This window comes from Denticeps clupeoides, chromosome 7 (assembly GCF_900700375.1).
Source record: "Denticeps clupeoides chromosome 7, fDenClu1.1, whole genome shotgun sequence".
Lineage (NCBI taxonomy): Eukaryota > Metazoa > Chordata > Actinopteri > Clupeiformes > Denticipitidae > Denticeps > Denticeps clupeoides.
The window spans coordinates 22,388,556-22,507,051 of record NC_041713.1 but is presented as its reverse complement, the minus strand read 5'-3'; the positions used below and the strand labels follow the sequence as shown (position 1 = coordinate 22,507,051).

The following is a 118,496-nucleotide window of genomic DNA, read 5'->3' as shown; positions in this document are numbered from 1 at the left end:
CTCACGGAAGTTCACCCCTGCACAGCGACGATACGGGGTGGGGGACCGTGAGCTGCTGGCAGTCAGGTGGGCCCTCGAGGAGTGGCGGCACTGGCTACAAGGCAGTGACACCCCCTTTCTGGTCTGGACCGATCACCAAAATCTCATATCAATCAAAGCCACCAAAATACTCAATCCCCGCCACGCGAGGTGGGCATTATTTTTCGAGCAATTCAACTTTCAACTCTCCTACCGTCCCGGGTCCAAAAATCAAAAAGCCGATGCTCTTTCCCGTCAACACGCCCCAGACTCACCATCCTCTGACCCCGAACCCGTTCTTCCTCCTCATCACATCCTAGGCCCTCTCCGGTGGTCCCTCGAGACGAAGGTCCGGGCTGCCCAGGTGTCCGACCCTGGCCCAGCCAACACCCCACCTGGGTGCCTGTACGTCCCAAATACCTGCCGGCCCAATGTACTGCATTGGGGCCATTCCTCCATGCTCTCAGGCCATCCAGGACGCCAACAGACCCTCTCCTTCGTTCGCCGGGCGTTCTGGTGCTTCAACATGTGGTCCGCCTCCATGGGTTCCCCCAGGACATCGTCTCTGATCTGATCTCTTCGTCTCAGCTGTGTGGAAGGCGTTCTGTCGCCTCCAACGGTCAGGTGGAGAGGGCCAACCAACAGCTGGGACGATACCTGTGGTGCTTTGCGTCGGAACACCAACGCACCTGGCCCGGGTTTCTCCTTTGGGCGGAGCTGGCCCACAACTGGCATGGATATCAGCCCCCCATCTTCACTCACCAGGTGCCTGCAGGTGGGGTCCCCTCGGCCCGTCAGATGATCCGTGGTTGCTGAAAGGCCTGGAAATCTGTGCGGTTGGCCCTCCTCATTGCCTCACGAAGGATGTCCACCCAGCACGACCGCCGGCACCCCCGGCGACTGTGCTTCCGAGTGGGACAGAGAGTGTGGCTATCCACCCAAGACCTGCGTCTCAGGACTGAGTCACACAAACTATCCCCTCGATACATTGGGCCATTCCGGATCCTCAGCCGGATCAACTCCCTCACCTACCGTCTCCAACTCCCTCCTGCCATTCGTGTCCATCCGGTTTTTCATGTCTGGAAACTCAAACCCTTTGTCAGATCCTCGCTTCATCCTCCGGATCCGCCACCGCCACGCATCGTCGACGGGGGACCCGCATACACTGTGGAGCGCATTATTGCCTCTCGCCGTACCTGTCCTCTCTGTTCTCCTGATTCCCGAACTCCTTCCTGTCGCCCTGTCCTGCCCTGTCTTGTGTCTTAAAACGCGAACGACAACTTCAGTGTGGTGTTGCGGCTCGCGCTGTCTGCGTTCGCAGATTAACATGGAGGAACTTACCTGCCTCCCTGCGTCCCGCCGCAGCGAGGTTTCTTGTCTCCTCCTACACGTCTCTCTCGTTCTGGTCCCGGTTCGTGTGACACCAAATTACATAACCAAACATTACGAGCTGACTCAAGCTCCAGCATTAGCAATGATCTGCAGCAAATGGGATCGAAGGTTTTGGACATCAATTCCTGTGAAGTGTCGCTGGATTGGAAAATCAAATTGCTGCAATTGATCGAGAAGTTCGAGCGTGTGTTCTCCAAGGATAAGCTTGATTGCGGGAAAGCAATGGACATTGTCCATCGTATCCATCTGTCCGACGACAGACCGTTCTGGCTACCCTAGAGGCGTGTACCCCCAGCACACTACCAGAAACTCCGACATGTGTTGACTGATATGGAGGAAAGGGAGATCATCAAAAAGTCTGTGTCGATTACCGGTGGCTGAATGCTCGAACGATCAAAGAAGCACACCCTTTACCCTACCAAGCAGATTGTCTGCCGGCCCTTGGCGGCAATGCCATATTCAGCACCATGGACCTGACATCTGGCTTCAATAACGTTGCAATGGCAGAAGAGGACAAGAAGCTAACTGCTTTCAGGACACCAATGGGCCTCTATGAATTGAACAGACTTCCACAGGGTCTGTGTAACAGCCCCGCAAGCTTTATGCATCTGATGATGGGTGTTAGAGTTATCCGTCTTATCCAACACTTATAAAATAGAGAGATATGACACGAAGCAGTTGAGCTCTCTTTTTACTTGCAAGGAGAGCGATCAGAGACGACCATGCCTCCAAAAGCTCTGCCGTCTCTTCCGCTTCCTCTCTTTTTATTTAATAAAGGGCGGTACATTCATCACAGGATCACACTATATAAGCTTATAATTTGCATGTAGGGTTGTCTCTTGGTAGACGCTCCATCACAAGGTCTTCTTGTTTTCTTGCTTCGCTGCGGCTGCATGCCTCCTCTTATCAAGTCGCGGTCATTCTGTTCTGCAAACAACGTTTAGCCCACCAGTTTCTCATCCAAGAGACTAATGATTAAATATAGTGCGCATATTAAAAAGAATAATACAGTTTAATACATGTGAGATATAAATGTCAAAAAGGAAATAAAAGGTAATTGCATGATATATTTTCCAACATCTCCCCCCTGTTTATCATGTATTTTACTCATTTTTTTTTTATTTTCCCTAATATCCTCTTCCTTTAGGATTTTTGACTATTAGTTCATAAACTGAGTAATACATTTACACTCAAAGGGTTGTTGCTTTAATTCTCGAAGATAGATTCTCGGAACAGTTGGCTCAACTGTAAGTCACTGGGCTCCATGGTCATCTTAAAGCCCTCATCATGGTTTTTATTTTCCAAAAGTGGGTATAACTGTGTGGGATCAACTTCCCTGGGTGATAAGGCCGTAGTGATGAAACGGTTCACAAGATTGCGCAGACAAGGAATACAACAACATCCACACAAGGTCAGAATTGCTGCAAATACAGCCATAGATGTTAAAACAGATTGAACTAGGGCTTTGTATTTCCCGAATACATTCATCCAGGAATCCCACATCGTAGTTTCCACCCCTGAATGCTCCTTCCTCTTCCGGTTGAGGGTGCGCAGGCCGTCAATGGCCAATGTCAGACTGCCTCCTGCAGCTGTGTTGTTTGGTATGAACGAGCAGCATTGCTCTCCAAACATGGCGCAAAACCCCATTTTTCTCAGCCAAGAGCATATCAAGCGCTATTCTGTTCTGAAAAGCCATTAGGGAAGTGGCGGATAATTGCCCATGCACGGCCTCAAAACCGTCTTGTGTCCAATTTCCTAATTTCTGAACATTGTAATGCATGTAGTTGATCCTGTCTACGTTCTTATTAATCGTACACCACCAACACAAGGTTGATTCGAATCCCGCTGCTATTTGATTTGCTATTTTATATTCGTCAGGCACCCCCCTGGGAACCCCAATTGCATCTATGTAAGTTGGATCTGTTAGCTTCTCCCAGGGCGGGGTTGACCGCTTCGTCTGGTGCCAGTCTGCAGGCACCAGGCTGTCTATTTTGAATAATAGGTTACTTATTGTTGTTGGATATATGGACACTGGTAATAAAAGGGTTACTAAGACACACAACCCGGTGGTGTTTGTGGGCAATCGATCAAACAACCTGATCCCAAACTTGATCCCAACTTCTGCAACGACAATCTGGTTGAGTTATAACCGCTGGTTTTACCTGTAATAATGGTCGTGGCCCCATACAAAGCACGCAATCTTGTTGAGTGACATTAGCTGCTTGCTTCACTTAAAGAAGCCAACTGTTGTTTTTACCACATCAAGCATGTATCAATGTTTTTTTTTTTTTTTTTTTTTTATATAGGCTAAAGCCATATGTAGCTGTACCAGTCCCACCAACCCCCCTGTTGAGACATGTGTTTTCCCATGGCTCAAAATCGCAGCCCATTTGTATGTAGATATGTACATATGTAGATTTTTTTTTTTTTTTCTTAAAAAAATTGTAAATAATAAAAAATGAAATTAACAGTTGTCGATAAAGTAACATCCAAATTGCATCAAAAACCCGCGTAGAAACACATCCTCAGTCATGCTGAAAATCCAAGACTACTATAGCAGTAACATCCAACATCCGTTACGCACCCGATTCGTCTTTACACAAAATTTGCCCCTCCCAAAAATAAATAAACAAAAGAATGCATGAAAAATCAGCTACAGGACATAGTGAAGGAGAACAGAGGTCATACGGCCACAATTTTGGAGGCCTAATGTGGGTGGGGAGTCCGTTTAAAGCTAAGAGGGCCCGCCCTGCATCAGGGTTCCACAGCACCTGAGAAGACATCGATTTATAATGAGTGAGGGCAGTTAAAGGCTTGCTGAACCCGGAAGAAATACTCTATGGTAGGAACAAAAGGCAATAAATAACAACAACTGTTTTACAGTAATGGATGTGAGGAGTTTGGATGACAGGCCCTTGTCATCTTCCACTAATAATGTGACCCAGAAATATAACGGAAATGTAACAGCAAAAATGCAACTGAAATCCAAACCAAAACTGAGACAATAACCCTATTGCTGTAAATAATAATAATAATAATTATTCTTTAAATGCTCTCGGTCTGGGTTCAAGGAAACAAAAAGTGCACAGCGCAAGTTATAACCAGAATAATGTAGTCATCCCAATGCTACCATTTAAATAAAAAACAATACAGCATCATATCGGTCATTGGCTGGGGCAACACAATGAAATGAAATAAAATCCACAGTACAATATAAATGTGAAGCCTTTTTTTTTTTTTTTTTTTTTTCTGGGACAATATGTCTTCCACTGCGCTTCTTTTACATGGCTGCACTAGAATCAACAATGAGAAAAGAAAAAAATTCACCTGTCAGAGGGATGCGTATCAGTGTGTTATGTCTTCGTATTCAGTGTCAGTGTAGGTCAGTGTAGTTGTGATGGACCTTATTCAAAGACACAGTAACAGAGGCAAACAGTGCAGCCGTTGGGAAATCTCCCTTCTTAAATAAAATAAAACAACACAAAACCCAGAAAAAAGAACCCAAAGTGTACATACAACGGTACAATATTCATTTAAAATTGCACAGTTTAGATGTAATGTATATATTTTCCCCAGCTTTCCACAAACTTAATTTTAAAACTCTCAGAAAGAAAAGAAAACAAACAAAATACACAAAATGTAAATTCTAAATATTTCCCATATTCCCTTTAAATCTGAATAAGGTGGAGACCCATGTAAATCGCTGTGCTGAGGCCCAGACGGTAAAATCTATTGCTAAGAGTTCCAAAACAAAACGAGAGAGAGAGAGATAGGCCCCACACACACACAACGCGCGCAGGGCTGCTGGACCAGACGGCATCCCGGGGCATGTACTTAGAGCATGTGCAGAGCAGCTCGCTGGCGTATTCACGGATATTTTTAACATGTCCCTCGCCCAAGCAGCTGTTCCAACATGCCTGAAATCTACCTCCATTGTACCAGTGTCGAAACATTCTAGCCCAACATGCCTGAATGACTACCGCCCTGTAGCACTCACACCCATAATCATGAAGTGCTTCGAGCGGTTAGTCCTGGCACATCTGAGGGACTTTCTCCCACCAACTCTGGACCCACACCAGTTTGCGTACCGTAGCAATAGGAGCACAGAGGATGCAGTCTCCATAGCGCTGCACTCTGTACTCACACACCTGGACAAGCAAAACACATATGCACGGATGCTGTTTGTTGATTTCAGCTCAGCATTTAACACTGTCATCCCCTCTAAGCTAATCTCTAAACTTAGAGCCCTGGACATCAACACCTCACTTTGCAACTGGATTATGGACTTTCTGACCAGCAGACCACAGCATGTAAGGTCAGGCCACATCCGCTCCACTACTGTCACGCTCAACACTGGTGTACCACAGGGCTGTGTGCTGAGCCCCTTCCTCTACTCCCTCTTCACCCATGACTGCCGACCTATGTATGGATCAAACGTTATTAAGTTTGCAGATGACACCACGGTGATAGGTCTCATCGACAACAACGATGAGACTGCCTACAGGGAGGAGGTCCAGCATCTGGCCACTTGGTGCACAGAAAATAACCTTCTCCTAAACACCACCAAGACCAAGGAGCTCATTGTGGACTTCAGGAGGGAGAGAAGAGGCTCGCATGATCCCATCCACATCAATGGGATGACTGTGCAGCCTGTTACATCCTTCAAGTTCCTGGGGACCCACATCTCAGAGGACCTGTCCTGGAGCATTAACACCTCCAGCCTGGTCAAGAAGGCTCACCAGCGCCTCTTCTTCTTGAGAACATTAAAAAAGAACAAGCTACCCACTACCATCCTGTTGAACTTTTACCGCTCTACAATAGAGAGCATCCTTACCAGCTGTCTCACAGTGTGGTATGGAAGCTGCACTGTTGCTGAGCGTAAGGCGATGCAGCGGGTGGTGAAAACTGCCCAGCGCATCACAGGGACTCCACTTCCATCTATTGAGGAAATCCAGAGGAAGCACTGTCTGCGTCGAGCTCACAGTATTCTTAAGGACTCCTCCCACCCGGCCCACGAACTGTTCTCTCTCCTGCCTTCAGGCAGACGGTTCAGGCTACCACGGACAAGAACCAGCAGACTTAGGAACAGCTTTTTTCCCAGAGCTGTTTCCTTGCTGAACTCCTCTGCCCCCCCCATACACTCCTGATAATCACTGCACTGTACTATCACTTTGTACTGCACATATCACTTTGTACTGCACATATCACTTTATGTATAACACATATCACTTTATGTATATATATATATATCTTAACTTATTTGAACTGTATCCTGCACTTGCTGCTTATTGCACTTCTGGTTAGACCTAAACTACATTTCGTTGCCCTGTACTTGTACATGTGTAATGACAATAAAGTTGAATCTAATCTAATCTAATACCAGAGAGATAAGGTCTGCCAATGCGTGTAGACGCACATACACACACACACACACACACACACACACACAGAGGCTGGAGTGTCTCATCAGAACTCCTGTCCTCCACTTGTATACTTTGTCCTGCTGCTTGTTTTGCTATCCGGTCAGCAAAGACATTTCCGACCGCTACTTTGTCTTTTGAATTAATGTGCGCTACACATTTACATATAGCTAATTTCGCAGGTAAGTGGACAGCTTCTAATAGTTCCCGTAGTAATTGAGCATGGGTCACCGGTTTTCCTGTAGATGTAACCATTCCCCTATTCCGCCAGTACTGAGCAAATGTATATTGGCTATCAGTATATATAGTAACATCTTTCCCTTTCATTAATTTACAAGCCTCAGTTAGAGCAATTATTTTGGCTGCTTGCGCTGAAAAAGTCGATGGTAAGTTGTCAGCTTTAATCACTGCCGTCACCATGGCGTAGCCCGTTTATGTTTTTCCCAAATAATTTTTCTTTGAAGAGCCATTGATGAATATTACCTCACCCTGAGGCAAGGTTGGTCACTTAAATCTAATCTAGATTTAGCTGTGTGTTCTGCGAGTGCTTGGCAGTCGTGTTGTTCTCCGTCATCGGGTAAAGGTAACAATGTGGCTGGGTTAAATGTGGTGCATCGTTTGATAGTGAGATGTGGCTGTGACAGCAACGTGGCCATGCAGGAGAGGAGCCTTGCAGGTGATAAAAAGATCATATTGGTTTGCAGTAGTAAAGCAGCCACTGCATGTGGGACCTTAAGGGTCAATGGGTGGAATAAAACTATTCCGGCACTTGCTTCTACTGCCATCAACGCCGCTATCACCGCCCTCACACAGTGTGGCAATGCGCGGGCTACATTATCTAATTTGGATGAAAAATAAGCTATCGGTCTCAGTTTGTCTCCATGTTGTCGGCCTAGGACAGAAGTCATATATTTGTCTTTGCAGTCCACCATTTGTATAAACGGTTTACTATAATTTGGCAAGGCTAGAGCTAAATTGGAGGTCAGCGCCTGTTTAATATCACAAAAAGCTTTTTCTGCTTCTGACGTCCAGTTTAGTGGTTTGTTTTTTAGTAATTGGTTTTGGCGCCTGTAGGACCGCTGTTTTCCGTTCTTCTAGAATAGTTCTGCCACCTGCACTGAGGTGGTGACCCAGGTATTTGACTTGTGGTTTCCATAATTGCAATTAGTTTTTACTAACTTTGTGCCCCTCTTTAGCTAGGTGATTTAAGAGGGCCACAGTGTCGTTTTTACATGCTTCTAGACTCGGAGAAGCCACTAATATATCATCAACGTAAAGTAGAATCTGGCTTCCCCCAGGTGGTTGAAATTTGGACATGCTGGCATGCATGGCTTGTGAATATATAGTAGGGCTTTCGCAATAGCCCTGGGGAAGCCTAGTATAGGTGTATCGTTTCCCCTTAGATGTAAAAGCGAACCAAAATTGGCTGTCTGTGTCTATGGGAATGGAGAAAAAGGCATTACTAATGTCGACATCTGGTCTTTAGAATTTGGAATTTAGTAATGTGTGTGGGTCAGGCACACACGGAGCTCGCTGTACTACTGCAGCATTTACTGCCTGCAGATCCTGCACCTTTCCCACCGAGGGAGCTTGCTTTTTTACCGGGAATATAGGTGTATTGCAGGGGGAATAATCTCTCTCTATAATAACCCCTGCTTGCTGTAAATCACGTATCACTGGTGTTATGCCTTCTAGTGTGTCAGGTTTAAGCGGATATTGTCTTATGCAAGGCCGATATTCTGTTTTGGGTCTGACTTGTACCGGCAAAATTCCTTTTATCAGTCCTACATCAGACGGTCCTTGTGACCACAATGATTGAGGGATTTGTGCTAGTTCTGATTCATCTTCTTCAGTGAGCAGAAAATGTCACTGGTTTCTGGAGTCCATATGTACTCCAGTCTTGGTCTGTATTGTCCAATACAGCCATTTCCAAATTATGCTCTAATTTGTCCCACATGTCTGCCCAATCCGTTGCGCTGTCACCTTCTTGAACTATGGTACCCAACGACTTCCAACTCCTCTCTCTGTTTTTATACAGTGAGATGTGCGGTGGATACCAACCCGGAGCATTGCTAGGTAAAGTGACCCCCGCCACCACGTTACCTTGCCCGTCCGAGTAAACATAAAGAATGACTATGGTTGTTGGCGTGAGTCGTGACAATTTCTTTTCGTATATTGGATCAGGCCAAGGAGAGTTTTTATACCACATGGTGACATGTAGTTCATCAGAGGGCATGAGCTCCACACCTGTTACGGAGTGGAGACGAGTGCCAAACCTAATTTAAGTAAGCCGTCTCTTCCCATATGGTCTAGCAAATTAACAGGGCATTCTGGGATAAAAAGGATGGACACGTTTTACATGATGTTCCTTTGGGGTCTCTCACCCAAACTGGTTTAGAAGCCGTGACTATTGTTGTACCCCCATTTGCTGATCTCCCTACTAATTCTTCTCCTCCAGTCATGCCGTGTTATCTCCTGGCCCTGCTAGACAGTCTCTGGCTATGTGCCCAGCCTTCCCACAGGACCAGCAGCCTGCTCTCCATTGGCCCTGTGTGTTCCACCCTCGTCCTTGGACACCCCCTCTTCTTCTTCCCCTGCGTCCTCCCTGTCTCCCTCTACCTCCGCCTCCATGGTAAAATGTGTCTGTATCCCGCATAGTGTTTTCCCAAAAGGTGTCAGTTTTTTTTTATAGGTTTGTCTTTTCCCTTTTTAGTTCTTATCAGTTTGTCTATGTGCATGGCGTGGTCAACGTATTCCTCTAAGTCTTTAGTGGACATGCCTATCATATGTTTATCTATCACCCATATCCGTCCCAGCAATGTCTGAGTTCTGGTTTCCAATTCTGACCCATCGTGACTCAGAGGCTGTCCCCCATGTCCTAAAGGAGACCAGTCACCTTCTACATGGTGCCAGTCTCGTCCCATTGCTTGCATATACACTTGCTGCACCTCTCTGCCATTTAAATGATAAGACTGTCTTATTCCCTCCATATCTTCTTCAAGTTTTTGCATATCCTCTTTATAGGGAGTGACGCCTTCTACCACTCTTTTTATATCCTCCTGCGTCCAGGTCCGATATACCAAAATGGCAGGAGGATGTCCCCGTTCACCCGCGTTAGGATTCGCCACTTCTACAAGGGGAAACTGATCATCTTCTCTTACTGCTAAATTTAGAATTTTGGGGGGACTTTCAAACAGTACACCCATAGTTTTAGACCAGCGCCCCACCTCCCCTTGAGATCTAGTATTCGGTCTGGGACTAGGATCACAAGTAGGGGGTTCTTCCAATTTACTGATATCCGGATACAGGGGAGGAGCTGCAGGCGCAGAGGGAAGCGCTGGTGGCTGCGCTAGCGGCCCCATCGCCTCCTCCTCTTCTACTTTTTCCTCGTCAGCCCTACACACCCCTCCCATCCGCCGTCCCCTACTTGCCGTTTCATAATCTTCTTTGCGGTGAAACAGAATAGTTTTCTCCGATTCCATCACTTTAACTGCCTGATCCTCTCTCTCCCTTTCCTCCTCACGTGCTGCATTCTCTCTGGTTTGTCTTATCTTTCTCTCCCCCTCTTCTCTCTTTCCTGCTATTTTTATCCACTGTAATACTGTATCCACTGTATTAAAGCTTCAACCCCTTCTCACTTCATTTGCTTCTCCTTATTTTTACATGTATGTTTTATGACTCCCTGTAACTCAATTAGGCTTTTTACTCTCAATTGTCCATTAAACCCATATTTTGTTATCCATTTATCTAACGGCTCAACGTAGGCTTTGTTAATCTGCTCTACATACTTCCAGTCTTTACATTTTAGTTCTTCTTTCGGTTCTGGTTTACTGGATCCCTTACCCATTTTGACCTAAATTTGGACCAGTGTGTTGTACCTGGGGTATCCTAAAACACTGGTATTTGTTCACAGGACAGCGTATCAAAATTCCTCTCGTGGTGTATTCCACTTCTACCTCAAATCATTTGGGGTGGAAATACCTTGCCTCTGCGTCCACGAGGGGTCGCTGTTTCCTTCCCTTTGAGGTTTTGCATGGAGTGTCCGTCTAGTGACTTTCACCCCCACTCATCCACACACTCACACCCGCGCGCACACTCATACACCTGTATGAGTTTTAAATCACTTATTTTACTATTGAACGTTCCTTTTCACTGGCAAGGAGTCCCCGCGGAATTTAAACCCTTTACGGGAGGGGTCCGTAAAGAGGGATCCGTCCCGCCCGCTGGAATCCTTTGGTGTCTTGGAATCCGGCTCGAAGGACCAATAAAATGTTAGAGTTATCCGTCTTATCCAACACTTATAAAATAGAGAGATATGACACGAAGCAGTTGAGCTCTCTTTTTACTTGCAAGGAGAGCGATCAGAGACGACCATACCTCCAAAAGCTCTGCCGTCTCTTCCGCTTCCTCTCTTTTTATTTAATAAAGGGCGGTACATTCATCACAGGATCACACCATATAAGCTAATAATTTGCATGTAGGGTTGTCTCTTGGTAGACGCTCCATCGCAAGGTCTTCTTGTTTTCTTGCTTCGCTGCGGCTGCAGGCCTCCTCTTATCAAGTCGCGGTCATTCTGTTCTGCAAACAACCTTTAGCCCACCAGTTTCTCATCCAAGAGACTAATGATTAAATATAGTGCGCATATTAAAAAGAATAATACAGTTTAATACATGTGAGATATAAATGTCAAAAAGGAAATAAAAGGTAATTGCATGATAACTTATATATATTTTCCAACAATGGGCATGTTCGGAGATCAAAACCTTTTGACCCTGCTCTGCTACCTGGATGATTTGTTGGTGTATGCCCCAAGTGAGGAAGAAGCTTTGGAGCAATTGGAGAGGAGCTGCTTCATTCAAAAAGTTAAAACCAAGTGATTGGGGGCAGGAGCATAGAGAAGCATTCCTGCAGCTGAAGTCAGCGCTCCTGAATTTGGTTGTACTTGCACATTCAGACTTCAGTCGGCCGTTCGTCCTCTCCACGGATGCTTCCTTGGATGGACTGGGCGCCGTATTGTCACAGGCCCCAGAAGACGGGAGCAAGGCTCGACCAATAGCCTTTGCCAGCAAAGCACTCACCCGTGCCCAGCTCAACTATCCCGCTCACCGACTGGAATTCCTGGCACTGAAGTGGGCTGTTTGTGGCAAATTCAGACACTGGCTGAAGTGTCACCCGTTCACTCTTTGGACAGATAACAATCCACTTACATACATCCTGACAAAGCCCAAGTTGGATGCATGTGAACAGAGGTGGGTTGCCAATTTAGCTCCTTATGATTTTAACATCCAATACATACCTGGCAGCCAAAATGTAGTGGCTGACACGCTCAGACGGCAGCCATTTGTTAAACCACAGGTCAGTGTGAGATTGGTGGAAGAACCTTAAAGAGTATTGTTGAAGGAGGCCGAACAGCTTAAGGAAGACTTGATTCAGAACACTTTTAGGCTGAGCAATAACTGACAGGCCTTGGTAGAACCTTCCTCCTTTGAAAATCTGCAGCATCATTCACTCGACAGTGAGGAAGTGTCTGCTTTATTGACTGGCTGCATGGAGTGGAACAAGAGACCTGAAGGTAGAGTGATCTCTTGGTTAGCACAGGACGTGGAACAGCTAGTACCATCCGGTCAAGTGCCCTTGCATTCATTCTCCCTCTGTGAATTGCAGGAGAAGCAAGCCGAGTATGCTACCCTTTCCCGTATTCTTGTCTAATGATTGTGGCAGAAGACCTTCACGTAGGGAGCGTGCTAAGGAGACATACAAGGTACTTAAAGCTTTGAAGCAGTGGGAGAAACTGAAAATGTTGGATGGTATATTGTATAGAGCCAGTAAAGACTTTCTGACAGGGAAGAAAAGACACCAATTCATTGTTCCATCATCGCTTATTAAGGATGTTCTGGAAGGAGTTCATTACACTGCTGGACACCAAGGTCAAGCCAGGACCCTATACTTGGCAAGACTGTGCTTCTTTTGGATTGGAATGGAACAGGATGTTCGTGAGCATGTCAAGTGTTGTAGACGACGTGTGGTTAGCAAGACACCTAGTCAGCGTCATCAAGTTGAATTGTACAATCAAAGAACCAAAGGCTGCGACATTGAGGTAGGAGACCAGGTCCTTTTGGCGAATAAGGGAGAACGTGGACGCAGAAAACTGGCAGACGAGTGGGAATCTACCCCTTACATTGTGGAATCTAAGGACCCCAGATGCCATGTCTACCGTGTCAGGAACACCAGCTCGGGACATGTGAAAGTAGTTCACTGCAATTTACTCCTGCCAGCAAATTTCCTACCGCTCAAAGTTGGAGATGAGTGCTCTTTCATCAGTGAGCCTGAAGTCAGCCAGGTGCATAGAGAGAACTCTGGAGGAACTCAATCTGTTCTAAATTCAGTCATAGACAGTACTGTACGTACCGTAAATTGGGTGGCTGAAGTTACCGACACAGTTGGTTGTGCAGAAGACCCACAAGTGCCTTCAGGATTGGAAGTGTCAGAACCTGTTTCCCTTCATGTGAACAACTCACCTTGTGATGACAGTGCCTCAAATAGCAACCATGACATTGAGACTGAAAGCACCAGTGTTCCTGCTGGCTCAGTTATGGTTGTACCCTCCACAACCCCTTTGTCAGCTGAGGTTACGTATATCCCAGATTAAGACGAGAGTAGGGAGAATATAGTGAAGCCTAACTGATCTTTACCTATGGAAAGATCAGTTAGTGGGATTGTGAATCTCCTGTCGTCGTAATCAATGTTCCATGTGATTGCCATTAATTTTAGATCCATTAAGGCACAGAGTTAGTGAGGTTATCCTGTTCGTAGTAGTGAGTGGTGTATGGGGCACCTCTTTAGCAAGTGATGGTGGAGAGCCTGGCAAGTTATCTTTTGTCATTTTCCCTGTGAGTGGGAGACATATGTGTCGCATAGTAGACAATGGATGTATGGATGACCGGGTTCATAGCATTGTGTAATTGAGCTACTTATTTTACTGAATATGTTTTGTGAAGTTCAGGGTTATGTGGTTATGGAAGATGATTGTATGTATGTTGTGAATTCCAACAAAACTTATTGTAATTGTAAGCTACGGGGTTCATATGTTTTTCTGTGTAATTGTGGGTTTTAATGAAAATTTTGGTTCCACTTTGTTTGTGTGGTCAGGGTTATGTTAATGGTGCACTCTATAGCTCACGTTCACATGAAGTTACCTCAGTGTGCTGCGGGAGCAGAGAGGGGTGAGACGCGCATGCAGTGTTCTCCATATCATGTGTTGTTGTCACAGCCAATACACCTCCAGCCCACCAGAGAGCACCAGACCAGACAGAGAGACGGCGACCCGGAAGCGGAAACGAGAGCGGGCAGCGTAGAGTATAAAAGGCAGCGTAGAGTATAAAAGTCAGGTAACCCCGCTCTTTGAGTTGAATTTATTACCAGAGACGCTAGCCTTATTTTCCCACGCCCCGCTGACTAGAATCCACGACCACGACCTTTGCCTGTCCCTGACCACGAGCCTTGCCTGCCCCCTTTGTTACGACGATCTCCGACACCACAACCTTCGCCTGCCATTGACACTGAGTTTGCCTCTTGTGAGAAGACGATCTCCCCGCTACCCCCCATGAAGCCCTAGTTCCCACCACGCCACGCTGCGGCGCGTCCACGACCCCACGCCTGTCCCAACTCACCTCCGGCCTCCCTCTCCCCGACCAAGCGCCTCCGGTCCTCCTCCCCAGCGCGTCCCGTGTCTGCTCCCCGTGCGACGACTTGTCCCCTTGCTCCAAGCATGCCTGCAAATGCGTCCCCGAACTCCAGCAGTGACAGTTGTATATAGGTGTATTAAAGTTATTAATGTTATGTTATGTTGTTAGTATTATGCTCTGTAATATAAGCGTTGTGCCGCAAACACGAATCTCAAAAGAAAAAAAAAAAAACGTTATTTGCTGCCACGTGTTAGCAGAAGCATTTGTCTTGTAGGATGAGAGGAGGGCCGCGACGTGCGTGAATGTTAGCCACTGACTGTACCCTGCTGTGTTCCCACATGTATGTTAAATGTGAAATGTATGTAATGTAGCCACTATACGATCGTAATTTTGGTTTTTAAATTGTATTTTAATTTTCTCTGTTTTACTGTCGTTTAATGTCACTGTTGGGTTCACCTGTAAATAGTTATACATTTAATGACTGAGTTAATGACTGTTCAAAGTCATGTGGTGGGTTATTTTATGTATTTAATTTAATTTATTTTACAAGTTGTATTGACGGGCAGTCGCCTCAGTGTGCTGGTGGAGCAGAGAGTGGATGAGAGGAGGGCCGCGACGTGCATGAACGTTAGCCACTGACTGTACCCTGCTGTGTTCCCACAGAAAGAAAATCTCCCTTTTGACACCAACTGATGTGCATGGGCGATTGGATGCTAGTGTGCATCCGTTACACTTGTACAGTGGGGTTGACCTCTGCTTTTGAAGCATCAGCTGTGGTCACTAAATTGAGGAGGTGGCAGGCACAGCGATGGTGCTTGGGAAGATGGTATTCCAAGTAGTCAACTTTGTCCACAAAGGCTCCAGTATCAACAAATTCAACACCCTCAACGCTTTCCTCTTCGTCATCATAGTCATCATTTTGGCCACCATCATTCTCTTCTCCATCACCCTCTCCTACAGGTTCAGGATTGTTGTTCTCGTCAATCTGTCCATAAACTCTGAAGGCTTTCAGGAAGTTTGATCCATTGTCAGTTGTAGTGTGAATAAATATCAATGTGAACAATATCAATGAAGCGCTGTTGCTGAACAATGTTTGGTGGGAGCAAGCCTTAGATAATGAATTTGAGGACTGCTGTATCGACACTTGCCTGGGACAACCTTCGAGACTCCCACAGCTTGGCTTGTTTGATGGGTTAATAAACATTCAGAGGATGACTTCCTTTTGAGGGCTGCTGAAGTACGGTGTGTGTACCTCTGTAGACAAGTTGGGTGTTTCTTCTGTGGAGAAAATGTATGCACAGATTGAGATTCATATTATTTTTCTCAAATTACAAGTTCATACTATCTAGGACTTCTGCTGTATTAAATGTCAAGCTTGAGGTTCAAGAATGAAGGTCCGACTACAAATTAGGGAGCAGTTTTACTCGTATATGCAATTATGTTGCCTAACCTTAGAACGTGTTTAAGTCAACCAGCTGTAGAGCTCAAAACTTTTTTGACTATAGCTTTGCAGAATTAGCTTATTTATATTACACAAACAACTGTAAAATTATTCAAGAAAAGAAAAACGTTAAATCATAGCCTACTGCTAGCAAGCAAACCATGGCATGTCTGCATTGTACCCAGGCACAGCAAACATTGCTACATCACTACGTTACTACAACATTGTGTCAATGAGCGACTGATAATAAGAAACTTTCAGCTTTTCAGCCTGCTTTTTTAAGTCAGCTCGTGGTACTTCGGTGCGCACAGCTTGCAGTGCATTCGGAAGGAGTTGTTTTTCCGTCCAACTATTTAAAAAACTTCTTCAAGGTACGGCCAGGGATGCAAAAGAGTTGGCTGGTCTTCCTGGACACCAAACATTTCGGGAAATGGGAGTTGGGAGTCACACCACGCTTGTTACGTCCTTGATTGGAGTGTGACGTAATTTGCATCATGTGCAGTGCGATAGAAAGACCAATAAGGTGTTGGAATGGTGAATGTTTATACTTCTCATCCAACCACCATGAAACTCACTCTATCCTGATGGTACGGCTTACCCGGGTTTTTATTTTTTAAATAGGAGTAACGAGGCATTAAAAAAAGTAAAGAGTAATTGCGTGAAAATGTAAGGAGTAGAAGTAAAAAGTCATCTGAAAAATAATTGCTCCAGTAGATAACCAAAATTTCTACTTAAGTAAGGTAACGAAGTATTTTTACTTCGTTACTTGACACCTCTGAAAATAAAATGATAAAGCATCAGACCGAACTTTGTTTTTACTCGATCTGCTCGCTGGGATCCATCAGCAGTGCTTGTGTTTTGGAGACTTAAATTAATTGGAACAAATATCAGTAATTAACACAGTGACTGGTATGAAGGTAAATTAATATAAATTAGTTCTTATAAAAATTCATATGGAATATGAAATACTTTTTGTTTCAGTAACAAATTTCTATAGACTGGATACACAAAATCTATTTTTTTCCAGAACATTTAAAGTAGACGTTTAAGTAGGAAAGCTGCACCATGCCGGTCACATCCTTAATTTCTACATGTGTCCTTTCTCAGTGTCAAATGCGTAATATTTTTTATGTTTTTCCATCATTGCAGATCATTATTGATCAAAGAGCAATTAGAGAGATTCTTAGAGATTCCAGAGCGAGATTCCAGCGAGAGATTCCAGAGCGAGATTCCAGCAGGAGATTCCAGTTAGAGATTCCAGAGCGAGATTCCAGCAAGAGATTGAAGACCAAAGGATTCTTCAGATGCCAGAAATGTCCAGCAGCTACAACCACGCTCAGGTGTGTGGACGTCTGTTGTCTGTTCATTTTCTATTTAATCATTATTATTTCTTCTTGCTCGCTTCCTTGTTGGAATAAGTTATGATGAGAAGATTGACTGCTGCTTGCTTAACTAAGTATATACATGAATGAAGGAAGGAATTAGCATAAATAAAAGATTTTCTCTTTCAGTGCCAGCTTTTCGGACATGGTACGACGGAGGGACATCCCGGACGAAGAACTCGGATATTTAAATGACGACACGCTCACCCTCAGCTGTGAAGTGAGTCCCGCTGGCTGCCTGACTGCACTTGATACTATTAGACTGACTGTGGAGTCTGGACTCTTACACACACACACACACACACACACACACACACACACACACACACACCAATATAATACACCTATCCTGGACACACTTAGCAAAGTGGCAACTTTATACCACACAGCACCATCATTTTATTTTTTCATTGTAATTTTGTCACATTGTAATTTATTTTATTATTACACTCTCTATCACACAGACACACACACCAATTTAATATACCTATCCTCACACCCCCAAAACGTCAGAACGGCACTCGCCCAAAAACATCCAGTGTCTGATGAGTTGATTGGCTGGCTGATGATGAGGAAATAGGTAGGCTGAACAATCAATTCCAACCTCCATCCAGCAGACAGCCTAAAAGGGAAACACATACCAAACACAGAGCATCTCAAACCACTCTATAGCCCAAAGGACGTAACATTGCCCTTAGTGAGACTGAGTTCGTAGCAACTACAACAGACTGCTGGACGGCACAGCGTTGCAGGTTCATTGGTGTCACTGCGCACCGGTTTAACCCCCAGACCATGCAGAGATCTTGTCCTGCCCTGGCATGTACCTTAAAAGACAGTCACATTCACAAAGAATTCAACATCAGAGAGAAGATAATTCGCACTACAACTGACAATGGATCAAACTTCCTGAAAGCCTTCAGACAGATTGACTAGAACAATAATCCTGAACCTGTAGGAGAGCTTGATGGAGAAGAGAACAATGGTGGCTATGATGAAGAAGAGGAAAGAGTTGAGGGTGTTGAATTTGCTGAGGTTGGAGCCCTAATGGACTAAGTTGACCACCAGCTAAGTTGGAATACCAGCTTCCCAAGCACCATCACTGCACCGGCCACCTCCTCAATTTAGTGTCCACTGTTGATGCTTCAAAAGCAGAGTTCAACCCCACTGTACAAGCGTTTGTCAAGGTCCACATTGCCAAATGCTTTAGCCTGTGGAACAAACGTTCAAGATCAACCAGTGCATCTGAAGTAATAGAAGTAAGGCCTGTTGTTACAAGGAGAATTCACTCTTCTCAGCCGTAGAAAGAATAGTGAGAAAAACCAGAGGAGAAGGTGAAGGAGCCCTTGCAGCTGTCTGCTGTGAACTAGATAGTCCTCAGTAAGTGCTTGTTTTTCTGCCTTTCAGTTAGTGACGTCATTAACAATAAATCAAGTCAGTTATATACTTAAAATGCTGTGGAGGACACGTATGAAATATGTCATTTGCAGCCAACGTATTTACTGTGGATGTGATTCGTTGCAACATGACTACAAATTCTCAGATGAAAATATTTTTCCTTTTTAATGATCAGTTCCTTCAGTTGAAGGTTCAATATTAAGTAGGCTAAAAGTCCCATGTTGTGGTTTTTAGGTTTAATCCAGTGGAAATTTCATTTCTTGCAGAATATGTGAAAGCAATGTGCCCAGTTGTAAAGGCACTTGATGTTCTTCAGGGAGAAATCAGTGTGCAGACTGGATGGTTGGTGCCCACCATAACTGTAGTCAGGACCAAGCTCCAGAAATTTCACGTCGCCTCCAAGTTCAGCGATTGCTGCACTTCTTTCAGGCCTTGAAAAACGCTTCAGAGAGATGCTTGCAGATCCAGAGCTGATAGCTGCAGCCAAAATATCCTCAAACTTCTTAACTTCATGTTACATGTACATTCTACGGAGACAGTGAAATGAGTTTGAAATGACATTTAATCTCACACACACACACACACACACACACACACACCTGGGTAAGGAAGCTGGCCCATAATCGGACAGTTGCCGTTTGAATCCCAAACTGTCAAGATGCCATTGAGCAAATCACCGTCCCCACACACTGCTCCTCGTGTGCCTATCATGGCTGCCCACTGCTCACCGAGGGTGATGGTTAAAAGCAGAGGACACATTTCACTGTGTCACAGTGTGCTGCGTTTCACAATGACAACCACTTCACTTTTATTTTAAACACAACGCTATCCAATACACAATTACAATACTGTCACATAATGTAAATTGTTCTGGTTTTTGCTTTTTATTCCACAGGCCTTCACTATAGCCAAAGCCACTTGGACCGTGGTGCCGAGAATGACATCAGTGAGGGCTCCCAGTCTTCTTTTTGAAACAACCCAGCAGTTAGATGCATACCTGGGGTGCCCTGGAGACACAGTAGATGTGCTGAAGTCCTTCACAGCTGTGAACCAGCTATCACTTAAGCTTAATACAACACTCCCTGCTGATCTTCAGGCCAAGAAGGGCATGCATTGGCTCAAAGAACCAGGTGATGGAGATGTTGAAAGTGTTTTTTTTTTCATTTTGTAGTTAAATTTGTTTGTGCGCCATTAGCTATAAAATTGAGCATACCAGGAAGGTATCAATCAGGATTTAGATTTGATTAGATTAGATTAGATTAGATTCAACTTTATTGTCATTACACATGTACAAGTACAGTGCAACGAAATGTAGTAAATGTAGATTATGTAGAAATGTAGATTATGTGCCAATAAAGGTTGTTGCTAACATGCCTCTGAAGTTTGACTTATATTGTTGACTGATAATGACTAGTTGACTTCCACTCCGTGAAATACTTCTTAATGCTCAGTAGCACACATATACAGTGCTTTAATATATTTGCATTGTACTGAAAGGGACAAATGTGGCTAAAACAGGTTTTACATTTTAATAAAACATTCTAGTCATGATATAACATCATTTTCAGCCCTTCAGAAAAATTGTGAGATGGGGTAGTGCACTATAGACCCCTGTAGCCCCTCAGCGTTTGTCCTTAATGGACAAACTTTCCCATTACATTTTATTTATATTTTCAATAGTTTTAAATCCTGTACTTTTATACTTTAACTTAATTTAAAAAAAATGATTGGCAACTTTTACAAAACTACTATCTATTCTTCTACTTGAGTAATTAATATGAATACTTTTGACACCTCTGTTATTGAGGAAAACTTGATTTTAGCAAGTGGCAGCAATGTAACAAAAGTAAAAACATTAAGAATACTTTCCTGACTACTTTCTGAATACTTTATTTACTAAACTTTTAGCATTTTGCATACTCTAACTGGCCCGAAATGACGTTTATACTTGCAAAAGTGAAAATAATTGCATTTAGATTGACGTAGTTAAAACATGCACTAGTAGAAGTAAAGCCTGCACCAAACCCGGTGTCATTCGCGCCTCCCGCCGGCAGACGGCGCTGTCCGCGAAACCAACACCTTCGCAACTCAGCCCGAAGCTGGCGAGACGCGTTCCGCTTCACCCTGTCACAACACGCGAGCTCGTCGGAGCGCTGGGCCGCGTCAATATTAATATGTGACGTATAATTTATTATGCATTAATGCCAACATTCGCTCGCCATGGGGATGTGTCTGCCCTGCCTGGGCGGCGCCGCGGACGATGTGGTGACGACACCAGATCCCGTGAGTTCCTCTGCTGAAAGGACGCGCACACTCAACAGATCCGCAGCACGACTGCAGCACGACTGCATGTTAAAACTACGCCCGTGTCTGTACTGTCGTCAGTCACGTGTGTTTGTTGTCTCCGGCGCCATGTCGGCTGGGCGCTGCTCTCGGTCCGCCGGGTTAAGTTAAAGTCTCCTGTCGCCAAAATGTCACTTCGTGAGAATATTTAACATCAGCGCATGAGAAACGGGAGGTAACCTTTCCCCTAATGACAACATTAAGCTCTCTTCACACCTATCACCATTTCTAGCCACTGCAGCACCATAGACAGGCTGGGGGACCTCGTATTACACTTACAGCATTTATCAGACGCCTTTATCCAGAGCGACTTACAATCAGTAGTTACTGGAGCAATTTAAGGGTTAAGTGTCTTGCTCAGGGACACAATGGTAGTAAGTGGGGTTTGAACCTGGGCCTCCTGGGTCTTCTTGCCCACTAGGCTACTACCACCCTTAATAGGAGACATTTAAGTCGTGCTTTATCAGTGCCTGATGAATTTTTCAGTTTATTTTAAACATGAAAACCTGTCTAAACAGTAGAAGAAAATTGTGACCCATAGCCTGTACAATTTAACAGGTTATGGGTCATGCCGAAGGATCTTTTTATTTTTTTGTTACAACTTTTTTTTTTCTTATTGTAGGAATCTAATCAGCATGACTCACATTGACTTTTTCTTTCTAAGGCATTTCCAGATCTATTCCTTCTTCAGGTCAACCCTCAGGCTTTCTGTGGGATTTAGGTCTAGTTAGGCCATTCCAAAAGACATGCTAAAGCATGATCCTGGCATCACCCTGCCAGTGGTGGCCTAGCGGGAATGGAAATGGACCCGAAAATCAGAAGCTTGCCGGTTCGAACGCCAAGTGCTGTACTGTGTTCCATAATGACAATTATTTAACAATTATTAAACTCACTGTATGTATGGACTTTTCACCAAGCATAAGATCTCTACAAACCATGGCTTTTGCTGTAGCAGTTGAGTAAGAACCAGGACAACTGAACTTTATTTGGGGTTAATCAGTAATGTCATTAATGCTGCTGCACACTCACACATACTCATTGTGTCAGCATTTGAGGGTTAGTCATCTTAACCCAAATATTAACCGGAGTGATTGGCCAAAACCTGGGAATATTGCATAAATGATTTGGAATGACAGGCACTTAAAGAAAATTAATCAGATTGTGATGATCCCAATTTTTCATTATTCAATATATAATCCATTTGAGAAGGATTTTTTAAAAATACACAGTTTTCTCACTTCACCAGCGTTGTGTATGCATTAACAGGAAGCCAGACGAAGACAGATGGCCGAGGCGGCAGAGAAAAGGCAGAAAGAGGTAACAAAATTTAACCAATCAATTTCAGTTTCCTGGCCAAAGACCCCAAATTTGGAATGTTTTGTTCCCCGAGCCACTTAGTTTTCACGTTTGCCTTATGGTGCTCCATCATGCATCGTTCATGGCATCATTATTCACCAAACTGTTCCTGGATGGTTGGGAGAGGTTGCTGTAGGATGTTTTGGTACCATTCTTTATTTATGGCTGTGTTCTTTGACAAAATTGTGATTGAGCCCGATCTGAGAAGCAGCCCCACACATGAATGGTCTCAGGATGCTTTACTGTTGGCACCAGACAGGACTGATGGTGGCGCTCACATTTTAATTTTTCCTGATTATCAGTCTGTCCTTGATCAGGGTTTCCACGGATCCTTAAAAAGTCTCAAAATGGATTTTACAAATCAAAGGCCATACATATCATTAAAAATGACTAGTAATACTTAAATCCAGAGGTTAAAGGGCTTAAAATACTGCAGATGCAATAAATCAAATCCATTAGTAATCATTTCTGGGTTTTTAAGTGAACTTTTAAGTTTTAAAAGAATTCCCCGGCCGCCAACACCTCTCCTCACTCCGTGGCAAGCAGCAGGCGCCATGCAGCAGGCGCCATGCTGGATGACCGGCTTACTGACGTGGATATGAAAAGAAATAAATATATTTTTCTTCGAGTGATCTGACCGTATTTCTGAAATGCGCAGCACTACTCATAAATCGAAATCTGCTTCAGTAGCACATGAATGGGCGATACCACACCACTAACCACATGACTGAGCAGCCATTGTACTTTTTCTGTCTGTTATACGCTCTGATCTGGCTCCAGGAAAGAATGAACGTTTCCGTTTTTAAACTGTTGCCCAGGCCTGGAGTTGTGTGTGCAGTAGAGGATTTGCTGAAGAATTCAATAAACTCAAGGAACACTAAACCATGGTAGAAAAAAAAACAAAACAACAGCCATCCAGTTGACAGATTGGTTCTATGCACATTGTGGCTTTCGTTCTTATACAATTCTCTTATCTTTGGTCGCGTCATAAAAAACGTGTGCACACCTCTTGGTGTGTTTGTGCGCGCTTAGGCATATCAGTTCATATTACATTTCTATAACTTCAGTTTACAAATAAGTGTTCAAAATATAACATTCATATACATAAGTCTCCAACAAATATCTTATTTATCTGTGGTCCTTCACACACACAGAGTTAGACCCATATTAAGTGTGCAATTCAGTGAATGCAATCGCACATCTGTCATCATAATTCATTGCCAGGCTGCTGAGGCCTGGCCATTAAACAGTTCTTATAATTAAGCATTGTGCACCCAGCTCGTGATAGTTGGGCATACGACCCCTCCACATAATTTTTTTAGGCCTTGGCTGGGCCTTGCTAGCCTTATCTCATTTCTTCCTGTACCTCCCAAGCCTTGGTTGGCCTTTGCCCTCTAGGTAGTTTTCTGCAGGTGTGCATGTGAGCATATGATCTCATTGAAAGGGCATATAAAGTTCAGACTGAACTTGCTAAAAAGGCCCACAAACATACAGTGTGATTCAAAAATATACAATATTATTATCTACACCTCCAGTGCTCCAGTAGAGGCATTAAAAACCCAGAAGCCTTGGAGAGGAAGAAGAAGAAGCAGGAGGATGTGGAGAAACAGTCCATGACAACCTCTCCATCTGGAGGGGGGCTGAAGGTCAGGTGTCTTCTGGTTCACCCCCACTCTTTATGACACACACTCCTGAACAAAATACTTAGTGCTGGTGGAGCCACGTTGGAACCAGTATATGTTTCTAAGACTGTTGGAAATCTTCTACTTTTTGTCTTGTTTGCAGTTTTTTTTATTCATTTTATAACCTTATGTGTGTTATTTCATAGTCTTGGATTATCAGTTATGTTTTATAATGTAAAAAAAATCAAACCTTTGACTGTTTTCATGTATATAATGCCTCTGTACTGAAAATATATCTGTTTTTGTTCTGTTTTGCAGTGGCAAGTTGGTTAATGACCATTATGGGTGCAGAACGGATCAACAGTTGCAAATCCTCGTATTTGGAGTGGTTGTTCTATTTGACGTGAGATTTGCTCAGACAGTTCTCGTGAAATGTAATCTTGCCAAGCGTAATGCAGGAAGTGTGCACTGCCAGCCAATTCCAAATCAAGCCTGCTTTTTATATGCCAAGGTTTTCTAGCCAGTGGGAGTGGAGCAGCTAGCAACAGCGTGATGCTGTTGGACAGCACACACAACAGTTGTCACACAAACCTTTCTGTGTGAGCATTTGTCCATTTTAGCAAACAAGCTGAATATCGCATCCAACATGCATTTAACCGAGAGTGAAATGAATTGATTGCTTTTTTTTTTTTTTTTTGCATTATTTAACTAAGTTGTTGTTGTGCACTACAAGTTAGTCTGAGTATTTTAAAGTGGATCTGTATTGGTGTGCAAGGATGTGGACTATAGAGGTATAAACCTCTTACTGTAAACCAGGGCTCAGTGGGTGGAACTGTAGTGAACTCATATTGCACATGTGACTTATTTGGACTGCCTGTCTTAAAATATCTCTGCAGCATTCTAATGTCAAAAATTTATTAATTTTTGAAAATTGTCATTCTTGTTTTGAAGTATGAGGAACGTACCAGAGATGTTCACACTGAAATTGTCTAATTAAAGTCTTTGTACTCAAGTCCAAGTCAAGTCTCTACTGGAATTGACCGACCGAATGTTCCCTCACTGCATGGATGTCATCTGGCCTGCCTATAACACTGCATTGTTATCAATTCTATATACAATCTATAATTGAACACTACAGTATTGATCAGAGTATGGGTACTTGGAGGGCTATTGTATTACAATGTGAAGAAACAATGATGGCTTTGTTTCAAGTTGACATTTTGAATAATTTGAAAAGCCAAAAAATGTAAAAAGTAGTCAACATACATAATTTGTTTCTATTTAAGATGATAATTTAGCCTATTTCAAAGAGTTTTCAGTCAGTCAAATGTAAATGTTAAGATCCCAGGATAACATAAAACTGTAAATTGTTAAAATGTTTTTTTAACAGGCAATGTGTTAATGCCCCACTTAGAAATTTTATTATTTTCAGTAAATCTAATGATGAAAAACATACATTGTGGCGGCGATATAAGACGCAAGCAGCATGTGTGCTAGTGGTCTCGTGAACAGTTGACTGTTGTTATGTGGGAATGTGTTGTATGTGAGTTGGTGTGTGTAATTAAGGGGGTTTTACTGTGTTTGTGGAACACCATGGGGTAGATGAGCAGGACCTGGGTAGCTTCCTTGTGGAGCTGGAGCTCGGAGAACAGGATTTGCCTGTTGTCTCCACCTGCAGGCTTGTGTACGAATAAAAAGTGATTGATGTGTCACCTATCAGACGTGTCCCCCCCCTCCTGCTTCTCAGAGCCTCCTTTCTGACTTTTCTTAAGAAAGACACACAAACGCTGAAGGAAAAAGAAAAGCTTTTTATTTCTGTCCAGACAGGTTAAGGCTACCCTGGTGATTGGCCTGAATGTGTTTGGATCGACACAATATTTCGGATAAAAACTCATTCAGCCAGAGAATACAGTAAAGCATAATGTTCTCAGATTCGGGATTTTACTGACATCATATTTATCACTGCTAAATAAATCCAGTGCGCTTCTGAGCTCACAAAAATGCTTCAGTATTGCTGATGTGATCGACAAATAAAACATCAGTTAAATAACAGAACGATCATAGATGTGTACAGACACACATTTAATATAGAGGTAAGGCATACAAAAATATAAAGCAGAGATTGTCACCTGTATGGCTATAAGTAAAAACCTATAGTTAAACCATTTTAATAAAGCACTCATTCTTGATAATAGAGGGGAAATCTTATTTCTGGGGATTTTTTATTTTGACCTTCAATTTTGCTGGGAAAATACATTTACTTTTAAAGGGCTCCCTCCCAAGTGATTTTACTTTTCAAATTATTCCTCACAGTGCTTGAGTAATATTCCATACTTCAAACAACAAACCATGAGGACACGGGGGTGAACTATGTTTTTGTTGGATGTTCTGGAGGTGATGTTCTGGTGGCATTAGCAGTGCGTACATCTAGAATGTGAACAAAGTTTTGATGAAGGTGAAACTGATTGTTTGTTTTTTTTAATTGTGATACACTGCAACACAGCAAACGGTGACACTGTGAAATGTGTCCTCTGTATTTAACTGTCACCCTGAGTGAGCAGTGTTCAGCCATGACAGGCGCCCGGGGAGCAGTGTGTGGGGACGGTGTTTTGCTCAGTGGCACCTTGGAAGATCGGGATTCGAACCAGCAACCTTATGATTCCGGGTCCCCTTCCTTCCTTCCCTACCTGATATTTTTCTATTCAGGAACTTTCTGAGGTGTACTCGTTAAAAAAAAAAAAAAAAAAAGAACAGTACAAAGAAATTTTGCATATTTTAGAAAATGGATATTCAGAATATAAAGGGTCTGCTCATGCAGAGGAAAAAAAAACACCAGCTCTGTATGCAAATTGCATGGTGTTAGGCCGGCACCATGTGTTCAGTTTTCATATAGCAAATAAATAAGTTTAATAAATGATCAAAAAACTGTTTTAGTGTACTCTGATGTTGGTTAATGACCTGCTGATGGGAATTTTCCTCTTTTTAGCAATCCCGATCATTCCAGATCATCAGCGTTCTTTTATGGAACATATTTTTATATTTCAGTTTCGTTTCCATACACTTTGCGAGCTCTACTTTTTGTGGTTCTGATATCATTTGTCATTCTGGTGGGCATATGCCAAGTTATTATGTCCACTGTATGTGGGTATTTTTTGCTTTTTTCTACAATTTGCATATAAATTGTACATACATTGAAAAACAAAAACGCTTGATTACATTCCGGTGCAGTTGATTACCTGATTACGCTGCATATGAATATGTGTGTGTGTGCTGGTGGGTGCTAGAGCCTTTCGGACAGACCCATTCCTTGTGTACAGCTGTCAGGAGGACAGGTACAATGACTGTTACACTGACTGAGCTGAGACTTCAGCTTCTCCACTTCATAGTTCTGAAGGTACTCCTGGATCAAATAGCGCTCCCGCCGAATTCGAGCCTTCACATCCGAGGGTACATCTGGGATCAGCCATGCCACAAAAAACTTCACCATGAAGACGACATGCTGCAAAGGAGGTAAAAAAGCTGATCATGTAAGGAGACAAAAAACCTGAACTCTTTGACAACACCTACAGTCACCACAGTTGTACACATGATAAATCTGCAGTATTACAAAAAATACAGAGCCAATGTGGCTCTGGTTTAAGGTCCAGCCAGCAATTTGTTACCCGTCTGGGTTCAACACAGTTGGTTCCAGTGGCTTGTGCCGTCTGGTCAATGTGATGTGACTGACAGTTCTACCGTACCTCCATGATGATGATGAAGGCCATTTTGGCTGCAAGGATGTGCCAGAACTGCACGGTGTGGGTGTACTGCTTCTCATGGCCAGGGGGGTAGCGGTAGTCCTGATAACTACAGCACACACACACACACACACACAATACATGGTTTAAGTATGTCCTTCATTCTTTCTTTTAGTGTAACTCTTGCACGTAGAACATGACCACATGACAATTATTTGCACACACACACATACACACCGACAGGTAGTGATAACAGAGGCATTGAACCAAGAGGGGTTCACTTCGTCCTCAGGCTGGCTTGCCAGTGGGATTTCTGAGATGTTGAAGATGGACAGGCTGTTGTTGATGTAGCCCTCCATATTATTCCCTTTTCCAGTTTGGTAGGCATAGAGGTACACAAGACGAGGAATCATGTCGGATGTGAATGCCACGATGAAGGCCTGGATGGAACAGAGAGGGTGGGATCCTGAATTACAGATGTACATCGAGAATAACACCCTGGTGATTGCAGAACTGCAAGACTCCTGCATTAATCTTGTTAAATCTGCTCCTTGGGGTCTTAAAACTCTTGAAACACTCTGTGATGTCTGCTTACTCACATTGGTGACCACAGAAAAGACAGCCATCATGTTGAGAATCTCCTGCCAGGCACCAATGCTGTGGGCCTTGGCTGCGACCGGTCTGCGGAACTGTGTGGTAAACTTCCAGGCATCTACTCGAACCTCCAAGATGTTGTTTAATAGAGCAAGCAGGGGTGCCAAGGGGAAGGAGGCCACAAACAATGTGATGAAGCCAAACTGGATCACTGATGGAGAGGAGAGGAGATGAAAGGAGAGGTGGGGTTACTTTTCCGAACAAAAGACCAGGGAAAAACTACCAGTATTCTGATCACAATCTTCTAGAATTTGAGAAATTCTAATGTGATTCTATAATAAACTTGTTAAACATTTGTAGTCTTTATCTCCATTATTGTCATTTCATGTGTTCCATTTCTGTGTTCCAGACCCTAGACCAGAACGTTTGTCCATAAATGAGCTCACTACTCCACTGCTTGGAGAATTTGTAGAGTCACTGTTGACCAGTGCAGAGAAAAAATGCGGTATTTATAAAGATATATAATTTAGAAAGAAATGGTGAGAGGGACTCACCCATCTCCAGATACTCGTAGAAGAGACCCAGCTGGGTGAAATCCTGCAGGTCATGGTCTTGTTCCCATCGGCTATATAAACTCTCTGGGTGACTACGGGCACTACGACTCACCCACCAGTTCCTCAGCCACCTAGAGCACAGCACAGTGTGGTACATTCAACATCCATCTGAACACAGCAAACAGAACAGAGCCTAACATACATTCAATCAACCAAAACAGCTCCCTTGGTTCTCAAACTGTGGTGCGTGGACCACTGGTTGAACTCAGGCTCCCACTAGGATTATGCCAGAATTCTCTAAAATTTGTGCGTTATTATCAGCCTGGCCAATTATTTGCACCGATATTTGGTGATTTTATGGTTAAGAGTATCAGTTATTTATTTAACTGGCAATATGTTAGTATATATCCTTTATAGTATATATATATATATATATACACACACACACACACACACACACACACACACACACACACACACACTGATAGTACAGCAAGGAAAATTATTGAAATTCAGAACAAAGCGCTCTTAACACTAGGAAGGAAGTAAACCAGAAAAGGTGTCGGTGACTGTCCAGGGGGACTGTCCCTGTATCTACTGATTTTATGTCTCTCTGGATAAGGGCGTCTGATAAATGCTGTAAATATAGATGTAAGATCAATGTAAGGTCAGAGTATGGACATTTTTGGATGTGAGAGTATAAGATGTACTCACGGCACCAGTGCTTCCTGGATGTTTCCCCACACCTGTTTCCCGGCCATGACGATGACCAACTGAGTGGTCAGTTCAATCAGACACCCACCAGGATCACACTGTGTAAGCCCACAATTACAAAACTGTCAGTTTCAACAAAATAATATATGCATTTAGGGCGTTATTCAAGCACTAGATTTTTGCTGTTATTTAAAGACACTTTGGATCTAAGCATCTGGATTATACCTCCTCATTCCTTAATCTGCTGCCAAACATGTATGCATAGGCCCCAGGGTATCCCACAAATTTGCCCTTGAAGAAAGCCAAGTAGAAACAGGAGGAGTAGTAGTTGACGAACTGGAAGAGGAACATCTTCATTGTCAGTCTGTTCTCATACTCCAGGTGAGTCTTTGGGACCTCTGAAAGCAGAGTAGTTACGTTCTCATGAGGTACTTTTTGAGTTCATCTGGGGTGAGTACACAGGCACATTCACAGTCCTTACTGTGGTTCAGGACTGGTGCAGTCTGACACTCTCTCACCCATATCCGTGATCCAGATGGCCACGCGTTCATAAAAGAAGTTCAGGATCATAATGATGACAAAGTTGATGCAGGATGCAGTTACAGAGGTGGCCAGCTGTGGTGTGATGAGCGAGCCCACAAACTCAATGTCATTGGTGGGGCTGTCCTTCATGATGCTGGCAAAGGCTGCGAAGACAGCCAACCGGTATGCTATCACCCCAATGATACTGGCAATGATCAGCCCCATCTTTTAAATGGAAATAGGTGACACAGAGAAAAAACGGGCATGAAAAATGTTTTTTCCCAGGATGAGCAGAAAATACCATGCAAATGCACTGCTAACGTACACTCTTACTCAGTATCTCTAACCAGCCTTAAGCAGGGTGGTGACTGCTGGAGCCCATCCCATGACACTGGGTACAGGGCAGGACACCACACACACACACAAACACACACACACACACTCACAACATTCACTCACAGCTACGGACAGTTTAGAGTCAACAATTCACCCAGTGTTCATGCGTTTGGATGGCAGGAGGAAACCGGAACACCCATAGCGACACTGTGCCAACATGGGGAGAGCATGCAAACTAAACACACAGAGCCCGGATTCGAACAGATACCATTTTTAACCCCTGTGTGAGTGTGCTGTCCAGTTTCTGAGACAAATTAAATCCAGTTCATACAATAGATGGGCTGGTTTAGCAGTGATTAAGAATAATAATAAATAATGATCAGATATATATCCCTCATGGGATAAACATGACAATGAATTAAAATGCTTACCCAAAATAGGACGGTGGCTCCAGACAGGCATGAACGTGCACACTTGCTGGATAGGGGTAAGTATGGCTCCATTTCCTAACCAGACAGGGCAAGGACACAGCTTTAAGCCACAGATCAGAAATTACACCACCCCTCCATATAAACTGACAGAGAGCTGTTTCTGTGAATTGGTCAGCCAAAACGAAAAGAATCAAATTCATCCCTCCTCAGATGCTTGTAGATGAAAATTCAGCTCTTAGTTTGTGTGTCAGCCATTCCGTCTCATTTAGAACAGCCATGTAACAGAGACAAGTAGCTTCCCCACCCCTCTCTGAATGTTTTAACTACACAGACTTGCTCTCATTTTCAAAGACTTACTGTGTGGAAAGGATGTTAGATGCCTAGTGGGTAAGACACTCACATATAAACCAGAAGACCACAAAACCACTTACTAACACTGTGTCCCTGAGCAAGACACCCAACCCTGAGTGTCTCCATGAGGGCTGTCCCTGTCAATGCTGATTGTAAGTCACTCTGAATAAGGGCATCTGATAAATGCCAGAAATGTAAATTTACTTCCTTCGTTGCATGTACACTGGTGCTTGAAAGTTGTGAACCTTTCCAAATTTTACATGAATGAAATATTGTTTGGTCACTGGTTTATTTAGGAAGATTCTATGATAATACAATCTGTCAGCAATAACTGAAACTGGAGAACTTTAAACCCTATGCCTCCTAATCTTCATCTATGGGATGTTGGGCAATTTCCTCACATGAACTTTACCAAGCCTTTACCAAGACTTTGGGCTCAGGAAAAATCTGAGAAGAAACATTTTGGCCATAAATTTGTCAAGAGAAGCCATGGTTTTTTGAGTATAAACAGTTAACACTGCTGTGGTGCAGATAATCACCTGTGTGATGCGGTTGAGACGCTGGTTGGTGCATTTGCTCTCATACTCCGGACGCAGTTGCAGCTGCTGTTCCTCTTCCTCAAAATCCACCAAGTCCCACTCATACTCCAAACGGGCCTGTCTGCGCTTCCAGAACTCCAGGAACAGAGTGACTATAAGAAAAGCAACATTTGCATAAGTTTATTACATTTGTACACTGAGCTGTTTATGGTAGAAAATTATATGATGTGAATGTTAACTGAAAGGTATCAACAATTTAATAATTAAAACTGATTTCTTCAAAGTTTCTTTTAATGTCACAATGTCATATATTCAATCATATGAATATATCATCACTAGCATTTGTTGTTTAACTAAAGGAGCCCAATATAGGACTGGGAAAGTAGTGTTTTATTTTTATATCTTTTTAGGTATGTTAATCGATTAATTAGCATCACAATCGTAGGGAAGATGGACAGGGACTCATACAGATATCTGTTTTTTCTTTTTTTAAAAGACCCTGCAAAGACCTCTGACAAATAAAATGGAAATACTTTCTCAAAAGTTCAGGCAGGCAACTTTAAAATAAATGTATTTAGCTTTGTCCAGATGATGTACATGCATTTGATGAAATGCATCTGAATTTGAATGTAGGGATTCCCTCTGGATCTCCCTGTGTCATTCTCATTACTAAGGCAGCTCAATCAACTGAGTTAATGTATTTTGATGCATATCGTTTTAGATTAATCATTTTAACAGAATATCTGGAGAAACTTTTATTCTGTTCTTCTCTGTGAGGTTTTATGCCTGGTATCAGAAGATATCTGAGACAGAATAGTGAAGGTGACATTTAAGATAAAAAAAAGACTGTTGTGATATGTTGCCATCATGAGATAACTTCATCAGTAGTGTTAAATTGTTAAAAACCACTAACCCCATATTCCCATGAATATGGCGAAGAACACTGTTGCCACGTTGTCAAATAGATGTGATTGCTGTTAAAGACAAAACATTTACATTACAAAGGAATAATATGCACAAAAATAAAATGCAACAAAACATATAGAACTGTCCATATGTCCATATACGGCCAGTAAGTCATGAAAAACACACTAACCCATGATGAGTTGCACGTGGAGCTGAGTTTCCAATAACCACACTTCTTATCACACAGAGGACACATGACAATTTGCCCACCAATAGTGTCGTTGCAGATCTCTTGACTGAGAGCATGAGAGGGAAAGGCAAAAGGTTCTTATAATTCAACATGAATTTGGCAGCGTTGAAGACCTGATCTCAGAGTGCTGTCATATTGATTTGGAATCAGTGTGGTGTATGGGTGAAACAGAGAGAGAGAGAGTCTGACCTCCATTCATTCTGGTTGTAGGTCATGACTCCATACAGGAAACAGATTAGGCCCACAAGAGCAGCCCAAAACAGCATTTCTGTGTAGAAGCCCAGCCAGGCGAAGTACACTCCAATTTTTTCTCCATAGTACTTACTTCATGAGTGGACACAGGGAAAAGACACACATTTTTACTAGAATACATTACACACGCCTGATGTTAAGAAACAACAAACTGATAACAAATATTGGCAATGCCTTTCCAGAGTCAGCATCCCTGATATGAACTCTCTTCAGGCTTTTGAATTGATAACATCCCGCTCATTTCTGCTATAATTGAAAACCTTTATTATATCATTGCTCACCGAATGAGGTTCAGTGGCTGCTCCTTGTAGAAGAGGAAGAATTTTGCCCAGTGTTTGTACAGTGTGTACCGCTCACTCTCACACTTCTGGTCTTTAGATCTCGTCCAGTATCTGCACTACAACACACAAAGGTCAAAATTTCAAAATCGGCTAAATCAACATCACTCCGGCAGTAAAATTTTCTTGTGCCAGCCTGGAAGGGCAGAAGGGATGACCAAATTAAACAGGTCATCATGGACGTAAATGTTTTTTCTGTGGGGGAATGATCTATTTACATTTTCTAAAATCCAAACAGGATCAAAATGGTTCATGGTACAATTACATGCACAGGAAATGGCACAAGTATATATATTCATCCACTTACATGTTTTAATATGTTGTGCTAAAGGTTCTACAGAGTCCTTTAACTTGACAACACCAAGACCTACTAACTTGGAAAAATAGGGACAACACTGCAAATATTGACTCTTTGCATGAACTTGATGTAATTGTCAATAAAATGCTTGTAATTATACTTCAATACACCACAGATACAACTGATAAACTGATCTAAAAACACTGAAGCAGCAAACTTTGTGATAACCAGTGTCTGTGTCATTCTCAAATTTTTCGGCCACGAGTGTAATGGCCATGTCCCTGTACTGCATATCTCCACAATTGGGTTCATGACATTTGTATTCCACCTCAGCTTTGCTGGTCCCTTGTGACACTCTCCAGGGGTGGCCTAATGTTAAAACCCTCTGACAAATGGAATTAATTAATGATGTGCTGAATGTGCCGAAATTAAATAAACTGTAAAATATTTCAATATGACATTAATTAACGATGTTTTAATTGCCCATTGCCCATACTCAGCTACAAAAAGCATGATACATTTGAATATGCTTCAGTACAATTTGTTGATAAGTGGTAAGCCCTTACGTCATGTAGGGGGAATGCTGCGGTGTATGTCCCATTGTTAAGCAACCGCTTAATACCCTTCTTGTCCTTACACAAATGGTCTTCTTTGTAGTAGGAGCAGCGGGACATGATGTAGTAAACCTGTAGATATTGGGAGCGTGAATTACTCTAAAGTTTCACAAAAATCTCAGTACATTATATGCAGCAGTCTAAGGTTTGATTTTTGAAAGCTAAATTATGGCATGATTATGAGTCTCCTTACTATCCTGTTGCGTGTAGAAGGTGGAAAAAATGTTTCTCTGTTGTCCATTAGGAAGAAATCAATCTTGCTCTTGTCAAAGGGTGAGGTGAAGTAGTCAGGCTCGGGGTGCATGATTCCGTCGGGCAGACGCAGGGGGGTGAATAGCCATTCCATTGGCACCTCACGGTTCTCTGGGATGTCATTGACTTTGAATGGCACCTTGATCTTCAGGACATCCGCATAGGTAGTCAACACATCCCATGGAGCATGGATCTTCAGAAAGTACGTTTTGCCATCTTCAGACTCCTGCACAATCAAACACACACACACAGTTTGATTAATTTCTTCATAGACCATTAATGCAGTGCAAGAAACATTTGTTGCATTTTTCATTCAAAAGGTTATATTCTGTGAAATGCTTAAAAAGGTGGGAAATGGGAGAGAAACGAAGGTTTGTGTAGTTGATATAAATAGGTGAAAGGTTCAAAACAACAATTGTCATAAGGATGCCCCGTGACATGTTTCAAGTCTCTCATCTGGGTGGAAACTGACAGAATGATTATTTCTGAGTATTCTCTGTATATAAGATTTTGCCTATATATGGTTGTTGTTTATGAGAGACACAATCGACCAGAATTAATTTTTTAGGATGTTTTTACTCATATACTTAATACACGGCAATAAACGCAATTCTGAGTCTGATTGAAGAAAGTATTTGTCCCTGTTTGAAGCTACAGGACAGTGCAGAGTAGGTTTCAACTATTTAAGTGGCATAGTCTACAGTGTTCACAATGATGATATTGGCCCATTATGAAATTGTTCTAAATTTGGCACTAATGGAATGGTTGGCTGGGATGATCCTCTTGTTCATCTCATGATGGTCTGTGTCATGATCCAGAATAGCTCAGGAAGAGATAGGTTAGGGTGGCTGGGGCTGAGTGGTAGAATGTCTGGATATATGATAAGTGCAGCAATGACAACAATGGTCATCATTGTTGTTCTTTGCCAGTAAAACGTTTTCAACATCAGAATTATTAAAGCATCTAACATCACCAATAAAGAGAATGAGTAAAATAAAAAAATCTTAAAAAGGAGAATTTCAGATATTCTACTTACTGATTTGTCCTCTGTCTCCAGCTCGAGCCCAACCCTCTGTAAGTTAGATTCATAGATTTTTCGTCTTTCCTGTAAAAAAATAAAACATTTCACAAAAATGTGGCTATTTAATAAAAGAATAATTATAAAGGCACAATGCATCATTATAATGCATTTTGTTAAAAACACAATTAAAACTCATGTTTAGTTATGGGTAAAACCAGCTAATTGTAGGAAATCTGAAAATTTGTTGCTTCTCAATATCACCTCCACTAGACTTTACATATGTCAAATGAACTAAATGAATGATTGATTTATAACCCTCTGTTACTTTCTCTCCTTTGTCCAACATCTCTGTCCTTATTCTCTTTCATTTCATGACTCCTTTGCTGGCCCCAGTCCCTTAATTTATAGCAGGTAAAAACACGTACTCAACACATCACCAATTTTTAAAGTAAATACATTTCTAAAGGCGCTAATGATATAATGCTAACAGCCCATCCAATTCACACATGCAAAGAAATCAAACCATTGATGTCCAAATGTTATTTTATATGTAATAAAAGGAAATGACGCAGGAAAAGAATCATAATCACACCTACATTAACCAACACAAATCATATTCAGATCAGAGAACTGAATAGCTGGAATCTGTTAAGACAACCCGAAATTGACACTTTCAGGTTATATAACTCCTCCTTAATTCCTTTTGGGGCAATTTTAGGCGATTTTATTTTTGCCAATGAGCCCAACATTATGCACTTTTCATTTCTCTTCACTGGTTATTCGGTGATATGTGGATGTTTTGCTCAGGTGGACCAAAAACTAAAAATTGAAAACAAATGGAATCATATTGAATGCCAAAAACTCAAATAGGGGCTAACAACAACAACAAGATCGTTTGTGAGTACCGCCACTGATTATAGCCATATGATTATCAAGGTAGGTGACAAAATGATCCTGAAGCACCCATAACGTACCTGTTTCTTTGGATCATTCTCATCCGTGTAGGCAATGACAAAATCAATTCGCCGCATGCCATCTCGGAAAAACACAGAGTCCTTACTTTGCTGCTGCTTACCCACCTGCAAAAACGTGAACACACACACACACATGTATGGCTAAATTAAATATTATCTAAATTACTAGTTCATTCAGTTCTTACTAGTCATGCATAATGGACATTACACTTTATTCTATAACAATATATGCACACAAACACAAACAGAAATTTACCAAAATGAAGGATTACAGTGGGAGCCAATCTAAAGAATAAGCAAACTAAAGGATTTTTTCCTCCAAGTAGATTTCTGCTATATTACTTACTGTTATATTATATTAAAAAGTACTGAAAAAATTCATTAAAAGTAACTTTACTTTGCATCAATTCTACTCAAATAAAAGTACCCATTTAAAAATGTACTTTGAGTAAACGTTGCTTAGTTGCTTGATTTAAAAAAGGAATTGTCATAAATCCAATACTTTGTTAAGAACACCCTATAAAACATTTTAAAGCACAGTTGGCCACAAAAGAACCAAACTCTGAATTGTATGCTCCAACTCAAACTTTGCAATAAAAACAAACTGTGATTTTTGTTCTTTCTTTAGCAATAATAAATATATCAGCTGTATTTACTGACAGATACTACAGGATTAGACTGTAAAGCAATGTAATGTATGGAATACACAAAAAGCATATAGAGTGCCTGCGGAAAGTATTCACAGCGCATCACTTTTTCCACATTTTGTTGCAACCTTATTCCAAAATTGATTAAATTAATTTTTTTGAAGTTTTGCCAAATTTATTTAAAAAATAAATAAATTGAAATCGCATGTACATAAGTATTCACAGCCTTTGCCACGAAACTCCAAATTGAGCTCAGGTGCCTCCTGTTTCTCCTGATCATCCTTGAGATGTTTCTGCAGCTGAATTGGAGACCAGCTGTGGAAAAACACCTGTTTATATACAGTCCCACAGCAGAAGGTTCATGTCAGAGCACAAACCAAGCAAGAAGTCAAAGAACAAATCTGGAGAAGGTCACAGAAACATTTCTGCTGCTTTGAAAATCCCAAATAAGCACAGTGGCCCCCATCATCCATAAGTGGAAGAAGTTCAAAACCACCTAGAGCTGGCCACCTAAACTCTGTCAGAGCTCCAGAGGTCCTCTGTGGGTAGAGGAGAAGCTTCTAGAGGTGCAACAATCCAGCAATCAGGCCTGTATGGTTTAGAGACCACACCCATCACCAGGCCAATACCATCACTACACCGAAGCAAGGCAGTGGCAGCATCACATTGTCATTATTGGGTGTTGTGTGCAAAATTCAGTGGAAAAATGCATTTAATCCATTTTGGAATATGACTGTAACATAACAAAATGTAGATAAATGTAATAATTTAATCTGGACATTTGCCTCTGGGAAGCATGTGGCTGAACAGAGGCTATAACTGATCAATAGAACGCGAAAGCCGGCATAATTAAAGAAAAGAATAATTTATGGTTTAGAAAATGAAAAGGGTAGAAGGAACTGAACGAGAAATGAAGACAGGGGTACATTAGACATTATGGAAACATGACCTACATCCTACCATTGGTCCCGCAGCTGCTCTCTGAGTCTAAAAAAAGCAAGACAAATAGAGGAGCAGCTGCTCTGAAGATCCTAAATGTCATTTTTGCTTTCTCTCGTCAACTGCCTTAAAAAAAGTGATCATTTCATATGCAGGGCACCCAAAACAACTTATACAAAATGAACACAAAATGTGGTGTGTCATTTTTTAACATGACCTATAACAATTTTGCTCGACCTGAGTGAGTTAGCCACTCTGGTGTCTCTACAGTGACATTAATTAGTGTCTGGCTCATGGACACGATGGGAGGAAGGTGACTTTGAACCTGTGACTGTGTGGTTGTCTGAGTTACTTTCATCCACTCTTCATTTATTTGGTTTAAACGAATTTTCAGAAAATAGAGGCTGAGAACAAGTTCAGCAAGGGTTACATACGAAGCTGAAGCTGGTATAAAGCTGTATAAACAGGCTGTCTGTTAATATTACTTACTCCCATTTTTATGTTCCATTTTTATTATGTTCACTTTTGTTATTGTGATATTGGTGATACTGCTACAACCCTAGCAGTAAGGCGTCAAACTAATACGATTGAACAAGATACACTATTCTATGAAAAGTACTGAGATGCCTTACTTTATACACACATGAATGCAGCTTAATAATATCCCATTCTATGTCTATACACATAAATATGGTCAAGATATAACAGCTTCAGGTTTTCTGGGAAAGATTTTCACAAGTGCGTTTATGGGAATTTTCGAGCATTCTTCATCCAGAAGAGCTAGATGGCCTGGCTGTTCAGTTGGCACAATGCAGTCAGGCAAGTTCCATTCTCCTGGCATCTGCCTGACCTGGCTTTCCAGACAGAGAAGACAACACATCTCCACTCCTCTAGTGTCCAGTGGTGGTGTGCTTTACACCACCATATCTGATGCTTTGCATCATACATGGAGAAAAAAAATCTGTGTTTGTGCTCAATTTTGTGCTTATAGGTTGAGTATACAGTGGGGAAAATAATTATTTGATCCCCTGCCGATTACAGAGAAAGGATCAGTCTATAATCTCAATTAGGTTCATTTGAACAGTGAGAAACAAAACAACAAACTCCCAGTTGTGTTTTATACAGGTAAGGAGGTGACATTAGGAGTCTTCTCAACTCTTTACCTGTATAAAAGACACTGGTCCATAGAAGCAATCAATCTACCCAGATTCCACCATGCACCATGGCCAAGACCAAATAGCTTTCCAAGGATGTCAGAGACAAGATTGTGGACCTACACATGGCTGAAATGGGCAGCAAGACCATCACCTAGCAGCTGGGTGAGAAGATGACATTTGATATGATTATTTACAATGGAAGAACTAGACAATAACTGCCAATCTTCCTCAGCCTGGAGCTCCATGCAAGGTCTCACCTTGTGGAGGTCCAATGATAATGAGAACAGAGTGAGAAAAGCTCCAAACTTCTCGGGAGGAACTTGAGAAAACACCAAGAAAACAGTTGGTAACACACTGTGAAGAACTGAAATCCTGCAGCCCGCAAGGTCCCACTGCTCAAGAAAGGACATGAACAGGTTCACCACTGAACATCTAAAGGATTCAGAGGAGGACTGGGTGAAAGTGTTGTGATCAGATGAGACAAAAATCGAGCTCTTTGGCATCAACTCAACTCCAAGAACACAGTCCCCACCATCAAACATGGAGGTGAAAACATTGCGCTTTGGGGGTGTTTTTCTGCCAAGGCAACAGGACAACTGCATCGCATCAAAAGGACGGATGGTGCCATGTACCATCAAATCTCGGGTGAGAACCTCATTAACTTCATTAAAACCATTAAAATGGCTTTGAGAGGATCTGCAAAGAGAAGTGGGGGAAAAAATCCCCACAAACCCTGTGGCAACTACAAGTCTGACCCCTGTGTTACCAACAAAGGATTTGCCATCAAGTACTATAACACATTTTGTAGCAAATATTTATTTCATTCATAAAAAAGATGCATATTTCAGACTTTTTTGCTACTGTTCTGTCACTCACTGTTATAGACTCTTATAGACTGATTTCATTTCTTTCTAAGTGGGCAAACATTCAAATAATGATTTCCGCTGTTGCTCTGAATGCACACCTGCTTGTGTTTCAGCCCGTATGCTCGCTGGCCTGCAGGTGTGTTTGGATGTCTCGTCCAACCTCATTATACAGCTTTTGTCCTCGTCACATTGTAATTACAGGTGAGAACAAAACAACTAAAAGGTGGTTTTCCATTATTAATGTGTGCACTGTGCGAGCAGCCATCTGGGTGAATCTTCATAAATAGCCAGTGTATGCTAAAACAAAAACACACACATTTATCATCCTATTTGCATCCTTTTACATTTATTAGAGCATCATACTTCCATGTGGTTTAATATTTGATTATTTTATTCATTCATTTCACAGTGTTATGTCAGTTGTTGGGCGGGATTGGTTATGTAATCAATTGCTAAAGCCTGTACAATGAATGGGCCGTTTGTACGTGCCCATCAGAAGAGCCAAAGACCTTCTTGTGGTGAGCAGATCATATCTGAAATGACTGAAATTGCAGTGATGGAACTTGCAGAAAGTGATTATGACATGGATTGGATAATTTTGACAGAAAGAGGATGTTTCTGGAAGCCACTTTCAGGGGTACCAAAAATTATATTTGAAAGAGAGTACTCCATCCCATCCTTATAAGTAAGACTGGATGGCCAACAATGGGTACAAAGGGTGGCAATAGGCCAGTGGGTAACACATAGTTCCTTGCCTAGGAATCAGACGACCACCAAGTCCCAGGTTCAAACACCACTCACTACCATTGTGTTCCTGAGAAAGACATTAACCCTGAGTGTCTCCAGGGAGACCGTCCCTGTAACTACTGATTGTAAGGCGCTCTGGATAAGGGCGTCTGATAAACGTTGTAAATGTAAATACAAGGACGGACAACAGTCCACTGTGTCACAACCACAAATTCCATGAGACTAATGGCTCATAAAGTGTTTGAATATTTAAATGTATATTCTCATTTGGCATTAAATGTAACATTCACCCTAAAATGTTTGATTCACTCATCCTCACACCTTTAGGGCGTGTCTTTAGATGGTGGGAGGAATCCCTAAAAAGCCCTACACCAACATGTCCACAACCATGGTGTGAGGCCAGAGCACACTAACATTACCAAGAAATACATTAAAAAACATAATTCCATACTCAATGTACACTGTAAAAGCAACCAAACGTCAACCAAACATCAACCAGTATGAATGGTGTCAAGACATTGCCACAGTGCGGTGAGCAGTCCAAGTAGATGGAATTTAAACACTTTTTTTTTAAGTAGTTCATTTCACTCCCAGTAAGACCTAATCTATTTACGTGTGAGCAGATGCTAGAGTCCCATCCTCTAAAGCTGAAGGGTGACCGCCAGATAAATAATTACATTTATTTATTTGGTTATTTTTAATTAATTATGTGATTACATATTTACTTAACATGTATCTCATTTTGCTGTGAAGTTCATTCCATAATATAAGTGCAAAATCTATTAGTGAGTTACAAACTCAAACAGTCCAACATGCTCATTCTCAAAAGACAGATGTCCCATGCTGAGCCATAAAATACCATAAAAAGTCATAAACTTTCACTGTATCTCTGCAATAAATGTGGTTCCAGGAACCAAGAAACACAGCAGATTCCCAGATCATTTATTTCTCCTTCAAACAAAAGCACAACTAAACATGCAAAGCGGGTAAATTTGACCTCATCACAAGGAAACCCTGTGCCACACATACACACACAATCGCATACTCAGCAGGATAGCCCTCTTAACCATGGCGTACCCGTGAGCGGTATTTCAGGAACAGAGTTCGACGTCTCCAGATCTGTGAAGGAATCAGTGGCAGAAGCTCATGTTGGCATTCAAAGAAACTGTGGTCTGTGCAGCACCACTAAACGGAAGGTGTTCATTTGAAAAGCTCAGGCTAAGTATAGAAACCCGCCTCTAAGGGCTGTCATGCAATCATAGTGCAATGAGACCACCACTTACAGTAACTCTTTTCATAGCTTTACTGGTATTGCATTAAAATAGGCAACCTCAAGTCTGTTATCCGCACAGACTCCCAGCTGTTATTCATTATGTACAATGTAGCCATCCACAAAATAAAAAATAATAATAATACCAGATCACTTGTTGTAATATTATGTGCACAATAGTATTTTGGAGATCGACACTGGCAGCATGCACTTTTTGACTATCCTGCAAATATGCAGCCATGTACACAATGCACTGTGTGTAGACACCAGCAATCTGAGCTGGGTCAGTGGTGGCAGTGGGGGGCAGTGGTGGCCTAGCGGGGCAGGAAGCGGCCCCATAATCAGAAGGTTGCCGGTTCGAATCCCGATCCGCCAAGGTGCCACTGAGCAAAGCACCGTCCCCACACACTGCTTCCCGGGCGCCTGTCATGGCTGCCCACTGCTCACCAAGGGTGATGGTTAAAAGCAGAGGACACATTTCTTTGTGTCACTGTGTGCTGTGCTGCAGTGTTTCACCTTCAGTTTCACTATAATAGCTTTTCTGTTGGATTTCAGTTTGGAGATGCCATGACCCAGCTGTCTACTCATCACAATTTGAACCTTGTCAAGTAACCCAAATACTCATTTATACCCATTTATTTGGTTTCTAACTGCTGAGTTTCAACAACCAAATTTCTATCCCAAAGAAAACAATGGAGTAATGCAAACAATGCATTTTCTCAGGTGGTAACATGCAGCGTATTTTAGAAACCATCATGTAGCAGGGAAGGAATTCTGTTACCTTTCTTCTCCCACACACTGTAAATAACTGCTCTAGCCAGTGCTGGAGACCATCATGGCTGCGTAAACGATTTTTATAGAATGGAAAACTTCAGAGGCAGTCGATGTTGAGAACTGCTGTTTTTGCCGTGGATGTCATGTTGACCGTTGGGAAAATACCCAACAGTGAATTGTATGAGTGAGGTTAGGTGTGTGGGTTTCGTTGTATTTACCCCAGAGAGTTCGTGTTCAGGGATGGAGTTTGGGTGGAAGCCATTGTTCTCTTCTGGAAGAAGAAAACACAGACAATTTTAAAAGTCAAGCAATCATTGAGGTGACAGCCTTGGTGACATCCTTGAGAAATGGCATGAGGCACAAATGCACAAACATAGCTTATGAGTGGGTTAATTGCATTTAAATAGTTTCATTTGGTCGCATCATGCAAACACCACAAATCATGTGGCATAATGTGCATGCAAAAGATGTGTCATCTCAGTTGGACCAACAACAAATATTCTGTGTGACTCCATCTTGTAGGTATATGTCCACACATAAAACTGTAAACATAATGCAGTTGTAGTTAATATGTTACACATTCATAAACTAATTACAGTTAATTACATAAATACACACAAAAAATTGTCAAAAGTTAGTCATTGAAATTAATTTATGAATGAATTTATGAATATATATACACACACACATATATATATATATACATGTATAACAATTCATGAATGTTACATATTCATAAATTAATTTCAATGATTAACTTTTGACAATTGTGTATACAATATATATATATATATATAGACACACACAAGCACACACACAAAAGTGTTACGTCCCAGTGTGGTCCAGCTGTGTGTGTGTGTGTCCATTTTTAGGAGACCTTGGTGGGAGAATTCACAGGAGCCACACGTCCACCAGCCCCGCCTACCAGATGCTGATTGGCTGCCACAGTACAGTTAGGGAGACTTGTGTTACTATGTTGTGCCCTGTGTTGGTCAAATTTGCTTCGTTTGGTGACGATTTTGCATTGGGTGTCAGAATGGTCGTGTGTTTGCGTGATTCTGCTTCGTTTTCCCTTTTGTTCTCCCCTTCCCTCTAGTTGACCCCTGACCTCTGTTATTCTGTTTGTCTGTGATGTGTGTTACTTGGTTGCTTGTCACTGTAAATAAAATCACGGTTCACTCTTCACACTCTTCTTGTGTCTTAGTCTCGCCCAAACAATGTCACGTGACCTACGTCCCCTTGACGCGGATGTGACATATATTTCAGTTCAGTGTTTATGTCACAGGGTTGTTACTGTGATCTGACTTGTCATTCTCACACCAGTGTTCGTTTGTTTCTAGAGGTAATTTAACTGAATACTTGATCCTGGTTTGCTTCAGTCGGTTCAGCAACAGTCCCTGTTGCATTTTCTTCCCTGTCTTTAACTAGAACCTTTTTTAATTCACCCTGCAAATCAGCAGATAAAAAGGCCATACATTTTTTCAGTAGTATTTTCCAAAGCATTTCAAATAGTAGCATCAAATGAAGTAATGAAACCTTCCCTATCAAACCAGAAGAACTGTTCCAATAAGGTTAAAATACTTTTCCTGGGCCTGCGAGCCAGTGCATTCGGCTGATTGTAATCTGCTCTAAAACACTCATATCTGCAGAAGGGCAGGTCTTTCTAGCACTAAATTACACATCATGGCTACAGGCAGGCATGCTGAACAAAGTGCAACGGAATAGCATTGCCGCTCTAAAGGCATTTTGAAAAAGAGGTCACAGGCCTCAGTGAGAATGCTATCTCTGCCTGCATGCAAGCAAGACAATATTCCTCTTTATCATAATTACACGTCTATGTTGATTGCTTGTTTTAGAGCCTTCATGTTCACTCTGTACTCACAAACACGATAATATTAGCCTTCCCACAGTTTGGCTTATAATATAATCCATTAGCGCCTTGAACGTCACACTGAGGCACAAATAATGGGGCTTTCGCTAGTGGTACAACAGGAGCCATGTAGAGTCAACACCTAATACATACTGAAAATGATCACTTTTATTAGCATTTTTATTTGATTTTTAGGTTTGCATCAGTCAAGGCTTGATGATATGGCACAATGCATAGTAGGGGTGTTAGAAGATATCGATACAGCAATATATCGTGATAGTTTGTGTTGTGATATTGTAACGATACAGGGACATCAAATATCAATATTTTTGTGTACAATTTTAGTCCTAAACGAAGCTTAGAATTTTAATTGATATAATGATATAATTGTATCGTGATACGTATGGTATCGTGAGATCCTTGCTATTAAACACCCCTAATGCCTAGTATTGTATATAACTAACCCATACAACTTAACCGCTATAAAATCTAGATCCCATTAAATTACAGTTTGGTTTAAATGTCCCATGGACGGTTCTGGGTGTGGTGATGAGCTGCAGGGACAGCGTTGGGTCCTTCTTGATATCCCCAGCTCCGCCTCATTATATCTGTGGTGGGGGACGTGGCGGTGTTCACCGCATGAAACTACCTAATTACAAATGTATAATTATGGTCCCCATGTGAATTTGATATATTCTGACATTTCTCTAGTGACACTGTTAATTATTCAAGCGCTTACCAGCATCAAGTACTTTGTTGAAACAAATATGGTTATTTGAATAGTAAAATGAATGCTCATCTGCGCACCTTAGTGGGTGTAAATCGATTCTCTGGTGTGACCACTGCTGTGGAGAATGGAAAATGGGCCTTCAAAGCTAATGCAATTCAGTCACTACAGTCACAGCGAAAGATTTACAATTAACAAAATGATGTGGCCATACAATCAAAAGCACGGAGATGTTGCTGGAAGGACTCACCGCACTAAGCAAACTCCGTGGACAAGTGCATGCAAAGCAATCAGATGTTGATATTATTGATTTAAAAATTCAAAAAGTATAGGGTTGTGCAAATATGAGGAGACGCACGTCCCTTAGCTAATCATCATCGTGGTAATGGTTAAAAATGAGCTGCGACCATTCAAATGTCCATTTCTATTGTAGGAGCAATAACGAAATGTGATGACTGTGTCTGGAAATGAATCCAACTTCATTTTATCACCACAAACAATCTGTGGGGTCCGAGACCACGTAGTTTGGAGGCCACCCATATATTATATTGATCATATATTATATTCATGTCACCCTTTTCTGTTTCATTTTTCACTTTCGTCCTGATCTGCCCCTCCCCATCAGCCCCTTTCTAACAAGCGTCATCAAGCGATGCTTTATTTATCATATGATACTTTATTTAAGCATCATCATATGAGATTTAGTAGGGTCAAAAGCTATTTTTTTCTTCATGGCTTCTTTAGTCCCATTTAACAGTCCACTGATATGCAAAACCAGCTTGCAATTGTCAGATCAAATTTCCTGAACTGATCACAATCCAGCACCTAGTATATCCTGTAGAAACATATCACTCATTTAATATCAAGCAGCACCGAATCTGGCGTTCTGTACTTACAGAAGACCGAACTGAGGCGTTTCCACTCGGGAACGGATTTTCACAGCATGACTCTGCACTCGCACACACTCACACAAGCGCAGCTTGCAAGTCTTATTTCTCATTTATTACGAGTACATTACACGTCCCGTGTGCTTCTAGAAAACGAGCTGGTGGGCTTAGTCCGGTCATTGCCGCCACTTACCGCCGTTAGAAGGGCTCAGTTCAACCAGAGTGTCCCCCGGAGTCCTCATCGGTACCAAACCCGTCCGACGAGCGAGGGAGCGCCGCAGAGAGCAGGAGCGCCAGGCTGCGGCGCGTCTCTTTAAGGGGCGTGGCCACGCCGCGACGCAGCGTCCCCATAATAAATAAAGAACGGTCCACCAGCAGGGAAAACACACTACACTCTACTCACAGTACACAAGTCATAAAAAAAAGAGCCGAATATGGATTATTAAAAAAAAAAAAAAAAACAGAATCTTCGAGTCTTCTGACCATGGCTTGCCAGATAACGCAGCCAGTACAGTTCAGGCCAAAGGTTTGGACACAACTTCTCATTCAATGTGTTTTCTTTATTTTCATGACCATTTACATTGGTAGATTCTCACTGAAGGCATCAAAACTATGAATGAACACATGTGGAGTTATGTACTTAACAAAAAAAGGTGAAATAACTGAAAACATGTTTTATATTCTAGTTTCTTTGCTCTGATTACTGCTTTGCACACTCTTGGCATTCTCTCGATGAGCTTCAAGAGGTCGTCACCTGAAATGGTTCTCCAACAGTCTTGAAGGAGTTCCCAGAGGTGTTTAGCACTTGTTGGCCACTTTGCCTTCACTCTGCAGTCCAGCTCACCCCAAAACATCTGGACTGGGTTCAGGTCCGGTGACTGTGGAGACCAGGTCTCCACTTTTTGTTAAGTACATAACTCTACATGTATTCATTCATAGTTTTGATGCCTTCAGTGAGAATCTACCAACGTAAATGGTCATGAAAATAAAGAAGACACATTGAATGAGAAGGTGTTTCCAAACTTTTGGCCTATACTGCATGGGCTTTTTACCAAATATTACCAGGAATTTTATATGGTTATTGCTTTATCAAAAATATATACATGTGTTTTTCGAAGTAGCATTTATCAAACTACAGTATGTCTTGGTCAAGTGCATTGCTCCCAACCCAGTAGCGCACAGCGTTTCCACTAAAAACAGCCCACCCTTTACTGGAAAATTCTTAAACACACCGTGTGTATGCGTTCCGCCCGTATGGGCACCATGGTTCCGCCCAGCCTGATTTAGAAGCATTCTCGCCCCTTTTGCTTTTAAGTGGTTGAGCAGCACTTCCACTAGTAATTAAGACAGGCCTACTGTATGGGTGTGGCTCATACACAGCCACTCATTTTCCAGTCCCAGGGAGCTGCAGCCAACTGCACAGGGGACATGGTTTACTGGAGCAGGTTAAGGAGACGGGCACTCTACAATTACATGGCAGGGTGGTCCCGGGCCAACTCAGATCACAGATTATAGGGCTTTCACACTCTACATGATGTTTGATCTCCTAAACATGCACAGTCAGCTCCATAAATATTTGGACATCAACACAATTGTAATCTTTTTGGCTCTATACACCACCACAATAAATGTGATAATAATAATAAATGAAATCATCAAGATGCGCTTTAACTGCAGCCTTTCGGCTTCACAAACAGGGGGGGTTATTACATGAAACGGGTTCACGCATCAGAACAGGACTTACAGATTAAGGACCCGACAGGGAAGCGATACAAGAGGAGACATTTAAACACTCACAACAGATACACACAATCAGGATAACAAGGAACACAACGATATTCCGGCCCCCTCCAGATAATGATAATGGAACTCAGCATTCGTGGTCCCATGAGCGTAGTGAACATCACTCAACCCAAGATGGCCCCTAAGTACAATATTAATCAGCATAGGTGCATCCTACAAGGGACATTCATCCAATATTTCAAACTATTTATTTGTCCCAGATCACAAGTCCATCCCTCGTTGGGTTGGATGCCAATATTATTAAGGTGTGTCCAACAGAGGTTGCCACACTGGCCCTTAAATATTACCTGCACATGCGTACAAATATGAAATCTGACCCAAAAGAAGAAATGTTTGGTTTTTTCTCTCTACCATAAAAATACTTATAAGTTTGTATTTTTACCTCCCCCTTCTTAAGTTGGGATAAGTATTAGCCCTTATTATCCCATTTACATGAGCAGATAAAGGGTCTAGAGTCCATTCCAAGTCTGCTATTTGCATTTGGAATCTGTTACTGTCGACACTCAATATCCTCAATAACTCAAGATCCAAAGTGACTTTCAGTGAAGCAAGTCATTGGGCTGAAAAGTAGAAACAAGCCCATCAGAGAGATGGCAAAAAAAATAGTTTGGAACTAGAGCACACCGGTGAACTCAGCAACACCAAAAGACCTGGAAGACCAAACAACATTTTTCAATAAGCCTTTATGTCCAATGGAACGATGAGACAAAGATCAACAAGTCCCGGCGTGATGGGGAGAGAAGAGTATGGAGAAGGAGACGAACCATTCCACCTCATCAGCAACGCCGTGGGCATGTACGGCTGAAAATGAAACTGGTTATTCATTGATGATGTGACTGTGGACTAAAGCAGCAGGAGGGACTCTGAAATGAATTGGACAACACAATCTGCTCATATTCGTCCTAATGCTTCAGAAGTGGTCTATGACCCGAAGCATGCTGCAGAAGCAGCCGAAGAGTTTTTCAAGGCAGAGAAGTGGAATGTTATGCAATGGTCAAGTCCTGAATCTGAGAGCGCATTTCACTTTCTGAAGACAAAAACCGATGGGAAACAAGCAGGAAGTGAAGACAGTTGCAGTAGAGGCCTGGCAGAGCATCACCAGGGACGTAACCCAGACTGTAAGGACTGTAAAGGATTTGCAAGCAAGTAGTAAAAGGTGAAAGTTTGATTTGTGAATGTTAATTTGGTCATTACTTTTGGTTCTTTATAAAGTGGGAGGCAGATATACAAACGGTAAATGTTGGTATAATTTGGATTTAAATGCTCTCAAATTCAAGCAGCAGTTAAAGCACATCTTGTTTGTTTCATTCCAAATCCATTCCAAAAAAAAAATTGTGTTAATTGTGTCCCAATATTTATGGACCTGACGTGTATGAAGTTCACATCCTTCTGATTAGAAGGCCCAATTCAAAACCACGGCATTCAAAATTATGGCAAATAGGCCGTTTCTTTTGATTTTTCTCCTGATGTAATATATTTTTGGGTGCTAGTGGTTGTAGGCACCAGAGGAGTCAGCTGATTTCTACTTTCAGGCAAACCATTGACATTTGAAGGCTCCCATTTTAAGGAAATTAGTAGTTCTGAAGAGGGAGAAAGCACCACAATAAGACTTAAACACCAACGCTAACATTTATTTTATAGATTATGTCTTAATGGGCTTGACTCTTACAGACTTTTAGAAAAAAATATATATATTTACTATAGTGAAACCTAATAAATCTGCATCGTGTCACGAGACAGTTATTAAAAGAAATATTGATGAGACTTTGTGCACTATGAGTGATTCATACTCTGAATATGTAAACCTGAGTCAAACAGCAGCAGGTAATATAAATGCAAAATAAAGCCACATGCAGACACATGAAAGCATGTGAGGAGGATAGATAAGTGAGGAGTAGGGCCGCCCTCTGGTGGGCACATGCATGTCACAGCCAATCATGGGCTATGCAAAGAGAGGGATTATTTCAGACTTTTGTTACACAAACACACGTGAAACACATTCGCATATGAAACTGTGTCATATCCGTGTGTGTGTGTGTGTGTGTGTTCGTAGGTCCGCCTGTATCTCTATGAGTGTTTCATCCATGTGCAGGTGTATAGCAGTAGTACAGTAGTATAGATGCAAGCACAGCACTAACAAGGCAATAAAAAAGAACAGTCATTGTAAAAAGTCAGTGTGCACTGTCATGTCCTCACACCTCCATTTTGGAATCCCGGCTCCTGTGATGGTGGAGTTTGCTCTCCCCACGTTTGGCGCCGGTATACTCCGGGTTCCTCAAGCCTCCTCATTAGGATGAACGGTGACTATAAATGGGCAACAATTCCGAACGCGTGAGTAAATGCCAGTAAATGTTCCCCACATGGCTGAATGTCCCAGAATGGGTTCCAGCACTCATGACTCTGAAATGGATGAGTCAGTTATGGGAAGTGATATCAGCATCCTATTTTCCTTCTTGACTGCTTCTCCATCCCAGTAAGAGTGAGACATAAAAATATAAATGTCTAACACCATATCGTTCTTGTAATTAGCTTCCTCCCATAAAACACAATTATTAGACATTTCTGCTTATACATTTCAAAATTACAACTGTGATGCTGTTGCTTATGACAAGATCTGATTTCTGCACTGCTGTATTACAGAACTCAGTTAAAAATATCATGAAGTCTTTTTAATGAATTACAGGCCTTACATATAAACCTCTCACAATCTGACATAATCTGCCAGAAACTATTCTCCTAATTGCAAATATTATTCTCATGTACACATTTAAGGCATTACCACAAATATACTTTACTATTACTAAAGATGTGAATTTTAATGGGCAAATATTTTAACGGGCAAAGGGCACCCATCATCCCAGCCATCCTCCTTCTCAGGGGGGCCAAGGTGAGCTTGGATCAGACAGAGGAGCATAGGATGTTTCTAGCAGGACAAATCAGATATGAGAGAGGCCATGACATTCTTGTCCATGATGATTGTATGTTTCTGAAAAAAAAAATGGCAGATGCTATGCAGAATGGACTGTAATGTCTTCACCATTCAATAGCTGAGGACAAGGTTTTAAAATCCTTTTTTATTTAATTACATTTGGACTAATAATGCATTGAAGGCATTCAGAATGCTGTACAAGATTAAATGTCTTCATCACTTCATTCATTGTATGATTCAATACAGTCTTAGTAAATGTAAAGTAATAGAAATTCCTTTCAATATTTTAAGAAACAAAGTCATCTTGCAGCTATATAAATTTCACACACATATAAGCACATCAAATATCAGCTCTCTATCAAACATTCTTTATGATTTATTTATTATACACCCAGATAAACTATACAATACCAGCTAACTAGCTTTTTCAAAATCTATATCTATATATTCATGGTGGTATTTATGGCAGTGTTTACTGTGAAAGAATAGAAATGAATAAACTTTTCAGTGTTGAGTGGAGTTGACCAATGAGGTCATGGGATAACCTGTTACGTGACATAAAGAAAAATAAGCATAGAAATATGCAATCTAGAATACTGATTAATTATTCTACGTGACATTCACTCTGGTTACTGAAATTTAGTTTTGATTCTCTTCTTCCCTTTTTAGAAGTTTGTTCTGGATCCACCGTCAGCTTATGGTCATCATGTTGCATATTTTTCTTTATTGTCCATGTTGTCCATTTTATTGTTGTCGGGCAAAGAAGCAAAGTTCAAAGTTTGTGTTTTATTTCTGTGGTAGTAAAACACACTCCAGAGTTCAGCTCCACAGATGGAAAAATTATAACGTGACTGGTTATATACAGACCTGAGGTTTCTTCCACAACGCATACACAAAGACACCCACAGTTTCCTCTTTAGATACAATTTAGCGGGCGTCAGTTTTGCCCTGGATGCATTCTGAACTGTCACGTCCTCTTCGAAGACGCCAGTGTGGCAGGCAGCATCAGATGGTCAGGTCAGCGAAGTCCTGTCTGCAGTAGCCCTTCTGCAGAATGCACACACACACACACACACAACAAGTCACACTCGGACTCTAGAACCGAAAATTGTTGGTCCGGAAATCAGACGCACACCTCTCCTATGCCAGCTATCCACACTTTTCTATCGCCGCTGCAGTTTGTGCTTGTGTGTGAGGTGAGAAGGGAGGAAAATGGCCTCAGGGCCGGGTGTGTGCTCTTCATACACAGCAGATGTGAACTACTATATTAACTACACAAAGTGTCTCTCTTTAATGACACGGACATGTAGAGACTCAGGCTCACACTCATGTCTGAAATGCCTGAAGGTGTAACAGTTCAGCGGAAACAGCGTTGCTGACAGTCAACTGAAACATTTAACACGCCCTGCTGCCGACATTCGCTTTAAATACCCAGCTATGTTCTGAATTTTCATTTTAAACACACATGATCCAGGGTTTTTACACTTCAGATCTCCATAAAACTTTTCAAAATTCTTTTCCAGCTTTTTAATGACCGCAAGAACCCATTTCTTGTTGTGCATCTAAAATTGAGGACAATTTTAGTCTCACCTTTTTGTATTCTTTGTGCAGTTTTTTGTACTGGAACATGTTGCACAACACAGTGGCTGCAGATTTAGCTGCTTTCAGTTTTCCTGGGCTGGAAAGAGAAACACTTTGAACAGGTAAAACTCATGTAAACTCAAACTTTGACCTGCCCTGACGTATGGACAAAGATCATGATATGTGCATTTCAGTATTATCTGGACGGTGCACCTCAAATGAGAAACGAATATACTGGAGTAAGCATGTGTCCTGTGGTAGATCATTTAGTGTCTTATAAAAGTAAAAAAAAAGGCACTTGTAATTGTCCCAGCAAATAATGTTATAGGAGTATATAAGGAATTTTTTTTTTCTTAAATCATGATTGACCTATTTTTTGTCTCATATTTTTGACAATATTAAAAACATTTAAAGAAAGAGAACATCTATTAACACAGAACGGAAAACGGTAAAGCAACATAATAAGATTAGATTGATCATCCGTTATGTAAACAGCTGAAATGTAATTTAACATAAAAAAAAACTCACACATAAACATCACACAAAATTCGATTGCCACAAAAAAACTCTGCCTGACCTCTAGGGGCGCAGTTTGCATTTGCTTTAACATAGAATAAATTTAGGCCAATATTTCGACAAACTTTTAACCACACCTACCTGCTGTCGTGTGAATTCTTGATGCCCATCAGCTTGGGCAGACCCTGAAAGTATGTGATGTCACGTGCCGCTAGCTCACTGCAAGTGACAAGGTTGTTGAGTGCCCCGCAGATGTTCACTGAAACGTCACTGGAAGGCTCCTTGTCATTGCCATCGTTGGGCAGTTTCTCCACCAGACTGCTCACAACCTTTGTTGCTGCAATGCAAGATCGGCACAGACAGAGAGACGTGGGTTAGTCTGTCATAGACAGATTATCAGGGACACTAGGGAGAGGGACCTATAAGCGCATCTCCCCCATGTCCAACTGTAACAGCAGCTATGTCCCTGGTCCTTCCCATGACAATTATTTATATATGATTTATGTATTCACACCAGACACGAATTCCACTTATCATTCATTATCACTATAATGTAATGTATTAATTTAATAATTTAATATTCATATTCATATTTTAATGAAATAAGTACTAATCTTTATTTGTTTCATAGACACCTTGTGCTCATGTGACCCCCTCCAGAAACAGCAGTAACTGCACAGATGATTCAGTTATTCCTACATCACACCCTTTGACTACTTACTCACTCACTATTCAGGGTCACGGCTGCCGGAGGCCGGGTGCAGGGCGGGGCACCAGCAGGGAGCACACATACTCCATTCACTCACACGCTCACAATTCCGTCGCCAATTCACCAGCATGCCCTTGAACGACTGGGCCCGGCTGGGTGGAAACCGGAGGACCCAGAGATCCGACCCGACATTTGAACTCACAAGCTTGGAGGTCACGTAACTAAACCCCCGCCTTGACGGCGTCACCCCTCGTAGAAACTGACCCATGTCGTTTTTGTTGCGGGCGTGGCGGGAGAGGTTCCTCAGGAAGCCGGTCAGAGAGCGTAATTCCAGATCATTGTTAGTCTTCAGGTGATCCAGGACAACCGGGAGCATCCGCTCCTGCTCCAGTGCCACGCGGCTCAAAACAGACGCCCACTGTACCAAATCCAAGAGGGGGACAGGAGAAGAACAAGAATCACCAATAATAACACAAAAACCGGCTCTGTACAGGCACGCAAAGACGCAGACAGCGGAACGGACCCGCTTGTCTCCTGCGGTGATGTTCTGCAGGGCTCCGGACGCCGCCTCCCTCGTGATGCTGTTGACCTCGCAGTGCTGCAGGACAGAATTATACATCCCCACCACCTGGGGGTGCCACAGCCACTCCATGCCCTTGGGTTCGCGTGCCACCTCTGTGAACATCAAGCCCTGGTCTTGCGTCTGGGGACCGAGAAGACATTTCCTGGTTTAAAGGACGGGTTGGTCCCCAGTTCCACAAAAGACAGGCTGCAGTGAGTAATCGGACATTTTTGGCCTTCTTGCTCTTGGGGGTGTAGCAGCCCATGGCCTCGGCCGTGGAGGTGTTCTGCATGCGGGTGGGACCCTCAAGACGCAGCTGGACAGAGGCGGGGATCTCGCTGTAGAGCTGATAAGACAGATTCCTCAAAACGCACATGGCGTTCTCCACTCCCTGCAAGACGAGCAAAGTGACGCGTGACATTGAAGAAAAAACAAACCTGTCAAATTCAAATCGAGATGCACAAACCTTTTCCTCCACTCTAGAGTCACCAAGTGTGTTCTGTATGTAGCCCACCAGCGCGTCCACCAGGAGAGGTGTCTCCCTCATCTGCTGGCGGGTCTTCTCGTTCACGGAGCTGAGGTTCCTACAGAGACGGTGAGGGATGGACAGGGAGGTGGAATAGGTCCCTCCTTCAGAGACCGTGTGGGCGTGGCTGTGTGTGAGTGTGTGTGTGTGTGTACCTCAGACAGCCTGTGGTATTAAAGAAAATGTCCTTTTCTGATGCGTTTTGCTCGATGAAGTCAGGGTTGCCAACTCCAGAAAGAGGGACCAAGATTTTGGACGTGAGCTCCGCTAGCGTCTCCCTGGCCAGCTTCTCCTTCAGGTTATCTTTGGAGGAGAGGTTCCACAGAATGCCTGCACACGAAGTGTAAAATAATATTATCTTGCATATCGCATTATGTCTCGATTCAAAAAATTGCAATTAAATCCTTGCACCTCACAAACAAATATGTTGAAGCGCTTTCTCCCAGCAGCCCTTGCGCAACGTCTGCACATCCAGGCATGCCTGGTGATAAAATGTCGGACTGGAACAGGGTGTGATTCCTGGCTTCGAGGCAAAGGCACAACTTTCTGTTGTGCAAGTTCAAACAGTTCAGATGGGCCGCGCCCTCACATTCATCCTGCTTCTCACCTGTGATGTTCTTGCGCAGCTCGTCGTCGGGCTGCTTCAGCGCCTCGGTCAGCTTGGGGATGCCCCCCGCCTCGATCAGGGCCACTTTGTTGGCCATGTTCTCGTATATGAGGTTCCGCGCCGCGCCGCTGGCGTAGCGCTGGACCTCCTCGTTCTCGCTGGTGAACAGGCGCACCAGCAGGGGGATGCCCTTCATCTGGTTCACCTGCAGAGACAGGCCGGCTCTTTACGCTCGTCTTCGCATTGGTGACGATGTCCAAACGACAGGTTTTAAAGCGCGGATGGAAATGTTAAAGGCGGGAGATCACCTGCTTCTTCGACTCGTTGTTGTGGTAGCACTCGTGCTGGATGTATGCAGCTCCAAGCACCTGCAGGTCCGGGTCCGAGGACTCCAGGTGCATGATGGCCGTGGGCACGTCCAGGCTGTTAATCCTGGGAAGCGAGAGGGGGGTCGTTTTACACACAAACACACACACTTCTGTAGCAGACAGGGAAAGAGTCTTCCTACACCGCAAAGAACAATGTGGTTGTTGCGCCACAGCAATTACAGACTGTGCCACCACAAATCAGGAAAAAAGGTTTCCTACAGGACGAAAAAAAAAAAAAGTCATGCCGCTGTTACACCACAGCAATTACCGGTTGAGATTATGACTTGACAAGTGCGAATATCTGAACTGAAAATAAATACCGGATATCAGTTATTTAAGGAGCGACACACCATCAACTCCCCATAGTACGGTAGTTTCAATTAAAATATGAATTGTGCTTCTGGACATTGATAATAAATTGGGATTACTTTGGTCAACTGAGTAAAGTGAAGTGCAACAACACAAATATTTGTGCGTGTGCGTTTTCTTGTGTGGGAAAAGTACGTCGTACCCGCTCAGATTGCCCATGCTGCCGGTGAAGTCGTTGCCGTCGATGTCCATGCCCTTTCCGACACTGTGCAGGCTCTTCATGGACATGGAGCGGGCGATGGAGGCCTGTCTCTGGATCAGCGGCAGGTTGCTTTGCGACCCAGAGCTCATCATCGCACCGGACGCAGATCCCATGCTCATGCGGTTCTGCCGCTGCGTATTGATGCGGCTGATGGTGCGGTGGGCGGGCCCCTTGAAGGAGAACTGCCTCTGCATGGCTTCGTCGGCGGCCCCGGAGCGCGCCAGCGTGCTGCTGAGCGAGGACTGGCGCGCCATGGGCAGCGTGAAGGAGCCCGACTGGCGCAGGGCCGCGGCCGCGCCCGCCCCGGAGCCGAACCCGTTGCTGCTGGCGCTGTACAGAGTCTGCGGGGCGGCCGCGGAGAAGGTGGCATCGCGCTCGGAGATCAGGCTGCCGTCGGTCTCGTCCTGCATCACCCAGCTCTGCGTGGCCATGGGCTGAGCCGGCTGCACGTGGAGCGAGCGCAGGGACATGGTCTCCGGGTCCAGAGCCCCGCGGCTCAAGCTGCGGGTCAAGGTGTGGCGACCGGTGTGGAAAGCGCCTCCGCCGCCCTGGTAGCTGCCGAGGGTCTGGTAACCGCTGGTTACCGGGTACGCTCCAACGGCGTCGTAACTGCCGCCCCCCTGGTAGCCTCCGGCGGTTTGGTAAGTGCCGCCACCTTGGTAGCCTCCGGCGGTTTGGTAAGTGCCGCCACCTTGATAGCCTCCGACGGTTTGGTAGCCGTGACCTCCCTGGTAACCGGCCGCTGCTTGGAACCCGTTGCCGCCCTGGTAACCGCTGATGGTTTGGTAGCCGGAGCCGCCGCCTCCCTGGTGGCGGACGTCGTCGTAGTTGTACGCGCTTCCGCCGCGCTCACCGCTGACCTTGGTCCGGGGGCCCATGTCCACGGCGGAACGGGAGGAGAATTTCTGGGTAAACTGGCTCCTCGCCTGCGGGACCTTTGGATAAATGTCACACAGATGAGCCTCCCGAGCGCGTGACGAGCTGTTTAAAACATGCGCGGTTCAGAACTGACTGTTGGATGACCAGCTAACTGACCCGCCTTCTGCTGACATGCGGTTTCACACACGATACGGCACAGATACCGGCTGCCGTTCTTCTTTTTTTTTTTTTTTACTTGACCACATGATGTCTAACATGGAAATAATAAAGTAATAAAGTAATAATAACCGCATCCATCCAAAATGGACACAGATTCATTCAAATAAAGTCTCACCATAGCTGCCCTTGCGCCAGAAAACACGTAGGATCTGGAGCTGAAACCAGGACTGTAAGTTTGGTATTTCATGCTGGAAGATCCTCCATACTCTGTCACACACACACACACACAAAAAAAAACAGGTGTTAAAACTCACACTGCGAAATATTAATTAATCACAATTACCCATTCATCTAAACTGTTGTCTAGATGTTGTTCAAAAAAAAGAAAGTGGTTGTAGTTTCTGTCAACTGTTGTTATTACCCATAAGAAGACCCGACAGTTCACCGGCAACGCTGTGCATACGTAGATGTGTGTGTGTGTGTGTGTGTGTGTGTGTGTGTGTGTGTGTGTGCTTGAGGGAGGGAGTAAAACTAGTTTGATGAGAGTGTCAGCCACACCCTTCATTCTGAGCCAACTCTGCCCCACCCTAAACAAATACACACACATTACTGGCCGTGAGCTTTAGGGAAAAATCATAAAAATGGCCTCAATAAATAAGTTCTATTAACCTTCCGGCAAAACCGATCCGGTGGTTCGGTGCCTGTGGGAATGCTGGACGTTCCCGACTGGACGTCCCGTGTCGGGGCTCGTGGATGCTGACTAGGCACCTGTAACCCAACCCCACCCGGGTCCAGGCGTTCCCCGCAGTACCCACGCCTGCTTGTTCGGGCCTGTCCAGGGAGGGAATGCCTGGGAGCGCCTGGACTTGATTTCAGTGCAATAAGGCCTGCAAGTTCCATCTAGGTTAGGAAGTTCCTGCTCTGGTTCTATCTGTTTCCTCCGTGATTCGGTCCCGTGAGGACGCCTACTGTACCTGACGCGGCTCTGTCGCCGTTCTGTCGCGCCGAGCCCGACACCTTCATGGTCGCCAGCCGCTCCGCGACCTGCCGCTGGACCCGCTCCGCCTTGGCCGCGTCCGTGGCGGCTCCCCCGCGGCCGAGCTGCGTCTCGGGCGGCACCGCGTACGTGGTGACGGCGGAGTTGGGCGGCAGCGCGGAGAGGAAGGCGCCGTCCGGAAGCACAGCTGCGCTCATGGCGACGTCGTTCTGCGGCCGGGACGCCGTGGGATCTGAGCCGGAGCGGCGGCTCCGCGGCGCTTTCAGGAAGTGGGGCGTGGCCGGCGTGGGCGTGGCTACCTGCTCCAGGTAACGCAGGCGGAATAAATCATGCAGCGCTTCAACTCATACCGTTCAAGTTCATCAAATGCGGCCAATTAAAAACAAGTTCAACATGTGAAAACTTACGACGTGCTTCCATGTTACCATCGATGAAGGGATCAGTTCTGGTCCACTAGGATACAATCTGTTGTAGTTTCTATTCACGAGTCAGACTATAAGAAGGTTACAAGTTAATCTAAGTTCTCTCTGAAGAGGAAGGTGACTGAGCTGTTCTGACCTCGATTGTGTGTGTTTGAAGGTTCTCCTTCTATAGCCTCCCACATGACACACACACACACACAAATTCATACATACAAAGGCGTGTACTGTGTGTGTGTGTGTGTGTGTGTGTGTGTGTGTGTGTATATATATATGTATATGTGTGTGTGTGTGTGTGCATATATACACACAATATGTACACACAATAATGAAGCACAGATGAAGCATTTATTATTCAATACAAATTATACTACTTGTCTAACACTAAGATTTCAATTTAAATTTAAATTTAAATCAATTTCTAAAACATTAGGCGAATGATTATTTGGGTACTGAATGTTCCTGTGATGCAACACCAGTGCTGACGTGCCCCAGCATCACCTTGCCGCAGTAGGCCTATTAAGTAAGATACATTAACATCAATCTGGCTTTTCATTCGGTAATTTAACCTTTAAAGCATTAAGCGTTGTTTACACGTCGCAAACTAACAACCGGACATAATACTCCAGAGTAACCTCAGCCGCAGTTTTATTAATTGATAGAAAAAAGAAAAGACAAACAGGACTAATCCAAATAAAATCAAACATCTTTGGTAGTACAACCTGAATGTCGGAAAAAATGGGACCACTAAAAAACTTGATGCGAATCAAATGATGCGAGCAAAATATAGATATCAACACATTTTCAAACTGGAAACACCTTTATCCAGTAAATGAGCTCATTTCAAATTGCTACAGGTCCCAAAAAATCTGGCACAAGGGCAACTATGGGCTGGAAAAGCAAGAACTTTTTGAATTTGGGTTGTACGTTGGCCAGTTGTTTTTATGGAACTACCAACATTAATTTCTTATTTAGCCCAACATCACAAGCAGTATGTCTCAATGGGCTTTGACACCCCCACACTTTGACCCTTTCCGCACACAAGGAAAAACGCATGGAGAAAAAAGGGAGTAAAACAGGATGGCTTCCCCTTCTGGGGTACACTGAGTATGTAATAGGGTAATAATATATAGGGTGGTAGTAGCCTAGTGGGTAACACACTTGCCTATGAGCCAGAAGACCCAGGTTCAAATCCCACTTACTACCATTGTGTCCCTGAGCAAGACACTTAACCATAAGTTGCTCCAGGGGGGGACTGTCCCTGTAACTACTGATTGTAAGTCGCTCTGGATAAGGGCGTCTGATAAATGCTGTAAATGTAAATGTAAATGTAATAGGTGTCAATAGGCATCCAATAGTTTTAAGAGTAAGACTAGTATTTGTCACGGCTCTGACTTTGTAGGGTACTTCGGCTCCGTATGCCTTTCCGGAGTTTCTGGGTGTCTCTGTTGTCTCTGACAAAGCCTGACTCCGGACGGGTGCAACCGGAGTTTTGTTGACCTGATTGCCCTTAGCGTGTGAACCTGTTGATATGTGTATAAATGCAGTTCCATCATATGTAGTCTCTACAAAACTCCGGTCCGGAACGCCGGCCCGTGGCACCCCTCCGGAGTCAGGCCTGTTCAGCGGCAACAGAGACACCAGGAGGTCGTGTGAATGCTTCCTGTTTTCCTACCAAGCCACGCGGTACAATATTAAATAGTCCAACATGGTGAATTGGAGAAAGTTACTGGGCAGTGCAGAGTAGAAGTAGAGTAGAATTTATCTAGTCTAATGTCAAGGTCCGTGGTGTTTGTCCATTCTAGCGACATTGGTCATTTGAAGGTCCCTCTGTCTTTAGTAGTTATGATGTTGGTGGCTGGGTACAACAATGGCCCTGGTGGGCTGTCTAGGACAACCTAAACGATATGATCATCATATATGTACTTTCTGTGGCTGCAGTATGTTCAGTAGTGCCGCTGATCCGGATTTGCACTGCATTCCAATCTGAATTCCTTGTCTGTGCGACATACCTTTACATTTACATTTGTGCCATATAGCAAACGTGGTATTTGTAGCATTATCCAGAGTGAATTACAATCAGTAGTTACAGGGACAGTCCCCCTGGAGCCATGTAGGGTTAAGTGTCTTGCTCAGGGACACAATGGTAGTAAGTGGGATTTGAACCTGGGTCAAATTCTGTAGGCTGTAAAAGTGTAAAAGAATGTGCCTTAATGGTTCATCTGCTTGATGATAAGAGAGTGAACAAGTGAGCTAAATTTCTCTTTTGCTCAGTCATAGATTTTGTGTGGTGAGCATGTTAAACTGTCCAGCATTGTCTTATTTCTATGTACTGTACATAATGTGCCAAAAATCACCCATTCGTGTAGATTTTAAACAATAAATCTTAATCACTTATCAACGTGTTTTGGTGAACATTTATCTTACTATTAAAACATGTGAAATATTTATTTATAAAAAAATAGGTCTGCCTTTAATTTTCTTTAATAAAACTAGCCATGGACCAGAAATAGTAATGCATAACAATAACCATAACAAATCAAAGCCATAGCCATTCTATAAAGAAATTGTGATATGTAGCTGCTTGTGGTGACGACGACCTGTGAACTGTGGCCTTCTCATACAATGGACATATGCACAATGTTTTTATCAGTGAAAGGGAAGTGACTGTCATTGTGAAAAACTACAGCACAGCAGACGGTGACACAATGAAATGTGTCCTCTGTATTTAACCATCACCCTTAGTGAGCAGTGGGCAGCCATGACCGCCGCCCGGGGAACCTTAGTGGCACCTTGGTGGTTTGGGAACTGAACCGGCAACCTTCCGATTACGGGTCCGTTTCCTTATCCGCCACTGTGTCAGCATCCACCACAGTGTCAGCAGTCATCTGTTCTCTACCTCTAAGCATTGTCCCCTTTATAATCTGGAGGAGATCGCCCCTCCACACACTCCTCCCTCAAAGGGAGACGACCTAACTTATTAATAGATGAATTTAAGGTGGGACACCACAGGTAACCAGTGGATCATCCCTATGCAAGGAAGAAAATTCAATCCTGATTGACCCACCAACTTGAAAAATACTCTGGTTTATAGGAACCTCACAGGATTATCTTGGTTCAAATCTGAGGCACAATAGATTATATTTAGAATAATATAACACTTATAGTTTACTGATATAAAGATATTACAGCATTATGCATCAGAGTTCAAACCCATTACTGTCTGCCACAAACTGTATACTTATGAACACACTGATCACCTTGATAATCTCATGAAGTAATGTTTGTTGTGTAAATGCCCTGAATGGGTAAATGGCTGCCAAAAAAATGCAGATGCAAAATATGCACGCCAATGTCACCAATGACGTCAAGAATGTTTAAGCAGCTCCGAAACCCAGGACACTGTAACATTCCAGCAGCAGCTTCAGGCTACTGTTGCTTCTCTGTGTAATATATGACTATATATCATCACCTTCCTAAAAACTCTTATTTGCTGACTTCTCCTCAGTTTTCAACGCTCTGCAACCCCACATCCTGGCTACTAAACTTTATCTCAAACTTTCATCTTGACAACCAGACATTCCTGTGGATATTGGACTTTCACAGAGAGAAATGGTTAACAACACTCTCTCTGACCTCCGTTATACCTCCACCGGGTCACCACTAGGCTGCGTGCTGACTCCTCTGCTCTTCATCTTATACACAGATGACTGCAGGGACAGACTGCCCAACTGTCACCAGGTGAAGGATGCTGACGACACAGTCCTCCTGTCCCTGCTGTCAGGCCCCTCACGCAACCATGGTCCGCTTCTGCAGGAGTTTGTAGACTGGTATGACACCTCATGTCTGGAACTGAACGTCAGCAAAACCAAGGAGATGATGCTGAGCTGAAGCAGAGGAACCTGGCTGCAGCAGTTACCACCTTCATCCACGGGAAGCCAGTGAAGCTAATCGAGGAGTATAAATACCTGAAATTCTCCTCTGACACAGAGGAGAATCTTAGGAAGTGTCACCAGTGGCAATACCTCCTTAGGAAGCTCAAATCCTGACTGTGAGATCCTCATCACACATCTGTGACCAACAGACATGCAGGCTGGTACTCAAGACCCCTCACACCCGCTGAACTGTTCTTTTTAACTCCTGACTCCCCCCAAACCACCCAACATCCTCTCACCCCTCCCAGACCTACTCAGATTTTAGGCTCATTTTCTCATTTCTTGTTTTTTCACTTTTTAAAACATTACGCACCTTATGTCTTCTGCCCAAATCATTGCATATTTTATTAAACTAAAAAGCAGCAGTAGAAGCCAGGACCCCACCACGGTGCAACAATGAAAACAATCTGACACAACAAATGACACACAAACACAATTTTCTGTGTATTGCACATACACAGAAAATTGTGTTTGTGTGCCATATGTTGTGTCAAAATTGTTTATTTTTTATATGTATGCTCCACTGTGCCTTTTAAAATACCCCTCGGTCGAAATAATATTTTTTAATTGGGTTGAATGTTTTTTTATGCCATTTATCAGACGCCATTAATCAGAGCGACTTAAAAATCAGTAGTTACAGGGACAGTCTCCCTGGAGACACTCAGGGTTAAGTGTCTTGCTCAGGGACACAATGGTAGTAAGTGGGATTTGAACCTTGGTCTTCTGGTTCATAGGCGAGTGTGTTACCGACTAGGCTACTACCACCCTACCATCGTACTACATCGTACTACTGTACTACTGGAGGTAGTGAGTGACAGGAGAATTGTGGACAATGCATCTCAAAACAAAGGAAGCCTTCAGAGAACAGTCCCTGCCATCCAGGCATCAAGCTAGATATTTCCCTGGAGTTGACGTGCGAATTGTCCTTGTGTTCGCTGATGAAAAATTCACTCTTTCACCTTTAACTGATCTTGTGCGTGTGTGTGTGTGTGTGTGTGTGTGTGTGTGTGTGTATATATATATATATATATACATATATACGTTACATTACAAGCAGTTTGATGTGAAACGAGAAGAAAAGAGCAAATTTGTGTGAAATAATATTAGCATGATAGTGGTGGTAGTACAGAAGTCTTGGAAGTCTTTTTTTGTTTTCTTAAGATCATTCCTTTAAGAACTTAACATTGTAAAAGTATTATGAATAGAGCTCATTTTTTTACTTTTCCTTGAGTCAATGAATCTTTTTTAAAGTTTTTATTACACTTTATTAAAATGAGTATCTTTACTTCTACTTGGGTAGCAAATAGTGTACTTTTGCCACCACTGCTTATTAGCTTGTCAAAAAACAGTTAAGCCCCTGATACAACCCATTTAAACATCAATCTTGCTTAACCATGATCAGTGTAAAATCGTGTTAAACAATACTGAAAAATTCAGGATATACCTCTTTTATTGTAATTGTTAGCAACTTCTAGGAATACCAACTGTAAACATTAACAGTATGTAGGACAGCATAGGAACGGTTTGACCACTATGCTGTTTTAAAACAGAACACTATTAACAAATGGATTTAATAGGTTAAGTCATTTGTCATATGTATAGGCAGCAGTAGCAGCGCTCACTCTTCATCAGTAGGCTGTATTCCGAATGGCACAGCACAGCACCATGGTGAAGATCATCTCAAAGATCTGAAAACACACACACACACACAAACACATGTTAACAACAGAAAGCCGTCGGAACATTTCACATTAACATATTTAACATTATAAGGTCTATGTGCCTATACACAACAGAATACAATGGTTGCCATGGCCATAGTAAAAGACAATAAATATGCTTTTAAATAAACTTTTTACTAAATCCCCCCTGAACATTCAAATAAACATTAAATCACAAATTAAATAAAATGATAAATATCTGGATGGATTGAGGTCTAGCATTAGAAACTGCATGATGGTAGGTTGTAGGAGGTCTGGGTAGACGGTATAGTAATATGGTGTCGGTAATGTTGGCTGATGTTTTACCATGATGACCGCAATCACCAGGGCAGCCAGGCCAATGATATGTTGCTTCTGTGTGAACAACTCCTTCAGCTTCACGTGGCAGTTCTGTAATCAACAGTCAAAAGAACAAACCTTCACATCTACGTATAGCAACTGGTAGAATTCAAATATTGCTACCAAATGTGACCTATTAGAATACTAAAACAAGAATTTTACATAAACAATATTCAAGCTGTAGGTCATTCTTTCCTTAAACCATCTTCCCTTAGACAGTGTCTATATTCAAAGATCTTAGCTGTGAAACATATTTTTTTTTCTGTGGGACTAGAATTATGAGCTACGATAATACAGTGAGCCACTTAAAAAGATGTGTAATTTTCATCATAGGTAAGAGACATTGTAGGATTAGCAGACTAATCCTACAATGTGAATGTGAATTTCCAGTGGGTAACGTGGGTAAAGAGTTTATTGAGGTAAATGGTAGCGCCATGTTGGAAAGAACACAGGCTAGATCAGAGTTACTGACTTACATTTATGGGTCAGACTGACGGATATAAGTAATATACAATATGCTGAATTGACTAAATATAAATAAATTGTGAAGTATTGCAATATGACATGTAATTCATTGCTAAAGTTTTTATTTCCAGTTTGTATAATTCCTGCCATATTTAATTAATTAATAATGTTGTATTTATTTCACATTTAAAATAAATAATAATTGCTATTCATTTTTTGTAATTGGGACAAAATAAACATCTAGCTTTTTTTTAACATTAATAGTCAAGGCAATTGTCCAAGATAGAAATAAAAGATAGAAAAAGATAGAATGTTTTGCTTTGATGCTCAATAATTTTGGTTTCGTAAAAAATAGTTTGGTATATGTGAAAAGGGCACACAATGCAAAACCAAAATTCCTGTGCAACTTATTTGGACATAATAGGGAATTTTCTCAGCTTGAGCTGACACACGTATAAGAACGTTTGGTACAGATGCTCAGAGGAACAATTTGAAATTCTACATCAACATCTTCACAACATGAATCAAATGTGAATTTAGGTGCATTTGTCGTGTTGCCTCGTGGTGTTGCAATTTTTACAACATGTTCTCCATCGCCCGACTCATATCCATTCCCACCTGGGCGATCGTTGTGATGTCACACGCTGTTGTACGTGCTGGGTGTGGCTTTGAACAGCGAACAAGAAGTGAGGTGCGCTGTCAGGATTGACGGCAGCTGTGCTCAACACCGGTGGCCAATCCTGACAGCGCAAAAATGCCGGATATTTCCGCCCCTTCCAGGTCTCCTGCATTTTCGTGGACGTTAGTGCACGTATCGTATGTGAAGGTGTATTTTCAGTTCTGGCAATCGCCACACGCCTACGGGTTTGTTTACGTTCTTCATTAAGTTAAATCGTTTTCGGCCACCGCGCCATTGTTTGTTTGTTATAATAAAACCCCATTCCCAGCATGTCAGACCTCTGCGCTTCCTTCCCCCGTAAGTCCGTAGTCGTGACATGTGCTTTTTGGATCAAATGCTGTAATAAAAGTAAAATTCAACCCTAAAATTCAAAGGGTTTTAAAAGAATATTATATTAAAATGTACAGTCCCATTATTCCAGGGGATCAAATGTAAATGGACAAATGAATGAACACTGAAAATAAAATGTATATTTATAATACTTTATTAAAAATCCTTTGCATACAATGACTGCCTTAAGTGTTGAACCCATGGGCATCACCAGACATTGGGTTTAATTCTTTGTAATGCTCTGCTAGGCCTATACTGCAAGTGATTAGGCCATTGAAGAATTCAATTTCTTTTCAACAGCCTGGATCATTCCCTTGGCACTGTGGTGCATCCAGTCAGGATTGTCTATATGTTGTCCATTCCCACCCCAAAGATTTTTAGCCTCCTCAGGAAGAACGGCCTCTACTGTGCCTTCCTGAGGATGCAGATGGTGTGGATGATTTTCTTTTGTGATTACGTTCACTGTCTGGTTCAGATTTGTCAAGAAGTCCATAACACTGAAACAGATGAATCTGCTTTGTCAAGAATCTGTGAGCTTCAATTGACAACTTTACAAAAAACAGTATCAAAAGTTGTAGTCAGTGATGTTTTCTGTAGATCATACGTGGAGCGGATTGGATCACTGGATATGAAGGCTGTGACTCAGTGGGGAGGCGCTTCTTGACTCTGGCCATTCAGCTTTTAATAAACCCTGGACCCATTTCAGAAATCCCTGCATCAAAAATACTGCTAAAAGGGTAAACTTTAGAGAGGGATATTAGTAAAGATTAGAAGGCTCTTATAGATAATTAGAATGTTATTCAATTCTTTTCTGTAATTAAGCAATAGATGTTAATGTAAGGGTGGTAGTAGCCTAGTGGGTAACACACTCGCCTATGAACCAGAAGACCCAGGTTCAAATCCCACTTACTACCGTTGTGTCCCTGAGCAAGATACTTAACCATAAGTTGCTCCAGGGAGACTGTCCCTGTAAATATTGATTGTAAGTCGCTCTGGATAAGGGCGTCTGATAAATGCTGTAAATATAATGTTAATGATATTAAAGCATCTATTAATTTAATCATTCCAGCTCAGGTTTGCAATTTGTATTAGATGATTTGCAGAGGTGGGTACTAACGAGTTATTGTACTCAACATTGGACAGCACTCGACTCGTTACTTTTTTAAAACCATTTGCCCAGTAGATCTAACACGTTTCACCTTTCAGACATAGCAGCAATCCTTACATGACGCCGTTTCACCAATCAGACATAGCCATGCAGTCACATGACCACGGCACAACCTGGGACTGGCAGACAGACCAAACTTCACACAGTACAGACACGAAATGATAAATAGCAGATGCGACTGTCTCCAGTGCTAAAACGAAAGAAAACAGAATCCCAAACTTTCATGTCAACCCTTTTAGCGTTAAATGGTGCCATGAGCATTTGGGTCCTTGTGATTGGTGAATGGTGTTTTTTATGTCTCTTCCAGGACTGCCTTTACTCTCTCTGAATACTCAAATGAGTGGTCATTCATCAAATCTGATCATGAGAATGACCAGTGATTCCAGAGATTACCACCGAAGAATGCATATGAGAGCCAAAGCGCACAGCAGAGGGCGGCCTTTCTATTGATTCTTAACTGTTTTATTGTTTAATAATGCATTATGAACACATCTGCTCCAGTTTTTTTTTACCTTTTTAAAATTGTGTTATTGGTATTATTACAATGCTGAATCATTTAATTATAATATAATTTTATTAGTATTACACCCCTATATATACATATAGTTATAATAGAAATATACAGAGCTATTAATTATAATTATAACATCTATAATAGGTGGAGTCAATACCTATAGTAAGTGAAACTGAAACAAATGAGTTTTAGCTCCTAATAAATCTCAAGTGTGCACTTTAAAAAGTAAACACTGGCTAAACTTAAAAAAAAGTTAAAAAAAAATCTGTCTCAACTAATATTTTAGCATTGACATAGTGTAAATTTAGCCAGTGTGCACTTTTTTCAGTGTACCTAAATGAATAGATATTTTCTCCCTATTTTTAGTGCAGGTTAGGGTGTATTATGGTGTACTATGGTGTACTTGAGGTTTCAGATGGCTAAAAGATGTACTCTAAAAGATCTACTAAGATCTGAGTTCAGTCTTCATTTTCCCTGACCCAGTAGCATATATGCTGATTCCTAGACCTCTGCAGTAATGTAACCTTTATAATGATTTCAAAGGGGAGTGGCCCAAGGAGGGCAAAGGTCACACTGAAAAAGTGAACAAAGGCTAAACGTTAAAAAAATTAATGAATCTGTCAAGAATAAATAAAAGACCAAATGCAGACTCCTGTGTCCTTCATCTTCATTTAAACTAACTTGTCATTTCCTTGTGCCGCTCAGTTGGGACTTTTTAGAGGTCTTTGTACATCGGCTCTAGCAATTTATATATATTTGCTACAGTCAATGCACAAAGACCTCTAAAAACCTCAGTATAGGTTACATTATATCAGAATTCCCTATCCCCTATCCCTATTCTAAAATAAAATTGTATACATATACTTTATTAAAATAATTCTGGCCTCGCTGTTAAAATCTACACTGCCTTTGACTGATTATATTGGTTCATGTAGGCGAGTGAGAGTTTAGGGTAAAAAGACAAACCCACAGAGATTTTAATGTTAGAAAGTAAGATACTAAAAAAAAATTTGATACTGAAAGATGCTAAAATTAGGTAATGCAAGAGCAGATGTAGCTGCCACACAAGCAGCAGTCAAGCTCTTTTCTGTCATGCTCCCATAACTACCCCACGACTCACACACGCAGTATTCGTATCTTCAAAATATCTATCATGGAATGGAACCAACCGTAGTCTGCTCATCTGTGCTCTTCTTGCAAAGTGTATCCTTGTTGAACAATGGAGAGTCAGATCCTTTTCCACAGCAGTCCAGCTTCAGAGGAAACATGAAAATGAATGCACACATATCGACAACTTTAATGTCATTACAGAGACAATATCTGAATTCAAAATATGAAATGGAAATAAATTATATACTCCTATACAGTACATGCCAAAATTTGGATTGCATGGCTGTTTTCAATGTGTTTTCTTTATTTCACATTGGTAGATTCTCACTGAAGGTATCAACACTATGAATGAACACATGTGGAGTTATGTACCTAACAAAAAGTGGAGACCTGGCCTCCACAGTCACCGGACCTGAACCCAATCCAGATGGTTTGGGCTGAGCTGGACCGCAGAGTGAAGGCAAAGGGGCCAACAAGTGCTAAAAAGCTCTGGGAACTCCTTCAAGCATTTCAGGTGACGACCTCTTGAAGCTCATCGAGAATTATTAGGCAAGTTGTATTTTTGAGGAATAATTTTATTATTGAACAACCATGTTCTCAATGAACCCAAAAACCTCATTAATATCAAAGCCTGCCATCCATTGATTCTGTCAGTGTTTTGATCTGTTCACCATCAACATTGCGTGCAGCAGCAACCACAGCCTCCCAGACACTGTTCAGAGAGGTGTACTGTTTTCCCTCCTTGTAAATCTCACATTTGATGATGGACCACAGGTTCTCAATGGGGTTCAGATCAGGTGAACAAGGAGGCCATGTCATTAGTTTTTCTTCCTTTATACCCTTTCTTGCCAGCCACGCTGTGGAGTACTTGGACGCGTGTGATGGAGCATTGTCCTGCATGAAAATCATGTTTTTCTGCAGACTTCTTCCTGTAACACTGCTTGAAGAAGGTGTCTTCCAGAAACTGGCAGTAGGACTGGGAGTTGAGCTTGACTCCATCCTCAACCCGAAAAGGCCCCACAAGCTCATCTTTGATGATGCCAGCCCAAACCAGTACTCCACCTCCACCTTGCTGGCGTCTGAGTCGGACTGGAGCTCTCTGCCCTTTACCAATCCAGTCACGGGCCCATCCATCTGGCCCATCAAGACTCACTCTCATTTCATCAGTCCATAAAACCTTAGAAAAATCAGTCTTGAGATATTTCTTGGCCCAGTCTTGACGTTTCAGCTTGTGTGTCTTGTTCAGTGGTGGTCGTCTTTCAGCCTTTCTTACCTTGGCCATGTCTCTGAGTATTGCACACCTTGTGCTTTTGGGCACTCCAGTGATGTTGCAGCTCTGAAATATGGCCAAACTGGTGGCAAGTGGCATCTTGGCAGCTGCACGCTTGACTTTTCTCAGTTCATGGGCAGTTATTTTGCGCCTTGGTTTTTCCACACGCTTCTTGCGACCCTGTTGACTATTTTGAATGAAACGCTTGATTGTTCGATGATCACGCTTCAGAAGCTTTGCTATTTTAAGAGTGCTGCATCCCTCTGCAAGATATCTCACTATTGTTGGACTTTTCTGAGCCTATCAAGTCCTTCTTCTGACCCATTTTGCCAAAGGAAAGGAAGTTGCCTAATAATTATGCACACCTGATATAGGGTGTTGATGTCATTAGACCACACCCCTTCTCATTACAGAGATGCACATCACCTAATATGCTTAATTGGTAGTAGGCTTTCGAGCCTATACAGCTTGGTGTAAGACAACATGCATGAAGAGGATGATGTGGACAAAATACTCATTTGCCTAATAATTCTGCACTCCCTGTAGAATATAAACGTGTTTTCAGTTATTTCACCTTTTTTTGTTAAGTACATAACTCCACATGTGTTAATTCATAGTCTTGATGCCTTCATTGAATGAGAAGGTGTGTCCAAACTTTTGGCTTGTACTGTACATGCAGGATATCTTATTTTATTTGGAGATCCACAGAATGTGATTCATTAATTTTAAGACAAAAAAATGTTTAAATCCCCAAAGCTACTGACTGTGTCATGGAAGACCTTCACCACTGCAACTGCCGCCTGCTTGGTCTGTGAATCTGAAGTTTCTATGGCTTTGATGTATGCAGAGTCATAGAAGTTTATGAGCTCTTTAGAAATCTGTCAAAACAGTTAAACATCTTTCATATAAAACAGTAATTCTCTAGTGCATCCTCCAAAAATATATGTGCATGAGCACGGACTTAAGCCCGCTTACCGTTTCTCGGTTCATGAAGCCCCAGATCCCAGCAGCCACCTCGCAGGCAAAAAGAATGACCAAACAAGTGAAGAACTGTAAAAGACGGGAGACGTTTAGCATTTTCTGCACTGTCTGACGGGTTTCCAAGGTTCCAATGAAAACTCACAGTTCCCAAGAGACACTGGGACTCCTGGATGGCACCGTAGCAGCCAAGGAAGCCCACAAACATCATCACGGTTCCAACAGCAATCAGGATGTAGACACCTGAGGCAGGAGAAGGCAGGAGAAAAACCGTTCCAGGAATTGTGTTTAACTGTGTTTTTCTCTGAGAACCAGCAGGTGGCTCCGTGACTGTGGCCCTACATCTCTACCACGAACAGGCCACACGCAGTATAATCATCATGGCTCTCGAATCAGGCTGAAATGTACTGGGTTTTACCTTCGCTGTGCAGCAACTTAAGGGACTTTTCTGTACGAGACTCATTCCCAGTCTGAAACCAAACCCTAAAAACAACATGTGGACTTCTGTTTGATCTGTGAACCTCAGGGTGGGGAGCATCCAGCCTAACAACCGACTTCAAATGCCAGTTACTAAAAACATCCAATGCAATCTCTAATTATCTGCAGCAAAGGGCAGATGTATTTTGCGCATGTGGCTGCGTGTAAATTACGCCAGAGAGGGTGGGGCTGCTCTCGAGGTGGAAGAAAAAAGCTATAAAAACATGCACATGCCGCATAGTTACATCAAGGAGGCCCGCGCTCGAATGACTAGGGGGGAAAGCACTAGGGTTTCTAAATAGTCCCTCTAATGAACCACCAAACATCTGCAGACTCGGGGGTCAGCCGGTCACGCAGGATAAAGGGAATACCGCTGGGGAGTGGAAATTTGAGCAGTTGTGGCGGTGGCGGCCTCAGGAAGGAGGACGCCTCACGGCTGGACAAAGTGGTGATGAAGGCGGCCTGTGTTTTTCTCGGCCCAGGACTAGAAACGTTGTCATCCGTGGCAAAGCGATGTATGCCTGTCAATCTCGGACGATCCACCGCGCCCCCAGCCCGACATCATCCTTCAGCTGCAGCTCTGCACCACTCACAGCACACCATGCACCTTAATCGTACATGTCTAGCACGGAACTGTCAATCTACTCCACAGAAGGGCTACTGGACCGTCTCAAACCACAAAAATAGTTCCACTTAAGTTCCTCCAACTTCAGAATCACGTTATATGAGCGAACAGATAGAAGGAATTTGACTTCTGTCGTCTCTGAAGAAACAACAGAAGCAACAGAAACAACAATATAAATATACAATATAATTTAAATCTTATATACAAAAAAATGCAACGATTACGGGTAGGTGCAGGCAAGAACGAGGACGCGTAGGCACAGCTTTACTCCGTACCATACATTATTCTATTTATAAAGCACTTTAAAACAGCAAAGGAGGAGCTGACCAAAGGGCTGGTGATGAACATTTCCAAGGACATGTCACACATGGACAACAAGAGGTTAAACAAGAGGTCAATTACAGATTACAGAAGCACAGAAGTACAAAATTCTCCATTCAGCCGCCCGCATCATTACTCCTTCTATCCATCATGTATCTCCCAACTCCACTGGCTCGGGGTTGAATACAAAGGGATTCTGTTAGCATTGAAGGCCATTCACAGCCTTGGCCCTCCATATCTGACTGAGCATCTCCCTCTTGTACCCTCAGATCTTTCTCTAGTGTCCCTTCCGCCCGTCTTACCTCTATGGGGAGCAGGACTTCTAGCCACTCCGCCCCCAGGCTCTGGAACTCACTATCACCCAAGCTCAGAAATAAAAATTCCCTCTCGCACTTTAAATCCTCACTCAACACCCGTCTGTTCAAGTGCGCTTTCTCTCTCGGAGTCATTTTCCCTCTCTGATGGTTTTATATTCTAGAATTATTCACAATTTCACTGTGTGGCATGACAGTGGACAGTGTCTAGTTTTCATTTTAAACTGTAGGAACTCTGGGATGAAAGTATAAATCTATCTATCTAATAAAATACATACAGAGGACAGATGGAACAGACATTTTGGACCTGGTGCTAGGCGCAACCATGAATACTAGGCATTATGGCTACGCATGCAAAAAGGCCGGACATGGGAAGGAGGTTTAAATGGTTTGTTAGGGGAGTGCGCGCCATTTCAATAATGACAAATCAGTCATTTGGTCTCATAATGCATATGAGCTTATGACATTTGAAAATCATGTGAAGTGATCTACACGCAAAGTTAAACCAGGCAGAGACAGGGGAAGAGTGTAAGACAAATTATGCAGAAGCGTTTAAGACCAGGCTAAAGACTTTTTAGCCAAGCATTTCATGAGAAAACGTTTCTCTGCATTATGCACGGGACATTTTGATAAGTTACTTTATCCCCATAACTAGTGGTCAGAACTATGAACAAGTGTGACATGTATGTAGTGCCTGTCATGCCTTACTGCTGGGTACTTCAATATAAACTTCCCAGACAGACGCCATGCAAGCAGTTTGAAAACTTGCCATGTTGTTAAAACCAACTTCCACAGTAAAATTCTTGGAACTCTATTAGCATTCAGACAAAACCATTGCACCAAATATTGTGCCACACTGTTAAATAACATAATGTTAACATAAGAATGTATGAACATAAAGTTTATGCAATACAAATACATGCAACTATAATGACAAGGCTAACAAAGAAAGTTCACTCCGCCAAGTCGGATCTGAACCACTCCAGCATTATGCCCCTGATGAAGTAAATTTTATTGTACCAGGCCAATCCAGGCTGGATCTGGCTATTCCGCGTCACCAGCCCTCCCTGGAGCCTCACACAGAGGTCACAGGTTACCGAGGTTCACAGGGGTCAGTGGAGCATCTATCCTGGGCTGACAGGCATTATGAGCAAATCTGCTCAATTGTTCAGCTGTCATTATAATAAGCATTATTAAAATACTATCCAGATAAATTATATTATGATTCGTTTAGTATTGTAGCACTATATTTATATTTAATTATAATGCAAAATAACTACCGTGACATGACAAGTAAAGCAAACGAGCTTTATAGTTTGGCCCATGAATTATATTCATGGGCCAAAACGAGCTCAATTGGATAGTTTGAAGTACCTGAATGTCCTTTCACTACATCCATAAACCTCTTTTCTCTTTTCCTCCTACCTGGTAACTCCATCCTCAGCATCCATTTCCCAACATTCTCAGCGTGTCTCCTCTGGAGATGTACAGTCCAAATTCAATCTTGCTTCTCTGACTTTACCTCCAAATTGTTCAACCCAAACTGTCCATCCAATACATGCATTCCTAATCCTGCCATAATCATAATCAATTCTACTGCTCACTGATCACCTCTCCTCTTAAAATCGCTTACACCACTCGATAGGGTGGTAGTAGCCTAGTGGGTAACACACTCGCCTATGAACCAGAAGACCTGGGTTCGAATCCCGCTTACAACCATTGTGTCCCTGAGCAAGACACTTAACCCTAAGTTGCTCCAGGGAGACTGTCCCTGTAAATACTGATTTTAAGTCGCTCTGGATAAGGGCGTCTGATAAATGCTGTAAATGTAAATGATTTCATAAATGTATGCTGTGGCATGTAGTAAGTACAGCACTTTTTGAAAAGTGGTACCAGTACACTTCTTCTCCGCTCATCAGGCATCCTCTCTCTTTCCAAGGTTAAATCAAACAAATTCCATACAGCTCCACTGCCAACCCTCCTTAACACCTTTGTGCTTCCATGGGTCCCATCAGCCTGTCAGTATTCGTTAAACCACTATGTTTTTTTTTTATCAATACGCTGTATTCATTTACATTGTGAGCAGCCCTCCTCTGAGAGTCTTCCTCCCCTACTTCTTACAGACTCTTACAGACTCCACCTGACGATTAGTAGGTGAAATTAAGACCTCTTCACTGCAACACCATGCAAGACAGAAAAAAACTTTTGGAATGTTGAACTTCTTGTTATTCAGGTTTGGTAAATTTGGTGTAAGACTAATGTAATTTTAATTAATATAGTTTGAAAATGTAATGCAATTTAATTTAATGGAGGTTAATTGGAAATGACAAAAAAACTTTTTGGAAATAATTCCAAAATTATCGCTAGTATTTGAAGTCAAGAGCATGCAACTATTCAAAGCATGAAAAATTCCTTAACAACACTCATAAGGAACATGTTCATGGGACTGATGAATTGTGTGCAAGCACAATCTTACAAACTTAGAAACTTACAAACTTAGAAGTTGTGGTTTTTCTGCCACAACTTGCTGGTACCATACCAAGGTTCAATATTATTCTATATTATTATTAGATTGTGTTGTAGTTCAACCTAATGTGCAATGTAATTTTTTAAAAATTGTGTGTGCATATCAAGTGGTGATTGGTGGCACTGTTGAGCCCCATGACCACACCCGGGTCCAAGCCATAAGAACAACCACAAAAATGCACTTTCATTTTGCACTAGTTTGCACTCCATCTTAGATGTCACATGTAGTGCATGCACTTTGCACAGCTAAAATATGCCACCGATGCAGACAGACAGAGGGATCCCCTGCTACAATACACACCCTAATACACGCACACATGCTGGATAAATACGTAGTCCATGCTTCCTGTCATGCTGTAACAACAGGGCTCTCTAAGGAAGTCCTGAGGGGTTTCCTGTGGTCAGTTTAAACACACAAGTCCATTATTGTGCTAAAAACCACATTACTAATGCTAACCAGTGAAGTATACACATCTAAATATAACATGCACATTTGCATCGTCAAAGATATCCTGTGACCGTTTTATATATATATATATATATATATATATACACACACACACACACACACACACACACACACACACACACACACACACACATAGTCATTTTTAAATTTAATTTCTGTACGTCTGTGTGTGTGTGCGTGTGTCTGTGTTAAATGTCCTTATGACTTGGACCCGGGTGTGGTCATGGGGCTCAACAGCGCCACCTAACGAATCCCCACTTGATATGCACACACTTTTTTTTTTTTACAAGACAATCTAATGATATATTATAAATCTAATAATAATATAGAATAATATTGCACCTAGGTATGGTGCCAGCAGGTTGTGGCAGAAAAACTACAACTTCTAACACACACACACAGACGTACAGAAATTAAATTAAAAAAATGACTAACATATTAGCCACTAGGCTGCCTAAAGAATAGTCTCAAAGGGACTAGCAAAAGGAATCGTATCGAGATCCTGACCTGAAGGAAACCAGCAGGAAATGGTAAGAGCGGGTTAATGTTAGGAAGGAAGTCAAAAAGGAGGCCGGAAAGCGCACACAACATAATCAGGCAAATATATTTTTAGGATCGTACAACAAAACATGTAGGGCCAGGTAAAAGCAAAGCGTGTGACTTTCTACAACCAGCTGGAGAAATGGCGCGAACACTCACTGATGTAGAAGGTGTTGGGTGCCTGGTTGTCTTCGAATTGGAGCAGAAGCAGATTGCTGGTTTTGTTGTCATGGCGAAGCCAAAGTGCCAGACCAAGAATCACTCCGCCTGCAAGCTGTCGAAGCAACCGAGCAAAACGAGTTACCAAACTGAACACCGACTCTACCAAGTCTGATTGAAAGAGATTTACTTCCCCAGCGGGGTGCCTGTGAAAAAAAGGATTTATCTGTTGGATCATGTTGGCTTGATGACTGGGGAAGTACATTCCTGTATTTCTATAACGGCATAAAATCAGCGTATTGTTGCATCGGGTAAGGGTTACAGCAACGATGGAGTGCAGCATTATATGGCTTTTGACATTTTGAGCCTATGAACATCGTATGGGAAGTCAGCTGGGGGTTTGGACAAGCCGGCTGGTGTCATTGAGGGAACAGGAAGAGGTAAATAAGGCTCTGGACTTACGCGGGGGAGCGCAGAACTACATTTCCCTCCTTACGCGGGTGCGGTGCCACCTCAAAAAACTTGAACTGACTTCTGTCTTACTGTAAATCAATCTTTACTGAACCGTAAGCATTTGGTGCTTGGAAGAAAAAGCTGGAGTAAAATATGGTTGATGCATGTGCGTTTTATTTGCATTTCCAGGTATTAGGCACTAGAGTGGCAAGAGGTGGTAGAATTTAACACATTTAAATTACGCTCATCGCTGCACAAGAACAGGCGGGATTCGGTTCTTTTTTTAACTCCTCTCTGCACCAGATCGTCTCGGCCTCAAACGGAACATTTTAATTACAGAACAAAGTTTAAATACAGTACAAGGAACACACACAGTGCGCGCTCTTTAATTACTGAAGGATGTTCACTAAAGCAGACCACTCGACGCTGGCCATGGAAACCATTAACGCAAATGAATTAAAAAGCCACATTAACTCAACTCTTCCGTGGTTCCATGATGTAAAAAAACATTATTTTGTTCTTAAACTTGAAATTGAGCTTGATAATAGTAAATACAATAACCACTGATTGTTTAATAAGATTAATAAGATCTAATAAGTAAAAACTGCAAAGAAAATGTCTTACTGCAAAACTTTTGTACATGATAGGACCGAAAAACTCAGAACATCCCCACCATCAACAATTATAACTCAATTATAAGAAAGTGTCGAATTTTACTTACCCAAAAGACAAAATTGAAGAAAAACAGCATGTATTTAATACACTGGGTGCAGCCTGTCACTGCCATTATTCGTCTTGGGGTTGTTTCGACGGTCTCGAGAGTCGGGATGATCCGCTTTAATAACCTTCACGTGCAGCGTGAGGACCGTTACTCTGCGCATGAACAGTGGAGCAGCCAGTGAGGGCAGGAAATCCTGCAGGACAGAAGAGGAATCGGAAACTCCCACCGAGGAAACTCACACATACGCACTGTGTTTGTCACAACCGGAGAACAGAAATATTTGCATTGAAGCATTTTAACAGACCAATATCTGAGTAACATAACGTTTTTTTTATCTATTCTGTCAGGTACAGTTTACAAAACTGCATATCATTGCAGTATGAAAGAAACGTTAAAAAAACAATACCATTATAATGTTATATACTTTTGTAGATACAAAATTTGTGTGATGAACAAAATTTCACAAACACCCATAATGTTTATTAAAAACACATATTTAGTTCATATACTGGAGATGCATGTGACAGTGTATTTCTTGGTACATGGGGAGGGTGGCGTCAGGAAGGGCATCCGGCATAAACCTTTTGCCCAGTCGATTGTGAGGACAGCCAGACCGGCTGACCTGCTGTGGTGACCCTTAATGGTAGAAGCTGAAGGAAGTAGAAGATTTCATTTAAATAACAGAAAAAAAAAACCTGAAAGAAGGGACTACGGTGTTTTACAACCAAATAACAGAGTTGTCATGTCACCCATTCTTGAGAACTGGACCAAAATATGTCTAATAACAAGAACAACTACCTATCAGAACCCTCTCTTGCCCATGAATTATAGCTTTAAGAATGCCGTGAATATCATTTCTGAGACCTATTGCATTACCATGAGGTTTAAACTTTGCATAAAACCTTTGTATAGTATCTGATGGTTGTCTTCTGTCCCCTGTTGGATACCATTTGCACTACAGCCATTCTCACATGAAGCTGGTATGAAAGAAGATTTAGTGGTAAATCCCTCAGTGGTGTGATTGTGGTCAAATACGATACGAAAAAACTTTTTACATGCATGTACATACATACACATTTTTTAATTAATAAAGACAAAAAATTCTGTCCATTATTTCTTTGTTCAAGTAAGCTTACTCTAGTGTATTTAAATCCCTTTAATGTGTTTAAACAACCAAAAATAAAGTTCTAATTTCAAACATATTACTGACCTCTACCCCAGTCACTGTCTTTTTTTTTACACAACATAGTGATCAGTCATTTTATTGATTTATTTATTAGAAAAACACATTCTTCAGATATAGCAGTATACAAAGTTCTAGAAGCATTCACTTTTTTAATAACAGACAATACGGCAGTGGGCTCAGTGGGCTTTCATACACAATACACACATTCATCTTCGGAAAGTGTGTTATAGATTTTATATAGATCTAATGCAGAGGGCTGATGAAGAGGGTTCCCCCTCTTATCCCCCTGTTACTACAGCTCTACTCCCAAGCTCTCGTACAACTCCAGCTTATACTGAGCTCCACCCCTTTCTCTGCCACAGTCAAATGTCTTCAACTGTCAAAAATAAAGCATCAAAATGATTAAAACATCTGAAATGTAAAGCAATTGCTTCATTGCTTCGACTGCAAGATTTTGATGTTCACTCCATCTCTACAATAAAGTTATATATTTATAAATATTCCTTTAATAATTGGTTCCATTGTTTATTTTGTCTGAATATTTTTTATTAGCTGACTTTATCATTCCTTTGTCTATTTACTGATAATCTGTCTTTTCCACATCCTGATTACAGAATATGAATTCTGAACTGCATTCGTTGTCCTATAAGTGAATTTGAAACTTAAACATCATTCAAATTTGGTGTCTTTTCTTTTGTGCTCATGCGGTTTTACTCTCAGCCCTACTTTTTTACACGGAGCGACATGTGCAAAAGTGCTTTATGAATTTCCTGGTCTGTGAAATTTTATTAGAAATGATAGTAAATGATTACATTTTGTCCAGGTGTGGGAAGCAGAAAGGAGCAAGGAAGCAAGGTCATAGCATCTCAGAATGTGCAGCTCTGGTGGAGATGTTGCAGGAGGTTCCAAAATGTGCAGGGTCCTGTGCTGCCAAGCCTCACTGATGCACATGGGGTGAATGTGAGCTTTTTTATTGCATGCTGCAGACCCATCATCGTGCCAAACACAATGGGCACGTGAGCATCAGAACTGAACTGCGGAGGCATAGAAGATGTTCTGGTGTGTGTGTGTGTGTAAATGTGTGCGTGCCACTTACCAGGGGAAGAGTAGACTATGAAGACAAGCTGGTGAAGGCCATGTGATGTTCTGAGCAACGTTTCCAAAATGGTTTTAGGAACCATTAGTTTCCAAATCTCAATTCAGTCGAGCATCTGTGGGATGTGTCACTTAAAAAAAAAGCATGTCCCATTCAGTCTAAACAGCGTCTTTATTACTCGAATGAAAATGTGTGTAGAAGTCAAGTATAAAAACCCGTCTGGACACCCCGACTTGGACACGCCTATGTCTACAGAGCAGAGATAAAGTTTAGGCCCTGGCTACTGCGATGTACAGTGCGGTAACCTCGCAAGGTTTTCTGTACCAAGGTGTCGTGACCATAACCGAATGTGTATAAACGCTGTGTATTTTAACAGGTGGGCCTTACCTAGCGGGCAAGGAAACGGACCCGTAATCGGAGGGTTGCGGGTTCGAATCCTGAACTGCCAAGGTGCCACCGAGGTCCCCCTGATCAAGGAACCGTCTCCACGCACTGCTCCCCGGGCGCCTTCCATGGCGTGATGGGTTACAATCGCAATCGCTTCACTTTTACTAACCGTCAACTCCTAAACATGGGAATGGAACACCTCCTCATCCATCTTATCCAAGAACGCTCCCATTGCTGGGCGAAAAGTACAGTGACGCACTAGAACCCACTGCAGATCTGTCTACTGGTGAAACCATATATAAAGGGGCGTGGAAAGAACATTTTGATTGGCCTTTACAATTACCAAAGGAGTTCAAAAGTATGGGACAGTACATTTACAACATTTACCAGACGCCCTTATCCAGAGCGACTTACAATCAGTAGTTACAGGGACAGTCCTCCCCTGGGGACACTCAGGGTTAAGTGTCTTGCTCAGGGACACAATGGTAGTAAGCGGGGTTTGAACCTGGGTCTTCTGGTTTAGTCCATGCCATCGCTTATTTATAGATGGCTAAGATGATGTCCACTGCTGAAGATGTCCTGCGCTTGCTTGATGGACATTTGAGTGACATAGAGGGCCTTGTGGAAACAGACGATGAGGTGGAATATCGGACCTGAAGTATCAAATATGATGTATATATACATGTACACACACGTGTTTTGCGAATCTGGCCAATCTGCTGCTGGCGACATCTGCAGGAAGCCGAGGTAACGCGGGCTGTCGCCAGTTGAAGTGTCGCGCCGCGGCCACACGACACGTCGGTCCCCCGCCGACAGCGCTCTCTCCTGGCGTCCTGGTCCGAGGCGGAACCGAACCCCGAATTCGCCCGGCGAGCCCGGGAACCATGCGCGCTGTCCGTCCAGCACCGGGCGCGGCTGGAGCGCCCCGGGCGCCCGTCCAGCCCCCCACGCCGACGCCGCGGGCTCCGTGATCGCGACGCGATGGAGCCGAGCGACGAGAAGGACCGCGTGGTGATCAACGTGGGCGGGGTGAAGCACCAGACGTACCGCGGCACCCTGCGCACCCTGCCCGGCACCCGGCTGGCCTGGCTCGCCGAGCCCGACGCGCCGCGCAACTTCGACTACGACGCCGCCGCCGGCGAGTTCTTCTTCGACCGCCACCCCGGCGTCTTCGCGCACATCCTCAACTACTACCGCACCGGCAAGCTGCACTGCCCGGCCGACGTGTGCGGCCCGCTGTACGAGGAGGAGCTGGCCTTCTGGGGCATCGAGGAGACGGACGTGGAGCCCTGCTGCTGGATGACCTACCGCCAGCACCGCGAGGCCGAGGAGGCGCTGGACAGCTTCGTCGGCGGGGCGCTGGACGCCAAGCCCGACGAGCCCGAGGGGGACGGGCTGCCCGAGGCGGCGGACGGGGACGAGGGCGCCGAGATGACCCGGAGGCTGGCCCAGCCGGGGACGGAGAGCCGAGCGGGGCCGTGGGGCCGCTGGCAGAAGCGGGTGTGGGCGCTGTTCGAGGACCCCTACTCCTCCAAGTATGCCCGGGTGAGTCCCGGCGAGTGTCCCGCCTCTGTCCTCCTCTCCACCACGCCGTCCGACATTTCTTTAGGAGATTCACAGGATTTCGGTGGAAAATTGGGTCTAAAATTGTCCTTTGACGGCTATTAAATGCGTGATGGGGTGTCCGAGCCGGATGTAAATTCTCTTTGATTTTGACCTTCAGGTTCACGAGGAGGTTAAATATTTTCTCTTTAGAAACGGAGCCAACATGTTGGATGTTTGTTCTGGCATCTGAGATCCAGCCTATTAAATCAGAACGTTATTGTGTGAATGAAATAATAACCTCAGTCCCCAGCTCTAAACAGGGATTAAAACACGCCACTTCAGGATCATTTCTGTTTGCAATATATTACAAAGAAAATTGAATTGAATAGAATAAGTGATTGTCATTGTGCAGAACAGCGCACAGTGGCACAAAGAAAGGTGTCCTCTGCATTTAACCGTCACCCTCGGGGAGCAGCGTGCGGGGACGGTGGCTTTGTTCAGTGGCACCTTGGCGGATCGGGATTCGAACCGGCAACCTTCTGATTACGGGGCCGCTTCCTTAACCGCTAGGCCCCCAAAAATAATTTACTGGTCACACTCCGTAGCTGTCATAAATATGTGTGACTCTGCTTTAAATGTCATTTCTCAGATTATCACGCTGCACAGCATAAATAGCCCCAACAGAAGTATTACTTGTTGGCCTTTACCGTGGTCTCATACGGCTGGCAACATTAGCCTCTGTTTTTCTACGCCGAAGAGGAGATGCTCGTGCACACTTTTATTCCGTTGATTACTGCAACGTACGGTTTTATTTTTTACTTAGTTTGCCAGTCAGCCGCCTCCCATCTGTAGCAGGTACAGGATGCTTCCCCGGGTCTGGTAGATGCATGCACATCACTCCACTGCTGAGTGTGGTGATCGCGAAGTTGTTTGCCCTAAATTATGGAGATTATTACCTCATCAGCTTATCTTTGCTGAATCTGTTTTTTTTTGTGTGTGTGAGATCCACATTTATTCTAATTGTTTCCAGAATATGTTGAATTTTTTTTAGGCTGATAAATCACTTCCAGATTTGAATGGATTCATTTTTCATTGAGAATACAAATACAAGTAATTTGAATAGATCGAGAAGATCTTGCTCTTGAGAAGATCTGCAAGGAAGAATGGGGCAAAATACCAGACACAGTGTGTGCAAGCGCGGTGAAAACCTACAGGAAACGTTTGACCTCTGTCACTGCCAACCAAGGTTACATTACAAAGTATTGAGGTCAACATTTGCTGTTATTTTTTCTGCACCATTATACCATTTTTTATTTTGTCTCTCACAGTTGAAGCATACCTATGATGAAAATGACAGATCTTTTTTAACTGGGACAAATTGCACAATTGGTTGCTGCCCCACTGTATTCTCACTCACTCATTCTCATAACTGCAGACATAACTGCACTGGGCGATTAGTCAGCCAACACGTAAAACACACTCACAACTTTGGAGGTATGTATGTGTGTGTGTGTGTGTGTGTGTATATATATATAGATAGATACATAGTATCTATCTATCTATATATCTATCTGTCATGTGGGAGGCTATAGAAGGAGAACCACAGACACGGGTGTAAGCTTGACATGCCCCGGGAAAACCATATATTACAGGAAAAATTGTGAATGGATGGAAGGGGACGGGGTCCGGCATGTTCCGGGGCTGTGATGAGGGGGTGCTGACATGCTCCGTGTGCAGCCAATTTCCTGTGATCTTTAACCCACCGTCCAATGGAGGAGGGTGAAGCATGGGCCGGTGAGGTACTACCTCGTCTCATGGATCTCACTCTGTCTGAAGACGAACATGATGGTGTCTATTCTTGCTGTTGGGGCCACCAACACCTCTATATGAACACCCCTTATTGGTACCACATAGTAGAGGCAGGGACGTATTGTGGGTCGTGTGGGCCCCTGGGCAAAACGTTCGCGAGCCCCCCCTCAAAAAAAAAACCACCAGCATTGTCTGGGATGGCTAGATGCTACGTCACCATGCCACTTGTGGGTCCAAACTAGTGCGGTGTACCGTGTTGTAAAAGCAGAATGATGTTGACAAAATCTTTTGCCGCTTTTTACCTCGGAAAAAAGTGAAAAGAAGGTGGCTTAAGTTGATACAGTAAGTTGGATCTCAAATTATACTCAGTACAGCCTAATGCCATTACCTCACGTTAATGTTAGCACCAGGTTCCCCATCTCTGTTTCTAGAGACAGGTAGCAACGTAGCACAACCAGATCGTACCATAACACACATTATTTGAATGTCATACAGTTCATGCTCTAAATCAAAGCACTTTTGCTAATCATCCCATTTCTATTCAGCAGCCTGGTTATTACCACGGGAAAAAGGTAGGTCTCTCCCCATGATTTACACATTGCAAGGTCTCCAATGTGAAAAAAACTGTTTGCGTTGCAAATTGTTTTGGGCTAGGGGCCTCACGGGCCCCCTGAACGCGAAGGGCCCCTGGGCAGTGGCCCCGCTGGCCCGGTCCGTAATCCGTCCCTGAGTAGAGGTGGCTGTTCCTAATGATGAGGCAGCGTGGCGGCAAGGGATCTTGACCCCGCTGCTAATTTTTCACCACCAGAGCCTGGTTCCATTAATGGCAGATGTTGTCTTCCTCCTTTTGGGCTTTAAGGAAGAAGGGCTCCCGTTGGACCTGCAGGAAAATTTCACCAACAGGGTTAGTGGCGAATGGGAGCTCATCGTTGTTGTCTGCATCCTCTACTGGCCCATCACCAAGAAGTACGGGCCGGGCTGGCACATGTGTTGGTTGTCGTTGTTGGGGACGTCGCGGTGGGGGGCTTGGTCCATCTCTCAACAGGACCCAGTTTCAGGGGTACTGGGAGCCCTGGCACTGCCCCCACAAGCATGTCCCAAATGCCGGCTGGGCTGGACATGGTGAGGTGGTGAGTGGTGACTTCCCGGACGTCCCCGTGGACACAGGGACCTACGGGCATGGAGATGGCTTCACTCTAGTGCCGCCTGTACTCTTGGTCGTGAGGTCACCCACTGACCCACTGATGTTTGGGTGCTCCGTGTTCTGGGGCCTGCTGGGTTTTTTGCGTACTGCTGGTGCGGGTGGCAATGTCCACTAGCTCCTTGAGTCTCATGGGAGCACTCCGTCCCACTGTGATCTGGACTGTATAGGGAAGGGCCCGCATGTAGCCGTCAATAACCACCCGTTCCGCCACTTGGTCCGCAGTTTGCTCTGAGGGGCAGAACCAGCACCGGGTCACCCAAAGGAGTCGGGCTGCTTGGGCTTGGTGGGGTTCGGCTGGATTGTGCCACCTTACCTCTGGACGGCCTGTCCTGGGGTCATCTCCAGGCGGCAGAGGATGGCGTCCTTCAGCATTGAGTAGTCCTCTGCTTCCGCCGGCTGGAGGTCATAGTTCATTCGATGTGCTTCTCCGGTCTTCTCTGGTGAGGAAGTGTGCGAGGATGGCAGCCCGCTCTGGCTCAGTCCACCTTGAACATGTGGAGGTCGGCCTCTACATCTTCATCGCTGTTCAGCCTTGTGAGAAGAGCCCGGGCAGCAGGTCCTCTGGGCGGCAGCCTCACTTCACTGGCCCACCACAGCAGCTGGTGGGGGCAGGCCGGGCTGCCATGGCTGCTTAGAGGCGGGACCCACCTGCTGAGTGCCCATTTTGTTTTATGTGGCGGGGTGGTCACTCTCCTTGGTGCTGCCTCGTCATGCGGGTGGTGCCCGAGGTGGTGCTCCGTGACAAATGTGTGTGTGTGTGTGTGTGTGTGTGTGTGTGTGTGTATATATATATGAGATAGACCTTGCTTATCCAGTATAACTGCCTTGGGTTTTGTCGCCGTGTTCAGTCTTACAATGGTGTATGACCAGTGTCTTCACCTGACCTGTACCTTCACTGGGTTTGAGACTGGCGTCTTTGTCCCGATATAGAGCCTCATTCGTAGCCCAGCCTTGCCCCAGTCACAGTCGGATCGGCTATCTGTTTAAGCCAATCTTTCCCTTCTTTTGATGACACAAATACATTGTTATATGTGCAGATTACACAAGGTCGTCAGGTTCTGCATTCAGTATGCCGTAGATTTTTGCTATCAAAGAAATAACAATATTCACAAATGTTCGCTATATATTTTTTCCAGGTATTCATTACCTAGGTATTATTTTTTATTATTAATGCTTTTGCTTCAGTTTGGGCATCAGGTTGTGTAGTTATACCTCTATCCATACAGTCAGGTCCATAATACTGTGTCATCTACACAATTCTTATCTTTTTGGCTCTCTACACGAGTTCATTTGAAATGAAACGAACAAGATCTGTCCTCCAGTAGGCCTGGCCTTGTGCAGGACTTTAGCCACAAACATGAAGGTCACAAAAGCCAATGGTATCCGGCCTGAAGGACCAAGTTGTTAGAAAAATTCTCTGATGGAACTCTAAAGAGTCGTTGTATTCCAAGATCAGCAAAGTTCATTTGTGTCAACAGGAGGCAGCACAGCATACATACAAATTTTGTCTGTTCCCCACAGAGTTTCCTGCACAGCTCTGTTTCAGGACATCACCGTTCTTCAACTTCTTTTCCGTTAGGCCCCGGATGTCAGGTTTAATTTTTCCAGTTGAATTCACAGCTGAATTTGTCCCAAGTGAAATAGATCACTTGAAACGGCAAAGGAAAAATTAAGGTGCTTCTTTAGTTTTTTTTTGTGTGCTGAGATTGAATGGCTGAAGGTTTCTATAATGGATCTTAAATGCTGTATGTATAATTTAAATACATTCAGCACAAACCTCACCACATAAACTTCTTAATCACTACACAATTCAGTTAAATTACTTCTGTATAGTCACTGCTGAAGATGTATTAACTTTTTTGGCGCAGTAATGGGATGTTGTGGGGAAGGGTTGGGAACGAACTAAGTTAGATGCTGCAAAGATAGTACATAAATTTGTGTTTTAAAATGACAAATCTGTTTCTTTCCCTCTCTCATTTTTTCCCCTCAGTGGATAGCCTTTGCATCACTTTTTTTCATCTTGGTGTCTATCACCACCTTCTGTCTGGAGACCCATGAAGCCTTCAATCCAACTTTTAACCGCACTGAATATGAAATAGTGGATAATGAGACAATGGAGCATGTCCACCAGGAAACTGAGACCATGGTGGAACTGACATATGTGGAGGGAGTGTGTGTCATCTGGTTTACTTTTGAGTTTCTCATGCGCGTAACTTTCTGTCCTAACAAGTCCAAATTTTTACGCAACACCCTCAACATAATTGACTTTGTGGCCATCCTGCCCTTTTACCTAGAGGTGGGCTTGAGTGGACTCTCCTCCAAGGCAGCCAAGGACGTGCTCGGCTTTCTGCGTGTAGTGCGCTTCGTTCGGATACTCAGAATCTTCAAGCTGACGCGCCACTTTGTCGGCTTACGGGTCCTGGGCCACACGCTACGTGCCAGCACCAATGAGTTCATCCTCCTTATCATCTTCCTCGCTCTGGGTGTGCTCATCTTTGCCACCATGATTTACTACGCCGAGCGTATTGGTGCCAACCCTAATGACCCACGTGCCAGTGACCACACACACTTCAAGAACATTCCCATTGGCTTCTGGTGGGCAGTGGTCACCATGACAACTCTGGGCTACGGTGACATGTACCCGCAGACCACTACAGGCATGCTGGTAGGTGCTCTGTGCGCCCTGGCAGGCGTGCTGACCATTGCAATGCCTGTGCCTGTTATCGTCAACAATTTTGGCATGTACTACTCACTCGCCATGGCCAAACAGAAGCTGCCAAAGAAGAAGACAAGGCATATCCCCCGGGCACCACAGCTGGGGTCTCCCAACTACTGCCGCTCCGCTCTGAAATCGCCCCAGCTCAGCTACCGCAGCGACACCTGCCCTCTGGCACAGGAAGAGGTCTCAGAAATCCCATATCCAGGTACGTTGTCTCAGTGGACAGAGGCTATAAAAAGGCTTTTTGTGATGTAAAACCACCATAAATCATTCCAAAACTTTTGCCACTAACAATATGACTTATATCCTGTATAATTCTATTTAAAACCACACCAATAAACTTGAAGCATCTTTTTATTTGACAACACTCAGTCTTCTTGAGTAGAATTTTCTGATGAAATGGAATTTATCCCAATTTGAGAAAGGTTTATTTCTCTCGAGATGAGCCATCACAACGTACAGCAATACAATGAATACGGCCGGAGCTGCCGCCTTCTCAAGGCCCTTTTATAGTCAACAACAATACCACAATACCATACATATCACATATATATATACATGGTCACGATGGGATTATATCAGGATATTTTGTGAATACTGACAATGCTGCGATTTTCTACAATTCACTGTAAATGTAAAACCAGAGCTGAAATACAAGATGCTGTGTACAATCTGTGTGGGTCACTTTACATTAATAATTCAGCCAAAACAACATAATGTAGAACTGAATTTTGGGCTAAATTTGTAAAAAATATATATTTGATGTCCCTGTATCGATACAATATCAACACATAAAATATTGTGATATATTGCTGTGATGCTGAGAAACAACTGTAGTATACAGATAATATAGGTTTCTTTTAATTATGGTTGTTTGTGATTTTAATGATTTTTTTATCTGGAGTTGTAGACATCATCTTATTTGGTGATTAGCCTCAGCCTTAAGGACAATATATAATAAGTCCAGGATTTCCGTTATGATACCATATGCGTTTCTCACTAGGTTACACACTATAGTGGTTTAGTTTTTGATTTTCAAAAATCAACAATGGTCCTACAATAATGACAGGAATTAACAAGATAAAACAGTTCCCCTCAGTCCACGTATTCCAGGTCGCCTGAACGGACGCCACGGGCTCCGCCTCGCCATATCTTCCCTCCTTTCCATAAACCTTTCTGGGTGGCCCCCCTTTCTAAACGATGTGGGATTCTTCAGCCTCACTGGGTTTGAGACTGGTGTCTTTGTCCCGATATAGAGAAGCCTTCGTAGCCCAGCCTTGCCCCAATCTATTCTCTCCCTTCTTTTGGTGACACAAATACATTCTTACTGTGGGAGAAGTGAATCCATTAAGTTTATTCAGTGACTTGATGACTTGGTTGGGTCCTTCCCACCTCAGACAGGACCAATTCTTCACTTTAATCAGGATCCAGTCACCTAGTCTCCCTTCTAAGTGACCGTGTTGGAGATGTTCACCTGGTACAAAACTAGCAGAATTAATGTCCTTCTTTGTTAGCATATTAGAGCACCCTGTACTAATACTGCATTCAGCATACCGTCTTTCCACTAGTCCAGACAACTGTGGCTGATAAGCACAATGGTCTGTTTTTAGATTTTGCTATCAAGGAAATAACACTATTCACAAATTTTCACTTTATATTTTTTTAGGTATTCATTACCTTAAGTATTATTTTTTATTATTAATGCTTTCAGTATAGTTTGTGCATTAGAGTGTGTACTTTTACCTCTATCCATACAGTCAGGTCCATCCTTTTTGGCTCTTTACACGAGTGGATTTGAAATGAAACAAACAAGTAGGAAAAATTGTCTGATGGAACTCTAAAGAGTCGTTGGATTCAAGATCAGCAAAGTTAATCTGCGTCAACAGGAGACAGCACAGCATACAGCAGTGCATAGATTTTCAAATTCAAGATTTTTATTTGTCACATACATAGTCATACACGGTATGATAAGCAGTGAAATGCTTTTAGAGTAAGGCTGCCCTGAACTGTCTCACATGCCACCTTCTCAAGGCCCCTTTATACAATAGTCAACAAAAAGGGAGTGTGCTAGGCCTTGCTGGGTGTGTGTGTGTGTGTGTGTGTGTGTGTGGGCGTATGCATGTGTGTGTGTGGGTTCATGTCCGGTGACTGTGGAGATCAGGTCTCCACTTTTTGTTAAGTACATAACTCCACATGTGTTCATTTGTAGTGTTGATGCAGGGTTAGTGACAGGGACAGTCCCACTAGGCTACTACACTCTGTAAGTTAAAAAACACATGCTGTATCTGCTCCTGAAGCATATAATTACTATAGGCATTACAATAACATTTATGAAAGTAGGAGTGTATCTGCATCGAATATTTTGGAACCCTTTGACCACTCTTCCTTCCAAAAGCATTCCTTGCAAATCTGCCAGATTGCACAGCCCTCTTCAGGCCACCCCAGATTGGATTTCATTGGATTTAGATCTGGGCTAATTCTTGTATTGATTTGGGTGTATGCTTTTATATACAAACTCACACACATATATATTCATTCTCTCTCTCTCTCTCTCTCTCATATATATATATATATATATATATATATTTTTTTTTTTTTTAATATATATATATTTATATATATATATGAGAGACGCCGTCCATGTTGAGATAATTAAGTAAAGCTTTGTTGTTGTTCCAGCCTATACATTTAGTAAATTAAATATTCTGGAGCAAATGTGCAAGGGTAAAAAGGAGAATGTAATTTTATGTTTATAAATCCAAATACTATAAAAAATAAAAATTAACATTCAAAAATCTGTCATGCCGAGTGGGGTGAAACATAAGGCACAGATGCACAACATTCTGAACATGCCAATGTATTTTAGTAAACAAAAAGAAACCTTACACAATGGCTGATCATACAAACAAAAGTAACAAAATGTGGATCAATGCATGATGGGGGAGTGAGGCAAAATAAGCTTATAGTAAACAGACAGATCTGTAGATCTTAAGGAGACCTACCAGCAATCAGTACATTGGTGCCACCTTGTGTACCAGGCGCACCATGACATCACACAGGATAGAAGAGACAAATATGCAAATATGCTGAAGAGAGTAGTGCAATACTGAAAAAAGAAAAAGGCAAATATACTGAATAGAGTAGTGCAATAGAAAAACAATAAAAAGGCAAATATACTGAATAGAGTAGTGCAATAGAAAAACAATAAAAAGACAAATATACTGAATAGAGTAGTGCAATAGAAAAACAATAAAAAGACAAATATACTGAAAAGAGTAGTACAATTGTAAAAAACAGGGCAAATATACTGAAGAGAGTAGTGCAATACTGAAAAAAGAAAACCAAGGCAAATATACTGAAAAGAGTAATGCAATAGAAAAAAAAACAAGGCAAATATACTGAATAGAGTAGTGCAATAGTAAAACAATAAAAAGACAAATATAATGAAAAGAGTAGTACAATTGTAAAAAACAGGGCAAATATACTGAAGAGAGTAGTGCAATAGTAAAAAAATAAAAAGGCAAATATACTGAAAAGAGTAGTACAATTGTAAAAAAACAGGGCAAATATACTGAAGAGAGTAGTGCAATAGTAAAAAAAAGAAAAAGGCAAATATACTGAAAAGAGTAGTACAATTGTAAAAAACAGGGCAAATATACTGAAGAGAGTAGTGCAATAGTAAAAAAATAAAAAGGCAAATATACTGAAAAGAGTAGTACAATTGTAAAAAACAGGGCAAATATACTGAAGAGAGTAGTGCAATAGTAAAAAAAGAAAAAGGCAAATATACTGAAAAGAGTAGTACAATTGTAAAAAACAGGGCAAATATACTGAAGAGAGTAATGCAATAGTAAAAAAACAAGGCCAATGTACTGAAAAGAGTAGTGTAATAGTAAAAAATAAGAAAAAGGCAAATATACTGAAAAGAGTAGTGCAATAATAAAAAGACAGGGGGGCAAATGTAGCTATTGCGCTACATCTAGCAGACCTGTAAGTCTACTGGAAGGGAAAAGGGTCAAGTTGGTGACAGGAGTTGGTGGAAGAAGTGGAGGGTTTGGGGAGGTGCACCTTTTTTGGTCATCTCTCCAACATGACGCCATCCATGTTGAGTGGTAGGTGGCCAGCCTGGGTCCCCCTAAAGTCAACAATCAGCTGCTTTGTCTTACCAACATTAAGAGACAAATTATTGTCCTTACACCAGACCCCCAGCTGTCGCACTTCCTCTCTGTACGCCCTGCCTTCATTGTCTCTGTGTTGTCATCTGCAAACTTTATGATGTGGTTAGTGCTGGAGCTGGAGGTGCAGTTGGAGTCAGATTCAGCAGTGTGGGAAGTGGGCTCAGCACACATCCCCGGGAGCCACCAATGCTCAGTGTGATGATATTCAAGCGGTTACTGCCAATCTGGACTGTCTGGGGTCTTCTCGTAGGGAATTCCGGAATCCAGCTGCAGCTGCATTCTGATGTGGATGTTGCAGTAGAGGTGCAGGGGTATGCTCTGCATGTGATGTCATGATCATTTAGCATTTGGGTAGAGCGTTGGCTTTTAGAAGTTGTTCAGTCTATCGTAGCTCTATTCATTCTCTCTGCTTAGAATATTTTCGGCTGATTGTTGATATTTATGATGAGAAGAAGTTGGTTATAAGTGGTTGAGTTGTGTTTGCTGACGTTAGTTAACTGTGTTTTTCCTGTCATGTGCTAGTCTTTCCTTTTTTGATCCTGAAACGAATGATGCCTACCTTTTGCACAGATACACCTATTTCATGAATCACACTTGAAATTTGTCGTAGTGATTTTTTACACCCAAATATACGCTCATATTGATAATACAAGCTTTTGTGTGGGGGAGTTTTCTGGACATTAAGTGCTTTACCAACTATGAATTGTCCACAGTGATAGCAAAGTGCGTACATGATCAAAGAGTTGGCTTGGATGTGAGCATATGATACTCAAAAATCACAAACTGTGCATTGAAATGATTGTATGATAATAATAATGTCTGAGCCGGGCTTCAAACTCACAACCTTTTGATGTGATGTTGCACCACCATGGGTGTAGAGGTGAGATATAGCAAGATGGCAAATATGTATATTAATACATTTTTATTATTACTGTTAGGGTTGTTGATATGTGTAATATCATATAATAAGGAAACCTTTTTAAAGTTTTGGCATATAATTAACCTGCCACTTCTGTGTTAAGACTTTAAAGTGAATGGTGAGGCATCCAAGGCTGCATTGGCCAATGAGGACTGCCCTCACATTGACCAGGCTGTCTCACCCGAAGAGGTCTTCAGCCCAGTGGAACAAGAGCACCCCTGTTTCTTGCTGGCACCTGGAGATCACATGGGGCTACGGGTAAGGAAAGGTAGGTAACTTCAGACTAGAGGTTAAATTAGCACCTTGGAAAGCTACACCATTTTTCCACATTCTCCACTGATCAACAAACACAGAATTGACATTATAATTACAGATTTATATATGCCAAATCAAAAATGACATTCCAATTTTTTTTTCAGTTCTGCAACAGTGCTAGTTTTTTCTTCTGACATAAGTAGGTGGTGGGGGTGGAGGTGAAAATAATTATCTGCATTTGAGAAGAATACGCATCCACTGAAAATAGCCTCTCCACTTTCTGCCCATTAGTTTCATTAGCTAGTTCAACCATCAGGCTGCTCACTTATCCTGTTTGTTAAACAGGTTATATATTTTTGTATATTTTATACCAACCATATAAATTTTTTGATTCACATGTGATTTATTCACTAAAATGCCAATATTAGTCGTTTGCAAAATTATTTATTTATGGTAAAATTAATTTACTTCTAGCTAAACATTTTAATGTACATTTACTATAACCATAATGTATAGGAAGTATAGAACATTCCAGTCAACCATTCCAGTCTTTTGTTTTACATTTGCAGTTTTCTAAAAGAGTGAATTATATTAGTTTTTTTTGCCCAACATAACTAGTGTCAACAATATTCAGTAACAAATCTAAGCAATGCCAATAATCCAAATCAAATCTTGATCTGAATTGTGTACCTTTACAAAATGGGTATAATTTATACATCTTGTTCTCTGATACACACTCAACACTATAAAGAAGGTACTGATAACAGTTCAAGGCAAGCAACTTGTACCGTTCTGTCCCAACTTTGTGTGTGAGTGAATGTCGGTATGTGTGATGGAGTTTGAGCACGGCATGCAGAAAAGTAAGTGCAGAATGCTGGAAATGCACCTTGCAGATACAGCATGGCATATGAGGCATGTGATCACATTAACAAGGACTGAGTCAGTCACACAGTGCTTTACACAGACCTGACTGACCTATGTCAGTCTACGGAAGCGTTCGTTGGACTTTATTCATTGTAACCAACACAAGGTAATCAACAAATTATATGTTGTGATGCACAAACAGTGATATTAATATACATATTTGTGTTTTATAAAAGTATATCCACAGAAGTATGGCGCACGTGAAGCAAACTGTGCTTATTTGTGGATCACATCATATTTTTGACTTTGTTCTTGTGCATTTGTGCAATTTTGTCTGCTTCATATCACTGGTTATCTATAGAAAAAAACCCTCCATGATCAGTATCCAGAATGATTATAAAATCTCAATTTCTGATAATATTCAGCTCAAGCTCGGTGATCAGCTTATGGATTTTTTCACAATCACATGAGCATCTCAACATGTAAATATTGCATGTTGAGATGTGTGTAAGTGGGTTGTTAGGCAGGGCAGCAATACTTTTGATTTTATATGGTGATAAACAGATTATTATCTCTGGCGTCTTCATGTTCAGTTTGGCAACATCAATAAGGGAAAGTCAATATAAATCATTCAATATGATCACTTTTTTCACCTTATCACCCAGCCCTACCACAATGTGTGTTTTATTTGTACTGCATAAAACCATGTTCACAAAATACAGAGCATTGTATGTACGTGAAAATGACTTTGTGTATTGGTTAATATTTTTTTGCCGACATTCGGATCAAGTGGACATAGTTCCACAGATACATAGGAACAAAGTGAGACAATCCAGAAATGGGCAGGAAATTATCTACAAATGTAGACAAATATAACAATGCAGTATCTCACAGTGAGTACATCCCTCACATTTTTGTAAATATCTTACCATATCTTTCCTTGGGACAAAATATGATATGACACTTTGATACAATGTAAAGTGTTCAGTGTACAGTTTGTATAACAGTGTAAATTTGCTGTCCTCTCAAAACACTCAGGCATTAATGTCTAAACTACTGGCAATAAAAGTGAGTACACCATGCAATGTCCAAAAATGTCCAAGTCATGCCCAAAGTGCCAATATTTTGTGTTCGTCATTATTTTCCAGCACTGCCTTATGTCTCTTGGGCATGAAGTTGGTCAGATTTTTACTGGTTGTCACTGGAATGCTCCTCTACTCCTGGAGGATGTTAGATACCTTGTGCTCCTCCACCGTCCCTTTGAGGATGAACCACAGATGCTCAATAGGGTTCAGGTTTAGTATTCGTCTTGAAGGCGTGTTTGGGGTCGTTCTCATGCTGGAATTCTGCTCTGAGATCCAGTTTTTGAATGGAGGGTGATCGTGCTCTGCTTCAGTACCTTGCAGAACATGTTCAGCACTCATGCAGCCCCAAACTGTGACTTCCACCACCACGCTTGACTGTAGGCAAGACACACTTGTTTTTGTTCTCCTCAACTGGTTGCAGCAACACACGCTTAACACCAACTGAACCAAATAAGTTCGTCTTGGTCTCATCAGACCACAGGACATGATCCCAGTATCCATGTCTTTAGTCTTCTGGTTTTCTTGTGCATCACCTTTAGAAGACGCTTCCTTCTAGGACAACAGCCATGCAGACCAGTATGGGGGTCCAGACCAACCCCTTCAGACTCTGCCGCAATGCTGGCTATAAGTCCATTTGCAAAAGACAACATCTGGATATGACGCTGAGCACGTGCTCTCAACAACTTTGATGGACCATGATGAGGCCTGTTCTGAGTGGAACATGTCCTGTTAAACTGCTGTATGGCTAATTGGGTATAATTGTCAGCGGTACAGCAAATTTACACTGTTATTCACGTTGTACACTGACTGCTCTACATTTGATCAAAATGCCATATCTTCACTGTTGTTTCAAAGAAAGAAATAATAAAATATCTGAGGGGTTCACTGTGAGATACTCTACATATCTGTGGATTGCCTTGAGAGGGTCACTGTTGAAAAAGTCCAATAAAAGCTTCCATAATGAACTAGGGTTGAAAGTCTTGCCGGTACTACTGTGGACACCCAAAGCACACAGCACAGCAGGCAACCGCTCCTCCCTCTTTCAAGAACTGTGTACTGTCTTTTATCTTTTGGCTGCGAGCAGGACTGGTTTGTTCTGGCCTACTTTCACCTCTGACCACAAGCCAAACGTTTGGCTGTTAGGAAAATCTGGCTTTGTTCTTGAGGGTCATCTCTATTCCTCATGCATGCTACTCAACATCTGTGTGCATGCTGTTCTCTAATTCAGTCACAATCACACACAAACAAGCTAAGCTACAGCCAGATACAACGACACACACACACACACACACACACACACACACACACACACATGCAAACTGGGGAGAAGCATTGTTTCCATGGTTGTGTGGTTTACTGAAAGCGATTTCTCTCTTCTCAAATGAAGGTTGTGAGAAGCCATGGAGTGGTAGTAGCATGTCTGGCATGACTGCGGCTTCGCTGGGAGTGTCGTCGGTATCCGCCCTCCCCTGCAGCCCTCCCCGCCTCATGCAGACCTCTCACTCCCCACTCCCCTCCATCCTCTAGCTGTGAAGACAAACATAACCAAAGCAAATGGCCAATTGCGCTGGACCCATCATGAGAAGCTTGCGCTGCGCCTCCACCCCTCACTTCTGTTTCACGTCTCCAATTCTCCTTTCCTCACATTCCACCTTTCTTCTTCACATAGAAGTTGTTTACCTTTTTGGATTCATAAAAAAAACAAAAAACAGATTGTGTCTTTTGCTGGTGTGTTGTGAGGTAGTACCTGTAGATGACCAGTAAATTGCAGCGTGGAGAGTGTATCGAACACCACTCCTGATGTGTCATCACCACTGAAACATGACTGAGAACCCATTTTCATCCGCATGTCCTGCATGAGGAAACCTGAGAACATGTAAGTCCTCTGAATATGTCAGGAAGATCATCTGACACTTCCTTTCCAGCACGACTAAATATGAGGTCGCAGCAGGAATGCAGATATTTTATTTGCTGTCATTTGATTTGCCTTTCCCCAAATTCCAACTCTAATGGAAGGACCTAGTAGCACAGAGCAGGATGCCTACTCAGATATGAACTTTTTAAACTCACCAGCACACTACAGCTATTTGATTTTTCATATAGTCACCTATGCACCCATTTTGAACTCTTTAGAATAATTGGTGTTTACCATATTCCCATTATTCCCAGTGTGTGTAGTAATGGAAGAATATGGGGAAAGGTAAAAGCATGCACTTTTATGCAATATAAACTAACCGAATGACTCAATGTGTAAATAAAATCTGCATGAAATAAATTTTTATATTCAATCTATGTTTAGAGTCTGTTTTTTTTTTGGACAAGAGTATACACACACCTGCCCTAACCCTAACCCCTGTACTGCCCAGCCTCTTTTCGAACGGAGGTGCTGGAGACGACTTTAAGTTCCGTCTAAAGAGCTCTCTGATTTAGCTAAAGCGCTGCTGTGGAAGGTTGAGAAGAGGTGAGGTGCAGGTAAAGCGCAGGTGGACGGAGTTGTTGTGAAGCAGGTGCACTCTACTGAGCCTTGCTTTGCTTGGCGAGGCCATGGCCACGCCCCGTCCAGACTCGGCATGACGTCGTGTACTTGTATGTCCTGTGTGTGCGTACCCACAGCGCTACCCATCCCCGACCTGTGCTGAACTGCATGGTAAAAAAAAAAAGCACTGGGGACCGCGCCGGAGCACAACAGGAAACAGTAACGAGGCATGGAAGCGGTAACGGTGTCATGCGACGTCACCTGCACGCCATTCGCCGCGGGGCAAAGACATCAACATGTTCAGTTGTCACCATTACCTCTTTTGTGTATTAATATTGTTTTTCCTTGTTGTTGTTGTTGTTGTTGTTTTTCCCCTGTGTTTTGTAGAACCTCAGCGGCCGAGTCGAAGCAGACAGCCAACAGAATCAGTGTGTGTGATGAACCATGGTGTACCAACCACTATGTGTTTGAACCATGCAGCCTCATCCCCTACCTAACAGTGCTGTAGCGAGCGATAGAGCAAGTATTTGTGCGTTTGTCCTCCCAGGGACTCAGCGTAGATGTAGCCTCAGTATTCAGAGAATTTGTGATTGTCTAGCTGTTGCTGTGGAGTACATAAATGTGCTGTTGTACTGTGTAAAGTGCCTATTTGTGGATACATGTATGTGTTTCGTGTTATACGGCTTCAATTTTGTGTTTAGGTCAAAACGTGAACTCTTTAGCTCGTCCGCTGTGTTTTAGTTGTCAATGTTGTCAAACTGTAGTTCAGAGAGTGCATACGCACACACCCACACTCCTCAAAGTCATATTTATAGGATTTTAAAGGCTACCACTGGGAGCTACGTGGCAAAAGCCTTTTGTACTTTTTTGCACCTGTGAACTTCCACATTCCCCAGTGTAAAATGTGTAATGTAGGTCTGTGTGTTTGGGAGTAGGTAGCATGATGACACATCTATGGTGTATTTACATTTCTTTCCATCACGTCATGTACTCATGTAGTTAGAGGGGAAAAAAACAGCCTTCCTCCAGACTGAATGGGCCAGCACTACAGATACACTGCCAAGCAGCCAGACCACCCCACCCACCCCACCAGGGAAGCAGCTGTTTGGATTTTCACTAGAACCAAAGCCATCGTACATATATGAGTCAAACGAAAAATCCCATGTGAGTGGTGTCCTGTGGTGAGATCTGTAATGTGTTTTTACATCAGATATGCTGATAGCATGGATAGTGATCTAAACATGGTACTGCTCCACTGGTGGTTTGAGCTGTTGAGGCAATTTTATGTCTTTTTTCTTGTGAAAAAAAAATAAAAAATGAAACTTTTTAAAATAACTTTTGCTAAGGACTGCTTTTGTTTTTTTGTTTTTTTTTAAGGATTCTCACATGAGTGTGATGGGAAACAAAACTGACATCTGTTCAAAAACTAAAATACAGTCAGGAAAAAATTATTCAATCTCCTGATGATTTTGTAAGTTCAATCTATCCAGATTCCATTGCCAAGACCTACACAAGGCTACACTCTGCTCACTCAGGGTGATGGGTTAAATGCAGAGGACAAATTTCACTGTGTGCACTGTGTGCTGTGCTGCTGTGTATCGCAAGTGACAATCACTTCACTTTATCACTTCACTATATCGCAAGGTCCCGCTTCTCAAGAAAGCACATGTACAGGTTCACCAATTAATGATTTCTCCTTCCTGAACCGTCACCTTATCTTGGTGGAGGAGTTTGAGAGCCCTAATGATCTATGTTGTCTGGGGTACTTGGTGCCCCTGGTAGGGTCTCCCATGACAAATTGGTCTAAGGGAAAAGGGTGAGAAAATAAATGTTCAGAAAACCTGGTTGACACCAAAGGTAGGGGAGCTGTCAGGCTGAAGGAGGAGGCCTATGGGGCATGGCTGGTCTGTGGGTCTCCAGAAGCAGCAGACAGGTACCGGACGGCCAAGTGGGGTGCAGCAGTGGCAGTCATCGTGACAAAATCTCAGGAGAGGAAGGCAGCAACTCCATCCATCCTGGGTATCTCATGGCTATGGATGTTGTAGGGCTGTCATGGATGACACGTCTCTGCAACATTGCGTGGACACTGGGGGCAGTTCCGAAGGAGTGGCAGGCTGGGGTGGTGGTCCTCGTTTTTAAGAAGGGGAACCAGAAGGTGTGTTCCAACTATAGGGGATCACACTCCACAACCGCCCTGGAAAGGAGGGTCCGGTCGATAGTTGGATCTCCGACTGAGGAGGAGCAATGGGGTTTTCATCCTGGCCGTGGAACTGTGGAGCAGCTCTTTACCCTTGCTGGGGTGATGGAGGGAGCATGGGAGTTTACCAATATTGCCACATGTGTTTGAGAAGGATTATGACCGTGTTTCTGGGTCGGGAGAGGGGTCCTGCCTCAAGTGGAGGGGTCTTGTTCACGAGTTAGGGAAGAAGGGAGCAGGAGATTGACAGGCGGATTGGGACAGCATCTGCAGTGATGCGGATGCTGAACCGATCTGTCGTGGTGAAGAGGGCACTGATCCAGAAAGCATGGCTCTCGATTTACCCGTCCATCTATGTCCAAATTCTCACCTATGGTCATCAGCTTTGGGTAATGACCGAAAGAACGAGATTGCGGATACAAGCGGCCGAAATGCTTTCCCCCCATGACCCGGACCCGGATAAGCGGGGGAAGACGATGACAACGACGATGAATTATTAAAAAAAAATGACCAGGCACATAGTCAACAGCTGCACTCTCACCATAATTGAATGGGTATCAATGTAGGAACCTTAATATCAATTCAGAAACCAAACAAGCGATTAAGTAAAGTGACGAAAACCAAAGGCTATATTCTCAGTCACAAATAAACCAGATGTTACAGTTAGTCCCCAGACTACCGGGCTCAGAACTTTAACCAGCAGGGAAGGTTGATGTTTAATACTGGTTTTTCATGTCCCTGACAACCGAGCAAGTTCATTGTCTATGCATCATGTGCTAGTGAGTAAATGTAAATGCTTCATGCAGTAATTCAGCACCAGCAGACCATTCCATTCAAAAGGCCATGATGTTCTGACAATGTTGCCTTAGCAGAATAATAGATACCACAGTGCTGCAGAGGTTGTTAAAAACCGCTGAAACACACTCATGTGCAACGCTTTTGTGTATTCAATACAAAGTAAAGAGTATTAAATACATCTGCATAAAAAGGGTGCATTAGGTCACATTTTAAACTTAAAATGTGACCTAAATTTTCAGTGTTACTAGGATTAAAACATCCATGGTGGCAGCAGGGTGTCAGCAGATGATCTTCATACATGCGTGAAAAAAAATCATAGCATAAAAACAATATCCATTAAAAAAACCATACGATATACATAAACGAGACTTAGAATGTATAGTCTAAGAATCTGACACGAGGAGCCATGCTGACATCTGGTGGTCAAAATAAGTACAAAATTAGAAGAATGAAGCAGATGCATGATATCATGACTCGTGTAAAATGTCATACTTTTATAATTCATTTGAACTTTCTGAAAATATTTGGTTCATTTGATTAAAAAATACAGACAAGGAATTTGCAAGGAATACATGCTTGCACGAGTACCCAGTGCAGGAAGAATTAAAAACGCAATTTATTAAAAATATAAAAGTTTATATAAGGAGCTTTTTTTACTTTTCTAAATATTCAGCAGGGTAAAGAAATGGCAGTAGAAAATCAATATATTCACAAATATTGTTACAAAAATATTTTAATATTTTATTACAATGAACAACATTTGAGCTACAAAGATCATTGTTTTGTACTATGTTCAGCTCAGCAAATCTAGACACTGTATTTAACACTGTATTCAACAAAACATGTTTTATGTACACACTTATCAGGTCTATTGATAAAGCAACAAATGCGAGTTGTATCAGTCTGTTTCTAGTAGGTAATAAAGAACCGAGGATGTGCAATCTCACCTTAAACAAAAACCAGAAACTGAATGCAAAAGCCTTTCTACTTATACTGGGTACAGCTAAAACACACAAAGCCCTATGAACAAAATACACTTACCAGCTTAAATACGTTTTTATTAAAATAAATTATTACACCCTTGCATAAATCCACTGGTACACTGGAGTACAATTTAAAAAAAAATCTGTGGCAAACTGAGACCTCGGTTTTGAATGCTTCGGAACATGTATGCTATATGCTTATTGTAAATGTTAAGAGTCCATGTGCAATGTCGAGAAAGCATTATGGTGTATAGGGGGTAGCCATGTTTCAGAAACCAGTGCAGCTTGTTAAACACCCAAGTGCTTGTTGAGTCTGCTGAGGGCATCACCCACGATGTCCAGCTCATGCCGGAGCTCCTCAACTACACTGTTGATGCTGGACGTGTCCTTCAGCACATCCACACTCTGGGTGTAGGGGTTGTACCTCACTGTGAATGGCCTTTTGATTGTCTTTGCAAACTCTCTGCAATAGGAGGTAAGAGAATTATGATTTTGTATGATTTGTAAAGATCATTTCCAGGTGAGTCACACAGAGAGCAGACAAACTCAGATGTGTTTCATTCAAAGAAATAAAATATCTTCATTGGATTCAACATATTGCCTTTAGTTTTAATAGGTCATTGTCCCTATATAAAATTAGTTGTTTTAACAGCAAATGATCTGAAAATATAATTATATTTTACCTCATCTTAAATTTTGCTTCCTCAAAGCTCTCTGACACAAAATAGACATCTTGAAAAGTTGTGATATTGCAGTCCTGCTTGCAAGTGACCTGGGGATCAAAGGGCATGATCCTGGCATTTCCTGATAATGCATGCTGAAAGAAGGAAATTCAATTTAAGTTCTTATTCATTTATTGAAACATTTATTGAAAATGGAATGCATTTGCTTATTAATATGGGAAAGATATACAGTGACTAGAAAAAGTATGTAAACATGCAAAAGAACATGCAACTCTACACCTGGCATAATATGGGCACAGCAACCATCAAGTATGTATGAGGAAACATTGTGATTTGGGCCTAGTGTGCTGCATAAGGACCTGGGCATCTTGCAGAGTCAATGAGGGGAAGATGAATTCCCGTGTTTCAAAAATTTTGTCCGATAATGTGAGAGTGTCTGGACATCAGCTGAAAACGTGGAAGCCTTTTGGAGGTTCCAAGTCAGAGCCCAGACCTCAACCTAATGCTATGGAATGACTTGAAGAGTCATACACATGAGATGTCCAAAGAATAAGACAGAACTATAACAATTCTGCCAGGAAGAATGGACTTCTCAATAAAGACGTGACAGATCAGAATTCTTGGTGTAATTAATTTAGGCATATTACATTTCTTAATACCCTTGACTTAGAAGAAGATCTCATCACATTTTGTGACCAATCTATGCAGAAAACCATGAAATGTTCTCACCTTCAGCTCGCTGATGGATGAAAGCAGACCAGCTCCATATGCCCTGAGCTTTCCCTCCTGCTTACAAAGGCCAAATTCCACTGTGAAGAAGTAGCACTGCAATACACAAAAAAACATATAACCTCCAGTTAATTAAAATTGCCCCGCTTTTTTGTGGTGCGCCAAGTGCGTTGAAGAAAAAGCTTGGGGACACTCACAGTAGCTAGCTTTTGGACCGAGTCATCAGAGGCACCCAATGAGGCCAGTCCAATCTCCTGGGAGAACTGCGCGAAACTCGGTTCAGCCAGCAGGGGCACGTGGCCTAAAAGCTCATGGCATGTGTCTCTGGAAACACAGTGAAGAACATAACCCCGTTCAGCTGAACATTTCTGGCAGGATTGACGGGGTTGGGTTGAAATATCTGTTCATACTCACGGTTCAGGGGTGTAAAGTGGGTCTGAGCTGTGTCGGACATACTGAGTGCAGTGGAAAACTCGGAAGGCCAGGCCTGCCAGGAAGTCCCTGGGAGAGAGGTAACCTGCCACTGGTCTTATGGTGAACCCAGTACGCTCTGCATGGACGAAATTTCAGTTCGATCCTTAAAGGTCCCATGACATGAAAATTTGACTTTGTGAGATGATTTAACATTAACATGAGTTCAGATGGTCGGATCTGGAATTTGTCCCCTTACGTCGTCATTAAATATAATTTTTTTTTTATTCTGGAAAAATGTCGACACGACTGCCTGTTTGCAGCAAACATTGTGGTTTTGTGAATGTTGTTGATGACGTTATTTCCGCCAATGCCCGCTCAACTTCTATAGGCTGCTCTCCTCCTCGTCCCGCCTCTCTCCACCTAATTTGCACTATTGTGAGACTGGATCAAAGTGGCTGTAATTCTGCACCACTGTTGAATTTCGGAAAGAGATTTCAGATACAGTAACAAAATTCATGTCAGGTGACCTTTAAAGACGCTGAATATTCAGTATGTCATCTTTGTAAAGCGTCCGTCAGATTGACAGTGTTGTCTGTGGCTTGTATGGCCATGCTTCCGGACGGGGGGGGGGGCGTGCTCACCTCTGAGGAAGCGAGAAACGTCCTCCAGCTGTGGAATGTTGTCCTCACGGCATCCACAGTGTTGGGACAGAAGGGGCAGGTTCTTCAGGTACTCCCCGCAGGCATGGCTGGGGTACAGTTTGTTCAGCTCGCGGTACACCACACCCCATGTCTGCACCTCCTCCTCCATAAATTCAATTCGTGGAATGGGGTCACCGCTGCCATGGGAAAGGAATAAAAAAAAAAAAAAACATTGTAATAAAACTACTCACCCACCACAGAGACACATAGAAGAAAGCAAAGCGCTTACTGTTTATAGATCATGGCCAGATCAGCAAAATACTTTCTTCTCTTTCGATAGACATTATCCTTAAACCCCTATCACACAAGGAGGGAAATATTAATATTTGCAACATGTGAACAAACATAAACAATGGTATAGTGCTTTATACTGCCTAAACTGATCTGCAGTCTCCGCCTGGGTGATGTGATAGTAGCTATCTTCTGCTGCTCGGTGATGATACCAAATTTCTGAATGTATACTGAAGGTCTCGAGAACTCACGGGATGGTCCGCGTCCAGGTCGGAGCCGTACATTAGCACGCGGTTGGCACACTTGTCCAGATCTGATATCTTCTTCGGAAACCAGGGCACATTTTCCATCTCTGGTGTTAAGAATAAAACATGAGTGAATGTAAGCAGATACAGTTAGTTGTTCATTGTGACACTTTTACATCCATGTCCAACAGCACATTGATTCATTTACAGTTTATATACACCATGAGCATGAATGCCATGGTAATTTTAGAGGTTTTACTGTTTTTTTTTTACATATTTATCACTTTGAAAATGAAGAATTTGGTTCGCATTTAGAAACCCCATACAGGCTCAAACATATACATACACACAAAACATTATTTGGGTGAATGTCCCATAGCAATTTCCACCTCAAAAAGATGCTTCTGGAAGTCATCAGCAAGCTTCTGGTATTATATATTCTTCAAAAATCAAAAATTCAAATTTTATTTGTCACATACACAGTCATACACGGTATGATGTGCAGTGAAATGCTTTCTGCAACTGCTACAGACCACAGTATTGCAAATGTTGCAAGTAAACAGTGAACCAATATGCAAATATTGCAAACATAACCAAGTATTACACTTTTACGTCTTTAACATAAAATATGTGTAACTGGTAGGGTGAAGGTGTGCAAATGAGTTTCTTTTGGTAGAAACCCATTTTAGGCTCCATAGTGTCTCTCTTACCTTCTTCCTCCGGTAAGCTTGAGTTGTCCGGCGCATCCATATGAACTACGCTGACATGTTTGCGCAGCAGCTGGATAATTTCGTTGAGCTGCTGACGGTTGCTGTCACAATCCACAAAGATCTCAAATTCCGAACTGCGCCTCTTCGACTTCCGGGACTCGATGTGCACCAGATTGACGTGATTCTCCTGTGACAGCATTGGAGAATCGCATTCGTATCGGACACATTTGAAATGAAGAAATATGTCATTTTGAAATGATAACAGAAACACAGCATGCAAATCGAAATAAACACCTGAAAAAGTTTGAGTGCCTTCACCAGTCCTCCCACTTCATTCTTCAGAGAGAAGACAATCGCTGCTCTGCCTCTTTCTGTTGAAGTGGATTTATTTTCTTTGTTGTCTTCGAGTTTTGAGAGGGCCGACTTGTTCATCTGCACAATAAGAAATACATAAAAATGAGCATAAAGCTGCCTAAACCAGAAAATAATCTGACAAAGACACCAAATCTGTTCTTCAGAGGCAACTGTTGTGACAAATACCCAGTCCAGGGCTCAGGAAGTGAAGTGATTGTCATTGTGAAACACTGTGACACACCAAAAGTGGCAGAAGCAGAATGTCCCGATCCTGAACTTTCCTCCATCTTCAAGTGTAAACCTATTCAAGAAATCCTTCAGTCCCCCAGTCAGAACCATGCTCTGCGTCAGAGCCCATGCTCGCTCTCACAATCCCATAAGACTGAGGACAGGATGCTTTATAATTCAAGATTCAAGATTGGTTTATTGTCAGTTCAACAGTATACACAGTATAACGTGTATTGAAATAATGTTTCACACAGACCCCCCCATGGTGCAATCCATAAAAGAAAAATATATATGCATATACACACTAAACTATACAAATTAAAACTAAAGCTTAAATACTGTACAGGTTTCTCTATTAGAGAAAAGTAGAACTTTAATAAACAGGTCGAACAGGACATAACTGGACAACATCATGTAGGATGCTTGTCAGTGGATATGTTGGACATTTCAATCAGGACACACAAGACAAGACAAACATGTGCAAAATGGGCAGGAATGTGCAAAAAGGGCAGAGATGGGTAAAAATGAGTTGAGATGTGCAAAGACCAGGTGCATAAGGCTGGAAGTGTATTGTTGCTGAGTTTATCAGTTTTTTGGTGATGGCAGTGCTTTGAGAGCTCTGACTGCTTGGGGGAAGAAGCCCTTGCGTTGTCTGGCAGATTTCATAACATGACACCAATCACAAATATGTTATAACAAAAATAATAAATAATATTAAAAAATTATAAAATAAAAAGAAACACTATGGTCAGGACCCGTTGTGGCTGCTGCGACCATGAGCATTATTGTCATTTCATCTACATACAGTCCCTGACAAAAGTCTTGTCGCTTGTGTACAAATTGACCTCAAGTGCTGCTGAAATATATTTCCAATCAAGATGTTTTTTTACAAGAAATGGCTCATTTTATTCCCAACAGCTTTTGTAATAATGTTTCAGTGCAAAACGAAACTTTCATAAAGTATTCTAATATTCAAAGCTTGTAAAGCCCATCGAGTCCATTTTTGCGAAGACATAAGTGTGTCGCCTTGTCATATGAGCTTCACCAGTGACTAATAATGGATCAGTTAGGTCACAGGTGTGTATAAAAAGAAGCCCAGTACACTAGACCTTCACACCAACTGCAACTAGACCTCTGCAAACATGCCTAAGATTCACCCTGAGACTAAAGTGTTTATTATCAAGAGGCTGAAGACCATTTGTTCGCTCGAAATTCAAGGCCAGCCCATTTTCCACTAGAGCAGAGCTCCACGATACCTGGCCACATGAAGTCCCTGTGTCAACCTGAACAGTTTGTCGGATTCTGTCTCGAAATGTCCTCCATGGTTGAATCACTGCCCAGAAGTCACCACTACACAAAAGAGAATTGAAAAAACCTGTGGCCCACAGCCTGCTAAAAGGATGGACGCTGAAAAAGTGGCAGAAGGTGGATTTTTCAGATGTTGAATTACACCACAGTTGCAGCAAATATGGCCCATAGTAGCAAATACACATGTGTGTGTGTGTATGTATCAAATCACAATAAATTGTTCTGTCCCTTGCCCCTTTGCCGTCCATCGTCCTCTATATACCATACTGGACACGGTTTCTACGAAAGAAAAAGCAGCTGCAGCCGCGAATCCTTTTGGCCAAGTAAAGAAGAAACACTGCAGATTTCCTTTATGCTGTGTATAAAACAGTAAGATAGTGTGAATTTTTATATATGCACGGCGGTTTGACAGGCGTATACACGCATATGCGGCTGTCGGGAGCCGTGCTGGGGTTCGCATTCGCCGGGCTTGGGATGAGTGCGGTTGGAAGGGGGTTATAACGGTTTACCACAACGTTGTAGTACTCGAGCGCACGGGTTTTAGTTACTGCGTAATCCATTCGTTCGAAGCCGAACGCTGGAGGCTTGGCATGCGTGAGGTTCAGGAACCGATAAGGACACCGCAAGGTCAAACAGGGTCAGAGCCAGTGTACCCACCCATTAACCAACATTCACCATACAGAGGGGGTCGCTGTTTTTATCACACAGCCCGAGTCCGAGGTCTTGCGGGAATCATGACAGTGGCATTTGTGACACATATTTTGAGCAACAACACAATTTTCCTAAGCCACAGGCATCCGCAAAGTAAGAATGCTGACCGGTTCTAGAATATAGACATTTTTTTTTATAGAATATCCCTAATTCCTCCATAAAAGCCACATGAAAACTGAGACAAACATGGTTATAATGATGATTATGATTATATGCAAAAGATCACAAAGAGGGAAAATCTCTTAGCAGTTCATCACTCAACAGGAATTTAACAAATTTCATTATCATTATCCTTATTTCATTATCCTCATTTAAAACCGATTACCCACGGTGCTATTGTTCCTCTCTTGTAATCAGTTACATATTTTGTTACCGTTCCAATAAGCATCAATGTCTCATCACATGCAGGATCTCTTTTGACTGACAGGCATGAACTGTGTGTGAGTTCATCAGATTAAAAGGCGCTTGCTCTGCTCGGGTAAAACCTTAATCATGCAGGATTGTGTCTGCGTCATTCAGCCCAGCGGACAGCGCCTGCGGTCACACCAGCTGAGCTTGAAACTCCACCAAGGCACACATCTGGGTATATTTAAAAAGTCACAAAACAGCCTCCATCATAAGCGCTTCTCGCATTAGTTATTAGTGGAAAGTGTTTCGAAGTTTTTTTACCGGACTACTGACCATGTTTCTCTGAGCCAGAGCGGGACAGCGCGTGTGGCGGAGCAGGTGTGGCTGTCCGCGCGCTCCGGCCTTCAGGACTCCTGGCAGCATGAGTGCGTCTCGGCCTGCTGTCTGTCTCGAGAAGCGTCTTATAACCAATCTCGTCTGGGCAGCCGAGGATCCTATTATTAGCACCCTCTAATCCCGCACAGGATCAGGCTGCTTTTAATCGGTCTCCACTCCGCCCTGACGAACCCCATTAGACAGATACACCTCTCGACTGAGCTCCAGGTACACCGGATGAAACATGACGCTATCTGTGGGTCTACTTGTCCTTTGAAGAATTCTATTATAGGCAAAAAAATTGTGGCGCCACAGCAGGCACCACCTTAACAAGGCGAACGTTAACGTGTCCCTGATCCATATCCACTTCTGACCTTCTTAAGCCCTGACGGGATGAAATGGTACGGCTCAAGCACTCAAACTGCAGGCGATAAAAAAAACGATAAAAAATGCACAGGCCTGTTATGGCATAAAATTGTTTAAAGGGCACATTGATTTATTCGAATAAACAAAGAACCGGTATAATAGCGAGAACGAGTTTTTACCGCATTGTTCAGTTGTTTCTCTTCCAAAGACAGGCCAATGTTCATGGAGTCAAAAGACCGTCCCCTCTGCGGCCCGTCGCTTTTGTTGGAGTACATCGCTTGTCACGCTGCCACGATCAGCCCTCGTGCGATCGGGCGATCAGCTCATGGATTGCTATTTATACTGGCGCGTGAGGGGCGGAGAGCAGCACGCGTACTCTAATCTAACCCAAGGCAGCATTGCGCACGTCACAGGCAAAATACGAGACAACGTTTGATGCTGCATACATTACAGAAAAGCCTTTATGTTCCAGTGAAATTTTTGGCTTTGTAATGGTTATTCAGAGACTTTACATTTTCAGAAACCACGTTGGTTTAAGTTTAAATCAAATCCTTGCAAAGCAAGAAATCTGTTTCAGTCAACTCCAGTTTGGAGGCGGGTAGAGGAGCCTTGTTCTGAGAGGTCAAATGTACTGTCTGAGAGGACAACAGAGCTTAAAGAGGATCTGTTTTCAGACCATTTAAGTTCAACAAGAGACACCACTGCCCACCATGCAGCCAACCAAGCGACGAGGCAGTTGTACATGTGTCCCCTTCAAAAAAAATCAGATCCTCTTTAAGCTCTGTTGTCCTCTCAGACGGTACATTTGACCTCTGCACACAGACTGAACACAAACTGAAACAGAATTCTTGCTTTAAACTTAAACCAACCTTCTGATAAACACAGGGCGCATTTTTACTTATTATTTGGGTTATTGTCCAACAGGGTTATTGGCATTTGAGACACTTTCCCCTTTTTATAATTGAAATGCTCAAAATATTCTTAACCCCGTGCCGGTTTGCTTCTGCAACAAAAGGCACACAGGCTCATTGATTTCATTCCGGTTTCTGCAGCAGCAGCAGGCCCCTTTCATCAGTGCTATGAAGAGCCCTCAGCTGCCACTCATCCAGTGACGCACACCCATCTCATTAGTGAAAGAGCTATTCGCCATTCTGTGCTGAAAACATATGCATTCATTATTTTAGAATGCATACATTATTTATCAGACATGCATTATAATTCTACTTTAAGTGTGCGTGATTATGCAGAAAAGATTTTGAGTGTGTATGGAGTTTCTGCACTGAGGATGCCAGGCTGGCTCATCGTAGTAAGTGGAATTACATACATAATGAAATTCTAAGCCATCACAGCCATTTTCTTTTTTTATGTTCCATGAAACACAACAGGTTAGCAGCCGGTTGTAAAAGGGTCTTAAAGAATCAGCCATGTTATTATATAGCCAAGCATTTATAGGTTTAACTCCTGTTCTCTTTGGTATCTTTCTAATAGCTACACAACAAACAAACTAGTGTAAAGCCACTCCATTCTCCACCTGAAAGTTAAGTGAAAGGATTGTGATTCACAGAACAGCACACGGTGACACCAGAAAATGTTTCCTCTGCTTTTTAAGCAGTGTGTGGGCCCGGGGCTTTGCTCAGCGGCACCTTGGCGGACCGGGATTCGAACTGGCAATCTTCTGATTACAGGGCCGTTTCCTTAACCACTAGACCACCACTGCCCCTTCATGGTTGGGTTGTGGTCAGTAGTTTACATCAACTCATGAATGTAATGCTTTTCAGTGTCATTTTGGTTGATAAATGTAAAACATATACAGTACCAGTTAAGGCTTTTCCATTTTTTTATTCAAATTAATTCAATTCAATGTTTGTAGTTCAATTCAATTGTAGTCATAGAAATAAGAATTAGAATCATCTTGATTGACCATGTTAGTGAACACATGTAAGGAAATTGATTACGGCCTATGGTGTCTCTCAAGCACAACATTATAGAACAACAACAGATCACAATAAACAATATAGTAAAAAAAAAATATATATATATATATATATATGTGTGTGTGTGTGTGTGTGTGTGTGTGTATATACACAAAATACAAGGTTGTACATAAAGTTCAGTTCTAATGTTGTAGTTCAGTTGTTTTAGGAGGGTGATGGCGAGGTGAAGGAAACTGTTCTCATGTCGGCTGGTCCTGGTTTGCAGACTTGAATATCATCTGCCAGAGGCCAGCAGGTGTCCAGGATGTGTGGGATCTGTGATGATTTTCCCTGCCCCAGGTCCTGGATGGAGGATAGGGGACACCAACGATCCTTTTTGCCATCCATATAGTCTGTTAGAGTCTGTTCCATACCAGACTGTGATGGAGCAGCACAGGACAGACTCCATGGGTCCTGGGAGATGGTGGTATCCAGGAACTTGATGTGAACAAAATGTGAAGGAAAACCTTACAAGTGTTTTCTTTCTATATATGCCGTCACTAAACGTGTGTGTGTTAGCAAAAATATTATAACTTCTTACAGTTAAAGTTATATTGGCTTACATTTTGTTTGGCAAGCTAAAAGATAAGCTTATATTCTTGATTAAAAATCTAAATGTCTTGTCCGATCGGACAAGAGCACTAGCATGCTCAAAGTCATGATACGATTGTGATTGGATAATCAGACCCAATCAGTATCCAGCATTGCTGACATTATTAAATTTAAGAGTATTTATTGGTTTAGATGTCCATTCCAATATATTATGTCCGTTCCAATTGATACAGGGTCATAAAGGGTTAAAAATGTATTCAAGTAGCCACCTTCAGCAGATATGGCATTCTTCCGAAATTTCTTCACAAAACTTTTGCAGCGTGTAGGTTGTTTTGCTTCCACTCTTTTGTCCAGTTCCTTTTAACACCAGCTCGGAGACTGTCTTAGTCAAATCATGTCTTTATAAAAAGGATATCTGGCATAACCTGGACTTTTGGATGTTTAGGGGGAATTATGTTGTTTTAGGATGAACCCTGGGCCAATTAGGTGCATACTAAAAAGCACTGCATGGTTCTGCAGAATGCTGTAGATGATATTTTGGTCCATGGGTGTGTGTCTGTGTGTCCTATGCATTGCTGCCTGTTGCCTTTGGTTCTCAGAGGCCGTTCTGGTGGTTTTCATGTGCAGGGACACGTGACTTCAGATCTTCAGTGGGTGTTTGCGGATGGCCCAGCCATCTGTTGTACTTTGTTTTCCATGCTTATTTCCAAGCTGAAGACACATTTTTAGCCAAGCATTCTATGCTATTATGATCATCTCAACTGATCTCAGGCATTCTACCATAACTTCTCAGTCACAGCCACCCTAATCGTATTTGTCTCTGATATCGAGGTGCTACCGATATGCACCAGTATGAGATGTACCAGAGGGTCACCCCAGCCATCCACACCATTAGTTCTGAAGTCAGAAATCTCAAAATGGACCAGTTTCATCATAATGGACATACACCATGGATCATGACACTGGACTAGAAACCTACTCTACACTGTCCAGTACTTTCAAACATGGACAGATACTTTTTCCAATATTAGACTTTTTTAATTTGCTTGAATAAAAATTTGGTTCGTTTTGGTGGGATTGAGTTTTAGATGATGAGCTGGCATCCAAGATGAAATGGCAGATATGCAGAAATTTTGGAAGTGGCATGTACATCTGAGGAGAAGATGAGTGTGTGTCAACAACGTAGCAGTGGTTGGATAACTTATGTGAGGAAATGACTTCAACAAAAGATCTTGTGTAGAGGGAGAAAAGGTAAGGACTGAGTACTGAGCCCTGAGCGATCCTTGTGGAGGACGCGTGTAGAGGAAGAACAGCTGAGGACCGAGTACTGAGCCCTGAGATATGCCTGTGGAATATGCATGAAGCAGAAATTGATCCTTTCCAAGTCACACGCTCATCAAGGCACGTAGGTAGATTTTTTTCCACTATGGTGGTGCCTGGATGACAGGCCTGGGCCCAGCAGTGCATGGTAGTATTACCGCCATGGACCCTGGTCTTGATGGGCCTAAATACTCTGCCCTGGGTGGATTTCAGGGAGTGGAGGGTGCCTATGGGGGTCATCGGGGGAACTGTCTCTCCAGTGAGTGCTTTGTGCCCCTCAATTATTTCCTCTTCATCCCTAAATGACATCCCACTTCTGCTAAATCACACCAACACACACACATAGGTGCCTTGAGGTGCAGGGGAGGTTCTCAGGCTGGCGAGTTTCCTTGCTGCGGGGACCGGGCGGTCTTCTTGCCTTCACCCCAGGCTGAAGGGAGACTGTCTTCTAGGTCTGGGTCTCTGGCCTCACTAGTCTCCCTAGACTTTCTGGCACTAACAGAGCCCTGGATTTCCCCTGAGAATACAACCCTACTGCCCCCTCTTCTGCCTACACATTCTCCCACACTCCTAGAAAAACTGGGAGAGTAGGGGGTATTGGTCTTTTAAGTCCTTCACACTGCCTCTCCCACATCTTAACATTTCTTCATTTGAATTCTATGCAGTCTCAGTTTCTTCTCCGGTAAACATCCATCTCATTGTCTTATATCGCCCTCCAGGTCACTTGGGATCTTCATTGATGAATTGGTCACTCTGCTCAACATTTTCTCTTTACACCCCCTAACTCTCCTCTGTGATTTCAACCTTCCACTAGCCAAATTCCAATCATTTTGATTTCTTCCTCTTCTCTACTCTTTTTCCTCGACCAATAGCAACATCTCTCCCACACACAAAAGAAGAAATTGTCCTTGACCTGATCTTCAGTCGTCCTTCTCCAACTTCCAACCTTTCTTCCACTTTACTTCTTCCTATGCGCCCTGGCTCTCCGATATCTACAGGCAATCCAACCACCTGTCCACTAGATCCAATCCCTCCTGACCTCATCCCTTTCATTTCTTAGATCATAAACAGCTCAATCTCATCTGGCCACGTACCATCCGCCTTTAAAACAGCCAGGGTTCTTCCAATCCTAAAGAAACCCACTGCTGATCCTACAGATATCAACAATTACCGACCAGTTTCTCTTCTCTCATTTCTTTCTAAAATTCTTGAGCGTTGTGTCTACAATCAGCTATCACTTCATCTATCACAGAACAGCCTCCTGGATCCTAATCAGTCTGGCTTCAGAACAGCTCATTCTACTGAGACTTCTGGCTTTTTCTGAGAATATACATGTGGTAAGTGCTGTCATCAGTACTTATTCTCCTTGACCTCTAGCAGCAATCAACACAGTTAACCACAAGACTATCTTGTCTATCCTGAAGAGGCTTGAAATTTGGAGCTCAGCATGGCAGTGGTTTGCTTCCTACCTTGATAAGGGATCTTACCAAGTCACTTGGAATGGATCCACCTCTGCCTCATCTAGACTCTCCGCTGGTGTCCCTCAAGGCTCAGTACTAGATCCTCTGCCTCTACACGAGAGTCATTTCCTCACATGGATTATCTTACCACTGCTATGCCGACAACACACAACTGATCTTCTCTTTTCCTCAGCTCTACGGGCTGCTTCCAAAATCTCTGCACGTCTAACTGACATCTTATCTTGGATGGCAACCCAGCACCTCAAACTCAATCCCAGCAAAACTGAACTAATATTCATTCCAGCAGATTCTTCACCACATCAGGATCTTTTTTTTTTAACTGATATTTACCTGAACAACTAACAGCTCTCACCTTCTACAACAGCCTGCAATCTTGTAGTAACAATAGACAACCAACTCTTCTTTCTCGACTCACATCAGCAATTTTTCCCTTCTCTACAATATCAGAGGAATCCACCCTTATCTGTTAACCCAGGCCACACAGATACTGGTTCAGTCCTTAGTAATCTCACGACTGGACTTCTAGCTGGTCTACCTCTATGTACCATCTGAAATCTACAACTAATACAAAATGCAGCAGCTTCAACCTTCCCAAATTGTCCCACAACACCCCTCTGCCACCGGCTCCCAGTAGCTGCACGCATCATGTTCAAAATAGTAGCACCATCCTACCTCACAGCCCTTATTACACTTCACACTGCACCTCGTATTCTCCGAGCCTCCAGTACTGCTCGCCTGGTCCCTCCATCTCTGAAGGTAAAAGGAAGACATTCATCTAGACTCTCCTCTATCTTGGAGGTGAAACAAACTTCCCCTTGAGGTCAGAACAGCTCAGTCACTGAGCACTTTCAAACGGCAGCTCAAGACCTTCCTCTTTAGAGAATATACAGATTAACTTGTAACCTTCCTTTTGTTTGAATTATGTATAGAAACTACTACAGAGTGAATAAAAAGATTGTATTCATTGTTGGGGGTCTTAGTGAACCTAGTGAGAATTGAAGGTAACATGGAAGCACGTTGTAAATCGCTCTGGACAAGGGCATCTGCCAAATGCCTTAAATGTAAATGTGTATTTCTGGTCAATCCAGCATTCGTTTGCCCCTCATCTGGACAAGTACTCAGCAAATTCCTACCTGGCCACATTAGTTCAGCAGGGACACTTTTTAAAGGACTACATGACTTCTTCCTTCTTCTTGCCAACAGATTAGTCAGGCCTGTCTACGCAGTTCCTGCCAAAAAATGAATTGATTTGATTGAATTGATCTCTAAGTGCTAACTCTGTGTTAGTTGTTGGGCAGTTAGTCAAGAGCAGAATGAATTAGGTGGAAGAATGCATGGGAATAAATCTGCTTATGTGTGTAGAAGGCATGTAGACATGTGCATGTCTAAACGCTTCCCTCAAACATGAAAACAATCATTAGATTGCTGTTACAGCTTGTCCCCCCCGTACGCAGCTTATTTTTTTCCAGGGCTGATCCCCTTAGCAATGAAAGGGCAAAATCTACCTGATCCTCTCTACACAGGCCGCTTATCCTCATTACCTGTTCCACCTCTTCAATGAACTCATCTACAGTGTTAACATCTTTCCCCATTTCCCCACTGAAAGGTACAATCTGTTTTTCTCCTGGATTGTACACAGTAGATATTTGTCCATCAACCAGATTAGAAACATCGTATGATGAAGCGTCTGCATTTCTGGCTTCAGCCTCGTGCAGGGAGTCACTCTCGCCTACCGACTAAACGAAAGGTCTCTCTCAGTGTCGGTCCTGCAATCCAGTCACCAATGGAAGGACCTCTCCTTTCTGCAATCTCTGTTGACTCAATGTGCAGCAGTCCTCTCTTCAGGAGCCTTAATGTCCTGGATCACCAGCCCACAAATATGAGACACGCAGAGAGCAGCAACCAAATGTTGTTCACAACAGCATCGCCAGTTTAACCTTAATTAAATCCTTCAGACCTGCCAACATATTCGGAAAAATTGCATTAACAAATCTGAATGGCTTGCACACTGTAAAAATTTTAATTTGGGAAATAGTAAGCTTAACTTGAAGAGATAATGAAGAAAGAGAATTATTTCAGATTTCAGAAATTATTTCAGAGAATTATTTCCTAAGTCTAGGGGTCTAAGAAACGTGACAAGGGTGTGGAGAGGAGGACGTCCACTGTTACACACACAAACAAAGCGTACAAACAGTTTATTTACAGGGATCCCCAACAGAGCACCGTGGACCCTGGGGACCTCCCAGAAGAAGAGCAAGGGCCTAGCACACCCTGTGGACCTGTCAAACACCATCCAAAGTCACTTTATTTAGGTGGGGGTGACCAATAGGCAGACGGGACACAAAAACACAGCCAGGCACACAGAACACGTGACAGCATACGTCCAGGGACGTAACACAGATGAAAGTTCACTTGGGTGGGTTGCTCTCCTCATGTTTACGTCTCACACGTCTCAAGTCTGTATATAGTGAATCAGATGGCCAATTAGATGTGTGCATTTTCTGTTGAATAGTATTTACTGGTCAATAGGACGATGGACCAAATAAAAAATCAAAAAAAGGAAAGATTTATTTTCACCCAATAACAAGCATGGGACAATGCCTAAATCCATAATCAGTATTATTACACAATGAAAACAATGAGCAACATAGTGTAAATAACATAAATAAAAAAATGGTGCAAAGGTTTTCCTAAATTTCTCTAAAATCCACACATACCCCCAATTTTGGCCTTTCATTATCTCTAAGCCAAAAAAACTCTAATTTAAAAGAAACGCAATGTGTAATGAATTTCATTTTTTGAGCTGTACCTGTACGTCTTACCCTTCAGTCAACATGGGAGCTGAGATTGTATTGTGTAGTAGGGTCACAGCTGAGATTTGCTGTTGATGCGGACCACTGGATTAATGGACTACACAGCCATGAGGTTTTGGTCTATAATGATGTGCAGGGCAACTGCTGACTCACCAGCCATTGGCGTCATCCCCCATCCTGACCTTTTCAGACTCCCAATGCACTAAAAACACTATTGGCTGCTCCGTTCCAGGCTTGTCTTTTCAGAACAGCATGTGCTGATCTCCATCATAATGAGGCTATCTGCTCTACATATCAATCAGATTTTTAATTAAAGATCTGATGTATGCTGCTGGCGTCACTCCTCTGTTGGGCGAGGGGGAGCACTCCACCTTATTTCCACCCCCACCCACTCAGCTTTGGAAAACAAATGAACCTGTTGTTCACTTGTTGGTCTTTTTTCATGTGAGGGATGGAAGAGTAGCATGGTGAACACTTCAAAGGGCCTGTCATCAGGCTATAGACACCACATTGTGCATGAATCTGCAGAAAGAATGTTGATGAACAGCTGAAATGGAATATCTACTTAGTCAGATACAACTGAACTTCCTGACTCCGGAGCCCGCACAGCGCACCATGGCCGATTTGATGAATTAGTAACTGCAATTCTCTTACCCACAGCCAATGTAGTCTGCAAATGTGGCAACAAGAGGAAGGAGCCAGTTTCAAAAGAAAATGCGATGCAGATAAACTCACTTTCTGGTACAGCAGGATGCAGATTTGTAAAGGAACTCTGGCAGTGTCCAAAAGGGCGATAGCAGCAAGCATTTGTACACTTATGGGTTTCCTTACAAAGGGCACTGCCCGTTTGTCTAGGTCACATGCGAATAAGAGAAAGACCCAAACACAGTAG

The 118,496-nt window shown here is 42.7% G+C and overlaps 6 protein-coding genes across 10 annotated transcripts; 2 read left to right on the top strand and 4 right to left on the bottom strand.

The window, feature by feature from the left end:
* The first annotated feature begins 20,812 nt into the window (after window positions 1-20,812).
* On the top strand, window positions 20,813-25,770 carry svip (small VCP interacting protein). The gene is made up of 4 exons (XM_028986255.1): window positions 20,813-21,016; window positions 22,343-22,393; window positions 23,968-24,078; window positions 24,373-25,770. Exons 1-4 carry the CDS (start codon window positions 20,954-20,956, stop codon window positions 24,385-24,387), a joined length of 240 nt encoding a protein of 79 aa, XP_028842088.1. The 5' UTR covers window positions 20,813-20,953; the 3' UTR covers window positions 24,388-25,770.
* A 74-nt stretch (window positions 25,771-25,844) lies between these two features.
* LOC114794009 (anoctamin-5-like) lies at window positions 25,845-46,891 on the bottom strand. Of its 2 annotated transcripts, XM_028986253.1 has the most exons (21): window positions 46,815-46,888; window positions 43,356-43,408; window positions 42,171-42,212; window positions 36,738-36,842; window positions 35,779-35,847; window positions 34,684-34,968; window positions 34,443-34,562; window positions 33,522-33,637; window positions 33,178-33,312; window positions 32,929-33,034; window positions 32,746-32,806; window positions 31,833-31,984; window positions 30,943-31,017; window positions 30,172-30,400; window positions 29,879-30,051; window positions 29,654-29,751; window positions 28,940-29,070; window positions 28,391-28,596; window positions 28,029-28,231; window positions 27,795-27,900; window positions 25,845-27,553 (listed from the first exon to the last, which is right to left on the bottom strand). In XM_028986253.1, exons 1-21 carry the CDS (start codon window positions 46,861-46,863, stop codon window positions 27,335-27,337), a joined length of 2,733 nt encoding a protein of 910 aa, XP_028842086.1. In that variant the 5' UTR covers window positions 46,864-46,888; the 3' UTR covers window positions 25,845-27,334. The 2 variants fall into 2 exon arrangements, with proteins under 2 accessions (XP_028842086.1, XP_028842087.1); XM_028986254.1 differs by lacking the exon at window positions 42,171-42,212 and having other exon boundaries at window positions 46,815-46,891.
* Window positions 46,892-51,483: 4,592 nt separating this feature from the next.
* LOC114794867 (plakophilin-3-like) lies at window positions 51,484-59,271 on the bottom strand. 2 transcript variants are annotated; one of them, XM_028987684.1, is made up of 14 exons: window positions 59,236-59,271; window positions 58,806-59,130; window positions 58,007-58,098; window positions 56,734-57,728; window positions 56,163-56,286; window positions 55,855-56,059; window positions 55,403-55,577; window positions 55,188-55,305; window positions 54,948-55,112; window positions 54,683-54,862; window positions 54,424-54,577; window positions 53,592-53,787; window positions 52,944-53,031; window positions 51,484-52,400 (listed from the first exon to the last, which is right to left on the bottom strand). In XM_028987684.1, exons 1-14 carry the CDS (start codon window positions 59,254-59,256, stop codon window positions 52,359-52,361), a joined length of 2,880 nt encoding a protein of 959 aa, XP_028843517.1. In that variant the 5' UTR covers window positions 59,257-59,271; the 3' UTR covers window positions 51,484-52,358. The 2 variants fall into 2 exon arrangements, with proteins under 2 accessions (XP_028843517.1, XP_028843518.1); XM_028987685.1 differs by lacking the exons at window positions 58,806-59,130; window positions 59,236-59,271 and adding an exon at window positions 58,253-58,791.
* Window positions 59,272-64,614: 5,343 nt separating this feature from the next.
* Window positions 64,615-80,859, bottom strand: cd81b (CD81 molecule b). The gene is made up of 9 exons (XM_028986079.1): window positions 80,644-80,859; window positions 78,362-78,554; window positions 77,188-77,302; window positions 71,902-71,999; window positions 71,754-71,828; window positions 71,543-71,656; window positions 69,568-69,651; window positions 65,210-65,293; window positions 64,615-64,870 (listed from the first exon to the last, which is right to left on the bottom strand). Exons 2-9 carry the CDS (start codon window positions 78,425-78,427, stop codon window positions 64,811-64,813), a joined length of 696 nt encoding a protein of 231 aa, XP_028841912.1. The 5' UTR covers window positions 78,428-78,554; window positions 80,644-80,859; the 3' UTR covers window positions 64,615-64,810.
* A 901-nt stretch (window positions 80,860-81,760) lies between these two features.
* Window positions 81,761-99,419, top strand: kcnc1b (potassium voltage-gated channel, Shaw-related subfamily, member 1b). Of its 2 annotated transcripts, none has more exons than XM_028986078.1 (4): window positions 81,761-82,575; window positions 87,579-88,512; window positions 93,508-93,672; window positions 98,472-99,419. In XM_028986078.1, exons 1-4 carry the CDS (start codon window positions 82,012-82,014, stop codon window positions 98,579-98,581), a joined length of 1,773 nt encoding a protein of 590 aa, XP_028841911.1. In that variant the 5' UTR covers window positions 81,761-82,011; the 3' UTR covers window positions 98,582-99,419. The 2 variants fall into 2 exon arrangements, with proteins under 2 accessions (XP_028841911.1, XP_028841910.1); XM_028986077.1 differs by having other exon boundaries at window positions 96,996-99,419.
* A 2,375-nt stretch (window positions 99,420-101,794) lies between these two features.
* tph1a (tryptophan hydroxylase 1 (tryptophan 5-monooxygenase) a) lies at window positions 101,795-109,795 on the bottom strand. Of its 2 annotated transcripts, none has more exons than XM_028986902.1 (11): window positions 109,645-109,795; window positions 106,070-106,207; window positions 105,776-105,962; window positions 105,072-105,172; window positions 104,819-104,886; window positions 104,530-104,726; window positions 103,889-104,024; window positions 103,672-103,798; window positions 103,475-103,570; window positions 102,746-102,879; window positions 101,795-102,525 (listed from the first exon to the last, which is right to left on the bottom strand). In XM_028986902.1, exons 1-11 carry the CDS (start codon window positions 109,738-109,740, stop codon window positions 102,351-102,353), a joined length of 1,455 nt encoding a protein of 484 aa, XP_028842735.1. In that variant the 5' UTR covers window positions 109,741-109,795; the 3' UTR covers window positions 101,795-102,350. The 2 variants fall into 2 exon arrangements, with proteins under 2 accessions (XP_028842735.1, XP_028842736.1); XM_028986903.1 differs by lacking the exon at window positions 109,645-109,795 and adding an exon at window positions 109,058-109,631.
* Between the last annotated feature and the right edge of the window lie 8,701 nt (window positions 109,796-118,496).

Coding starts and splice junctions, on each gene's coding strand:
- svip (XM_028986255.1), top strand. CDS start 20,954: ATGGGGATGTGTCTGCCCTGCCTGGGCGGCGCCGCGGACGATGTGGTG. Junction 21,017..22,342: donor TGGTGACGACACCAGATCCC/GTGAGTTCCTCT, acceptor ATGCATTAACAG/GAAGCCAGACGAAGACAGAT. Junction 22,394..23,967: donor CAGAGAAAAGGCAGAAAGAG/GTAACAAAATTT, acceptor CTACACCTCCAG/TGCTCCAGTAGAGGCATTAA.
- LOC114794009 (XM_028986253.1), bottom strand. CDS start 46,863: ATGAGGACTCCGGGGGACACTCTGGTTGAACTGAGCCCTTCTAACGGC. Junction 31,018..31,832: donor GTCTCAACCGCATCACACAG/GTGATTATCTGC, acceptor CTGTCTGGTTAG/GAAATGGAGCCATACTTACC. Junction 27,554..27,794: donor CCTTCATCATCATCATGGAG/GTACGGTAGAAC, acceptor CCTCCTTTGCAG/CATGTCGTCTTCATGGTGAA.
- LOC114794867 (XM_028987684.1), bottom strand. CDS start 59,256: ATGGTAACATGGAAGCACGTC. Junction 59,131..59,235: donor TGGTAACATGGAAGCACGTC/GTAAGTTTTCAC, acceptor CGTTACCTGGAG/CAGGTAGCCACGCCCACGCC. Junction 55,113..55,187: donor ACTCTAGAGTGGAGGAAAAG/GTTTGTGCATCT, acceptor CTCGTCTTGCAG/GGAGTGGAGAACGCCATGTG.
- cd81b (XM_028986079.1), bottom strand. CDS start 78,427: ATGGCAGTGACAGGCTGCACCCAGTGTATTAAATACATGCTGTTTTTC. Junction 71,657..71,753: donor GCTTCATGAACCGAGAAACG/GTAAGCGGGCTT, acceptor CTGTTTTGACAG/ATTTCTAAAGAGCTCATAAA. Junction 69,652..71,542: donor TGAAGGTCTTCCATGACACA/GTCAGTAGCTTT, acceptor TTTCCTCTGAAG/CTGGACTGCTGTGGAAAAGG.
- kcnc1b (XM_028986077.1), top strand. CDS start 82,012: ATGGAGCCGAGCGACGAGAAGGACCGCGTGGTGATCAACGTGGGCGGG. Junction 82,576..87,578: donor ACTCCTCCAAGTATGCCCGG/GTGAGTCCCGGC, acceptor TTTTCCCCTCAG/TGGATAGCCTTTGCATCACT. Junction 93,673..96,995: donor GGGGCTACGGGTAAGGAAAG/GTAGGTAACTTC, acceptor TCTCAAATGAAG/GTTGTGAGAAGCCATGGAGT.
- tph1a (XM_028986902.1), bottom strand. CDS start 109,740: ATGTACTCCAACAAAAGCGACGGGCCGCAGAGGGGACGGTCTTTTGAC. Junction 105,173..105,775: donor AAGCTTACCGGAGGAAGAAG/GTAAGAGAGACA, acceptor TCTTAACACCAG/AGATGGAAAATGTGCCCTGG. Junction 104,727..104,818: donor CTGGCCATGATCTATAAACA/GTAAGCGCTTTG, acceptor TTCCCATGGCAG/CGGTGACCCCATTCCACGAA.